Here is a 103175-nt window from a genome sequence, read left to right as displayed (position 1 = left end):
AAACAAGGTGATATCTAATTAGCACACAGGTAAGGAATTAAGAAAATCTTTATTTAAGGGTGAAGATGTTTCTCACAAAATCGTTGCCCCAATGCATCATTGAAATTCAAGCTGGAAAGATGATTTTAATATATCACTTGTACATTTTGTATTGCTCTTCTGGTGACAATGTAGTTTGTTTTTGTCAATTACCATTTTAATAATCGGGTAAAGAAAATTAAGTGGATTTTTGAAAGAAAACAATACTGTCAATATACTATTAAAACAAATTAAAATGGTAAAAGTTATTGTACTTTAAGTAAAAATAAAAGAGCAAAAATATCAATCCCAGTTTTGGATTACTTTAATTAACAAAAAAAAATGCATATAGCAGAGGATAGTTTCAATCTGCCTACCTCTGGGTTATGGACCCAGCATGCTTCCATTACAGTACTCTGCTGCACATGTAAGTGCAAAAGATCCTGAAGCACTCACTCATCATGGGAAAGTACCAATGTGTTTCTTCATTGGTTGATGGAAGAAACATCTTACAAAAACTCTCCACATTATTGACTTTTTAAAATGTTTCTAGGAATCGTTCTAGATGAATGCTTATTAGCCTTTGTCAGTATGTACTTTTGCAAAGTGTCGCTGTGGCGCAATCAGTTAGTGTGTAAGGCTATTAACCAAAAGGTTGGTGGTTCAATCCCACCCAGGGACTTAATTGACCTTGTTATCAGATTTTGGTGATCTTTAAGTAGACAAGTCAAAATTTCAAACCCCCTGTTATGGTGTAGGGTACCTGGCCTTCTCTGATGTAGTTAGATTTGATTCAGTGATTTTATAAAAACAGCTAGGAAGCACAATTTAGCAGTGGGTTGCAGAGAAAAAGAAATATGCTGGCAGAAAAATCCAATTGAGTGATTAAACAGCTCTTCATTTTCTGGCTTTATTTTTATGCTAACTAATTTGTTCTCTGAAAAGTGTCCACAAAGCCAAGTATCTGATTAACATATTTGTAGGGATGGTTTTTCATCTATTACTAAATTAAACTTGCTTCATTGGAAAGGCAGCAAGACGCATCCTCATTTCAATATCTACTGAAATAATACAGGTTGACACCAGGAAACATTAACGCCACTGCATCCTTGCTGCTTTCTCATGTGGAAGTCTGTTTAATGTAAAAACAAGGTGATATCTAATTAGCACACAGGTAAGGAATTAAGAAAATCTTTATTTAAGGGTGAAGATGTTTCTCACAAAATCGTTGCCCCAATGCATCATTGAAATTCAAGCTGGAAAGATGATTTTAATGTATCACTTGTACATTTTGTATTGCTCTTCTGGTGACAATGTAGTTTGTTTTTGTCAATTACCATTTTAATAATAGGGTAAAGAAAATTAAGTGGATTTTTGAAAGAAAACAATACTGTCAATATACTATTAAAACAAATTAAAATGGTAAAAGTTATTGTACTTTAAGTAAAAATAAAAGCTAAAATATCAATCCCAGTTTTGGATCATTTTAATGAACAAAAAAAAAATGCATATAGCAAAGGATAGTTTCAATCTGCTACCTCTGGGTTATGGGCCCAGCATGCTTCTATTGCAGTACTCTGCTGCACATTTAAGTGCAAGAGATCCTGAAGCACTCACTCATCATGCGAAAGTACCAATGTGTTTCTTCATTGGTTGCTGGAAGAAACATCTTACAAAAACTCTCCAGATTATTGACTTTTTAAAGTTTTTCTAGGAAACGTTCTAGATGAATGCTTATTAGTCTTTGTCAGTATGGACTTTTTGCAAAGTGTCTCTGTGGCGCAATCTGTTAGTGTGTTCAGCTATTAATCAAAAGGTTGGTGGTTCAATCCCACCCAGGGACGTAATTGACCTTGTTATCAAATTTTGGTGATATTTAAGTAGACAAGTCAAAATTGCAAACCTTCTCTTATGGTGTAGGGTACCTGGCCTTCTCTGATGTAATCAGAGTTAGATTTGATTAAGTGATTTTATAAAAAAAACAGCTAGGAAGCACAATTTAGCAGTGGGTTGCAGAGAAAAAGAAAAATGCTGGCAGAAAAATCCAATTGAGTGATTAAACAGCTCTTCATTTTCTGGCTTTATTTTTATGATAACAAATTTGTTCTCTGAAAAGTGTCCACAAAGCCAAGTATCTGATTAACATCTTTGTAGGGATGGTTTTTCACCTATTACTAAATTAAACTTGCTTCATTAAAAAGGCAGCAAGATGCATCCTCATTTCAATATCTACAGAAATAATACAGGTTGACACCAGGAAACATTAACACCACTGCATCTTTGCTGTTTTCTCATGTGGAAGTCTGTTTAATGTGAAAACAAGGTGATATCTAATTAGCACACAGGTAAGGAATTAAGAAAATCTTTATTTAAGGGTGAAGATGTTTCTCACAAAATCGTTGCCCCAATGCATCATTGAAATTCAAGCTGGAAAGATGATTTTAATATATCACTTGTACATTTTGTATTGCTCTTCTGGTGACAATGTAGTTTGTTTTTGTCAATTACCATTTTAATAATCGGGTAAAGAAAATTAAGTGGATTTTTGAAAGAAAACAATACTGTCAATATACTATTAAAACAAATTAAAATGGTAAAAGTTATTGTACTTTAAGTAAAAATAAAAGAGCAAAAATATCAATCCCAGTTTTGGATTACTTTAATGAACAAAAGAAAAAAATGCATATAGCAAAGGATAGTTTCAATCTGCCTACCTCTGGGTTATGGGCCCAGCATGCTTTCATTGCAGTACTCTGCTGCACATGTAAGTGCAAGAGATCCTGAAGCACTCACTCATCATGGGAAAGTACCAATGTGTTTCTTCATTGGTTGATGGAAGAAACATCTTACAAAAACTCTCCACATTATTGACTTTTTAAAATGTTTCTAGGAATCGTTCTAGATGAATGCTTATTAGCCTTTGTCAGTAAGTACTTTTGCAAAGTGTCACTGTGGCGCAATCAGTTAGTGTGTAAGGATATTAACCAAAAAGTTGGTGGTTCAATCCCACCCAGGGACTTAATTGACCTTGTTATAAGATTTTGGTGATCTTTAAGTAGACAAGTCAAAATTTCAAACCCCCTGTTATGGTGCAGGGTACCTGGCCTTCTCTGATGTAATCAGAGTTAGATTTGATTCAGTGATTTTATAAAAACAGCTAGGAAGCACAATTTAGCAGTGGGTTGCAGAGAAAAATAAATATGCTGGCAGAAAAATCCAATTGAGTGATTAAACAGCTCTTCATTTTCTGGCTTTATTTTTATGCTAACTAATTTGTTCTCTGAAAAGTGTCCACAAAGCCAAGTATCTGATTAACATATTTGTAGGGATGGTTTTTCACCTATTACTAAATTAAACTTGCTTCATTGGAAAGGCAGCAAGATGCATCCTCATTTCAATATCTACTGAAATAATACAGGTTGACACCAGGAAACATTAACGCCACTGCATCCTTGCTGCTTTCTCATGTGGAAGTCTGTTTAATGTGAAAACAAGGTGATATCTAATTAGCACACAGGTAAGGAATTAAGAAAATCTTTATTTAAGGGTGAAGATGTTTCTCACAAAATCGTTGCCCCAATGCATCATTGAAATTCAAGCTGGAAAGATGATTTTAATATATCACTTGTACATTTTGTATTGCTCTTCTGGTGACAATGTAGTTTGCTTTTGTCAATTACCATTTTAATAATCGGGTAAAGAAAATTAATTGGATTTTTGAAAGAAAACAATACTGTCAATATACTATTAAAACAAATTAAAATGGTAAAAGTTATTGTACTTTAAGTAAAAATAAAAGCTAAAATATCAATCCCAGTTTTGGATTACTTTAATGAACAAAAAAAAAAATGCATATAGCAAAGGATAGTTTCAATCTGCCTACCTCTGGGTTATGGGCCCAGCATGCTTTCATTGCAGTACTCTGCTGCACATGTAAGTGCAAGAGATCCTGAAGCACTCACTCATCATGCGAAAGTACCAATGTGTTTCTTCATTGGTTGCTGGAAGAAACATCTTACAAAAACTCTCCAGATTATTGATTTTTTAAAGTTTTTCTAGGAAACGTTCTAGATGAATGCTTATTAGTCTTTGTCAGTATGTACTTTTTGCAAAGTGTCTCTGTGGTGCAATCGGTTAGTGTGTTCAGCTATTAATCAAAAGGTTGGTGGTTCAATCCCACCCAGGGACATAATTGATCTTGTGATCAGATTTTGGTGATATTTAAGTAGACAAGTCAAAATTGCAAACCCCCTCTTATGGTGTAGGGTACCTGGCCTTCTCTGATGTAATCAGAGTTAGATTTGATTAAGTGATTTTATAAAAAAACAGCTAGGAAGCACAATTTAGCAGTGGGTTGCAGAGAAAAAGAAATATGCTGGCAGAAAAATCCAATTGAGTGATTAAACAGCTCTTCATTTTCTGGCTTTATTTTTATGCTAACTAATTTGTTCTCTGAAAAGTGTCCACAAAGCCAAGTGTCTGATTAACATCTTTGTAGGGATGGTTTTTCACCTATTACTAAATTAAACTTGCTTCATTGGAAAGGCAGCAAGATGCATCCTCATTTCAATATCTACGGAAATAATACAGATTGACACCAGGAAACATTAACGCCACTGCATCTTTGCTGTTTTCTCATGTGGAAGTCTGTTTAATGTGAAAACAAGGTGATATCTAATTAGCACACAGGTAAGGAATTAAGAAAATCTTTATTTAAGGGTGAAGATGTTTCTCACAAAATCGTTGCCCCAATGCATCATTGAAATTCAAGCTGGAAAGATGATTTTAATATATCACTTGTACATTTTGTATTGCTCTTCTGGTGACAATGTAGTTTGTTTTTGTCAATTACCATTTTAATAATCGGGTAAAGAAAATTAATTGGATTTTTGAAAGAAAACAATACTGTCAATATACTATTAAAACAAATTAAAATGGTAAAAGTTATTGTACTTTAAGTAAAAATAAAAGAGCACAAATATCAATCCCAGTTTTGGATTACTTTAATTAACAAAAAAAATGCATATAGCAGAGGATAGTTTCAATCTGCCTACCTCTGGGTTATGGACCCAGCATGCTTCCATTACAGTACTCTGCTGCACATGTAAGTGCAAGAGATCCTGAAGCACTCACTCATCATGGGAAAGTACCAATGTGTTTCTTCATTGGTTGATGGAAGAAACATCTTACAAAAACTCTCCAGATTATTGACTATTTAAAGTTTTTATAGGAAACGTTCTAGATGAATGCTTATTAGCCTTTGTCAGTAAGTACTTTTGCAAAGTGTCGCTGTGGCGCAATCAGTTAGTGTGTACGGCTATTAACCAAAATGTTGGTGGTTCAATCCCACCCAGGGACGTAATTGACCTTGTTATCAGATTTTGTTGATCTTTAAGTAGACAAGTCAAAATTTCGAAAACCCCTGTTATGGTGTAGGGTACCTGGCCTTCTCTGATGTAATCAGAGTTAGATTTGATTCAGTGATTTTATAAAAACAGCTAGGAAGCACAATTTAGCAGTGGGTTGCAGAGAAAAAGAAATATGCTGGCAAAAAAATCCAATTGAGTGATTAAACAGCTCTTCATTTTCTGGCTTTATTTTTATGCTAACAAATTTGTTCTCTGAAAAGTGTCCACAAAGCCAAGTATCTGATTAACATCTTTGTAGGGATGGTTTTTCACCTATTACTAAATTAAACTTGCTTCATTGGAAAGGCAGCAAGATGCATCCTCATTTCAATATCTACTGAAATAATACAGGTTGACACCAGGAAACATTAACGCCACGGCATCCTTGCTGCTTTCTCATGTGGAAGTCTGTTTAATGTGAAAACAAGGTGATATCTAATTAGCACACAGGTAAGGAATTAAGAAAATCTTTATTTAAGGGTGAAGATGTTTCTCACAAAATCGTTGCCCCAATGCATCATTGAAATTCAAGCTGGAAAGATGATTTTAATATATCACTTGTACATTTTGTATTGCTCTTCTGGTGACAATGTAGTTTGCTTTTGTCAATTACCATTTTAATAATCGGGTAAAGAAAATTAATTGGATTTTTGAAAGAAAACAATACTGTCAATATACTATTAAAACAAATTAAAATGTTAAAGTTAATGTACTTTAAGTAAAAATAAAAGAGCAAAAATATCAATCCCAGTTTTGGATTACTTTAATTAACAAAAAAAAATGCATATAGCAGAGGATAGTTTCAATCTGCCTACCTCTGGGTTATGGACCCAGCATGCTTCCATTACAGTACTCTGCTGCACATGTAAGTGCAAGAGATCCTGAAGCACTCACTCATCATGGGAAAGTACCAATGTGTTTCTTCATTGGTTGATGGAAGAAACATCTTACAAAAACTCTCCACATTATTGACTTTTTAAAATGTTTCTAGGAATCGTTCTAGATGAATGCTTATTAGCCTTTGTCAGTAAGTACTTTTGCAAAGTGTCACTGTGGCGCAATCAGTTAGTGTGTAAGGCTATTAACCAAAAAGTTGGTGGTTCAATCCCACCCAGAAACTTAATTGACCTTGTTATCAGATTTTGGTGATCTTTAAGTAGACAAGTCAAAATTTCAAACCCCCTGTTATGGTGTAGGGTACCTGGCCTTCTCTGATGTAATCAGAGTTAGATTTGATTCAGTGATTTTATAAAAACAGCTAGGAAGCACAATTTAGCAGTGGGTTGCAGAGAAAAAGAAATATGCTGGCAGAAAAATCCAATTGAGTGATTAAACAGCTCTTCATTTTCTGGCTTTATTTTTATGCTAACTAATTTGTTCTCTGAAAAGTGTCCACAAAGCCAAGTATCTGATTAACATATTTGTAGGGATGGTTTTTCACCTATTACTAAATTAAACTTGCTTCATTGGAAAGGCAGCAAGATGCATCCTCATTTCAATATCTACTGAAATAATACAGGTTGACACCAGGAAACATTAACGCCACTGCATCCTTGCTGCTTTCTCATGTGGAAGTCTGTTTAATGTGAAAACAAGGTGATATCTAATTAGCACACAGGTAAGGAATTAAGAAAATCTTTATTTAAGGGTGAAGATGTTTCTCACAAAATCGTTGCCCCAATGCATCATTGAAATTCAAGCTGGAAAGATGATTTTAATATATCACTTGTACATTTTGTATTGCTCTTCTGGTGACAATGTAGTTTGTTTTTGTCAATTACCATTTGAATAATAGGGTAAAGAAAATTAAGTGGATTTTTGAAAGAAAACAATACTGTCAATATACTATTAAAACAAATTAAAATGGTAAAAGTTATTGTACTTTAAGTAAAAATAAAAGCTAAAATATCAATCCCAGTTTTGGATTACTTTAATGAACAAAAGAAAAAAATGCATATAGCAAAGGATAGTTTCAATCTGCCTACCTCTGGGTTATGGGCCCAGCATGCTTTCATTGCAGTACTCAGCTGCACATGTAAGTGCAAGAGATCCTGAAGCACTCACTCATCATGCGAAAGTACCAATGTGTTTCTTCATTGGTTGCTGGAAGAAACATCTTACAAAAACTCTCCAGATTATTGATTTTTTAAAGTTTTTCTAGGAAACGTTCTAGATGAATGCTTATTAGTCTTTGTCAGTATGTACTTTTTGCAAAGTGTCTCTGTGGCGCAATCGGTTAGTGTGTTCAGCTATTAATCAAAAGGTTGGTGGTTCAATCCCACCCAGGGACATAATTGATCTTGTGATCAGATTTTGGTGATATTTAAGTAGACAAGTCAAAATTGCAAACCCCCTCTTATGGTGTAGGGTACCTGGCCTTCTCTGATGTAATCAGAGTTAGATTTGATTAAGTGATTTTATAAAAAAACAGCTAGGAAGCACAATTTAGCAGTGGGTTGCAGAGAAAAAGAAAAATGCTGGCAGAAAAATCCAATTGAGTGATTAAACAGCTCTTCATTTTCTGGCTTTATTTTTTATGATAACAAATTTGTTCTCTGAAAAGTGTCCACAAAGCCAAGTATCTGATTCACATCTTTGTAGGGATGTTTTTTCACCTATTACTAAATTAAACTTGCTTCATTGGAAAGGCAGCAAGATGCATCCTCATTTCAATATCTACGGAAATAATACAGGTTGACACCAGGAAACATTAACGCCACTGCATCTTTGCTGTTTTCTCATGTGGAAGTCTGTTTAATGTGAAAACAAGGTGATATCTAATTAGCACACAGGTAAGGAATTAAGAAAATCTTTATTTAAGGGTGAAGATGTTTCTCACAAAATCGTTGCCCCAATGCATCATTGAAATTCAAGCTGGAAAGATGATTTTAATATATCACTTGTACATTTTGTATTGCTCTTCTGGTGACAATGTAGTTTGTTTTTGTCAATTACCATTTTAATAATCGGGTAAAGAAAATTAATTGGATTTTTGAAAGAAAACAATACTGTCAATATACTATTAAAACAAATTAAAATGGTAAAAGTTATTGTACTTTAAGTAAAAATAAAAGAGCAAAAATATCAATCCCAGTTTTGGATTACTTTAATTAACAAAAAAAAATGCATATAGCAGAGGATAGTTTCAATCTGCCTACCTCTGGGTTATGGACCCAGCATGCTTCCATTAGAGTACTCTGCTGCACATGTAAGTGCAAGAGATCCTGAAGCACTCACTCATCATGGGAAAGTACCAATGTGTTTCTTCATTGGTTGATGGAAGAAACATCTTACAAAAACTCTCCACATTATTGACTTTTTAAAATGTTTCTAGGAATCGTTCTAGATGAATGCTTATTAGCCTTTGTCAGTATGTACTTTCACAAAGTGTCGCTGTGGCGCAATCAGTTAGTGTGTAAGGCTATTAGCCAAAAGGTTGGTGGTTCAATCCCACCCAGGGACTTAATGGACCTTGTTATCAGATTTTGGTGATCTTTAAGTATACAAGTCAAAATTTCAAACCCCCTGTTATGGTGTAGGGTACCTGGCCTTCTCTGATGTAATCAGAGTTAGATTTGATTAAGTGATTTTATAAAAAAACAGCTAGGAAGCACAATTTAGCAGTGGGTTGCAGAGAAAAAGAAAAATGCTGGCAGAAAAATCCAATTGCGTGATTAAACAGCTCTTCATTTTCTGGCTTTATTTTTATGATAACAAATTTGTTCTCTGAAAAGTGTCCACAAAGCCAAGTATCTGATTAACATCTTTGTAGGGATGGTTTTTCACCTATTACTAAATTAAACTTGCTTCATTGGAAAGGCAGCAAGATGCATCCTCATTTCAATATCTACGGAAATAATACAGGTTGACACCAGGAAACATTAACGCCACTGCATCTTTGCTGTTTTCTCATGTGGAAGTCTGTTTAATGTGAAAACAAGGTGATATCTAATTAGCACACAGGTAAGGAATTAAGAAAATCTTTATTTAAGGGTGAAGATGTTTCTCACAAAATCGTTGCCCCAATGCATCATTGAAATTCAAGCTGGAAAGATGATTTTAATATATCACTTGTACATTTTGTATTGCTCTTCTGGTGACAATGTAGTTTGTTTTTGTCAATTACCATTTTAATAATCGGGTAAAGAAAATTAAGTGGATTTTTGAAAGAAAACAATACTGTCAATATACTATTAAAACAAATTAAAATGGTAAAAGTTATTGTACTTTAAGTAAAAATAAAAGAGCAAAAATATCAATCCCAGTTTTGGATTACTTTAATTAACAAAAAAAAATGCATATAGCAGAGGATAGTTTCAATCTGCCTACCTCTGGGTTATGGACCCAGCATGCTTCCATTACAGTACTCTGCTGCACATGTAAGTGCAAAAGATCCTGAAGCACTCACTCATCATGGGAAAGTACCAATGTGTTTCTTCATTGGTTGATGGAAGAAACATCTTACAAAAACTCTCCACATTATTGACTTTTTAAAATGTTTCTAGGAATCGTTCTAGATGAATGCTTATTAGCCTTTGTCAGTATGTTCTTTTGCAAAGTGTCGCTGTGGCGCAATCAGTTAGTGTGTAAGGCTATTAACCAAAAGGTTGGTGGTTCAATCCCACCCAGGGACTTAATTGACCTTGTTATCAGATTTTGGTGATCTTTAAGTAGACAAGTCAAAATTTCAAACCCCCTGTTATGGTGTAGGGTACCTGGCCTTCTCTGATGTAGTTAGATTTGATTCAGTGATTTTATAAAAACAGCTAGGAAGCACAATTTAGCAGTGGGTTGCAGAGAAAAAGAAAAATGCTGGCAGAAAAATCCAATTGAGTGATTAAACAGCTCTTCATTTTCTGGCTTTATTTTTATGATAACAAATTTGTTCTCTGAAAAGTGTCCACAAAGCCAAGTATCTGATTAACATCTTTGTAGGGATGGTTTTTCACCTATTACTAAATTAAACTTGCTTCATTGGAAAGGCAGCAAGATGCATCCTCATTTCAATATCTACGGAAATAATACAGGTTGACACCAGGAAACATTAACGCCACTGCATCTTTGCTGTTTTCTCATGTGGAAGTCTGTTTAATGTGAAAACAAAGTGATATCTAATTAGCACACAGGTAAGGAATTAAGAAAATCTTTATTTAAGGGTGAAGATGTTTCTCACAAAATCGTTGCCCCAATGCATCATTGAAATTCAAGCTGGAAAGATGATTTTAATATATCACTTGTACATTTTGTATTGCTCTTCTGGTGACAATGTAGTTTGTTTTTGTCAATTACCATTTTAATAATCGGGTAAAGAAAATTAATTGGATTTTTGAAAGAAAACAATACTGTCAATATACTATTAAAACAAATTAAAATGGTAAAAGTTATTGTACTTTAAGTAAAAATAAAAGAGCAAAAATATCAATCCCAGTTTTGGATTACTTTAATTAACAAAAAAAAATGCATATAGCAGAGGATAGTTTCAATCTGCCTACCTCTGGGTTATGGACCCAGCATGCTTTCATAACAGTACTCTGCTGCACATGTAAGTGCAAGAGATCCTGAAGCACTCACTCATCATGGGAAAGTACCAATGTGTTTCTTCATTGGTTGATGGAAGAAACATCTTACAAAAACTCTCCAGATTATTGACTATTTAAAGTTTTTATAGGAAACGTTCTAGATGAATGCTTATTAGCCTTTGTCAGTATGTACTTTTGCAAAGTGTCGCTGTGGCGCAATCAGTTAGTGTGTACAGCTATTAACCAAAAGGTTGGTGGTTCAATCCCACCCAGGGACGTAATTGACCTTGTTATCAGATTTTGTTGATCTTTAAGTAGACAAGTCAAAATTTCGAAAACCCCTGTTATGGTGTAGGGTACCTGGCCTTCTCTGATGTAATCAGAGTTAGATTTGATTCAGTGATTTTATAAAAACAGCTAGGAAGCACAATTTAGCAGTGGGTTGCAGAGAAAAAGAAATATGCTGGCAAAAAAATCCAATTGAGTGATTAAACAGCTCTTCATTTTCTGGCTTTATTTTTATGCTAACAAATTTGTTCTCTGAAAAGTGTCCACAAAGCCAAGTCTCTGATTAACACCTTTGTAGGGATGGTTTTTCACCTATTACTAAATTAAACTTGCTTCATTGGAAAGGCAGCAAGATGCATCCTCATTTCAATATCTACTGAAATAATACAGGTTGACACCAGGAAACATTAACGCCACTGCATCCTTGCTGCTTTCTCATGTGGAAGTCTGTTTAATGTGAAAACAAGGTGATATCTAATTAGCACACAGGTAAGGAATTAAGAAAATCTTTATTTAAGGGTGAAGATGTTTCTCACAAAATCGTTGCCCCAATGCATCATTGAAATTCAAGCTGGAAAGATGATTTTAATATATCACTTGTACATTTTGTATTGCTCTTCTGGTGACAATGTAGTTTGTTTTTGTCAGTTACCATTTTAATAATCGGGTAAAGAAAATTAATTGGATTTTTGAAAGAAAACAATACTGTCAATATACTATTAAAACAAATTAAAATGGTAAAAGTTATTGTACTTTAAGTAAAAATAAAAGCTAAAATATCAATCCCAGTTTTGGATTACTTTAATGAACAAAAAAAAATGCATATAGCAGAGGATAGTTTCAATCTGCCTACCTCTGGGTTATGGACCCAGCATGCTTCCATTACAGTACTCTGCTGCACATGTAAGTGCAAAAGATCCTGAAGCACTCACTCGTCATGGGAAAGTACCAATGTGTTTCTTCATTGGTTGATGGAAGTAACATCTTACAAAAACTCTCCACATTATTGACTTTTTAAAATGTTTCTAGGAATCGTTCTAGATGAATGCTTATTAGCCTTTGTCAGTATGTACTTTTGCAAAGTGTCGCTGTGGCGCAATCAGTTAGTGTGTAAGGCTATTAACCAAAAGGTTGGTGGTTCAATCCCACCCAGGGACTTAATTGACCTTGTTATCAGATTTTGGTGATCTTTAAGTAGACAAGTCAAAATTTCAAACCCCCTGTTATGGTGTAGGGTACCTGGCCTTCTCTGATGTAGTTAGATTTGATTCAGTGATTTTATAAAAACAGCTAGGAAGCACAATTTAGCAGTGGGTTGCAGAGAAAAAGAAATATGCTGGCAGAAAAATCCAATTGAGTGATTAAACAGCTCTTCATTTTCTGGCTTTATTTTTATGCTAACTAATTTGTTCTCTGAAAAGTGTCCACAAAGCCAAGTATCTGATTAACATATTTGTAGGGATGGTTTTTCATCTATTACTAAATTAAACTTGCTTCATTGGAAAGGCAGCAAGATGCATCCTCATTTCAATATCTACTGAAATAATACAGGTTGACACCAGGAAACATTAACGCCACTGCATCCTTGCTGCTTTCTCATGTGGAAGTCTGTTTAATGTGAAAACAAGGTGATATCTAATTAGCACACAGGTAAGGAATAAAGAAAATCTTTATTTAAGGGTGAAGATGTTTCTCACAAAATCGTTGCCCCAATGCATCATTGAAATTCAAGCTGGAAAGATGATTTTAATATATCACTTGTACATTTTGTATTGCTCTTCTGGTGACAATGTAGTTTGTTTTTGTCAATTACCATTTTAATAATCGGGTAAAGAAAATTAATTGGATTTTTGAAAGAAAACAATACTGTCAATATACTATTAAAACAAATTAAAATGGTAAAAGTTATTGTACTTTAAGTAAAAATAAAAGCTAAAATATCAATCCCAGTTTTGGATTACTTTAATGAACAAAAAAAAATGCATATAGCAAAGGATAGTTTCAATCTGCCTACCTCTGGGTTATGGGCCCAGCATGCTTCCAGTGCAGTACTCTGCTGCACATGTAAGTGCAAGAGATCCTGAAGCACTCACTCATCATGCGAAAGTACCAATGTGTTTCTTCATTGGTTGCTGGAAGAAACATCTTACAAAAACTCTCCAGATTATTGACTTTTTAAAGTTTTTCTAGGAAACGTTCTAGATGAATGCTTATTAGTCTTTGTCAGTATGTACTTTTTGCAAAGTGTCTCTGTGGCGCAATCGGTTAGTGTGTTCAGCTATTAATCAAAAGGTTGGTGGTTCAATCCCACCCAGGGACGTAATTGACCTTGTGATCAGATTTTGGTAATATTTAAGTAGACAAGTCAAAATTGCAAAACCCCTCTTATGGTGTAGGGTACCTGGCCTTATCTGATGTAATCAGAGTTAGATTTGATTAAGTGATTTTATAAAAAAAACAGCTAGGAAGCACAATTTAGCAGTGGGTTGCAGAGAAAAAGAAAAATGCTGGCAGAAAAATCCAATTGAGTGATTAAACAGCTCTTCATTTTCTGGCTTTATTTTTATGATAACAAATTTGTTCTCTGAAAAGTGTCCACAAAGCCAAGTATCTGATTAACATCTTTGTAGGGATGGTTTTTCACCTATTACTAAATTAAACTTGCTTCATTGGAAAGGCAGCAAGATGCATCCTCATTTCAATATCTACGGAAATAATACAGGTTGACACCAGGAAACATTAACGCCACTGCATCCTTGCTGCTTTCTCATGTGGAAGTCTGTTTAATGTGAAAACAAGGTGATATCTAATTAGCACACAGGTAAGGAATAAAGAAAATCTTTATTTAAGGGTGAAGATGTTTCTCACAAAATCGTTGCCCCAATGCATCATTGAAATTCAAGCTGGAAAGATGATTTTAATATATCACTTGTACATTTTGTATTGCTCTTCTGGTGACAATGTAGTTTGTTTTTGTCAATTACCATTTTAATAATCGGGTAAAGAAAATTAATTGGATTTTTGAAAGAAAACAATACTGTCAATATACTATTAAAACAAATTAAAATGGTAAAAGTTATTGTACTTTAAGTAAAAATAAAAGCTAAAATATCAATCCCAGTTTTGGATTACTTTAATGAACAAAAAAAAATGCATATAGCAAAGGATAGTTTCAATCTGCCTACCTCTGGGTTATGGGCCCAGCATGCTTCCAGTGCAGTACTCTGCTGCACATGTAAGTGCAAGAGATCCTGAAGCACTCACTCATCATGCGAAAGTACCAATGTGTTTCTTCATTGGTTGCTGGAAGAAACATCTTACAAAAACTCTCCAGATTATTGACTTTTTAAAGTTTTTCTAGGAAACGTTCTAGATGAATGCTTATTAGTCTTTGTCAGTATATACTTTTTGCAAAGTGTCTCTGTGGCGCAATCGGTTAGTGTGTTCAGCTATTAATCAAAAGGTTGGTGGTTCAATCCCACCCAGGGACGTAATTGACCTTGTGATCAGATTTTGGTAATATTTAAGTAGACAAGTCAAAATTGCAAAACCCCTCTTATGGTGTAGGGTACCTGGCCTTATCTGATGTAATCAGAGTTAGATTTGATTAAGTGATTTTATAAAAAAAACAGCTAGGAAGCACAATTTAGCAGTGGGTTGCAGAGAAAAAGAAAAATGCTGGCAGAAAAATCCAATTGAGTGATTAAACAGCTCTTCATTTTCTGGCTTTATTTTTATGATAACAAATTTGTTCTCTGAAAAGTGTCCACAAAGCCAAGTATCTGATTAACATCTTTGTAGGGATGGTTTTTCACCTATTACTAAATTAAACTTGCTTCATTGGAAAGGCAGCAAGATGCATCCTCATTTCAATATCTACGGAAATAATACAGGTTGACACCAGGAAACATTAACGCCACTGCATCTTTGCTGTTTTCTCATGTGGAAGTCTGTTTAATGTGAAAACAAAGTGATATCTAATTAGCACACAGGTAAGGAATTAAGAAAATCTTTATTTAAGGGTGAAGATGTTTCTCACAAAATCGTTGCCCCAATGCATCATTGAAATTCAAGCTGGAAAGATGATTTTAATATATCACTTGTACATTTTGTATTGCTCTTCTGGTGACAATGTAGTTTGTTTTTGTCAATTACCATTTTAATAATCGGGTAAAGAAAATTAATTGGATTTTTGAAAGAAAACAATACTGTCAATATACTATTAAAACAAATTAAAATGGTAAAAGTTATTGTACTTTAAGTAAAAATAAAAGAGCAAAAATATCAATCCCAGTTTTGGATTACTTTAATTAACAAAAAAAAATGCATATAGCAGAGGATAGTTTCAATCTGCCTACCTCTGGGTTATGGACCCAGCATGCTTTCATAACAGTACTCTGCTGCACATGTAAGTGCAAGAGATCCTGAAGCACTCACTCATCATGGGAAAGTACCAATGTGTTTCTTCATTGGTTGATGGAAGAAACATCTTACAAAAACTCTCCAGATTATTGACTATTTAAAGTTTTTATAGGAAACGTTCTAGATGAATGCTTATTATCCTTTGTCAGTATATACTTTTGCAAAGTGTCGCTGTGGCGCAATCAGTTAGTGTGTACAGCTATTAACCAAAAGGTTGGTGGTTCAATCCCACCCAGGGACATAATTGACCTTGTTATCAGATTTTGTTGATCTTTAAGTAGACAAGTCAAAATTTCGAAAACCCCTGTTATGGTGTAGGGTACCTGGCCTTCTCTGATGTAATCAGAGTTAGATTTGATTCAGTGATTTTATAAAAACAGCTAGGAAGCACAATTTAGCAGTGGGTTGCAGAGAAAAAGAAATATGCTGGCAAAAAAATCCAATTGAGTGATTTAACAGCTCTTCATTTTCTGGCTTTATTTTTATGCTAACAAATTTGTTCTCTGAAAAGTGTCCACAAAGCCAAGTCTCTGATTAACACCTTTGTAGGGATGGTTTTTCACCTATTACTAAATTAAACTTGCTTCATTGGAAAGGCAGCAAGATGCATCCTCATTTCAAATTCTACTGAAATAATACAGGTTGACACCAGGAAACATTAACGCCACTGCATCCTTGCTGCTTTCTCACGTGGAAGTCTGTTTAATGTGAAAACAAGGTGATATCTAATTAGCACACAGGTAAGGAATTAAGAAAATCTTTATTTAAGGGTGAAGATGTTTCTCACAAAATCGTTGCCCCAATGCATCATTGAAATTCAAGCTGGAAAGATGATTTTAATATATCACTTGTACATTTTGTATTGCTCTTCTGGTGACAATGCAGTTTGTTTTTGTCAGTTACCATTTTAATAATCGGGTAAAGAAAATTAATTGGATTTTTGAAAGAAAACAATACTGTCAATATACTATTAAAACAAATTAAAATGGTAAAAGTTATTGTACTTTAAGTAAAAATAAAAGCTAAAATATCAATCCCAGTTTTGGATTACTTTAATGAACAAAAAAAATGCATATAGCAGAGGATAGTTTCAATCTACCTACCTCTGGGTTATGGACCCAGCATGCTTCCATTACAGTACTCTGCTGCACATGTAAGTGCAAAAGATCCTGAAGCACTCACTCGTCATGGGAAAGTACCAATATGTTTCTTAATTTGTTGATGGAAGTAACATCTTACAAAAACTCTCCACATTATTGACTTTTTAAAATGTTTCTAGGAATCGTTCTAGATGAATGCTTATTAGCCTTTGTCAGTATGTACTTTTGCAAAGTGTCGCTGTGGCGCAATCAGTTAGTGTGTAAGGCTATTAACCAAATGGTTGGTGGTTCAATCCCACCCAGGGACTTAATTGACCTTGTTATCAGATTTTGTTGATCTTTAAGTAGACAAGTCAAAATTTCAAACCCCCTGTTATGGTGTAGGGTACCTGGCCTTCTCTGATGTAGTTAGATTTGATAGCCCTGAATTTTCCAATGCGTAGCTCTTTGCAAAAGAGAGATATTGGCAAGGAAAAGCTGTCTTGTACCTTTGCATTTTTCTCCCAAACGAAGGACACTAGAAAGAAAATTTTAAAGCCTCCTGTTAGGCCATCATCTACACGACATAGCCCTGAATTTTCCAATCCGTAGCTCTTTGCAAAAGAGAGATATTGGCAAGGAAAAGCTGTCTTGTACCTTTGCATTTTTCTCCCAAACGAAGGACACTAGAAAGAAAATTTTAAAGCCTCCTGTTAGGCCATCATCTACACGACATAGCCCTGAATTTTCCAATGCGCAGCTCTTTGCAAAAGAGATATATTGGCATTGAAAAGCTGTCTTGTACCATTGCATTTTTCTCCCAAACGAAGGACACTAGAAAGAAAATTTTAAAGCCTCCTGTTAGGCCATCATCTACACGACATAGCCCTGAATTTTCCAATGCGTAGCTCTTTGCAAAAGAGAGATATCGGCAAGGAAAAGCTGTATTGTACCTTTGCATTTTTCTCCCAAACGAAAGACACTAGAATGAAAATGTTAAAGCCTCCTGTTAGTGCTTCATCTACACGTTATAGCCCTGCATTTTCCAATGCCTATCTCTTTGCAAAAGAGAGTTATCGGCAAGGAAAAGCAGCATTGTACCTTTGCATTTTTCTCCCAAACGAAAGACACTAGAAAGAAAATTTTAAAGCCTCCTGTTAGTGCTTCATCTACACGTTATAGCCCTGCATTTTCCAATGCCTAGCTCTTTGCAAAAGAGAGATATTGGCAAGGAAAAGCTGTATTGTACCTTTGCATTTTTCTCCCAAACGAAAGACACTAGAATGAAAATTTTAAAGCCTCCTGTTAGTGCTTCATCTACACGTTATAGCCCTGAATTTTCCAATGCTTATCTCTTTGCAAAGGAGAGATATCGGCAAGGAAAAGCAGCATTGTACTTTTGCATTTTTCTCCCAAACGAAGGACACTAGAAAGAAAATTTTAAAGCCTCCTGTTAGGCCATCATCTACACGACATAGCCCTGAATTTTCCAATGCGCAGCTCTTTGCAAAAGAGAGATATTAGCAAGGAAAAGCTGTCTTGTACCTTTGCATTTTTCTCCCAAACGAAGGTCACTAGAAAGAAAATTTTAAAGCCTCCTGTTAGGCCATCATCTACACGACATAGCCCTGAATTTTCCAATGCGTAGCTCTTTGCAAAAGAGAGATATTGGCAAGGAAAAGCTGTCTTGTACCTTTGCATTTTTCACCCAAACGAAGGACACTAGAAAGAAAATTTTAAAGCCTCCTGTTAGGCCATCATCTACACGACATAGCCCTGAATTTTCCAATGCGTAGCTCTTTGCAAAAGAGAGATATTGGCAAGGAAAAGCTGTCTTGTACCTTTGCATTTTTCTCCCAAACGAAGGACACTAGAAAGAAAATTTTAAAGCCTCCTGTTAGGCCATCATCTACACGACATAGCCCTGAATTTTCCAATCCGTAGCTCTTTGCAAAAGAGAGATATTGGCAAGGAAAAGCTGTCTTGTACCTTTGCATTTTTCTCCCAAACGAAGGACACTAGAAAGAAAATTTTAAAGCCTCCTGTTAGGCCATCATCTACACGACATAGCCCTGAATTTTCCAATGCGCAGCTCTTTGCAAAAGAGAGATATTGGCAAGGAAAAGCTGTCTTGTACCTTTGCATTTTTCTCCCAAACGAAGGTCACTAGAAAGAAAATTTTAAAGCCTCCTGTTAGGCCATCATCTACACGACATAGCCCTGAATTTTCCAATGCGTAGCTCTTTGCAAAAGAGAGATATTGGCAAGGAAAAGCTGTCTTGTACCTTTGCATTTTTCTCCCAAACGAAGGACACTAGAAAGAAAATTTTAAAGCCTCCTGTTAGGCCATCATCTACACGACATAGCCCTGAATTTTCCAATGCGCAGCTCTTTGCAAAAGAGAGATATTGGCAAGGAAAAGCTGTCTTGTACCATTGCATTTTTCTCCCAAACGAAGGACACTAGAAAGAAAATTTTAAAGCCTCCTGTTAGGCCATCATCTACACGACATAGCCCTGAATTTTCCAATGCGCAGCTCTTTGCAAAAGAGAGATATTGGCAAGGAAAAGCTGTCTTGTACCTTTGCATTTTTCTCCCAAACGAAGGTCACTAGAAAGAAAATTTTAAAGCCTCCTGTTAGGCCAGGGGTGGCCAACCAGTCAGAGTCAAAGAGCCAAAAAATCTTGTTAGGCACGTCAAAGAGCCGACACTGAGCCGAAAGCGCACATGCAAAAATGGGGTGCGCCCCTGTGCCTGCTAGGTCATGCCCCTGGTAAAAAAAAACATTTAAAAACCCAGATCCACGTAAAAGACATTTTTAAAGCCAGATCTAACATAAAATACAATTAAAAAGCCACTTCCACGTAAAATAATTGAGAAAGAAAGATCCACATAAAATATATTGAAAAAGCCAGATTCACATAATACACTTCAGCTCCCTCATGGGTCACTCCAGCCAGTACCCTGCTGTGTCATTCCAGCCAGCGCCCTCATGTGTCACTACAGCCCCCCCCCCACACACACACACACACACCTTGCGCCATTGCAACAGCCCCTTATGTGTCCTCTGTTTGCCAGTGGTTATCTCACCTCTACTATCTGGCTCTCTCAGTTCTCAGTCTCCGTAGTGCTGCTGCTGCTGCCTGTCTGACTGGAGTGCAGCAGTTTACGAATCTGTTGTGGTCACGTGACTTTGAGTGTCGGGAGCCACATTTGAATAAAGAAAGAGCCGCATGAGGCTCAAGAGCCACAGGTTGGCCACCGCTGTGTTAGGCCATCATCTACACGACATAGCCCTGAATTTTCCAATGAGTAGCTCTTTGCAAAAGAGAGATATTGGCAAGGAAAAGCTGTCTTGTACCTTTGCATTTTTCTCCCAAACGAAGGACACTAGAAAGAAAATTTTAAAGCCTCCTGTTAGGCCATCATCTACACGACATAGCCCTGAATTTTCCAATGCGCAGCTCTTTGCAAAAGAGAGATATTAGCAAGGAAAAGCTGTCTTGTACCTTTGCATTTTTCTCCCAAACGAAGGTCACTAGAAAGAAAATTTTAAAGCCTCCTGTTAGGCCATCATCTACACGACATAGCCCTGAATTTTCCAATGCGTAGCTCTTTGCAAAAGAGAGATATTGGCAAGGAAAAGCTGTCTTGTACCTTTGCATTTTTCTCCCAAACGAAGGTCACTAGAAAGAAAATTTTAAAGCCTCCTGTTAGGCCATCATCTACACGACATAGCCCTGAATTTTCCAATGCGCAGCTCTTTGCAAAAGAGAGATATTGGCAAGGAAAAGCTGTCTTGTACCTTTGCATTTTTCTCCCAAACGAAGGTCACTAGAAAGAAAATTTTAAAGCCTCCTGTTAGGCCATCATCTACACGACATAGCCCTGAATTTTCCAATGCGTAGCTCTTTGCAAAAGAGAGATATTGGCAAGGAAAAGCTGTCTTGTACCTTTGCATTTTTCTCCCAAACGAAGGACACTAGAAAGAAAATTTTAAAGCCTCCTGTTAGGCCATCATCTACACGACATAGCCCTGAATTTTCCAATGCGCAGCTCTTTGCAAAAGAGAGATATTGGCAAGGAAAAGCTGTCTTGTACCATTGCATTTTTCTCCCAAACGAAGGACACTAGAAAGAAAATTTTAAAGCCTCCTGTTAGGCCATCATCTACACGACATAGCCCTGAATTTTCCAATGCGCAGCTCTTTGCAAAAGAGAGATATTGGCAAGGAAAAGCTGTCTTGTACCTTTGCATTTTTCTCCCAAACGAAGGTCACTAGAAAGAAAATTTTAAAGCCTCCTGTTAGGCCAGGGGTGGCCAACCAGTCAGAGTCAAAGAGCCAAAAAATCTTGTTAGGCACGTCAAAGAGCCGACACTGAGCCGAAAGCGCACATGCAAAAATGGGGTGCGCCCCTGTGCCTGCTAGGTCATGCCCCTGGTAAAAAAAAACATTTAAAAACCCAGATCCACGTAAAAGACATTTTTAAAGCCAGATCTAACATAAAATACAATTAAAAAGCCACTTCCACGTAAAATAATTGAGAAAGAAAGATCCACATAAAATATATTGAAAAAGCCAGATTCACATAATACACTTCAGCTCCCTCATGGGTCACTCCAGCCAGTACCCTGCTGTGTCATTCCAGCCAGCGCCCTCATGTGTCACTACAGCCCCCCCCCCACACACACACACACACACCTTGCGCCATTGCAACAGCCCCTTATGTGTCCTCTGTTTGCCAGTGGTTATCTCACCTCTACTATCTGGCTCTCTCAGTTCTCAGTCTCCGTAGTGCTGCTGCTGCTGCCTGTCTGACTGGAGTGCAGCAGTTTACGAATCTGTTGTGGTCACGTGACTTTGAGTGTCGGGAGCCACATTTGAATAAAGAAAGAGCCGCATGAGGCTCAAGAGCCACAGGTTGGCCACCGCTGTGTTAGGCCATCATCTACACGACATAGCCCTGAATTTTCCAATGAGTAGCTCTTTGCAAAAGAGAGATATTGGCAAGGAAAAGCTGTCTTGTACCTTTGCATTTTTCTCCCAAACGAAGGACACTAGAAAGAAAATTTTAAAGCCTCCTGTTAGGCCATCATCTACACGACATAGCCCTGAATTTTCCAATGCGCAGCTCTTTGCAAAAGAGAGATATTAGCAAGGAAAAGCTGTCTTGTACCTTTGCATTTTTCTCCCAAACGAAGGTCACTAGAAAGAAAATTTTAAAGCCTCCTGTTAGGCCATCATCTACACGACATAGCCCTGAATTTTCCAATGCGTAGCTCTTTGCAAAAGAGAGATATTGGCAAGGAAAAGCTGTCTTGTACCTTTGCATTTTTCTCCCAAACGAAGGACACTAGAAAGAAAATTTTAAAGCCTCCTGTTAGGCCATCATCTACACGACATAGCCCTGAATTTTCCAATGCGTAGCTCTTTGCAAAAGAGAGATATTGGCAAGGAAAAGCTGTCTTGTACCTTTGCATTTTTCTCCCAAACGAAGGACACTAGAAAGAAAATCTTAAAGCCTCCTGTTAGGCCATCATCTACACGACATAGCCCTGAATTTTCCAATGCGCAGCTCTTTGCAAAAGAGAGATATTGGCAAGGAAAAGCTGTCTTGTACCATTGCATTTTTCTCCCAAACGAAGGACACTAGAAAGAAAATTTTAAAGCCTCCTGTTAGGCCATCATCTACACGACATAGCCCTGAATTTTCCAATGCGCAGCTCTTTGCAAAAGAGAGATATTAGCAAGGAAAAGCTGTCTTGTACCTTTGCATTTTTCTCCCAAACGAAGGTCACTAGAAAGAAAATTTTAAAGCCTCCTGTTAGGCCATCATCTACACGACATAGCCCTGAATTTTCCAATGCGTAGCTCTTTGCAAAAGAGAGATATTGGCAAGGAAAAGCTGTCTTGTACCTTTGCATTTTTCTCCCAAACGAAGGACACTAGAAAGAAAATTGTAAAGCCTCCTGTTAGGCCATCATCTACACGACATAGCCCTGAATTTTCCAATGCGTAGCTCTTTGCAAAAGAGAGATATTGGCAAGGAAAAGCTGTCTTGTACCTTTGCATTTTTCTCCCAAACGAAGGACACTAGAAAGAAAATTTTAAAGCCTCCTGTTAGGCCATCATCTACACGACATAGCACTGCATTTTCCAATGCGCAGCTCTTTGCAAAAGAGAGATATTGGCAAGGAAAAGCTGTCTTGTACCATTGCATTTTTCTCCCAAACGAAGGACACTAGAAAGAAAATTTTAAAGCCTCCTGTTAGGCCATCATCTACACGACATAGCCCTGAATTTTCCAATGCGTAGCTCTTTGCAAAAGAGAGATATTGGCAAGGAAAAGCTGTCTTGTACCTTTGCATTTTTCTCCCAAACGAAGGACACTAGAAAGAAAATTTTAAAGCCTCCTGTTAGGCCATCATCTACACGACATAGCCCTGAATTTTCCAATCCGTAGCTCTTTGCAAAAGAGAGATATTGGCAAGGAAAAGCTGTCTTGTACCTTTGCATTTTTCTCCCAAACGAAGGACACTAGAAAGAAAATTTTAAAGCCTCCTGTTAGGCCATCATCTACACGACATAGCCCTGAATTTTCCAATGCGCAGCTCTTTGCAAAAGAGAGATATTGGCAAGGAAAAGCTGTCTTGTACCTTTGCATTTTTCTCCCAAACGAAGGTCACTAGAAAGAAAATTTTAAAGCCTCCTGTTAGGCCATCATCTACACGACATAGCCCTGAATTTTCCAATGCGTAGCTCTTTGCAAAAGAGAGATATTGGCAAGGAAAAGCTGTCTTGTACCTTTGCATTTTTCTCCCAAACGAAGGACACTAGAAAGAAAATTTTAAAGCCTCCTGTTAGGCCATCATCTACACGACATAGCCCTGAATTTTCCAATGCGCAGCTCTTTGCAAAAGAGAGATATTGGCAAGGAAAAGCTGTCTTGTACCATTGCATTTTTCTCCCAAACGAAGGACACTAGAAAGAAAATTTTAAAGCCTCCTGTTAGGCCATCATCTACACGACATAGCCCTGAATTTTCCAATGCGCAGCTCTTTGCAAAAGAGAGATATTGGCAAGGAAAAGCTGTCTTGTACCTTTGCATTTTTCTCCCAAACGAAGGTCACTAGAAAGAAAATTTTAAAGCCTCCTGTTAGGCCATCATCTACACGACATAGCCCTGAATTTTCCAATGAGTAGCTCTTTGCAAAAGAGAGATATTGGCAAGGAAAAGCTGTCTTGTACCTTTGCATTTTTCTCCCAAACGAACGACACTAGAAAGAAAATTTTAAAGCCTCCTGTTAGGCAATCATCTACACGACATAGCCCTGAATTTTCCAATGCGCAGCTCTTTGCAAAAGAGAGATATTAGCAAGGAAAAGCTGTCTTGTACCTTTGCATTTTTCTCCCAAACGAAGGTCACTAGAAAGAAAATTTTAAAGCCTCCTGTTAGGCCATCATCTACACGACATAGCCCTGAATTTTCCAATGCGTAGCTCTTTGCAAAAGAGAGATATTGGCAAGGAAAAGCTGTCTTGTACCTTTGCATTTTTCTCCCAAACGAAGGACACTAGAAAGAAAATTTTAAAGCCTCCTGTTAGGCCATCATCTACACGACATAGCCCTGAATTTTCCAATGCGCAGCTCTTTGCAAAAGAGAGATATTGGCAAGGAAAAGCTGTCTTGTACCATTGCATTTTTCTCCCAAACGAAGGACACTAGAAAGAAAATTTTAAAGCCTCCTGTTAGGCCATCATCTACACGACATAGCCCTGAATTTTCCAATGCGTAGCTCTTTGCAAAAGAGAGATATTGGCAAGGAAAAGCTGTCTTGTACCTTTGCATTTTTCTCCCAAACGAAGGACACTAGAAAGAAAATTTTAAAGCCTCCTGTTAGGCCATCATCTACACGACATAGCCCTGAATTTTCCAATCCGTAGCTCTTTGCAAAAGAGAGATATTGGCAAGGAAAAGCTGTCTTGTACCTTTGCATTTTTCTCCCAAACGAAGGACACTAGAAAGAAAATTTTAAAGCCTCCTGTTAGGCCATCATCTACACGACATAGCCCTGAATTTTCCAATGCGCAGCTCTTTGCAAAAGAGAGATATTGGCAAGGAAAAGCTGTCTTGTACCTTTGCATTTTTCTCCCAAACGAAGGTCACTAGAAAGAAAATTTTAAAGCCTCCTGTTAGGCCATCATCTACACGACATAGCCCTGAATTTTCCAATGCGTAGCTCTTTGCAAAAGAGAGATATTGGCAAGGAAAAGCTGTCTTGTACCTTTGCATTTTTCTCCCAAACGAAGGACACTAGAAAGAAAATTTTAAAGCCTCCTGTTAGGCCATCATCTACACGACATAGCCCTGAATTTTCCAATGCGCAGCTCTTTGCAAAAGAGAGATATTGGCAAGGAAAAGCTGTCTTGTACCATTGCATTTTTCTCCCAAACGAAGGACACTAGAAAGAAAATTTTAAAGCCTCCTGTTAGGCCATCATCTACACGACATAGCCCTGAATTTTCCAATGCGCAGCTCTTTGCAAAAGAGAGATATTGGCAAGGAAAAGCTGTCTTGTACCTTTGCATTTTTCTCCCAAACGAAGGTCACTAGAAAGAAAATTTTAAAGCCTCCTGTTAGGCCATCATCTACACGACATAGCCCTGAATTTTCCAATGAGTAGCTCTTTGCAAAAGAGAGATATTGGCAAGGAAAAGCTGTCTTGTACCTTTGCATTTTTCTCCCAAACGAACGACACTAGAAAGAAAATTTTAAAGCCTCCTGTTAGGCAATCATCTACACGACATAGCCCTGAATTTTCCAATGCGCAGCTCTTTGCAAAAGAGAGATATTAGCAAGGAAAAGCTGTCTTGTACCTTTGCATTTTTCTCCCAAACGAAGGTCACTAGAAAGAAAATTTTAAAGCCTCCTGTTAGGCCATCATCTACACGACATAGCCCTGAATTTTCCAATGCGTAGCTCTTTGCAAAAGAGAGATATTGGCAAGGAAAAGCTGTCTTGTACCTTTGCATTTTTCTCCCAAACGAAGGACACTAGAAAGAAAATTTTAAAGCCTCCTGTTAAGCCATCATCTACACGACATAGCCCTGAATTTTCCAATGCGTAGCTCTTTGCAAAAGAGAGATATTGGCAAGGAAAAGCTGTCTTGTACCTTTGCATTTTTCTCCCAAACGAAGGACACTAGAAAGAAAATTTTAAAGCCTCCTGTTAGGCCATCATCTACACGACATAGCCCTGAATTTTCCAATGCGCAGCTCTTTGCAAAAGAGAGATATTGGCAAGGAAAAGCTGTCTTGTACCATTGCATTTTTCTCCCAAACGAAGGACACTAGAAAGAAAATTTTAAAGCCTCCTGTTAGGCCATCATCTACACGACATAGCCCTGAATTTTCCAATGCGCAGCTCTTTGCAAAAGAGATATATTGGCAAGGAAAAGCTGTCTTGTACCTTTGCATTTTTCTCCCAAACGAAGGACACTAGAAAGAAAATTTTAAAGCCTCCTGTTAGGCCATCATCTACACGACATAGCCCTGAATTTTCCAATGCGTAGCTCTTTGCAAAAGAGAGATATTGGCAAGGAAAAGCTGTCTTGTACCTTTGCATTTTTCTCCCAAACGAAGGACACTAGAAAGAAAATTTTAAAGCCTCCTGTTAGGCCATCATCTACACGACATAGCCCTGAATTTTCCAATGCGCAGCTCTTTGCACAAGAGAGATATTGGCAAGGAAAAGCTGTCTTGTACCATTGCATTTTTCTCCCAAACGAAGGACACAAAAAAGAACATTTTAAAGCCTCCTGTTAGGCCATCATCTACACGACATAGCCCTGAATTTTCCAATGCGCAGCTCTTTGCAAAAGAGAGATATTGGCAAAGAAAAGCTGTCTTGTACCTTTGCATTTTTCTCCCAAACGAAGGTCACTAGAAAGAAAATTTTAAAGCCTCCTGTTAGGCCATCATCTACACGACATAGCCCTGAATTTTCCAATGCGTAGCTCTTTGCAAAAGAGAGATATTGGCAAGGAAAAGCTGTCTTGTACCTTTGCATTTTTCTCCCAAACGAAGGACACTAGAAAGAAAATTTTAAAGCCTCCTGTTAGGCCATCATCTACACGACATAGCCCTGAATTTCCAATGCGCAGCTCTTTGCAAAAGAGAGATATTGGCAAGGAAAAGCTGTCTTGTACCATTGCATTTTTCTCCCAAACGAAGGACACTAGAAAGAACATTTTAAAGCCTCCTGTTAGGCCATCATCTACACGACATAGCCCTGAATTTTCCAATGCGCAGCTCTTTGCAAAAGAGAGATATTGGCAAGGAAAAGCTGTCTTGTACCTTTGCATTTTTCTCCCAAACGAAGGTCACTAGAAAGAAAATTTTAAAGCCTCCTGTTAGGCCATCATCTACACGACATAGCCCTGAATTTTCCAATGAGTAGCTCTTTGCAAAAGAGAGATATTGGCAAGGAAAAGCTGTCTTGTACCTTTGCATTTTTCTCCCAAACGAAGGACACTAGAAAGAAAATTTTAAAGCCTCCTGTTAGGCCATCATCTACACGACATAGCCCTGAATTTTCCAATGCGCAGCTCTTTGCAAAAGAGAGATATTAGCAAGGAAAAGCTGTCTTGTACCTTTGCATTTTTCTCCCAAACGAAGGTCACTAGAAAGAAAATTTTAAAGCCTCCTGTTAGGCCATCATCTACACGACATAGCCCTGAATTTTCCAATGCGTAGCTCTTTGCAAAAGAGAGATATTGGCAAGGAAAAGCTGTCTTGTACCTTTGCATTTTTCTCCCAAACGAAGGACACTAGAAAGAAAATTTTAAAGCCTCCTGTTAGGCCATCATCTACACGACATAGCCCTGAATTTTCCAATGCGTAGCTCTTTGCAAAAGAGAGATATTGGCAAGGAAAAGCTGTCTTGTACCTTTGCATTTTTCTCCCAAACGAAGGACACTAGAAAGAAAATTTTAAAGCCTCCTGTTAGGCCATCATCTACACGACATAGCCCTGAATTTTCCAATGCGCAGCTCTTTGCAAAAGAGAGATATTGGCAAGGAAAAGCTGTCTTGTACCATTGCATTTTTCTCCCAAACGAAGGACACTAGAAAGAAAATTTTAAAGCCTCCTGTTAGGCCATCATCTACACGACATAGCCCTGAATTTTCCAATGCGCAGCTCTTTGCAAAAGAGAGATATTAGCAAGGAAAAGCTGTCTTGTACCTTTGCATTTTTCTCCCAAACGAAGGTCACTAGAAAGAAAATTTTAAAGCCTCCTGTTAGGCCATCATCTACACGACATAGCCCTGAATTTTCCAATGCGTAGCTCTTTGCAAAAGAGAGATATTGGCAAGGAAAAGCTGTCTTGTACCTTTGCATTTTTCTCCCAAACGAAGGACACTAGAAAGAAAATTTTAAAGCCTCCTGTTAGGCCATCATCTACACGACATAGCCCTGAATTTTCCAATGCGTAGCTCTTTGCAAAAGAGAGATATTGGCAAGGAAAAGCTGTCTTGTACCTTTGCATTTTTCTCCCAAACGAAGGACACTAGAAAGAAAATTTTAAAGCCTCCTGTTAGGCCATCATCTACACGACATAGCCCTGAATTTTCCAATGCGCAGCTCTTTGCAAAAGAGAGATATTGGCAAGGAAAAGCTGTCTTGTACCATTGCATTTTTCTCCCAAACGAAGGTCACTAGAAAGAAAATTTTAAAGCCTCCTGTTATGCCATCATCTACACGACATAGCCCTGAATTTTCCAATGCGTAGCTCTTTGCAAAAGAGAGATATTGGCAAGGAAAAGCTGTCTTGTACCTTTGCATTTTTCTCCCAAACGAAGGACACTAGAAAGAAAATTTTAAAGCCTCCTGTTAGGCCATCATCTACACGACATAGCCCTGAATTTTCCAATGCGCAGCTCTTTGCAAAAGAGAGATATTGGCAAGGAAAAGCTGTCTTGTACCATTGCATTTTTCTCCCAAACGAAGGACACTAGAAAGAACATTTTAAAGCCTCCTGTTAGGCCATCATCTACACGACATAGCCCTGAATTTTCCAATGCGCAGCTCTTTGCAAAAGAGAGATATTGGCAAGGAAAAGCTGTCTTGTACCTTTGCATTTTTCTCCCAAACGAAGGTCACTAGAAAGAAAATTTTAAAGCCTCCTGTTAGGCCATCATCTACACGACATAGCCCTGAATTTTCCAATGAGTAGCTCTTTGCAAAAGAGAGATATTGGCAAGGAAAAGCTGTCTTGTACCTTTGCATTTTTCTCCCAAACGAAGGTCACTAGAAAGAAAATTTTAAAGCCTCCTGTTAGGCCATCATCTACACGACATAGCCCTGAATTTTCCAATGCGTAGCTCTTTGCAAAAGAGAGATATTGGCAAGGAAAAGCTGTCTTGTACCTTTGCATTTTTCTCCCAAACGAAGGACACTAGAAAGAAAATTTTAAAGCCTCCTGTTAGGCCATCATCTACACGACATAGCCCTGAATTTTCCAATGCGTAGCTCTTTGCAAAAGAGAGATATTGGCAAGGAAAAGCTGTCTTGTACCTTTGCATTTTTCTCCCAAACGAAGGACACTAGAAAGAAAATTTTAAAGCCTCCTGTTAGGCCATCATCTACACGACATAGCCCTGAATTTTCCAATGCGTAGCTCTTTGCAAAAGAGAGATATTGGCAAGGAAAAGCTGTCTTGTACCTTTGCATTTTTCTCCCAAACGAAGGACACTAGAAAGAAAATTTTAAAGCCTCCTGTTAGGCCATCATCTACACGACATAGCCCTGAATTTTCCAATCCGTAGCTCTTTGCAAAAGAGAGATATTGGCAAGGAAAAGCTGTCTTGTACCTTTGCATTTTTCTCCCAAACGAAGGACACTAGAAAGAAAATTTTAAAGCCTCCTGTTAGGCCATCATCTACACGACATAGCCCTGAATTTTCCAATGCGCAGCTCTTTGCAAAAGAGATATATTGGCAAGGAAAAGCTGTCTTGTACCATTGCATTTTTCTCCCAAACGAAGGACACTAGAAAGAAAATTTTAAAGCCTCCTGTTAGGCCATCATCTACACTACATAGCCCTGAATTTTCCAATGCGTAGCTCTTTGCAAAAGAGAGATATTGGCAAGGAAAAGCTGTCTTGTACCTTTGCATTTTTCTCCCAAACGAAGGACACTAGAAAGACAATTTTAAAGCCTCCTGTTAGGCCATCATCTACACGACATAGCCCTGAATTTTCCAATGCGCAGCTCTTTGCAAAAGAGAGATATTGGCAAGGAAAAGCTGTCTTGTACCATTGCATTTTTCTCCCAAACGAAGGACACTAGAAAGAACATTTTAAAGCCTCCTGTTAGGCCATCATCTACACGACATAGCCCTGAATTTTCCAATGCGCAGCTCTTTGCAAAAGAGAGATATTGGCAAGGAAAAGCTGTCTTGTACCTTTGCATTTTTCTCCCAAACGAAGGTCACTAGAAAGAAAATTTTAAAGCCTCCTGTTAGGCCATCATCTACACGACATAGCCCTGAATTTTCCAATGCGTAGCTCTTTGCAAAAGAGAGATATTGGCAAGGAAAAGCTGTCTTGTACCTTTGCATTTTTCTCCCAAACGAAGGACACTAGAAAGAAAATTTTAAAGCCTCCTGTTAGGCCATCATCTACACGACATAGCCCTGAATTTTCCAATGCGCAGCTCTTTGCAAAAGAGAGATATTGGCAAGGAAAAGCTGTCTTGTACCATTGCATTTTTCTCCCAAACGAAGGACACTAGAAAGAAAATTTTAAAGCCTCCAGTTAGGCCATCATCTACACGACATAGCCCTGAATTTTCCAATGCGCAGCTCTTTGCAAAAGAGAGATATTGGCAAGGAAAAGCTGTCTTGTACCTTTGCATTTTTCTCCCAAACGAAGGTCACTAGAAAGAAAATTTTAAAGCCTCCTGTTAGGCCATCATCTACACGACATAGCCCTGAATTTTCCAATGAGTAGCTCTTTGCAAAAGAGAGATATTGGCAAGGAAAAGCTGTCTTGTACCTTTGCATTTTTCTCCCAAACGAAGGACACTAGAAAGAAAATTTTAAAGCCTCCTGTTAGGCCATCATCTACACGACATAGCCCTGAATTTTCCAATGCGCAGCTCTTTGCAAAAGAGAGATATTAGCAAGGAAAAGCTGTCTTGTACCTTTGCATTTTTCTCCCAAACGAAGGTCACTAGAAAGAAAATTTTAAAGCCTCCTGTTAGGCCATCATCTACACGACATAGCCCTGAATTTTCCAATGCGTAGCTCTTTGCAAAAAAGAGATATTGGCAAGGAAAAGCTGTCTTGTACCTTTGCATTTTTCTCCCAAACGAAGGACACTAGAAAGAAAATTTTAAAGCCTCCTGTTAGGCCATCATCTACACGACATAGCCCTGAATATTCCAATGCGTAGCTCTTTGCAAAAGAGAGATATTGGCAAGGAAAAGCTGTCTTGTACCTTTGCATTTTTCTCCCAAACGAAGGACACTAGAAAGAAAATTTTAAAGCCTCCTGTTAGGCCATCATCTACACGACATAGCCCTGAATTTTCCAATGCGCAGCTCTTTGCAAAAGAGAGATATTGGCAAGGAAAAGCTGTCTTGTACCATTGCATTTTTCTCCCAAACGAAGGACACTAGAAAGAAAATTTTAAAGCCTCCTGTTAGGCCATCATCTACACGACATAGCCCTGAATTTTCCAATGCGCAGCTCTTTGCAAAAGAGAGATATTAGCAAGGAAAAGCTTTCTTGTACCTTTGCATTTTTCTCCCAAACGAAGGTCACTAGAAAGAAAATTTTAAAGCCTCCTGTTAGGCCATCATCTACACGACATAGCCCTGAATTTTCCAATGCGCAGCTCTTTGCAAAAGAGAGATATTGGCAAGGAAAAGCTGTTTTGTACCTTTGCATTTTTCTCCCAAACGAAGGTCACTAGAAAGAAAATTTTAAAGCCTCCTGTTAGGCCATCATCTACACGACATAGCCCTGAATTTTCCAATGAGTAGCTCTTTGCAAAAGAGAGATATTGGCAAGGAAAAGCTGTCTTGTACCTTTGCATTTTTCTCCCAAACGAAGGACACTAGAAAGAACATTTTAAAGCCTCCTGTTAGGCCATCATCTACACGACATAGCCCTGAATTTTCCAATGCGCAGCTCTTTGCAAAAGAGAGATATTAGCAAGGAAAAGCTGTCTTGTACCTTTGCATTTTTCTCCCAAACGAAGGTCACTAGAAAGAAAATTTTAAAGCCTCCTGTTAGGCCATCATCTACACGACATAGCCCTGAATTTTCCAATGCGTAGCTCTTTGCAAAAGAGAGATATTGGCAAGGAAAAGCTGTCTTGTACCTTTGCATTTTTCTCCCAAACGAAGGACACTAGAAAGAAAATTTTAAAGCCTCCTGTTAGGCCATCATCTACACGACATAGCCCTGAATTTTCCAATGCGCAGCTCTTTGCAAAAGAGAGATATTAGCAAGGAAAAGCTTTCTTGTACCTTTGCATTTTTCTCCCAAACGAAGGTCACTAGAAAGAAAATTTTAAAGCCTCCTGTTAGGCCATCATCTACACGACATAGCCCTGAATTTTCCAATGCGCAGCTCTTTGCAAAAGAGAGATTTTGGCAAGGAAAAGCTGTCTTGTACCATTGCATTTTTCTCCCAAACGAAGGACACTAGAAAGAAAATTTTAAAGCCTCCTGTTAGGCCATCATCTACACGACATAGCCCTGAATTTTCCAATGCGCAGCTCTTTGCAAAAGAGAGATATTAGCAAGGAAAAGCTTTCTTGTACCTTTGCATTTTTCTCCCAAACGAAGGTCACTAGAAAGAAAATTTTAAAGCCTCCTGTTAGGCCATCATCTACACGACATAGCCCTGAATTTTCCAATGCGTAGCTCTTTGCAAAAGAGAGATATTGGCAAGGAAAAGCTGTCTTGTACCTTTGCATTTTTCTCCCAAACGAAGGACACTAGAAAGAAAATTTTAAAGCCTCCTGTTAGGCCATCATCTACACGACATAGCCCTGAATTTTCCAATGCGCAGCTCTTTGCAAAAGAGAGATATTGGCAAGGAAAAGCTGTCTTGTACCATTGCATTTTTCTCCCAAACGAAGGACACTAGAAAGAAAATTTTAAAGCCTCCTGTTAGGCCATCATCTATACGACATAGCCCTGAATTTTCCAATGCGTAGCTCTTTGCAAAAGAGAGATATTGGCAAGGAAAAGCTGTCTTGTACCTTTGCATTTTTCTCCCAAACGAAGGACACTAGAAAGAAAAATTTAAAGCCTCCTGTTAGGCCATCATCTACACGACATAGCCCTGAATTTTCCAATCCGTAGCTCTTTGCAAAAGAGAGATATTGGCAAGGAAAAGCTGTCTTGTACCTTTGCATTTTTCTCCCAAACGAAGGACACTAGAAAGAAAATTTTAAAGCCTCCTGTTAGGCCATCATCTACACGACATAGCCCTGAATTTTCCAATGCGCAGCTCTTTGCAAAAGAGAGATATTGGCAAGGAAAAGCTGTCTTGTACCATTGCATTTTTCTCCCAAACGAAGGACACTAGAAAGAACATTTTAAAGCCTCCTGTTAGGCCATCATCTACACGACATAGCCCTGAATTTTCCAATGCGCAGCTCTTTGCAAAAGAGAGATATTGGCAAGGAAAAGCTGTCTTGTACCTTTGCATTTTTCTCCCAAACGAAGGTCACTAGAAAGATAATTTTAAAGCCTCCTGTTAGGCCATCATCTACACGACATAGCCCTGAATTTTCCAATGCGTAGCTCTTTGCAAAAGAGAGATATTGGCAAGGAAAAGCTGTCTTGTACCTTTGCATTTTTCTCCCAAACGAAGGACACTAGAAATAAAATTTTAAAGCCTCCTGTTAGGCCATCATCTACACGACATAGCCCTGAATTTTCCAATGCGCAGCTCTTTGCAAAAGAGAGATATTGGCAAGGAAAAGCTGTCTTGTACCATTGCATTTTTCTCCCAAACGAAGGACACTAGAAAGAACATTTTAAAGCCTCCTGTTAGGCCATCATCTACACGACATAGCCCTGAATTTTCCAATGCGCAGCTCTTTGCAAAAGAGAGATATTGGCAAGGAAAAGCTGTCTTGTACCTTTGCATTTTTCTCCCAAACGAAGGTCACTAGAAAGATAATTTTAAAGCCTCCTGTTAGGCCATCATCTACACGACATAGCCCTGAATTTTCCAATGCGTAGCTCTTTGCAAAAGAGAGATATTGGCAAGGAAAAGCTGTCTTGTACCTTTGCATTTTTCTCCCAAACGAAGGACACTAGAAAGAAAATTTTAAAGCCTCCTGTTAGGCCATCATCTACACGACATAGCCCTGAATTTTCCAATGCGTAGCTCTTTGCAAAAGAGAGATATTGGCAAGGAAAAGCTGTCTTGTACCTTTGCATTTTTCTCCCAAACGAAGGACACTAGAAATAAAATTTTAAAGCCTCCTGTTAGGCCATCATCTACACGACATAGCCCTGAATTTTCCAATGCGCAGCTCTTTGCAAAAGAGAGATATTGGCAAGGAAAAGCTGTCTTGTACCATTGCATTTTTCTCCTAAACGAAGGACACTAGAAAGAAAAATTTAAAGCCTCCTGTTAGGCCATCATCTACACGACATAGCCCTGAATTTTCCAATGCGCAGCTCTTTGCAAAAGAGAGATATTGGCAAGGAAAAGCTGTCTTGTACCATTGCATTTTTCTCCCAAACGAAGGACACTAGAAAGAAAATTTTAAAGCCTCCTGTTAGGCCATCATCTACACGACATAGCCCTGAATTTTCCAATGCGTAGCTCTTTGCAAAAGAGAGATATTGGCAAGGAAAAGCTGTCTTGTACCTTTGCATTTTTCTCCCAAACGAAGGACACTAGAAAGAAAATTTTAAAGCCTCCTGTTAGGCCATCATCTACACGACATAGCCCTGAATTTTCCAATGCGCAGCTCTTTGCAAAAGAGAGATATTGGCAAGGAAAAGCTGTCTTGTACCATTGCATTTTTCTCCTAAACGAAGGACACTAGAAAGAAAAATTTAAAGCCTCCTGTTAGGCCATCATCTACACGACATAGCCCTGAATTTTCCAATCCGTAGCTCTTTGCAAAAGAGAGATATTGGCAAGGAAAAGCTGTCTTGTACCTTTGCATTTTTCTTCCAAACGAAGGACACTAGAAAGAAAATTTTAAAGCCTCCTGTTAGGCCATCATCTACACGACATAGCCCTGAATTTTCCAATGCGCAGCTCTTTGCAAAAGAGAGATATTGGCAAGGAAAAGCTGTCTTGTACCATTGCATTTTTCTCCTAAACGAAGGACACTAGAAAGAAAAATTTAAAGCCTCCTGTTAGGCCATCATCTACACGACATAGCCCTGAATTTTCCAATGCGCAGCTCTTTGCAAAAGAGAGATATTGGCAAGGAAAAGCTGTCTTGTACCATTGCATTTTTCTCCCAAACGAAGGACACTAGAAAGAAAATTTTAAAGCCTCCTGTTAGGCCATCATCTACACGACATAGCCCTGAATTTTCCAATGCGTAGCTCTTTGCAAAAGAGAGATATTGGCAAGGAAAAGCTGTCTTGTACCTTTGCATTTTTCTCCCAAACGAAGGACACTAGAAAGAAAATTTTAAAGCCTCCTGTTAGGCCATCATCTACACGACATAGCCCTGAATTTTCCAATGCGCAGCTCTTTGCAAAAGAGAGATATTGGCAAGGAAAAGCTGTCTTGTACCATTGCATTTTTCTCCTAAACGAAGGACACTAGAAAGAAAAATTTAAAGCCTCCTGTTAGGCCATCATCTACACGACATAGCCCTGAATTTTCCAATCCGTAGCTCTTTGCAAAAGAGAGATATTGGCAAGGAAAAGCTGTCTTGTACCTTTGCATTTTTCTTCCAAACGAAGGACACTAGAAAGAAAATTTTAAAGCCTCCTGTTAGGCCATCATCTACACGACATAGCCCTGAATTTTCCAATGCGCAGCTCTTTGCAAAAGAGAGATATTGGCAAGGAAAAGCTGTCTTGTACCATTGCATTTTTCTCTCAAACGAAGGACACTAGAAAGAAAATTTTAAAGCCTCCTGTTAGGCCATCATCTACACGACATAGCCCTGAATTTTCCAATGCGTAGCTCTTTGCAAAAGAGAGATATTGGCAAGGAAAAGCTGTCTTGTACCTTTGCATTTTTCTCCCAAACGAAGGACACTAGAAATAAAATTTTAAAGCCTCCTGTTAGGCCATCATCTACACGACATAGCCCTGAATTTTCCAATGCGCAGCTCTTTGCAAAAGAGAGATATTGGCAAGGAAAAGCTGTCTTGTACCATTGCATTTTTCTCCCAAACGAAGGACACTAGAAAGAACATTTTAAAGCCTCCTGTTAGGCCATCATCTACACGACATAGCCCTGAATTTTCCAATGCGCAGCTCTTTGCAAAAGAGAGATATTGGCAAGGAAAAGCTGTCTTGTACCTTTGCATTTTTCTCCCAAACGAAGGTCACTAGAAAGATAATTTTAAAGCCTCCTGTTAGGCCATCATCTACACGACATAGCCCTGAATTTTCCAATGCGTAGCTCTTTGCAAAAGAGAGATATTGGCAAGGAAAAGCTGTCTTGTACCTTTGCATTTTTCTCCCAAACGAAGGACACTAGAAAGAAAATTTTAAAGCCTCCTGTTAGGCCATCATCTACACGACATAGCCCTGAATTTTCCAATGCGTAGCTCTTTGCAAAAGAGAGATATTGGCAAGGAAAAGCTGTCTTGTACCTTTGCATTTTTCTCCCAAACGAAGGACACTAGAAAGAAAATTTTAAAGCCTCCTGTTAGGCCATCATCTACACGACATAGCCCTGAATTTTCCAATGCGCAGCTCTTTGCAAAAGAGAGATATTGGCAAGGAAAAGCTGTCTTGTACCATTGCATTTTTCTCCTAAACGAAGGACACTAGAAAGAAAAATTTAAAGCCTCCTGTTAGGCCATCATCTACACGACATAGCCCTGAATTTTCCAATGCGCAGCTCTTTGCAAAAGAGAGATATTGGCAAGGAAAAGCTGTCTTGTACCATTGCATTTTTCTCCCAAACGAAGGACACTAGAAAGAAAATTTTAAAGCCTCCTGTTAGGCCATCATCTACACGACATAGCCCTGAATTTTCCAATGCGTAGCTCTTTGCAAAAGAGAGATATTGGCAAGGAAAAGCTGTCTTGTACCTTTGCATTTTTCTCCCAAACGAAGGACACTAGAAAGAAAATTTTAAAGCCTCCTGTTAGGCCATCATCTACACGACATAGCCCTGAATTTTCCAATGCGCAGCTCTTTGCAAAAGAGAGATATTGGCAAGGAAAAGCTGTCTTGTACCATTGCATTTTTCTCCTAAACGAAGGACACTAGAAAGAAAAATTTAAAGCCTCCTGTTAGGCCATCATCTACACGACATAGCCCTGAATTTTCCAATGCGCAGCTCTTTGCAAAAGAGAGATATTGGCAAGGAAAAGCTGTCTTGTACCATTGCATTTTTCTCCCAAACGAAGGACACTAGAAAGAAAATTTTAAAGCCTCCTGTTAGGCCATCATCTACACGACATAGCCCTGAATTTTCCAATGCGTAGCTCTTTGCAAAAGAGAGATATTGGCAAGGAAAAGCTGTCTTGTACCTTTGCATTTTTCTCCCAAACGAAGGACACTAGAAAGAAAATTTTAAAGCCTCCTGTTAGGCCATCATCTACACGACATAGCCCTGAATTTTCCAATGCGCAGCTCTTTGCAAAAGAGAGATATTGGCAAGGAAAAGCTGTCTTGTACCATTGCATTTTTCTCCTAAACGAAGGACACTAGAAAGAAAAATTTAAAGCCTCCTGTTAGGCCATCATCTACACGACATAGCCCTGAATTTTCCAATCCGTAGCTCTTTGCAAAAGAGAGATATTGGCAAGGAAAAGCTGTCTTGTACCTTTGCATTTTTCTTCCAAACGAAGGACACTAGAAAGAAAATTTTAAAGCCTCCTGTTAGGCCATCATCTACACGACATAGCCCTGAATTTTCCAATGCGCAGCTCTTTGCAAAAGAGAGATATTGGCAAGGAAAAGCTGTCTTGTACCATTGCATTTTTCTCCTAAACGAAGGACACTAGAAAGAAAAATTTAAAGCCTCCTGTTAGGCCATCATCTACACGACATAGCCCTGAATTTTCCAATGCGTAGCTCTTTGCAAAAGAGAGATATTGGCAAGGAAAAGCTGTCTTGTACCTTTGCATTTTTCTCCCAAACGAAGGACACTAGAAAGAAAATTTTAAAGCCTCCTGTTAGGCCATCATCTACACGACATAGCCCTGAATTTTCCAATGCGCAGCTCTTTGCAAAAGAGAGATATTGGCAAGGAAAAGCTGTCTTGTACCATTGCATTTTTCTCCCAAACGAAGGACACTAGAAAGAACATTTTAAAGCCTCCTGTTAGGCCATCATCTACACGACATAGCCCTGAATTTTCCAATGCGCAGCTCTTTGCAAAAGAGAGATATTGGCAAGGAAAAGCTGTCTTGTACCTTTGCATTTTTCTCCCAAACGAAGGTCACTAGAAAGATAATTTTAAAGCCTCCTGTTAGGCCATCATCTACACGACATAGCCCTGAATTTTCCAATGCGTAGCTCTTTGCAAAAGAGAGATATTGGCAAGGAAAAGCTGTCTTGTACCTTTGCATTTTTCTCCCAAACGAAGGACACTAGAAAGAAAATTTTAAAGCCTCCTGTTAGGCCATCATCTACACGACATAGCCCTGAATTTTCCAATGCGCAGCTCTTTGCAAAAGAGAGATATTGGCAAGGAAAAGCTGTCTTGTACCATTGCATTTTTCTCCCAAACGAAGGACACTAGAAAGAACATTTTAAAGCCTCCTGTTAGGCCATCATCTACACGACATAGCCCTGAATTTTCCAATGCGCAGCTCTTTGCAAAAGAGAGATATTGGCAAGGAAAAGCTGTCTTGTACCTTTGCATTTTTCTCCCAAACGAAGGTCACTAGAAAGATAATTTTAAAGCCTCCTGTTAGGCCATCATCTACACGACATAGCCCTGAATTTTCCAATGCGTAGCTCTTTGCAAAAGAGAGTTATTGGCAAGGAAAAGCTGTCTTGTACCTTTGCATTTTTCTCCCAAACGAAGGACACTAGAAAGAAAATTTTAAAGCCTCCTGTTAGGCCATCATCTACACGACATAGCCCTGAATTTTCCAATGCGCAGCTCTTTGCAAAAGAGAGATATTGGCAAGGAAAAGCTGTCTTGTACCATTGCATTTTTCTCCCAAACGAAGGACACTAGAAAGAAAATTTTAAAGCCTCCTGTTAGGCCATCATCTACACGACATAGCCCTGAATTTTCCAATGCGTAGCTCTTTGCAAAAGAGAGATATTGGCAAGGAAAAGCTGTCTTGTACCTTTGCATTTTTCTCCCAAACGAAGGACACTAGAAAGAAAATTTTAAAGCCTCCTGTTAGGCCATCATCTACACGACATAGCCCTGAATTTTCCAATGCGCAGCTCTTTGCAAAAGAGAGATATTGGCAAGGAAAAGCTGTCTTGTACCATTGCATTTTTCTCCTAAACGAAGGACACTAGAAAGAAAAATTTAAAGCCTCCTGTTAGGCCATCATCTACACGACATAGCCCTGAATTTTCCAATGCGCAGCTCTTTGCAAAAGAGAGATATTGGCAAGGAAAAGCTGTCTTGTACCATTGCATTTTTCTCCCAAACGAAGGACACTAGAAAGAAAATTTTAAAGCCTCCTGTTAGGCCATCATCTACACGACATAGCCCTGAATTTTCCAATGCGTAGCTCTTTGCAAAAGAGAGATATTGGCAAGGAAAAGCTGTCTTGTACCTTTGCATTTTTCTCCCAAACGAAGGACACTAGAAAGAAAATTTTAAAGCCTCCTGTTAGGCCATCATCTACACGACATAGCCCTGAATTTTCCAATGCGCAGCTCTTTGCAAAAGAGAGATATTGGCAAGGAAAAGCTGTCTTGTACCATTGCATTTTTCTCCTAAACGAAGGACACTAGAAAGAAAAATTTAAAGCCTCCTGTTAGGCCATCATCTACACGACATAGCCCTGAATTTTCCAATGCGCAGCTCTTTGCAAAAGAGAGATATTGGCAAGGAAAAGCTGTCTTGTACCATTGCATTTTTCTCCCAAACGAAGGACACTAGAAAGAAAATTTTAAAGCCTCCTGTTAGGCCATCATCTACACGACATAGCCCTGAATTTTCCAATGCGTAGCTCTTTGCAAAAGAGAGATATTGGCAAGGAAAAGCTGTCTTGTACCTTTGCATTTTTCTCCCAAACGAAGGACACTAGAAAGAAAATTTTAAAGCCTCCTGTTAAGCCATCATCTACACGACATAGCCCTGAATTTTCCAATGCGCAGCTCTTTGCAAAAGAGAGATATTGGCAAGGAAAAGCTGTCTTGTACCATTGCATTTTTCTCCCAAACGAAGGACACTAGAAAGAACATTTTAAAGCCTCCTGTTAGGCCATCATCTACACGACATAGCCCTGAATTTTTCAATGCGCAGCTCTTTGCAAAAGAGAGATATTGGCAAGGAAAAGCTGTCTTGTACCTTTGCATTTTTCTCCCAAACGAAGGTCACTAGAAAGAAAATTTTAAAGCCTCCTGTTAGGCCATCATCTACACGACATAGCCCTGAATTTTCCAATGCGTAGCTCTTTGCAAAAGAGAGATATTGGCAAGGAAAAGCTGTCTTGTACCTTTGCATTTTTCTCCCAAACGAAGGACACTAGAAAGAAAATTTTAAAGCCTCCTGTTAGGCCATCATCTACACGACATAGCCCTGAATTTTCCAATGCGCAGCTCTTTGCAAAAGAGAGATATTGGCAAGGAAAAGCTGTCTTGTACCATTGCATTTTTCTCCCAAACGAAGGACACTAGAAAGAAAATTTTAAAGCCTCCTTTTAGGCCATCATCTACACGACATAGCCCTTAATTTTCCAATGCGCAGCTCTTTGCAAAAGAGAGATATTGGCAAGGAAAAGCTGTCTTGTACCATTGCATTTTTCTCCCAAACGAAGGACACTAGAAAGAACATTTTAAAGCACATTTTACCGCTTGGATATAGACGCCTAAAAAAACATTAGCATGGGGATTCCAACCACATCACCACTGGAGCAAATGGTGAGATGATGGCCTAACAGGAGGCTTTATAATTTTCTTTCTAGTGTCCTTCGTTTGGGAGAAAAATGCAAAGGTACAAGACAGCTTTTCCTTGCCAATATCTCTCTTTTGCAAAGAGCTAGGCATTGGAAAATTCAGGGCTATGTCGTGTAGATGATGGCCTAACAGGAGGCTTTTAAATTTTCATTCTAGTGTCTTTCGTTTGGTAGAAAAATGCAAAGGTACAATACAGCTTTTCCTTGCCGATATCTCTCTTTTGCAAAGAGATAGGCATTGGAAAATTCAGGGCTATAACGTGTAGATGAAGCACTAACAGGAGGCTTTAAAATTTTCATTCTAGTGTCTTTCGTTTGGGAGAAAAATGCAAAGGTACAATACAGCTTTTCCTTGCCGATATCTCTCTTTTGCAAAGAGATAATCATTGGAAAATTCAGGGCTATAACGTGTAGATGAAGCACTAATAGGAGGCTTTAAAATTTTCATTCTAGTGTCTTTCGTTTGGGAGAAAAATGCAAAGGTACAATACAGCTTTTCCTTGCCGATATCTCTCTTTTGCAAAGAGATAGGCATTGGAAAATTCAGGGCTATAACGTGTAGATGAAGCACTAACAGGAGGCTTTAAAATTTTCATTCTAGTGTCCTTCGTTTGGGAGAAAACTGCAAAGGTACAATACAGCTTTTCCTTGCCGATATCTCTCTTTTGCAAAGAGATAGGCATTGGTAAATTCAGGGCTATAACGTGTAGATGAAGCACTAATAGGAGGCTTTAAAATTTTCATTCTAGTGTCCTTCGTTTGGGAGAAAAATGCAAAGGTACAATACAGCTTTTCCTTGCCGATATCTCTCTTTTGCAAAGAGATAGGCATTGGAAAATTCAGGGCTATAACGTGTAGATGAAGCACTAACAGGAGGCTTTAAAATTTTCATTCTAGTGTATTTCGTTTGGGAGAAAAATGCAAAGGTACAATACCGCTTTTCCTTGCCGATATCTCTCTTTTGCAAAGAGCTAGGCATTGGAAAATTCAGGTCTATAACGTGTAGATGAAGCACTAATAGGAGGCTTTAAAATGTTCAATCTAGTGTCCTTCGTTTGGGAGAAAAATGCAAAGGTACAATACAGCTTTTCCTTGCCAATATCTCTCTTTTGCTAAGAGCTAGGCATTGGAAAATTCAGGGCTATAACGTGTAGATGAAGCACTAACAGGAGGCTTTAAAATTTTCATTCTAGTGTCTTTCGTTTGGGAGAAAAATGCAAAAGTACAATGCTGCTTTTCCTTGCCAATATCTCTCTTTTGCAAAGAGATAAGCATTGGAAAATTCAGGGCTATAACGTGTAGATGAAGCACTAACAGGAGGCTTTAAAATTTTCATTCTAGTGTCTTTCGTTTGGGAGAAAAATGCAAAGGTACAATACAGCATTTCCTTGCCGATATCTCTCTTTTGCAAAGAGATAGGCATTGGAAAATTCAGGGCTATAACGTGTAGATGAAGCACTAACAGGAGGCTTTAAAATTTTCATTCTAGTGTCTTTCGTTTGGGAGAAAAATGCAAAGGTACAATACAGCTTTTCCTTGCCGATATCTCTCTTTTGCAAAGAGATAGGCATTGGTAAATTCAGGGCTATAACGTGTAGATGAAGCACTAATAGGAGGCTTTAAAATTTTCATTCTAGTGTCTTTCGTTTGGGAGAAAAATGCAAAGGTACAATACAGCTTTTCCTTGCCGATATCTCTCTTTTGCAAAGAGATAGGCATTGGAAAATTCAGGGCTATAACGTGTAGATGAAGCACTAACAGGAGGCTTTAAAATTTTCATTCTAGTGTCCTTCGTTTGGGAGAAAACTGCAAAGGTACAATACAGCTTTTCCTTGCCGATATCTCTCTTTTGCAAAGAGATAGGCATTGGTAAATTCAGGGCTATAACGTGTAGATGAAGCACTAATAGGAGGCTTTAAAATTTTCATTCTAGTGTCCTTCGTTTGGGAGAAAAATGCAAAGGTACAATACAGCTTTTCCTTGCCGATATCTCTCTTTTGCAAAGAGATAGGCATTGGAAAATTCAGGGCTATAACGTGTAGATGAAGCACTAACAGGAGGCTTTAAAATTTTCATTCTAGTGTATTTCGTTTGGGAGAAAAATGCAAAGGTACAATACCGCTTTTCCTTGCCGATATCTCTCTTTTGCAAAGAGCTAGGCATTGGAAAATTCAGGGCTATAACGTGTAGATGGAGCACTAATAGGAGGCTTTAAAATGTTCAATCTAGTGTCCTTCGTTTGGGAGAAAAATGCAAAGGTACAATACAGCTTTTCCTTGCCAATATCTCTCTTTTGCAAAGAGCTAGGCATTGGAAAATTCAGGGCTATAACGTGTAGATGAAGCACTAACAGGAGGCTTTAAAATTTTCATTCTAGTGTCTTTCGTTTGGGAGAAAAATGCAAAAGTACAATGCTGCTTTTCCTTGCCAATATCTCTCTTTTGCAAAGAGATAAGCATTGGAAAATTCAGGGCTATAACGTGTAGATGAAGCACTAACAGGAGGCTTTAAAATTTTCATTCTAGTGTCTTTCGTTTGGGAGAAAAATGCAAAGGTACAATACAGCTTTTCCTTGCCAATATCTCTCTTTTGCAAAGAGCTAGGCATTGGAAAATGCAGGGCTATAACGTGTAGATGAAGCACTAACAGGAGGCTTTACAATTTTCATTCTAGTGTCTTTCGTTTGGGAGAAAAATGCAAAGGTACAATGCTGCTTTTCCTTGCCGATATCTCTCTTTTGCAAAGAGATAGGCATTGGAAAATGCAGGGCTATAACGTGTAGATGAAGCACTAACAGGAGGCTTTAAAATTTTCATTCTAGTGTCTTTCGTTTGGGAGAAAAATGCAAAGGTACAATACAGCTTTTCCTTGCCGATATCTCTCTTTTGCAAAGAGATAGGCATTGGAAAATTCAGGGCTATAACGTGTAGATGAAGCACTAACAGGAGGCTTTAAAATTTTCATTCTAGTGTCTTTCGTTTGGGAGAAAAATGCAAAGGTACAATACAGCATTTCCTTGCCGATATCTCTCTTTTGCAAAGAGATAGGCATTGGAAAATTCAGGGCTATAACGTGTAGATGAAGCACTAACAGGAGGCTTTAAAATTTTCATTCTAGTGTCTTTCGTTTGGGAGAAAAATGCAAAGGTACAATACAGCTTTTCCTTGCCGATATCTCTCTTTTGCAAAGAGATAGGCATTGGTAAATTCAGGGCTATAACGTGTAGATGAAGCACTAATAGGAGGCTTTAAAATTTTCATTCTAGTGTCTTTCGTTTGGGAGAAAAATGCAAAGGTACAATACAGCTTTTCCTTGCCGATATCTCTCTTTTGCAAAGAGATAGGCATTGGAAAATTCAGGGCTATAACGTGTAGATGAAGCACTAACAGGAGGCTTTAAAATTTTCATTCTAGTGTCCTTCGTTTGGGAGAAAACTGCAAAGGTACAATACAGCTTTTCCTTGCCGATATCTCTCTTTTGCAAAGAGATAGGCATTGGTAAATTCAGGGCTATAACGTGTAGATGAAGCACTAATAGGAGGCTTTAAAATTTTCATTCTAGTGTCCTTCGTTTGGGAGAAAAATGCAAAGGTACAATACAGCTTTTCCTTGCCGATATCTCTCTTTTGCAAAGAGATAGGCATTGGAAAATTCAGGGCTATAACGTGTAGATGAAGCACTAACAGGAGGCTTTAAAATTTTCATTCTAGTGTATTTCGTTTGGGAGAAAAATGCAAAGGTACAATACCGCTTTTCCTTGCCGATATCTCTCTTTTGCAAAGAGCTAGGCATTGGAAAATTCAGGGCTATAACGTGTAGATGAAGCACTAATAGGAGGCTTTAAAATGTTCAATCTAGTGTCCTTCGTTTGGGAGAAAAATGCAAAGGTACAATACAGCTTTTCCTTGCCAATATCTCTCTTTTGCAAAGAGCTAGGCATTGGAAAATTCAGGGCTATAACGTGTAGATGAAGCACTAACAGGAGGCTTTAAAATTTTCATTCTAGTGTCTTTCGTTTGGGAGAAAAATGCAAAAGTACAATGCTGCTTTTCCTTGCCAATATCTCTCTTTTGCAAAGAGATAAGCATTGGAAAATTCAGGGCTATAACGTGTAGATGAAGCACTAACAGGAGGCTTTAAAATTTTCATTCTAGTGTCTTTCGTTTGGGAGAAAAATGCAAAGGTACAATACAGCTTTTCCTTGCCAATATCTCTCTTTTGCAAAGAGCTAGGCATTGGAAAATGCAGGGCTATAACGTGTAGATGAAGCACTAACAGGAGGCTTTACAATTTTCATTCTAGTGTCTTTCGTTTGGGAGAAAAATGCAAAGGTACAATGCTGCTTTTCCTTGCCGATATCTCTCTTTTGCAAAGAGATAGGCATTGGAAAATGCAGGGCTATAACGTGTAGATGAAGCACTAACAGGAGGCTTTAAAATTTTCATTCTAGTGTCTTTCGTTTGGGAGAAAAATGCAAAGGTACAATACAGCTTTTCCTTGCCGATATCTCTCTTTTGCAAAGAGATAGGCATTGGAAAATTCAGGGCTATAACGTGTAGATGAAGCACTAACAGGAGGCTTTAAAATTTTCATTCTAGTGTCTTTCGTTTGGGAGAAAAATGCAAAGGTACAATACAGCTTTTCCTTGCCGATATCTCTCTTTTGCAAAGAGATAGGCATTGGAAAATTCAGGGCTATAACGTGTAGATGAAGCACTAACAGGGGGCTTTAAAATTTTCATTCTAGTGTCCTTCGTTTGGGAGAAAACTGCAAAGGTACAATACAGCTTTTCCTTGCCGATAGCTCTCTTTTGCAAAGAGATAGGCATTGAAAAATTCAGGGCTATAACGTGTAGATGAAGCACTAATAGGAGGCTTTAAAATTTTCATTCTAGTGTCCTTCGTTTGGGAGAAAAATGCAAAGGTACAATACAGCTTTTCCTTGCCGATATCTCTCTTTTGCAAAGAGATAGGCATTGGAAAATTCAGGGCTATAACGTGTAGATGAAGCACTAACAGGAGGCTTTAAAATTTTCATTCTAGTGTATTTCGTTTGGGAGAAAAATGCAAAGGTACAATACCGCTTTTCCTTGCCGATATCTCTCTTTTGCAAAGAGCTAGGCATTGGAAAATTCAGGGCTAGAACGTGTAGATGAAGCACTAATAGGAGGCTTAAAAATTTTCAATCTAGTGTCCTTCGTTTGGGAGAAAAATGCAAAGGTACAATACAGCTTTTCCTTGCCAATATCTCTCTTTTGCAAAGAGCTAGGCATTGGAAAATTCAGGGCTATAACGTGTAGATGAAGCACTAACAGGAGGCTTTAAAATTTTCATTCTAGTGTCTTTCGTTTGGGAGAAAAATGCAAAAGTACAATGCTGCTTTTCCTTGCCGATATCTCTCTTTTGCAAAGAGATAAGCATTGGAAAATTCAGGGCTATAACGTGTAGATGAAGCACTAACAGGAGGCTTTAAAATTTTCATTCTAGTGTCTTTCGTTTGGGAGAAAAATGCAAAGGTACAATACAGCTTTTCCTTGCCAATATCTCTCTTTTGCAAAGAGCTAGGCATTGGAAAATGCAGGGCTATAACGTGTAGATGAAGCACTAACAGGAGGCTTTACAATTTTCATTCTAGTGTCTTTCGTTTGGGAGAAAAATGCAAAGGTACAATGCTGCTTTTCCTTGCCGATATCTCTCTTTTGCAAAGAGATAGGCATTGGAAAATGCAGGGCTATAACGTGTAGATGAAGCACTAACAGGAGGCTTTAAAATTTTCATTCTAGTGTCCTTCGTTTGGGAGAAAAATGCAAAAGTACAATACAGCTTTTCCTTGCCAATATCTCTCTTTTGCAAAGAGCTAGGCATTGGAAAATTCAGGGCTATACCGTGTAGATGAAGCACTAACAGGAGGCTTTTAAATTTTCATTCTAGTGTCCTTCGTTTGGTAGAAAAATGCAAAGGTACAATACAGCTTTTCCTTGCCGATATCTCTCTTTTGCAAAGAGATAGGCATTGGAAAATTCAGGGCTATAACGTGTAGATGAAGCACTAACAGGAGGCTTTAAAATTTTCATTCTAGTGTCTTTCGTTTGGGAGAAAAATGCAAAGGTACAATACAGCTTTTCCTTGCCGATATCTCTCTTTTGCAAAGAGATAGGCATTGGAAAATTCTGGGCTATAACGTGTAGATGAAGCACTAACAGGAGGCTTTAAAATTTTCATTCTAGTGTCCTTCGTTTGGGAGAAAAATGCAAAGGTACAATACAGCTTTTCCTTGCCGATATCTCTCTTTTGCAAAGAAATAGGCATTGGAAAATTCAGGGCTATAACGTGTAGATGAAGCACTAATAGGAGGCTTTAAAATTTTCATTCTAGTGTCCTTCGTTTGGGAGAAAAATGCAAAGGTACAATAAAGCTTTTCCTTGCCGATATCTCTCTTTTGCAAAGAAATAGGCATTGGAAAATTCAGGGCTATAACGTGTAGATGAAGCACTAACAGGAGGCTTTAAAATTTTCATTCTAGTGTCTTTCGTTTGGGAGAAAAATGCAAAGGTACAATACAGCTTTTCCTTGCCGATATCTCTCTTTTGCAAAGAGCTAGGCATTGGAAAATTCAGGGCTATAACGTGTAGGTGAAGCACTAACAGTAGGCTTTAACATTTTCATTCCCAATGGGGATGGCTTCCCGGGAGGTAACCCCTATTGAGTGAAGGGAGTATATAGGATACGACCCAGTGGTACCTGACGACATAGATACTAACAGCTATTTAATAACATTACGCTAGAAAGTGATTATTAGCAACATATATATCTATATAAACAACCCCGCCAGGGTTGTGCCTTCAAAAATAATCACACACGGACACGCTTTTTAAACCTTTTTTTCACATCTCTTTATTTTTCTTATGCACATGTATGTTAGTTCTGTGATTTTAACCTTTATGTTTCACTGCAGTTTGGGATAATAATATTAATATTTATCCAATTTTAATACATACTTAATAAAGGTTATATTTTATGATTCATTCATTCTGTCCAGTGCGTCAACAGTGCAGATTTCTTCTTGTTTTTTCTCCCAAATTCTATAACAATGACAGTAAATGTTGTTTCTTTTCAAACAGAACTTTCTTGACCATGCTACTTGCTTGAAAGATCTGGGAGCACATGGAAAACAGTACAAACCATGCAGTATCACAAGAGCCTTTATTTGATCTTTCATGAAGATAGAGCAGAATTGAGGACACGTCAACAATTTCTGCCGAAGGTGGTTCATCTTTCCACATGGTGCCTTTGGCCACTGACACCTTCGTTGAGTCAAAGTCTCTGGCTGTGGTCAGAACTTTGAAAATTTATGTCACCAGAACGGTTCAGATTAGGAAAACAGAGGCTCTGTTTGTCCTGTATGCTCCCAACAGGATTGGGTGTCCTGCTTCCATGTAGACCATTATGCGCTGGATCTGTGGTAAGATTCAGCATGCTCATTCCATGGCAGGATTGCCGTTACTGTATTAGGTGAAGACCCATTCTACTAGAAAGGTGGGTTCATCCTGGGCAGCTGGTCGGGGAGTCTCGGCATTGCAACTTTGCCGAGCAGCTATTTAGTAAACACTTTTGCTAAGTTTTACAAGTTTGATACCTTGGCTGATGATAACCTCAAGTTGGGTCATTCGGTGCTGCAGAGTCGTACGCACTCTCCCACCCGTTCAAGAGCTTTGGTATAACCCCATGGTTCTTAATGTGACCCCAGCATCCTCTAGGTCGTATGAGAAAATAGGATTTTAATACCTACCGGTAAATCCTTTTCTCTTAGTCCGTAGAGGATGCTGGGCACCCGTCCCAGTCCATACTGTGTCTGCAGTTATTACTTGTGGTTATACACATGTTATGTTATGGTTCTGGTCAGCTTTTTGCTGCAATTGTTCATGCCGATGGCTTGTGTTCTGTTGAATGCCACGTTCTGCGGCATGCTTAAGGTGTGAGCTGGTAAGATGCTCACCTTAGTTTAACAATAAATCCTTTCCTCGAAATGTCCGTCTCCCTGGGCACAGTTCCTATAACTGGAGTCTGGAGGAGGGGCATAGAGGGAGGAGCCAGTTCACACCCTTTGAAAGTCTTAAAGTGCCCATGTCTCTTGCGGATCCCGTCTATACCCCATGGTTCTTAATGTGACCCCAGCATCCTCTACGGACTAAGAGAAAAGGATGCCCTTGCGCACTATCCTGACTTCTCCTCCCGTCTGCTTACTTTGTGCCTTCCAACGCACAATGCGAACTACAGGTGGTGCTGCAGGGCCCACACCCTTTTACTTGCCTTACAGAACAGCTCTGGAGCTGTTACAGTGCCCAGCTGCTGCAAGAAATCAGCTTGAATGCTTCAGGGGATGGGGCATGGCCAACATGAGCCCCACACCAAAGGAGGGTGGGGGTGTTTAATGCGAACTAGGGGTCATCCAAGCACCGCAAAAGGCCGCCATGCCCTGCATGCCCCTTTTCTCTTTTCATATGCAGATGAGGGTTCCAGCCAACTTTGGCCCACATCTTGGATGACATCACCGTATGCAAATTCGTCTTCTGCAGACCTTCCCCCAGGAATGCTTGTACTAGTTATTGCATATGGTTTGATATTTGATGGTGCTTCAATATTAGGCAGCCTTCCACCCTCCCATGTTCATCTGAAAAAATGTGGTCTCCCTGCAGTTGTTGTCCCCAGACGAGAGTTCCCTTGTGCTTCCTCAGTTGAATCTCCTTAACTTGACGGGGGAGGGGCTTGCCCGAGCAGCCACCCTCCCCAGCCCTATCCCAACTCATACTTATTTTGCATATGAGATCTCTATATCATGAAGATTGTTATCACAGGGTGAAGTTCATCCATTATATTTTAAAATAGGAAGGTTCAAATTACATATTTGAATTGCATCTATGTGCTGGATTCAAATGTCCCCCCCCCTTCCTTTCTCAATTGTGCCCGTCAACAGCTATTCTAAGGTTGCTGCCAATGGGTGTGACACATTAATTTCTTCTGTGGGGTACACTGGACTCCACAAGGATTCACATTGGGGTGTAGAGTAGGATCTTGATCTGAGGCACCAACCGGCTCAAAGCTTTTGACTGTTCCCAAGATGCTCAGCGCATTCTCCTCTATAACCCCGCTTCCATGAACAGGGAGCTCAGTTTGTAGTTGGTGCCTTCAGTAGCAGGCCACTTAACAGGGGCCTGCCTCAGGCAGCCTATTCTTAGCTATTAATTTTGACAAGAAAATAAGAACTTTTTTTATGAGAATCTACAAGGGCTGCAGCAGGCTAGGTCTAATAGACATCTTTACTGCAGCTTCATCACTCCCAGCGGCGCTGTATACTCCCGTGCCCTGGTTGCTGGGTCACTGCAGCGGAGGCTCCGGTTTCTTCCTAAGGTCAGTCACACACGCACCGCCCTTCCGGATCACGAGGCCGCTGATGAAGGGGAGCGTGGCCGTAGGGGGTGGACCGTGTGCGCACTGGCGTGGACACTGATTACTGGGCAGCCGCTCCACGAGCCACCAGGTACAGTTAAGGAGCACAGGTCTGGGGTTTTTTCTCCCATATTAAACCAATTTTGTACTGCCCGCAGCGCATTGTGATAGGTAATAGGGCCTGATTCAGGTTGGATTGCAATCACAGTAAGCGATCCAACTGCAAAAATTGCTAAGAGCATACGCATGTGCCTGCATTTTCTGCGGCACCCCGCAGAGAATGCGATCGCCTCTGCCTGTCAATCGGGGCAGGGGGGGAGAGGGGGGTCAGCAACACTCCATTTCCAAGTCAGGGATGGAGCGGTGCGGGGGCAAGGCTTCAAAATGGGGTCTGCAACGGAGGAGACACAGGGGGCGTGGTCACAGCGGCTGTATGACATCACATTCAGCCGCTGTGATCACAAAAATGGTGGCGGCTTCCTGCGCGCACATACAGTCTGCACCAGCAGGAGGCTACACCATTTTTTATGATCACGCTGAACTGCAGTGCGACTGCAATTACAGATTGGTCAAGAAGGGAGGCGTCATGCTGGGTGGCCATGTCCTGTCACTGTGCAGGAGCCAGTACCGCTCACACACTAGTCCCCGGGTGCAGCCCCCAACCCCCGGGACACCCGGAGCAACAAAATGTAAATTCAGGCCACCAGGCCACGCCCCTACCTATGAAACCATGCCTCCTTTTTACCATTGCGCTGCTTATCTGCGCGCACTGCATTACAATCTCCTTCGCCACCTCTCTGGGTGTCACCAGTGATAGTGACACCTCTGCCATGCTTGTAGCAGCTGGTCCTAAGATCTACGCCTCAAGCCCTGAGTGTTTGCCCTTGTGACTTGTTGATCATCATAGCGAAGCAGATGCTTACAGAAAACTGCAGGGGCTTAGATTGAAAATAAAAAAATATATGGGTATAAGGTAGAGAGGAGCGGGTTCGGTTCTCCGAGAACCAAATTCCCCACGAACTCCACGTGGTTTACACTGGTCCGAGGCAGGCTCGGTTGTTCCCGCCTGACTCGGAAAACCTGAACAAGGGAAAATGTCATCATCCCGCTGTCGGATTCTCGCGAGATTCGGATTTCATATAAAGAGCTGCGCGTTGCCGCCATTTTTACTCGTGCATTGAAGAGGGAGCGGAGAGGACGTGGCTATGTTCTCTCAGTGGAAATCTCAATATCAGTGCTCAGTATCAGTGGTTACTTATTGCTGCTCAGTAATACTAGTAGTGTGTCTCTCCTGCTCAGTGTCAGTTCTCAGTAGTATCCTCATCAGTGCTCAGTATCACTGCTCATTGTCTTGTGCTGCATTGTGGTGCTCAGCATACTACAGTACATTACTAATAGTCCAGTGCTGCATCTTGCTGCTCAGTGTCAGTTCTAGTATCCTCATCAGTGCTCACTATCACTGCTCATTACATTGTGGTGTTCTGTATACTACAGTAACATAGTAATATAGTAACATATAGTAATATAGTTTTTGAGGTTGAAAAGAGGCAAATTGCCCATCGTGTTCAACCTGTTTTAAGTTGTGATGATTCTACATACTTGCTGAATAATGTTTTATGACTAGTTAACTACTACAACTCATGTTACCCCCGGATTAACCATGTTGATATTTTAAGTATTATAACCTTGGATAGCTTTTTCATTCAGAAATGTATCCATTCCTTTTTTAAATCCAATTACAGAGTCCGCCATTACCACCTTCCCTGGCAGGGAATTCCACATCCTGATTGCCCTAACAGTGAAGATCATAGTATCTCACCTGGCAGGTAAGTAGGAGTTGGGCTAGAGCTGTGGAGGATTGCTGCTTGGGCACCCCCTGTCAAGTGAAGGAGATCCAACTGAGGCAGCACAAGGGAACTCTCGAAAGAAGAACAAGGCTAGAGGAAGATCTGAGACAAAGAAATCTGACTTTTACCAGAGCTGACCAGAGGAAAGCACAAACACAGTCCCCCACTACCACAAATAATGCAGTCGAGTTTCCCACATTTGGGGAAATCACAGGGGTCAGCATACCCAGAATGCAATGAATGAACCTCACCCTGGGAGAACAATTTTCATGACCAAGGTATCTCCTATGCAAAATAAGTATGATTTGGGATAGGGCTGGGGAGGGCCGCTGGGAGGGCACATCTCTGTCAAGTAAAGGAGATTCAACTGAGGCAGCACAAGGGAACTCTCATCTGGGGACAACAACTGCAGGGAGAACACATATTTTCAGATGAACATGGGAGGGCAGAAGGCTGCCTAAAACTGAAGCACCCCCAAACAACGAACCAAATGCAACTACTAGTGCAAGCATTCTTGGGGGAAGGCCTGCAGCAGATGGATTTGCATATGGTGATGTCATCCAAGCAGTGGGTCAAAGTTGGCTTCAACCCTCGTCTGCATATGAAAAGAAAAAAGGGGTGTGCAGGGCATGGCGGCCTTTTGCGGCGCTTGGATGACCCCTAGTTCGCATTAAACACCTCTACCCTCCTTCGGTGTGGGGCTCATGTTGGCTATGCCCCAGCCCCTGAAGCATTCAAGCTGATTTCTTGCAGCAGCTGGGCACTGTAACAGCTCCAGAGCTGCTCTGTAAAGCAAGTAAAAGGGTGTGGGCCCTGCAGCACTACCTGTAGTTTGCATTGTGCGTTGGAAGGCACAAAGTAAGCAGACGGGAGAAGTCAGGATAGTGCGCAAGGGCATAGAAGGGAGCGGCTCAAGAAAAAAGAAGTGGAAACAGACAGCAAACTAGGCTGGAGAGAGACCTGAGACAAAGAGATCTGAATTATATGAGAGCCGACCAGGGGAAACACAAATTATGCAGTCAAGTTTCCCACATTTGGGGAAATCGCAGGGGCAGCACAGCCAGAGTGCAATGGGTGAGCCTTGCCGTGGGAGAAGCATCTTCATGATCATAGTATCTCACCTGGCAGGTAAGTAGGAGTTGGGCTAGAGCTGGGGAGGGTCGCTGCTCGGGCACCCCCCTGTCAAGTGAAGGAGATCCAACTGAGGCAGCACAAGGGAACTCTCGAAAGAAGAACAAGGCTAGAGGAAGATCTGAGACAAAGAAATCTGACTTTTACCAGAGCTGACCAGAGGAAAGCACAAACACAGTCCCACACTACCACAAATAATGCAGTTGAGTTTCCCACATTTGGGGAAATCACAGGGGTCAGCATACCCAGAATGCAATGAATTAACCTAACCCTGGGAGAACAATCTTCATGACCATGGTATCTCCTATGCAAAATAAGTATGATTTGGGATAGGGCTGGGGAGGGCCGCTGCTCAGGCACATCTCTGTCAAGTAAAGGAGATTCAACTGAGGCAGCACAAGGGAACTCTCATCTGGGGACAACAACTGCAGGGAGAACACATATTTTCAGATGAACATGGGAGGGCAGAAGGCTGCCTAATACTGAAGCACCCCCAAACAACAAACCAAATGCAACAACTAGTGCAAGCATTCCTGGGGGAAGGCCTGCAGCAGATGGATTTGAATATGGTGATGTCATCCAAGCAGTGGGTCAAAGTTGGCTTCAACCCTCGTCTGCATATGAAAAGAATAAAGGGGTGTGCAGGGCATGGCGGCCTTTTGCGGCGCTTGGATGACCCCTAGTTCGCATTAAACACCTCCACCCTCCTTCGGTGTGGGGCTCATGTTGGCTATGCCCCAGCCCCTGAAGCATTCAAGCTGATTTCTTGCAGCAGCTGGGCACTGTAACAGCTCCAGAGCTGCTCTGTAAAGCAAGTAAAAGGGTGTGGGCCCTGCAGCACTACCTGTAGTTTGTATTGTGCGTTGGAAGGCACAAAGTAAGCAGACGGGAGAAGTCAGGATAGTGCACAAGGGTATAGAAGGGAGGGGCTCAAGAAAAGAGAAGTGGAAACAGACAGCAAACTAGGCTGGAGAGAGACCTGAGACAAAGAGATCTGAATTATATGAGAGCCGACCAGGGGAAACACAAATTATGCAGTCAAGTTTCCCACATTTGGGGAAATCGCAGGGGCAGCACACCCAGAGTGCAATGGGTGAGCCTTGCCCTGGGAGAAGCATCTTCATGATCATAGTATCTCACCTGGCAGGTAAGTAGGAGTTGGGCTAGAGCTGGGGAGGGTCGCTGCTCGGGCACCCCCCTGTCAAGTGAAGGAGATCCAACTGAGGCAGCACAAGGGAACTCTCGAAAGAAGAACAAGGCTAGAGGAAGATCTGAGACAAAGAAATCTGACTTTTACCAGAGCTGACCAGAGGAAAGCACAAACACAGTCCCCCACTACCACAAATAATGCAGTTGAGTTTCCCACATTTGGGGAAATCACAGGGGTCAGCATACCCAGAATGCAATGAATTAACCTAACCCTGGGAGAACAATCTTCATGACCATGGTATCTCCTATGCAAAATAAGTATGATTTGGGATAGGGCTGGGGAGGGCCGCTGCTCAGGCACATCTCTGTCAAGTAAAGGAGATTCAACTGAGGCAGCACAAGGGAACTCTCATCTGGGGACAACAACTGCAGGGAGAACACATATTTTCAGATGAACATGGGAGGGCAGAAGGCTGCCTAATACTGAAGCACCCCCAAACAACAAACCAAATGCAACAACTAGTGCAAGCATTCCTGGGGGAAGGCCTGCCGCAGATGGATTTGCATATGGTGATGTCATCCAAGCAGTGGGTCAAAGTTGGTTCAAACACCTTTGCAAAGTTCTATAAGTTTGATACCCTGGCTGAGGAGGACCTCCTGTTTGCTCAATCGGTGCTGCAAAGTCATCCGCACTCTCCTGCCCGTTTGGGAGCTTTGGTATAATCCCCATGGTCCTTACGGAGTCCCCAGCATCCTCTAGGACGTAAGAGAAAATAAGATTTTAAACCTACCGGTAAATCTTTTTCTCGTAGTCCGTAGAGGATGCTGGGTGCCCGTCCCAAGTGCGGTCTACTTCTGCAAGACTTGTATATAGTTATTGCTTACATAAGGGTTATATGTTAGTTTTCATCGGTCTTGGACTGATGCTATGTTGTTTTCATACTGTTAACTGGGTAGTATATCACAAGTTATACGGTGTGATTGGTGTGGCTGGTATGAATCTTGACCTTGGATTAACAAAAATCCTTTCCTCGTACTGTCCGTCTCCTCTGGGCACAGTTTCTCTAACTGAGGTATGGAGGAGGGGCATAGAGGGAGGAGCCAGTGCACACCCAGATCTAAAGTCTTTCTTAAAGTGCCCATGTCTGCTGCGGAGCCCGTCTATCCCCCATGGTCCTTACGGAGTCCCCATCATCCTCTACGGACTACGAGAAAAAAAAATTACCGGTAGGTTTAAAATGTTATTTTTTTCTCTGCAACCCACTGCTAAATTGTGCTTCCTAGCTGTTTTTTATAAAATCACTTAATTAAATCTAACTCTGATTACGTCAGAGAAGGCCAGGTACCCTACACCATAAGAGGGGGTTTGAAATTTTGACTTGTCTACTTAAAGATCACCAAAATCTGATGACAAGGTCAATTACATCCCTGGGTGGGATTGAACCACCAACCTTTTGGTTAATAGCCCATGTAAGTGCAAGAAATCCTGAAGCACTCACTCATCATGGGAAAGTACCAATGTGTTTCTTACAAAAATTCTCCAGATTATTGACTTTTTAAAGTTTTTCTAGGAAACGTTCTAGATGAATGCTTATTAGCCTTTGTCAGTATTGACTTTCGCAAGGTGTCTCTGTGGCGCAATCGGTTAGCATGTTTGGCTATTAACCAAAAGGTTGGTGGTTCAATCCCACCCAGGGATGTAATTGACCTTGTAATCAGATTTTGGTGATCTTTAAGTAGACAAGTCAAAATTTCAAAAACCCCCCTTATGGTGTAGGGTACCTGGCCTTCTCTGATGTAATCAGAGTTAGATTTGATTAAGTGATTTTATAAAAAAACAGCTAGGAAGCACAATTTAGCAGTGAGTTGCAGAGAAAAAAAATTATGCTGGCAGAAAAGTCCAATTGAGTGATTAAACAGCTCTTAATTTTCTGATTTTATGTTTATGCTAACAAATTTGCTCTCTGAAAAGTGTCCACAAAGCCAAGTCTCTGATTAACACCTTTGTAGGAATGGTTTTTCACCTATTACTGAATTAAACTTGCTTCATTGGAAAGGCATCAAAGATGCATCCTCATTTCAATGTCTACTGAAATAATACAGGTTGACACCAGGAAACGTCACTGCATCCTTGCTGCTTCCTCATGGGGAAGTCTGTTTAATGTGAAAACAAGGTGATATCTAACCAGCACACAGGTAAGGAATTAAGAAAATCTTTCTTTATGGGTGAAGATGTTTCTCACAAATTGTTGTCCCAATGCATCATTGAAATTCAAGATGGAAGATGATTTTCATATATCACTTGTACATTTTGCATTGCTCTTCTGGTGACAATGTAGTTTGTTTTTGTCAATTACCATTTCAGTAATAGGGTAAAGAAAATTAAGTGGATTTTTTAAAGAAAACAATGCTGTCAATATACTATTAAAACAAATTAAAATGATAAAAGTTATTGTACTTTAAGTAAAAATAAAAGTGCCAAAATATCAATCCCAGTTTTTGATTACTTTAATTATAAAAAAAAAAATGCACATAGCAGAGGATAGTTTCGATCAATCGACCTCTGGGTTATGGGCCCAGCATGCTTCCATTGCACTACTCTGCTGCTCATGGAAGTGTCAGAGATCCTGAAGACTAAATTGATTAAAGGCCTTAAAGTACTGGACTATAAGGAAAGACTTACTAGGCTGAATATTTATACACTAGAAAAGAGGTGCCTAAGAGGAGATATTATTAATATCTTCAAATATGTAAAGATACATAACAAAGAGTTATCAGAGGAATTATTTATTAAAAGAACACGTGGTCACTCGCTGCGACTGGAGGAAAGTTCAGAACGCAATGGAGGAAAGGTTTCTTCACTGTTAGGGCAATCAGGATGTGGAATTCCCTGCCAGGGAAGGTGGTAATGGCGGACTCTGTAATTGGATTTAAAAAAGGAATGGATACATTTCTGAATGAAAAAGCTATCCAAGGTTATAATACTTAAAATATCAACATGGTTAATCCGGGGGTAACATGAGTTATAGTAGCTAACTAGTCATAAAACATTATTCAGCAAGTATGTAGAATCATCACAACTTAAAACAGGTTGAACACGATGGGCAATTTGCCTCTATTCAACCTCAAAAACTATGTTACTATATTACTATGTTATTGTAGTATACAGAACACCACAATGCAATGAGCAGTGATAGTGAGCACTGATGAGGATACTAGAACTGACACTGAGCAGCAAGATGCAGCACTGGACTATTAGTAATGTACTGTATTATGCTGAGCAACACAATGCAGCACAAGACAATGAACAGTGATACTGAGCACTGATGAGGATACTACTGAGAACTGACACTGAGCAGGAGAGACACACTACTAGTATTACTGAGCAGCAATAAGTAACCACTGATACTGAGCACTGATATTGAGATTTCCACTGAGAGAACATAGCCACGTCCTCTCCGCTCTCTCTTCAATGCACGAGTAAAAATGGCAGCAACGCGCAGCTCTTTATATGGAATCCGAATCTCGCGAGAATCCGACAGCGGGATGATGACATTTTCCCTTGTTCAGGTTTTCCGAGTCAGGCGGGAACAACCGAGCCTGCCTCGGACCAGTGTAAACCACGTGGAGTTCGTGGGGAATTCGGTTCTCGGAGAACCGAACCCGCTCCTCTCTACCTTATACCCTATCAATTTTTTTATTTTCAATCTAAGCCCCTGCAGTTTTCTGTAAGCATCTGCTTCGCTATGATGATCAACAAGTCACAAGGGCAAACACTCAGGGTTTGAGGCGTAGATCTTAGGACCAGCTGCTACAAGCATGGCAGAGGTGTCACTATCACTGGTGACACCCAGAGAGGTGGCGAGGGAGATTGTAATGCAGTGCGCGCAGATAAGCAGTGCAATGGTAAAAAGGAGGCATGGTTTCATAGGTAGGGGCGTGGCCTGGTGGCCTGAATCTACATTTTGTTGCTCCGGGTGTCCCGGGGGTTGGGGGCTGCACCCGGGGACTAGTGTGTGAGCGGTGCTGGCTCCTGCAAAGTGACAGGGCATGGCCACCCAGCATGACGCCTCCCTTCTTGACCATGCTGTAATTGCAGTCGCACTGCAGTTCAGCGTGATCATAAAAAATGGTGTAGGCTCCTGCTGGTGCAGACTGTATGTGCGCGCAGGAAGCCGCCACCATTTTTGTGATCACAGCGGCTGAATGTGATGTCATACAGTCGCTGTGACCACGCCCCCTGTGTCTCCTCCGTTGCAGACCCCATTTTGAAGCCTTGCCCCCGCACCGCTCCATCCCTGACTTGGAAATGGAGTGTTGCTGACCCACCTCTCCCCCCCTTCCCCGCCCCGATTGACAGGCAGAGGCGATCACATTCTCTGCGGGGTGCCGCAGAAAATGCAGGCACATGCGTATGCTCTTAGCAATTTTTGCAGTTGGATCGCTTATTGTGATTGCAATCCAACCTGAATCAGGCCCTATTACCTATCACAATGCGCTGCGGGCAGTACAAAATTGGGTTAATATAGGAGAAAACCCCCCAGACCTGTGCTCCTTAACTGTACCTGGTGGCTAGTGGAGCGGCTGCCCAGTAATCAGTGTCCACCGCAGTGCGCACACGGCCCACCCCCTACGGCCTCGCTCCCCTTCAGCAGCGGCCTCGTGATCCGGAAGGGTGGTGTGTGTGTGACTGACCTTAGGATGAAACCGGAGCCTCCGCTGCAGTGACCCAGCAACCAGGGCACGGGAGTATACAGCGCCGCTGGGAGTGATGAAGCTGCAGTAAAGATGTCTATTAGACCTAGCCTGCTGCAGCCCTTGTAGATTCTCATAAAACAAGTTCTTCTTTTCTTGTCAAAATTAATAGCTAAGAATAGGCTGCCTGAGGCAGGCCCCTGTTAATTGGCCTGCTACTGAAGGCACCAACTACAAACTGAGCTCCCTGTTCATGGAAGCGGGGTTATAGAGGAGAATGCACTGAGTTTCTTGGGAACAGTCAAAAGCTTTGAGCCGGTTGGTGCCTCAGATCAAGATCCTACTCTACACCCCAATGTGAATCCTTGTGGAGTCCAGTGTACCCCACAGAAGAAATTAATGCGTCACACCCATTGGCAGCAACCTTAGAATAGCTGCTGACGGGCACAATTGAGAAAGGAAGGGGGGGGGGACATTTGAATCCAGCACATAGATGCAATTCAAATATGTAATTCGTACCTTCCTATTTTAAAATATAATGGATGAACCTCACCCTGTGAGAACAATCTTCATGATCAAGAGATCTCATATGCAAAATAAATATGAGTTGGGATAGGGCTGGGGAGGGCTGCTCGGGCAGCACCTCCCCCGTCAAGTTAAGGAGATTCAACTGAGGAAGCACAAGGGAACTCTCGTCTGGGGACAACAACTGCAGGGAGACCACATCTTTTCAGATGAACATGGGAGGGCGGAAGGCTGCCTAATACTGAAGCGCCATATGCAACAACTAGTACAAGCATTCCTGGGGGAAGGTCTGCAGCAGACGGATTTGCATACGGTGATGTTATCCAAGCAGTGGGCCAAAGTTGACTGGAACCCTCATCTGCATATGAAAAGAGAAAAGGGGCATGCAGGGCATGGCGGCCTTTTGCAGTGCTTGGATGACCCCTAGTTCACATTAAACACCCCCACCCTCCTTTGGTGTGGGGCTCATGTTGGCCATGCCCCATCCCCTGAAGCATTCAAGCTGATTTCTTGCAGCAGCTGGGCACTGTAACAGCTCCAGAGCTGTTCTGTAAGGCAAGTAAAAGGGTGTGGGCCCTGCAGCACCACCTGTAGTTCGCATTGTGCGTTGGAAGGCACAAAGTAAGCAGACGGGAGGAGAAGTCAGGATAGTGCGCAAGGGCATTCTTTTCTCTTAGTCCGTAGAGGATGCTGGGGTCACATTAAGAACCATGGGGTATAGACGGGATCCGCAAGAGACATGGGCACTTTAAGACTTTCAAAGGGTGTGAACTGGCTCCTCCCTCTATGCACCTCCTCCAGACTCCAGTTATAGGAACTGTGCCCAGGGAGACGGACATTTCGAGGAAAGGATTTATTGTTAAACTAAGGTGAGCATCTTACCAGCTCACACCTTAAACATGCCGCAGAACGTGGCATTCAACAGAACACAAGCCAACGGCATGAACAATTGCAGCAAAAAGCTGACCAGAACCATAACACAACATGTGTATAACCACAAGTAATAACTGCAGACACAGTATGGACTGGGACGGGTGCCCAGCATCCTCTACAGACTAAGAGAAAAGGATTTACCGGTAGGTATTAAAATCCTATTTTCTCATACGACCTAGAGGATGCTGGGGTCACATTAAGAACCATGGGGTTATACCAAAGCTCTTGAACGGGTGGGAGAGTGCGTACGACTCTGCAGCACCGAATGACCCAACTTAAGGTTATCATCAGCCAAGGTATCAAACTTGTAAAACTTAGCAAAAGTGTTTACTAAATAGCTGCTCGGCAAAGTTGCAATGCCGAGACTCCCCGACCAGCTGCCAAGGATGAACCCACCTTTCTAGTAGAATGGGTCTTCACCTACTTCAGTAACGGCAATCCTGCCGTGGAACGAGCATGCTGAATCTTACCACAGATCCAGCGCATAATGGTCTGCATGGAAGCAGGACACCAAATCCTGTTGGGAGCATACAGGACAAACAGAGCCTCTGTTTTCCTAATCTGAACCGTTCTGGTGACATACATTTTCAAAGTTCTGACCACAGCCAGAGACTTTGACTCAACGAAGGTGTCAGTGGCCAAAGGCACCATGTGGAAAGATGAACCACCTTCGGCAGAAATTGTTGACGTGTCCTCAATTCTGCTCTATCTTCATGAAAGATCAAATAAAGGCTCTTGTGATACTGCATGGTTTGTACTGTTTTCCATGTGCTCCCAGACCTTTAAGCAAGTAGCATGGTCAAGAAAGTTCTGTTTGAAAAGAAACAACATTTACTGTCATTGTTATGCAAATAAACTTACATTAAAGCTAACAAGAAAGCACACTCGTTCTGTCTTTAAACTGATAAAAGAAACCCCAATAATATGGGGCATGCAAAAATTGAGATAAAACTCAGTTTTGCTCCTCTCCACGGAAATCTTTAATAAAAGGCGAAATATTTGTTAGTTCTGAAGAGAAACCAGAGCATGACCAAGATTCCACCTGTCGCCTGAGTGCCATGCCAGCAGTTCTCATTCAGCTGAAAGTGAGCACCCAATTTGAATGAAAGAAAGCAGATTTCTCACCAGGCTTCCCCTTGCTATAAACATGGTTTGTACTCTTTTCCATGTGCTCCCAGATCTTTCAAGCAATTAGTGTGGTCAAGAAAGTTCTGTTTGAAAAGAAACAAACATTTACTGTCATTTCTATGCAAATGAGCTTACATTAAAGCACACTCGTTCTATCTTTAAACCGATAAAATAAAACCCCAATAAGATGGGGCATGCAAAAATTGAGATAAAACTCAGTTTTGCTCCTCTCCACGGAAATCTTTAGTAAAAGGCGAAAGATTTGTTCGTTCTGAAGAGAAACCAGAACATGACCAAGATTCCACCTGTCGCCTGAGTGCCATGCCAGCAGTCCTCATTCAGCTCAAAGTGAGCACCCAATTTGAAAGAAAGAAAGCAGATTTCTCACCAGGCTTCCCCTTGCTATAAACATGGTTTGTACTCTTTTCCATGTGCTCCCAGATCTTTCAAGCAATTAGTATAGTCAAGAAAGTTCTGTTTGAAAAGAAACAAACATTTACTGTCATTTCTATGCAAATGAGCTTACATTAAAGCACACTCGTTCTATCTTTAAACCGATAAAAGAAACCCCAATAAGACGGAGCATGCAAAAATTGAGATAAAACTCAGTTTTGCTCCTCTCCACGGAAATCTTTAGTAAAAGGTGAAAGATCTGTTCGTTTTGAAGAGAAACCAGAGCATGACCAAGATTCCACCTGTCGCCTGAGTGCCATGCCAGCAATCCTCATTCAGCTCAAAGTGAGCACCCAATTTGAAAGAAAGAAAGCAGATTTCTCACCAGGCTTCCCCTTGCTATAAACATGGTTTGTACTCTTTTCCATGTGCTCCCAGATCTTTCAAGCAATTAGTGTGGTCAAGAAAGTTCTGTTTGAAAAGAAACAAACATTTACTGTCATTTCTATGCAAATGAGCTTACATTAAAGCACACTCGTTCTATCTTTAAACCGATAAAATAAAATCCCAATAAGATGGGGCATGCAAAAATTGAGATAAAACTCAGTTTTGCTCCTCTCCACGGAAATCTTTAGTAAAAGGCGAAAGATTTGTTCGTTCTGAAAAGAAACCAGAACATGACCAAGATTCCACCTGTCGCCTGAGTGCCATGCCAGCAGTCCTCATTCAGCTCAAAGTGAGCACCCAATTTGAAAGAAAGAAAGCAGATTTCTCACCAGGCTTCCCCTTGCTATAAGCATGGTTTGTACTCTTTTCCATGTGCTCCCAGATCTTTCAAGCATTTAGTATAGTCAAGAAAGTTCTGTTTGAAAAGAAACAAACATTTACTGTCATTTCTATGCAAATGAGCTTACATTAAAGCACACTCGTTCTATCTTTAAACCGATAAAAGAAACCCCAATAAGACGGAGCATGCAAAAATTGAGATAAAACTCAGTTTTGCTCCTCTCCACGGAAATCTTTAGTAAAAGGCGAAAGATCTGTTCGTTTTGAAGAGAAACCAGAGTATGACTAAGATTCCACCTGTCGCCTGAGTGCCATGCCAGCAGTCCTCATTCAGCGCAAAGTGAGCACCCAATTTGAAAGAAAGAAAGCAGATTTCTCACCAGGCTTCCCCTTGCTATAAGCATGGTTTGTACTCTTTTCCATGTGCTCCCAGATCTTTCAAGCAATTAGAATGGTCAAGAAAGTTCTGCTTGAAAAGAAACAGACATTTATAGTCATTGTTATGCAAATAAACTTACATTAAAGCTAACAAGAAACTGATAAAAGAAACCCCAATAATATGGGGCATGCAAAAATTGAGATAAAACTCAGTTTTGCTCCTCTCCACAGAAATCTTTAATAAAAGGCGAAAGATTTGTTCGTTCTGAAGAGAAACCAGAGCATGACCAAGATTCCACCTGTCGCCTAAATGCTGTGCCAGCAGTCCTCATTCAGATCAAAGTGAGCGCCCAACTTGAAAGTAAGCAGATTTCTCACCTGGCTTCTCCTTGCTATAAGCATGGTTTGTACTGTATTCCATGTGCTCCCAGATCTTTCAAGCAAGTAGCATGGTCAAGAAAGTTCTGTTTGAAAAGAAACAAACATTTACTGTCATTTCTATGCAAATGAGCTTACATTAAAGCACACTCATTATATCTTTAAACCGATAAAAGAAACCCCAAAAAGATGGGGCATGCAAAAATTGAGATAAAACTCGGTTTTGCTCCTCTCCACGGAAATCTTTAATAAAAGGCGAAAGATTTGTTCGTTCTGAAGAGAAACCAGAGCATGACCAAGATTTTTATCTGAAAATATGTGTTCTCCCTGCAGTTGTTGTCCCCAGATGAGAGTTCCCTTGTGCTGCCTCAGTTGAATCTCCTTTACTTGACAGAGATGTGCCTGAGCAGCGGCCCTCCCCAGCCCTATCCCAAATCATACTTATTTTGCATAGGAGATACCATGGTCATGAAGATTGTTCTCCCAGGGTGAGGTTCATTCATTGCATTCTGGGTATGCTGACCCCTGTGATTTTCCCAAATGTGGGAAACTCGCTTTTATACCCTTGTGCACTATCCTGACTTCTCCTCCTGTCTGCTTACTTTGTGCCTTCCAATGCACAATGCAAACTACAGGTAGTGCTGCAGGGCCCACACCCTTTTACTTGCCTTACAGAGCAGCTCTGGAGCTGATACAGTGCCAAGCTGCTGCAAGAAATCAGCTTGAATGCTTCAGGGGATGGGGCATGGCCAACATGAGCCCCACACCGAAGGAGGGTGGGGGTGTTTAATGCGAACTAAGGGTCATCCAAGCGCCGCAAAAGGCCGCCATGCCCTGCATACCCCTTTTCTCTTTTCATATGCAGATGAGGGTTCCAGCCAACTTTGGCCCACTGCTTGGATGACATCACCGTATGCAAATCCGTCTTCTGCAGAACTTCCCCCAGGAATGCTTGCACTAGTTGTTGCATTTGGTTTGTTGTTTGGGGGTGCTTCAGTATTAGGCAGCCTTCTGCCCTCCCATGTTCATCTGAAAATATGTGTTCTCCCTGCAGTTGTTGTCCCCAGATGAGAGTTCCCTTGTGCTGCCTCAGTTGAATCTCCTTTACTTGACAGAGATGTGCATGAGCTGCGGCCCTCCCCAGCCCTATCCCAAATCATACTTATTTTGCATAGGAGATACCATGGTCATGAAGATTGTTCTCCCAGGGTGAGGTTCATTCATTGCATTTTGGGTATGCTGACCCCTGTGATTTACCCAAATGTGGGAAGCTCGACTGCATTATTTGTGGTAGTGGGGGACTGTGTTTGTGCTTTCCTCTGGTCAGCTCTGTTAAAACTCAGATTTCTTTGTCTCAGATTTTCCTCTAGCCTTGTTCTTCTTTCGAGAGTTCCCTTGTGCTGCCTCAGGTGGATCTCCTTCACTTGACAGGGGGGTGCCCGAGCAGCGACCCTCCCCAGCTCTAGCCCAACTCCTACTTACCTGCCAGGTGAGATACTATGATCAGGAAGGTGCTTCTCCCAGGGCAAGGCTCACCCATTGCACTCTGGGTGTGCTGCTCCTACGATTTCCCCAAATGTGGGACACTTGACTGCATAATTTGTGTTTCCTCTGGTCGGCTCTCGTATAATTCAGATCTCTTTGTCTCAGGTCTTTCTCCAGCCTAGTTTGCTGTCTGTTTCCACTTCTTTTATCTTGAGCCCCTCCCTTCTATACCCTTGTGCACTATCCTGACTTCTCCTCCCGTCTGCTTACTTTGTGCCTTCCAATGCACAATGCAAACTACAGGTAGTGCTGCAGGGCCCACACAATCTTTTACTTGCCTTAAAGAGCAGCTCTGGAGCTGTTACAGTGCCCAGCTGCTGCAAGAAATCAGCTTGAATGCTTCAGGGGATGGGGCATGGCCAACATGAGCCCCACACCAAAGGTGGGTGGGGGTGTTTAATGCGAACTAGGGGTAATCCAAGCACCGCAAAAGGCCGCCATGCCCTGCACGCCCCTTTTCTCTTTTCATATGCAGATGAGGGTTGAAGCCAACTTTGACCCACTGCTTGGATGACATCACCATATGCAAATCCATCTGCTGCAGGCCTTGCCCCAGGAATGCTTGCACTAGTTGTTGCATTTGGTTTGTTGTTTGGGGGTGCTTCAGTATTAGGCAGCCTTCTGCCCTCCCATGTTCATCTGAAAATATGTGTTCTCCCTGCAGTTGTTGTCCCCAGATGAGAGTTCCCTTGTGCTGCCTCAGTTGAATCTCCTTTACTTGACAGAGATGTGCCTGAGCAGCGGCCCTCCCAGCCCTATCCCAAATCATACTTATTTTGCATAGGAGACACCATGGTCATGAAGATTGTTCACCCAGGGTGAGGTTCATTCATTGCATTCTGGGTATGCTGACCCCTGTGATTTCCCCAAATGTGGGAAACTCGCCTGCATTTTTTGTGGTAGTGGGGGACTGTGTTTGTGTTTTCCTCTGGTCAGCTCTGGTAAAAGTCAGATTTCTTTGTCTCATATATTCCTCTAGCCTTGTTCTTCTTTCGAGAGTTCCCTTGTGCTGCCTCAGTTGGATCTCCTTCACTTGACAGGGGGGTGCCCGAGCAGTGACCCTCCCCAGCTCTAGCCCAACTCCTACTTACCTGCCAGGTGAGATACTATGATCATGAAGGTGCTTCTCCCAGGGCAAGGCTCACCCATTGCACTCTGGGTGTGCTGCTCCTGTGATTTCCCCAAATGTGGGAAACTTGATTGCATAATTTGTGTTTCCCCTGGTCGGCTCTCGTATAATTCAGATCTCTTTGTCTCAGGTCTCTCTCCAGCCTAGTTTGCTGTCTGTTTCCACTTCTCTTTTCTGGAGCCACTCCCTTCTATGCCCTTGCGCACTATCCTGACTTCTCCCGTCTGCTTACTTTGTGCCTTCCAACGCACAATGCGAACTACAGGTAGTGCTGCAGGGCCCACACCCTTTTAGTTGCCTTACAGAGCAGCTCTGGAGCTGTTACAGTGCCCAGCTGCTGCAAGAAATCAGCTTGAATGCTTCAGGGGCTGGGGCATAGCCAACATGAGCCCCACACCAAAGGAGGGTGGGGGTGTTTAATGCGAACTAGGGGTCATCCAAGCACCGCAAAAGGCCGCCATGCCCTGCATGCCCCTTTTCTCTTTTCATATGCAGATGAGGGTTCCAGCCAACTTTGGCCCACTGCTTGGATGACATCACCGTATGCAAATCCGTCTGCTGCAGACCTTCCCCCAGGAATGCTTGTACTAGTTGTTGCATATGGTTTGATATTTGATGGTGCTTCAGTATTAGGCAGCCTTCCGCCCTCCCATGTTCATCTGAAAAGATGTGGTCTCCCTGCAGTTGTTGTCCCCAGACGAGAGTTCCCTTGTGCTTCCTCAGTTGAATCTCCTTAACTTGATGGGGGAGGGGCTGCCCGAGCAGCCACCCTCCCCAGCCCTATCCCAACTCATACTTATTTTGCATATGAGATCTCTTGATCATGAAGATTGTTCTCACAGGGTGAAGTTCATCCATTATATTTTAAAATAGGAAGGTACAAATTACATATTTGAATTGCATCTATGTGCTGGATTCAAATGTCCCCCCCCCTTCCTTTCTCAATTGTGCCCATCAGCAGCTATTCTAAGGTTGCTGCCAATGGGTGTGACACATTAATTTCTTCTGTGGGGTACACAGGACTCCACAAGGATTCACATTGGGGTGTAGAGTAGGATCTTGATCTGAGGCACCAACCGACTCAAAGCTTTTGACTGTTCCCAAGATGCTCAGCGCATCCTCCTCTATAACCCCGCTTCCATGAACAGGGAGCTCAGTTTGTAGTTGGTGCCTTCAGTAGCAGGCCACTTAACAGGGGCCTGCCTCAGGAAGCCAATTCTTAGCTATTCATTTTGACAAGAAAAGAAGAACTTGTTTTATGAGAATCTACAAGGGCTGCAGCAGGCTAGGTCTAATAGACATCTTTACTGCAGCTTCATCACTCCCAGCGGCGCTGTATACTCCCGTGCCCTGGTTGCTGGGTCACTGCAGCGGAGGCTCCGGTTTCTTCCTAAGGTCAGTCACACACACACCGCCCTTCCGGATCACGAGGCCGCTGATGAAGGGGAGCGTGGCCGTAGGGGGTGGACCGTGTGCGCACTGGCGTGGACACTGATTACTGGGCAGCCGCTCCACTAGCCACCAGGTACAGTTAAGGAGCACAGGTCTGGGGGTTTTTCTCCTATATTAAACCAATTTTGTACTGCCCGCAGCGCATTGTGATAGGTAATAGGGCCTGATTCAGGTTGGATTGCAATCACAATAAGTGATCCAACCGCAAAAATTGCTAAGAGCATACGCATGTGCCTGCATTTTCTGCGGCACCCCGCAGAGAATGCGATCGCCTCTGCCTGTCAATCGGGGCAGGGGGGGAGAGGGGGGTCAGCAACACTCCATTTCCAAGTCAGGGATGGAGCGGTGCGGGGGCAAGGCTTCAAAATGGGGTCTGCAATGGAGGAGACACAGGGGGCGTGGTCACAGCAGCTGTATGACATCACATTCAGCCGCTGTGATCACAAAAATGGTGGCGGCTTCCTGCGCGCACATACAGTCTGCACCAGCAGGAGGCTACACCATTTTTTATGATCACGCTGAACTGCAGTGCGACTGCAATTACAGCATGGTCAAGAAGGGAGGCGTCATGCTGGGTGGCCATAAGAGATGAGCGGGTTCGGTTCCTCGGAATCCGAACCCGCCCGAACTTCACCCTTTTTTGCTCGGGTCCGAGCAGACTCGGATCCTCTCGCCTTGCTCGGTTAACCCGAGCGCGCCCGAACGTCATCATCCCGCTGTCGGATTCTCACGAGACTTGGATTCTATATAAGGAGCCGCGCGTCGCCGCCATTTTCACACGTGCATTGAGATTGATAGGGAGAGGACGTGGCTGGCGTCCTCTCCGTTTAGATTAGAAGATAGAGACGAGTGACATTTGATTTACTACTAATTTGGGGAGCAGTTGAACTTGTCAGGAGTACTCAGTAGTGCAGAGTTTTGCTGATAGTGACCACCAGTTTTATTATTTATAATCCGTTCTCTGCCTGAAAAAAAACGATACACATACCATATCTGTGCTCAGCCTCAGTGTGCTGCATGATATATCATCTATGTATATCTGACTGTGCTGAGTGCTCACTGCTCACACAGCTTAATTGTGGGGGAGACTGGGGAGCAGTTATAGCAGGAGTACAGTGCACACTTTTGCTGCCAGTGTGACCACCAGTATATTGTCTGCCTGAAAAAGTTAAACACTCCTGTGGTGTTTTTTTTTTATTCTATAAATGCATTCTGCTGACAGTGTCCAGCAGGTCCGTCATACATATATTATATAAATATTTACCTGCAGTAGTGTTATATTTTTTTTTTCATCTTTATCATCTCTATATTAGCAGACGCAGTACGGTAGTCCACGGCTGTGGCTATCTCTGTGTCGTCAGTGCTCGTCCATAATTGTATACCTACCTACCTGTGGTGGTTTTTTTTTTTCTATCTTCTTCATACTAGTAGTTTAGGAGTCTACTGACAGTGTCCACCAGGTCCATCATTATATTATATACCTACAGTAGTAATATATTTATTATATTATCTATACTAGCAGACGCAGTACGGTAGTCCACGGCTGTGGCTATCTCTGTGTCGTCAGTGCTCGTCCATAATTGTATACCTACCTACCTGTGGTGGGGTTTTTTTTTTATCTTCTTCATACTAGTAGTTTAGCAGTCTGCTGACAGTGTCCACCAGGTCCGTCATTATATTATATACCTACAGTAGTAATATATTTATTATATTATCTATACTAGCAGATGCAGTACGGTAGTCCACGGCTGTACCTACCTCTGTGTCGTCAGTGCTCGTCCATAATTGTATACCTACCTGTGGTGGGGTTTTTTTTTCTATCTTCTTCATACTAGTAGTTTAGGAGTCTGCTGACAGTGTCCACCAGGTCCGTCATTATATTATATACCTACAGTAGTAATATATTTAGTATATTATCTATACTAGCAGACGCAGTACGGTAGTCCACGGCTGTACCTACCTCTGTGTCGTCACTCGTCCATAATTGTATACCTAACTGTGGTGGTTTTTTTTTTCTATCTTCTTCATACTAGTAGTTTAGCAGTCTGCTGACAGTGTCCACCAGGTCCGTCATTATATTATATATACCTACAGTAGTTATATATATATTTTTTTATATCATTAATTATCATCTCTATACTAGCAGACGCAGTACGGTAGGCCACGGCTGTGGCTATCTCTGTGTCGTCAGTGCTCGTCCATAATTGTATACCTACCTACCTGTGGTGGAAGTTTTTTTCTATCTTCTTCATACTAGTAGTTTAGCAGTCTGCTGACAGTGTCCACCAGGTCCGTCATTATATTATATATACCTACAGTAGTTATATATATATATTTTTTTATATCATTAATTATCATCTCTATACTAGCAGACGCAGTACGGTAGTCCACGGCTGTAGCTACCTCTGTGTCGTCAGTCACTCGTCATCCATAAGTATACTAGTATCCATCCATCTCCATTGTTTACCTGAGGTGCCTTTTAGTTGTGCCTATTAAAATATGGAGAACAAAAATGTTGAGGTTCCAAAAATAGGGAAAGATCAAGATCCACTTCCACCTCGTGCTGAAGCTGCTGCCACTAGTCATGGCCGAGACGATGAAATTCCATCAACGTCGTCTGCCAAGGCCGATGCCCAATGTCATAGTACAGAGCATGTAAAATCCAAAACACAAAAGATCAGTAAAAAATGACTCAAAAATCTAAATAAAAATCGTCGGAGGAGAAGCGTAAACTTGCCAATATGCCATTTACCACACGGAGTGGCAAGGAACGGCTGAGGCCCTGGCCTATCTTCATGGCTAGTGGTTCAGCTTCACATGAGGATGGAAGCACTCAGCCTCTCGCTAGAAAAATGAAAAGACTTAAGCTGGCAAAAGCACAGCAAAGAACTGTGCGTTCTTCAAAATCACAAATCCACAAGGAGAGTCCAATTGTGTCGGTTGCGATGCCTGACCTTCCCAACACTGGACGTGAAGAGCATGCACCTTCCACCATTTGCACGCCCCCTGCAAGTGCTGGAAGGAGCACCCGCAGTCCAGTTCCTGATAGTCAGATTGAAGATGTCAGTGTTGAAGTACACCAGGATGAGGAGAATATGGGTGTTGCTGGCGCTGGGGAGGAAATTGACAAGGAGGATTCTGATGGTGAGGTGGTTTGTTTAAGTCAGGCACCCGGCGAGACACCTGTTGTCCGTGGGAGGAATATGGCCATTGACATGCCTGGTGAAAATACCAAAAAAATCAGCTCTTCGGTGTGGAAGTATTTCAACAGAAATGCGGACAACAGGTGTCAAGCCGTGTGTTGCCTTTGTCAAGCTGTAATAAGTAGGGGTAAGGACGTTAACCACCTCGGAACATCCTCCCTTATACGTCACCTGCAGCGCATTCATCATAAGTCAGTGACAAGTTCAAAAACTTTGGGCGACAGCGGAAGCAGTCCACTGACCAGTAAATCCCTTCCTCTTGTAACCAAGCTCACGCAAACCACCCCACCAACTCCCTCAGTGTCAATTTCCTCCTTCCCCAGGAATGCCAATAGTCCTGCAGGCCATGTCACTGGCAATTCTGACGAGTTCTCTCCTGCCTGGGATTCCTCCGATGCATCCTTGAGTGTAACGCCTACTGCTGCTGGCGCTGCTGTTGTTGCTGCTGGGAGTCGATGGTCATCCCAGAGGGGAAGTCGTAAGACCACTTTTACTACTTCCACCAAGCAATTGACTGTCCAACAGTCCTTTGCGAGGAAGATGAAATATCACAGCAGTCATCCTGCTGCAAAGCGGATAACTGAGGCCTTGGCATCCTGGGCAGTGAGAAACGTGGTTCCGGTATCCATCATTACTTCAGAGCCAACTATAGACTTGATTGAGGTACTGTGTCCCCGGTACCAAATACTATCTAGGTTCCATTTCTCTAGGCAGGCGATACCGAAAATGTACACAGACCTCAGAAAAAGACTCACCAGTGTCCTAAAAAATGCAGTTGTACCCAATGTCCACTTAACCACGGACATGTGGACAAGTGGAGCAGGGCAGACTCAGGACTATATGACTGTGACAGCCCACTGGGTAGATGTATTGACTCCCGCCGCAAGAACAGCAGCGGCGGCACCAGTAGCAGCATCTCGCAAACGCCAACTCTTTCCTAGGCAGGCTACGCTTTGTATCACCGCTTTCCAGAATACGCACACAGATGAAAACCTCTTACGGCAACTGAGGAAGATCATCACAGAATGGCTTACCCCAATTGGACTCTCCTGTGGATTTGTGGCATCGGACAACGCCAGCAATATTGTGCGTGCATTATATCTGGGCAAATTCCAGCACGTCCCATGTTTTGCACATACCTTGAATTTGGTGGTGCAGAATTATTTAAAAAACGACAGGGGCGTGCAAGAGATGCTGTCGGTGGCCACAAGAATTGCGGGACACTTTCGGCGTACAGGCACCACGTACAGAAGACTGGAGCAACACCAAAAACGCCTGAACCTGCCCTGCCATCATCTGAAGCAAGAAGTGGAAACGAGGTGGAATTCAACCCTCTATATGCTTCAGAGGATGGAGGAGCAGCAAAAGGCCATTCAAGCCTATACATCTGACCACGATATAGGAGGTGGAATGCACCTGTCTCAAGCGCAGTGGAGAATGATTTCAACGTTGTGCAAGGTTCTGCAACCTTTTGAACTTGCCACACGTGAAGTCAGTTCAGACACTGCCAGCCTGAGTCAGGTCATTCCCGTCATCAGGCTTTTGCAGAAGAAGCTGGAGACATTGAAGGAGGAGCTAAGACAGAGCGATTCCGCTAGGCATGTGGGACTTGTGGATGGAGCCCTTCATTCGCTTAACCAGGATTCACGGGTGGTCAATCTGTTGAAATCAGAGCACTACATTTTGGCCACCGTGCTCGATCCTAGATTTAAAACCTACGTTGTATCTCTCTTTCCGGCAGACACAAGTCTGCAGGGGTTCAAAGACCTGCTGGTGAGAAAATTATCAAGTCAAGCGGAACTTGATCGGTCAACAGCTCCTCCTTCACAGTCTCCCGCAATTGGGGGTGCGAGGAAAAGGCTCAGAATTCCGAGCCCACCCGCTGGCGGTGATGCAGGGCAGTCTGGAGCGACTGCTGATGCTGACATCTGGTCCGGACTGAAGGACCTGCCAACGATTACGGACATGTCGTCTACTGTCACTGCATATGATTCTCTCACCATTGAAAGAATGGTGGAGGATTATATGAGTGACCGCATCCAAGTAGGCACGTCAGACAGTCCGTACGTATACTGGCAGGAAAAAGAGGCAATTTGGAGGCCCTTGCACAAACTGGCTTTATTCTACCTAAGTTGCCCTCCCACAAGTGTGTACTCCGAAAGAGTGTTTAGTGCCGCCGCTCACCTTGTCAGCAATCGGCGTACGAGGTTACTTCCAGAAAATGTGGAGAAGATGATGTTCATTAAAATGAATTATAATCAATTGCTCCGTGGAGACATTGACCAGCAGCAATTGCCTCCACAAAGTATACAGGGAGCTGAGATGGTGGATTCCAGTGGGGACGAATTGATAATCTGTGAGGAGGGGGATGTACACGGTGATGAATCGGAGGATGATGATGAGGTGGACATCTTGCCTCTATAGAGCCAGTTTGTGCAAGGAGAGATTTATTGCTTCTTTTTTGGTGGGGGTCCAAACCAACCCGTCATTTCAGTCACAGTCGTGTGGCAGACCCTGTCACTGAAATGATGGGTTGGTTAAAGTGTGCATGTCCTGTTTATACAACATAAGGGTGGGTGGGAGGGCCCAAGGCAATTCCACCTTGCACCTCTTTTTTCTTTTATTTTTCTTTGCGTCATGTGCTGTTTGGGGAGTGTTTTTTGGAAGGGCCATCCTGCGTGACACTGCAGTGCCACTCCTAGATGGGCCAGGTGTTTGTGTCGGCCACTTGGGTCGCTGAGCTTAGTCACACAGCTACCTCATTGCGCCTCTTTTTTTCTTTGCGTCATGTGCTGTTTGGGGAGTGTTTTTTGGAAGGGCCATCCTGCGTGACACTGCAGTGACACTCCTAGATGGGCCAGGTGTTTGTGTCGTCCACTTGGGTCGCTGAGCTTAGTCACACAGCTACCTCATTGCGCCACTTTTTTTCTTTGCGTCATGTGCTGTTTGGGGAGTGTTTTTTGGAAGGGCCATCCTGCGTGACACTGCAGTGCCACTCCTAGATGGGCCAGGTGTTTGTGTCGGCCACTTGGGTCGCTGAGCTTAGTCACACAGCTACCTCATTGCGCCTCTTTTTTTCTTTGCGTCATGTGCTGTTTGGGGAGTGTTTTTGGAAGGGCCATCCTGCGTGACACTGCAGTGCCACTCCTAGATGGGCCAGGTGTTTGTGTCGGCCACTTGGGTCGCTGAGCTTAGTCACACAGCTACCTCATTGCGCCTCTTTTTTTCTTTGCGTCATGTGCTGTTTGGGGAGTGTTTTTTGGAAGGGCCATCCTGCGTGACACTGCAGTGCCACTCCTAGATGGGCCAGGTGTTTGTGTCGGCCACTTGGGTCGCTGAGCTTAGTCACACAGCTACCTCATTGCGCCTCTTTTTTTCTTTGCGTCATGTGCTGTTTGGGGAGTGTTTTTTGGAAGGGCCATCATGCGTGACACTGCAGTGCCACTCCTAGATGGGCCAGGTGTTTGTGTCGGCCACTTGGGTCACTGAGCTTAGTCATCCAGCGACCTCGGTGCAAATTTTAGGACTAAAAATAATATTGTGAGGTGTGAGGTGTTAAGAATAGACTGAAAATTAGTGGAAATTATGGTTATTGAGGTTAATAATACTTTGGGATCAAAATGACTCCCAAATTCTATGATTTAAGCTGTTTTTTAGGGTTTTTTGAAAAAAACACCCGAATCCAAAACACACCCGAATCCGACAAAAAAAATTCGGTGAGGTTTAGCCAAAACGCGTTCGAACCCAAAACACGGCCGCGGAACCGAACCCAAAACCAAAACACAAAACCCGAAAAATTTCCGGTGCACATCTCTAGTGGCCATGCCATGTCACTGTGCAGGAGCCAGCACCGCTCACACACTAGTCCCCGGTGCAGCCCCCAACCCCCGGGACACCCGGAGCAACAAAATGTAGATTCAGGCCACCAGGCCACGCCCCTACCTATGAAACCATGCCTCCTTTTTACCATTGCGCTGCTTATCTGCGCGCACTGCATTACAATCTCCCTCGCCACCTCTCTGGGTGTCACCAGTGATAGTGACACCTCTGCCATGCTTGTAGCAGCTGGTCCTAAGATCTACACCTCAAGCCCTGAGTGTTTGCCCTTGTGACTTGTTGATCATCATAGCAAAGCAGATGCTTACAGAAAACTGCAGGGGCTTAGATTGAAAATAAAAAAAATTGATGGGTATAAGGTAGAGAGGAGCGGGTTCGGTTCTCCGAGAACCGAATTCCCCACGAACCCCACGAACTCCTCCTCCGAGGCAGGCTCGGTTGTTCCCGCCTGACTCGGAAAACCTGAACAAGGGAAAATGTCATCATCCCGCTGTCGGATTCTCGCGAGATTCGGATTTCATATAAAGAGTGCAAGCATTCCTGGGGGAAGGCCTGCAGCAGATGGATTTGCATATGGTGATGTCATCCAAGCAGTGGGTCAAAGTTGGCTTCAGAAACAAACAGGAATGCTTGCACTAGTTGTTGCATTTGGTTTGTTGTTTGGGGGTGCTTCAGTATTAGGCAGCCTTCTGCCCTCCCATGTTCATCTGAAAATATGTGTTCTCCCTGCAGTTGTTGTCCCCAGATGAGAGTTCCCTTGTGCTGCCTCAGTTGAATCTCCTTTACTTGACAGAGATGTGCCTGAGCAGCGGCCCTCCCCAGCCCTATCCCAAATCATACTTATTTTGCATATGAGATACCATGGTCATGAAGATTATTCTCCCAGGGTGAGGTTCATTCATTGCATTCTGGGTATGCTGACCCCTGTGATTTCCCCAAATGTGGGTAACTCGACTGCATTATTTGTGGTAGTGGGGGACTGTGTTTGTGTTTTCCTCTGGTCAGCTCTGGTAAAAGTCAGATTTCTTTGTTTCAGATCTTCCTCTAGCCTTGTTCTTCTTTCGAGAGTTCCCTTGTGCTGCCTCAGTTGGATCTCCTTCACTTGACAGGGGGGTGCCCGAGCAGCGACCCTCCCCAGCTCAAGCCCAACTCCTACTTACCTGCCAGGTGAGATACTATGATCATGAAGGTGCTTCTTCCAGGGCAAGGCTCACCCATTGCACTCTGGGTGTGCTGCCCCTGCGATTTCCCCAAATGTGGGAAACTTGACTGCATAATTTGTGTTTCCCCTGGTCGGCTCTCGTATAATTCAGATCTCTTTGTCTCAGGTCTCTCTCCAGCCTAGTTTGCTGTCTGTTTCCACTTCTTTTTTCTTGAGCCCCTCCCTTTTATACCCTTGTGCACTATCCTGACTTCTCCTCCTGTCTGCTTACTTTGTGCCTTCCAATGCACAATGCAAACTACACACCCTTTTACTTGCCTTACAGAGCAGCTCTGGAGCTGTTACAGTGCCAAGCTGCTGTAAGAAATCAGCTTGAATGCTTCAGGGGCTGGGGCATTGTCAACATGAGCCCCACACCGAAGGAGGGTGGGGGTGTTTAATGCGAACTAAGGGTCATCCAAGCGCCGCAAAAGGCCGCCATGCCCTGCATACCCCTTTTCTCTTTTCATATGCAGATGAGGGATCCAGCCAACTTTGGCCCACTGCTTGGATGACATCACCGTATGCAAATCCGTCTTCTGCAGAACTTCCCCCAGGAATGCTTGTACTAGTTGTTGCATTTGGTTTGTTGTTTGGGGGTGCTTCAGTATTAGGCAGCCTTCTGCCCTCCCATGTTCATCTGAAAATATGTGTTCTCCCTGCAGTTGTTGTCCCCAGATGAGAGTTCCCTTGTGCTGCCTCAGTTGAATCTCCTTTACTTGACAGAGATGTGCCTGAGCAGCGGCCCTCCCCAGCCCTATCCCAAATCATACTTATTTTGCATAGGCGATACCATGGTCATGAAGATTGTTCTCCCAGGGTGAGGTTCATTCATTGCATTCTGGGTATGCTGACCCCTGTGATTTCCCCAAATGTGGGAAACTCGACTGCATTATTTGTGGTAGTGGGGGACTGTGTTTGTGCTTTCCTCTGGTCAGCTCTGGTAAAAGTCAGATTTCTTTGTCTCAGATCTTCCTCTAGCCTTGTTCTTCTTTCGAGAGTTCCCTTGTGCTGCCTCAGTTGGATCTCCTTCATTTGACAGGGGGTGCCCGAGCAGCAATCCTCCACAGCTCTGGCCCAACTCCTACTTACCTGCCAGGTGAGATACTATGATCTTCACTGTTAGGGCAATCAGGATGTGGAATTCCCTGCCAGGGAAGGTGGTAATGGCGGACTCTGTAATTGGATTTAAAAAAGGAATGGATACATTTCTGAATGAAAAAGCTATCCAAGGTTATAATACTTAAAATATCAACATGGTTAATCCGGGGGTAACATGAGTTGTAGTAGCTAACTAGTCATAAAACATTATTCAGCTAGTATGTAGAATCATCACAACTTAAAACAGGTTGAACACGATGGGCAATTTGCCTCTATTCAACCTCAAAAACTATGTTACTATATGTTACTATATTACTATGTTACTGTAGTATACAGAACACCACAATGCAATGAGCAGTGATAGTGAGCACTGATGAGGATACTAGAACTGACACTGAGCAGCAAGATGCAGCACTGGACTATTAGTAATGTACTGTAGTATGCTGAGCACAACAATGCAGCACAAGACAATGAGCAGTGATACTGAGCACTGATGAGGATACTACTGAGAACTGACACTGAGCAGGAGAGACACACTACTAGTATTACTGAGCAGCAATAAGTATCCACTGATACTGAGCACTGATATTGAGATTTCCACTGAGAGAACATAGCCACGTCCTCTCCGCTCTCTCTTCAATGCACGAGTAAAAATGGCGGCAACGCGCAGCTCTTTATATGGAATCCGAATCTCGCGAGAATCCGACAGCGGGATGATGACATTTTCCCTTGTTCAGGTTTTCCGAGTCAGGCGGGAACAACCGAGCCTGCCTCGGAGGAGGAGTTCGTGGGGTTCGTGGGGAATTCGGTTCTCGGAGAACCGAACCCGCTCCTCTCTACCTTATACCCATCAATTTTTTTTATTTTCAATCTAAGCCCCTGCAGTTTTCTGTAAGCATCTGCTTTGCTATGATGATCAACAAGTCACAAGGGCAAACACTCAGGGCTTGAGGTGTAGATCTTAGGACCAGCTGCTACAAGCATGGCAGAGGTGTCACTATCACTGGTGACACCCAGAGAGGTGGCGAGGGAGATTGTAATGCAGTACGCGCAGATAAGCAGCGCAATGGTAAAAAGGAGGCATGGTTTCATAGGTAGGGGCGTGGCCTGGTGGCCTGAATCTACATTTTGTTGCTCCGGGTGTCCCGGGGGTTGGGGGCTGCACCGGGGACTAGTGTGTGAGCGGTGCTGGCTCCTGCACAGTGACATGGCATGGCCACTAGAGATGTGCACCGGAAATTTTTCGGGTTTTGTGTTTTGGTTTTGGGTTCGGTTCCGCGGCCGTGTTTTGGGTTCGAACGCGTTTTGGCTAAACCTCACCGAATTTTTTTTGTCGGATTCGGGTGTGTTTTGGATTCGGGTGTTTTTTTCAAAAAACCCTAAAAAACAGCTTAAATCATAGAATTTGGGAGTCATTTTGATCCCAAAGTATTATTAACCTCAATAACCATAATTTCCACTAATTTTCAGTCTATTCTTAACACCTCACACCTCACAATATTATTTTTAGTCCTAAAATTTGCACCGAGGTCGCTGGATGACTAAGCTAAGTGACCCAAGTGGCCGACACAAACACCTGGCCCATCTAGGAGTGGCACTGCAGTGTCACGCATGATGGCCCTTCCAAAAAACACTCCCCAAACAGCACATGACGCAAAGAAAAAAAGAGGCGCAATGAGGTAGCTGTGTGACTAAGCTCAGCGACCCAAGTGGCCGACACAAACACCTGGCCCATCTAGGAGTGGCACTGCAGTGTCACGCAGGATGGCCCTTCCAAAAAACACTCCCCAAACAGCACATGACGCAAAGAAAAAAAGAGGCGCAATGAGGTAGCTGTGTGACTAAGCTCAGCGACCCAAGTGGCCGACACAAACACCTGGCCCATCTAGGAGTGGCACTGCAGTGTCACGCAGGATGGCCCTTCCAGAAACACTCCCCAAACAGCACATGACGCAAAGAAAAAAAGAGGCGCAATGAGGTAGCTGTGTGACTAAGCTCAGCGACCCAAGTGGCCGACACAAACACCTGGCCCATCTAGGAGTGGCACTGCAGTGTCACGCAGGATGGCCCTTCCAAAAAACACTCCCCAAACAGCACATGACGCAAAGAAAAAAAGTGGCGCAATGAGGTAGCTGTGTGACTAAGCTCAGCGACCCAAGTGGACGACACAAACACCTGGCCCATCTAGGAGTGTCACTGCAGTGTCACGCAGGATGGCCCTTCCAAAAAACACTCCCCAAACAGCACATGACGCAAAGAAAAAAAGAGGCGCAATGAGGTAGCTGTGTGACTAAGCTCAGCGACCCAAGTGGCCGACACAAACACCTGGCCCATCTAGGAGTGGCACTGCAGTGTCACGCAGGATGGCCCTTCCAAAAAACACTCCCCAAACAGCACATGACGCAAAGAAAAATAAAAGAAAAAAGAGGTGCAAGGTGGAATTGCCTTGGGCCCTCCCACCCACCCTTATGTTGTATAAACAGGACATGCACACTTTAACCAACCCATCATTTCAGTGACAGGGTCTGCCACACGACTGTGACTGAAATGACGGGTTGGTTTGGACCCCCACCAAAAAAGAAGCAATAAATCTCTCCTTGCACAAACTGGCTCTATAGAGGCAAGATGTCCACCTCATCATCATCCTCCGATTCATCACCGTGTACATCCCCCTCCTCACAGATTATCAATTCGTCCCCACTGGAATCCACCATCTCAGCTCCCTGTATACTTTGTGGAGGCAATTGCTGCTGGTCAATGTCTCCACGGAGCAATTGATTATAATTCATTTTAATGAACATCATCTTCTCCACATTTTCTGGAAGTAACCTCGTACGCCGATTGCTGACAAGGTGAGCGGCGGCACTAAACACTCTTTCGGAGTACACACTTGTGGGAGGGCAACTTAGGTAGAATAAAGCCAGTTTGTGCAAGGGCCTCCAAATTGCCTCTTTTTCCTGCCAGTATACGTACGGACTGTCTGACGTGCCTACTTGGATGCGGTCACTCATATAATCCTCCACCATTCTTTCAATGGTGAGAGAATCATATGCAGTGACAGTAGACGACATGTCCGTAATCGTTGGCAGGTCCTTCAGTCCGGACCAGATGTCAGCATCAGCAGTCGCTCCAGACTGCCCTGCATCACCGCCAGCGGTTGGGCTCGGAATTCTGAGCCTTTTCCTCGCACCCCCAATTGCGGGAGACTGTGAAGGAGGAGCTGTTGACCGATCAAGTTCCGCTTGACTTGATAATTTTCTCACCAGCAGGTCTTTGAACCCCTGCAGACTTGTGTCTGCCGGAAAGAGAGACACAACGTAGGTTTTAAATCTAGGATCGAGCACGGTGGCCAAAATGTAGTGCTCTGATTTCAACAGATTGACCACCCGTGAATCCTGGTTAAGCGAATGAAGGGCTCCATCCACAAGTCCCACATGCCTAGCGGAATCGCTCTGTCTTAGCTCCTCCTTCAATGTCTCCAGCTTCTTCTGCAAAAGCCTGATGACGGGAATGACCTGACTCAGGCTGGCAGTGTCTGAACTGACTTCACGTGTGGCAAGTTCAAAAGGTTGCAGAACCTTGCACAACGTTGAAATCATTCTCCACTGCGCTTGAGACAGGTGCATTCCACCTCCTATATCGTGGTCAGATGTATAGGCTTGAATGGCCTTTTGCTGCTCCTCCATCCTCTGAAGCATATAGAGGGTTGAATTCCACCTCGTTTCCACTTCTTGCTTCAGATGATGGCAGGGCAGGTTCAGGCGTTTTTGGTGTTGCTCCAGTCTTCTGTACGTGGTGCCTGTACGCCGAAAGTGTCCCGCAATTCTTGTGGCCACCGACAGCATCTCTTGCACGCCCCTGTCGTTTTTTAAATAATTCTGCACCACCAAATTCAAGGTATGTGCAAAACATGGGACGTGCTGGAATTTGCCCAGATATAATGCACGCACAATATTGCTGGCGTTGTCCGATGCCACAAATCCACAGGAGAGTCCAATTGGGGTAAGCCATTCTGTGATGATCTTCCTCAGTTGCCGTAAGAGGTTTTCATCTGTGTGCGTATTCTGGAAAGCGGTGATACAAAGCGTAGCCTGCCTAGGAAAGAGTTGGCGTTTGCGAGATGCTGCTACTGGTGCCGCCGCTGCTGTTCTTGCGGCGGGAGTCAATGCATCTACCCAGTGGGCTGTCACAGTCATATAGTCCTGAGTCTGCCCTGCTCCACTTGTCCACATGTCCGTGGTTAAGTGGACATTGGGTACAACTGCATTTTTTAGGACACTGGTGAGTCTTTCTCTGAGGTCTGTGTACATTTTTGGTATCGCCTGCCTAGAGAAATGGAACCTAGATAGTATTTGGTACCGGGGACACAGTACCTCAATCAAGTCTATAGTTGGCTCTGAAGTAATGATGGATACCGGAACCACGTTTCTCACTGCCCAGGATGCCAAGGCCTCAGTTATCCGCTTTGCAGCAGGATGACTGCTGTGATATTTCATCTTCCTCGCAAAGGACTGTTGGACAGTCAATTGCTTGGTGGAAGTAGTAAAAGTGGTCTTACGACTTCCCCTCTGGGATGACCATCGACTCCCAGCAGCAACAACAGCAGCGCCAGCAGCAGTAGGCGTTACACTCAAGGATGCATCGGAGGAATCCCAGGCAGGAGAGAACTCGTCAGAATTGCCAGTGACATGGCCTGCAGGACTATTGGCATTCCTGGGGAAGGAGGAAATTGACACTGAGGGAGTTGGTGGGGTGGTTTGCGTGAGCTTGGTTACAAGAGGAAGGGATTTACTGGTCAGTGGACTGCTTCCGCTGTCGCCCAAAGTTTTTGAACTTGTCACTGACTTATGATGAATGCGCTGCAGGTGACGTATAAGGGAGGATGTTCCGAGGTGGTTAACGTCCTTACCCCTACTTATTACAGCTTGACAAAGGCAACACACGGCTTGACACCTGTTGTCCGCATTTCTGTTGAAATACTTCCACACCGAAGAGCTGATTTTTTTGGTATTTTCACCAGGCATGTCAATGGCCATATTCCTCCCACGGACAACAGGTGTCTCGCCGGGTGCCTGACTTAAACAAACCACCTCACCATCAGAATCCTCCTTGTCAATTTCCTCCCCAGCGCCAGCAACACCCATATTCTCCTCATCCTGGTGTACTTCAACACTGACATCTTCAATCTGACTATCAGGAACTGGACTGCGGGTGCTCCTTCCAGCACTTGCAGGGGGCGTGCAAATGGTGGAAGGTGCATGCTCTTCACGTCCAGTGTTGGGAAGGTCAGGCATCGCAACCGACACAATTGGACTCTCCTTGTGGATTTGTGATTTTGAAGAACGCACAGTTCTTTGCTGTGCTTTTGCCAGCTTAAGTCTTTTCATTTTTCTAGCGAGAGGCTGAGTGCTTCCATCCTCATGTGAAGCTGAACCACTAGCCATGAAGATAGGCCAGGGCCTCAGCCGTTCCTTGCCACTCCGTGTGGTAAATGGCATATTGGCAAGTTTACGCTTCTCCTCCGACGATTTTTATTTAGATTTTTGAGTCATTTTTTACTGATCTTTTGTGTTTTGGATTTTACATGCTCTGTACTATGACATTGGGCATCGGCCTTGGCAGACGACGTTGATGGAATTTCATCGTCTCGGCCATGACTAGTGGCAGCAGCTTCAGCACGAGGTGGAAGTGGATCTTGATCTTTCCCTATTTTTGGAACCTCAACATTTTTGTTCTCCATATTTTAATAGGCACAACTAAAAGGCACCTCAGGTAAACAATGGAGATGGATGGATACTAGTATACTTATGGATGACGAGTGACTGACGACACAGAGGTAGCTACAGCCGTGGACTACCGTACTGCGTCTGCTAGTATAGAGATGATAATTAATGATATAAAAAAAATATATATATAACTACTGTAGGTATATATAATATAATGACGGACCTGGTGGACACTGTCAGCAGACTGCTAAACTACTAGTATGAAGAAGATAGAAAAAAACTTCCACCACAGGTAGGTAGGTATACAATTATGGACGAGCACTGACGACACAGAGATAGCCACAGCCGTGGCCTACCGTACTGCGTCTGCTAGTATAGAGATGATAATTAATGATATAAAAAAAAATATATATAACTACTGTAGGTATATATAATATAATGACGGACCTGGTGGACACTGTCAGCAGACTGCTAAACTACTAGTATGAAGAAGATAGAAAAAAAAAACCACCACAGTTAGGTATACAATTATGGACGAGTGACGACACAGAGGTAGGTACAGCCGTGGACTACCGTACTGCGTCTGCTAGTATAGATAATATACTAAATATATTACTACTGTAGGTATATAATATAATGACGGACCTGGTGGACACTGTCAGCAGACTCCTAAACTACTAGTATGAAGAAGATAGAAAAAAAAACCCCACCACAGGTAGGTATACAATTATGGACGAGCACTGACGACACAGAGGTAGGTACAGCCGTGGACTACCGTACTGCATCTGCTAGTATAGATAATATAATAAATATATTACTACTGTAGGTATATAATATAATGACGGACCTGGTGGACACTGTCAGCAGACTGCTAAACTACTAGTATGAAGAAGATAAAAAAAAAAACCCACCACAGGTAGGTAGGTATACAATTATGGACGAGCACTGACGACACAGAGATAGCCACAGCCGTGGACTACCGTACTGCGTCTGCTAGTATAGATAATATAATAAATATATTACTACTGTAGGTATATAATATAATGATGGACCTGGTGGACACTGTCAGTAGACTCCTAAACTACTAGTATGAAGAAGATAGAAAAAAAAAACCCACCACAGGTAGGTAGGTATACAATTATGGACGAGCACTGACGACACAGAGATAGCCACAGCCGTGGACTACCGTACTGCGTCTGCTAATATAGAGATGATAAAGATGAAAAAAAAAATATAACACTACTGCAGGTAAATATTTATATAATATATGTATGACGGACCTGCTGGACACTGTCAGCAGAATGCATTTATAGAATAAAAAAAAAACACCACAGGAGTGTTTAACTTTTTCAGGCAGACAATATACTGGTGGTCACACTGGCAGCAAAAGTGTGCACTGTACTCCTGCTATAACTGCTCCCCAGTCTCCCCCACAATTAAGCTGTGTGAGCAGTGAGCACTCAGCACAGTCAGATATACATAGATGATATATCATGCAGCACACTGAGGCTGAGCACAGATATGGTATGTGTATCGTTTTTTTTCAGGCAGAGAACGGATTATAAATAATAAAACTGGTGGTCACTATCAGCAAAACTCTGCACTACTGAGTACTCCTGACAAGTTCAACTGCTCCCCAAATTAGTAGTAAATCAAATGTCACTCGTCTCTATCTTCTAATCTAAACGGAGAGGACGCCAGCCACGTCCTCTCCCTATCAATCTCAATGCACGTGTGAAAATGGCGGCGACGCGCGGCTCCTTATATAGAATCCAAGTCTCGTGAGAATCCGACAGCGGGATGATGACGTTCGGGCGCGCTCGGGTTAACCGAGCAAGGCGAGAGGATCCGAGTCTGCTCGGACCCGAGCAAAAAAGGGTGAAGTTCGGGCGGGTTCGGATTCCGAGGAACCGAACCCGCTCATCTCTTATGGCCACCCAGCATGACGCCTCCCTTCTTGACCATGCTGTAATTGCAGTCGCACTGCAGTTCAGCGTGATCATAAAAAATGGTGTAGCCTCCTGCTGGTGCAGACTGTATGTGCGCGCAGGAAGCCGCCACCATTTTTGTGATCACAGCGGCTGAATGTGATGTCATACAGCTGCTGTGACCACGCCCCCTGTGTCTCCTCCATTGCAGACCCCATTTTGAAGCCTTGCCCCCGCACCGCTCCATCCCTGACTTGGAAATGGAGTGTTGCTGACCCCCCTCTCCCCCTCTGCCCCGATTGACAGGCAGAGGCGATCGCATTCTCTGCGGGGTGCCGCAGAAAATGCAGGCACATGCGTATGCTCTTAGCAATTTTTGCAGTTGGATCACTTATTGTGATTGCAATCCAACCTGAATCAGGCCCTATTACCTATCACAATGCGCTGCGGGCAGTACAAAATTGGTTTAATATAGGAGAAAAACCCCCAGACCTGTGCTCCTTAACTGTACCTGGTGGCTAGTGGAGCGGCTGCCCAGTAATCAGTGTCCACGCCAGTGCGCACACGGTCCACCCCCTACGGCCACGCTCCCCTTCATCAGCGGCCTCGTGATCCGGAAGGGCGGTGTGTGTGTGACTGACCTTAGGAAGAAACCGGAGCCTCCGCTGCAGTGACCCAGCAACCAGGGCACGGGAGTATACAGTGCCGCTGGGAGTGATGAAGCTGCAGTAAAGATGTCTATTAGACCTAGCCTGCTGCAGCCCTTGTAGATTCTCATAAAACAAGTTCTTCTTTTCTTGTCAAAATGAATAGCTAAGAATTGGCTTCCTGAGGCAGGCCCCTGTTAAGTGGCCTGCTACTGAAGGCACCAACTACAAACTGAGCTCCCTGTTCATGGAAGCGGGGTTATAGAGGAGGATGCGCTGAGCATCTTGGGAACAGTCAAAAGCTTTGAGTCGGTTGGTGCCTCAGATCAAGATCCTACTCTACACCCCAATGTGAATCCTTGTGGAGTCCTGTGTACCCCACAGAAGAAATTAATGTGTCACACCCATTGGCAGCAACCTTAGAATAGCTGCTGATGGGCACAATTGAGAAAGGAAGGGGGGGGGGGACATTTGAATCCAGCACATAGATGCAATTCAAATATGTAATTTGTACCTTCCTATTTTAAAATATAATGGATGAACTTCACCCTGTGAGAACAATCTTCATGATCAAGAGATCTCATATGCAAAATAAGTATGAGTTGGGATAGGGCTGGGGAGGGTGGCTGCTCGGGCAGCCCCTCCCCCATCAAGTTAAGGAGATTCAACTGAGGAAGCACAAGGGAACTCTCGTCTGGGGACAACAACTGCAGGGAGACCACATCTTTTCAGATGAACATGGGAGGGCGGAAGGCTGCCTAATACTGAAGCACCATCAAATATCAAACCATATGCAACAACTAGTACAAGCATTCCTGGGGGAAGGTCTGCAGCAGACGGATTTGCATACGGTGATGTCATCCAAGCAGTGGGCCAAAGTTGGCTGGAACCCTCATCTGCATATGAAAAGAGAAAAGGGGCATGCAGGGCATGGCGGCCTTTTGCGGTGCTTGGATGACCCCTAGTTCGCATTAAACACCCCCACCCTCCTTTGGTGTGGGGCTCATGTTGGCTATGCCCCAGCCCCTGAAGCATTCAAGCTGATTTCTTGCAGCAGCTGGGCACTGTAACAGCTCCAGAGCTGCTCTGTAAGGCAACTAAAAGGGTGTGGGCCCTGCAGCACTACCTGTAGTTCGCATTGTGCGTTGGAAGGCACAAAGTAAGCAGACGGGAGAAGTCAGGATAGTGCGCAAGGGCATAGAAGGGAGTGGCTCCAGAAAAGAGAAGTGGAAACAGACAGCAAACTAGGCTGGAGAGAGACCTGAGACAAAGAGATCTGAATTATACGAGAGCCGACCAGGGGAAACACAAATTATGCAATCAAGTTTCCCACATTTGGGGAAATCACAGGAGCAGCACACCCAGAGTGCAATGGGTGAGCCTTGCCCTGGGAGAAGCACCTTCATGATCATAGTATCTCACCTGGCAGGTAAGTAGGAGTTGGGCTAGAGCTGGGGAGGGTCACTGCTCGGGCACCCCCCTGTCAAGTGAAGGAGATCCAACTGAGGCAGCACAAGGGAACTCTCGAAAGAAGAACAAGGCTAGAGGAATATATGAGACAAAGAAATCTGACTTTTACCAGAGCTGACCAGAGGAAAACACAAACACAGTCCCCCACTACCACAAAAAATGCAGGCGAGTTTCCCACATTTGGGGAAATCACAGGGGTCAGCATACCCAGAATGCAATGAATGAACCTCACCCTGGGTGAACAATCTTCATGACCATGGTGTCTCCTATGCAAAATAAGTATGATTTGGGATAGGGCTGGGAGGGCCGCTGGGAGGGCACATCTCTGTCAAGTAAAGGAGATTCAACTGAGGCAGCACAAGGGAACTCTCATCTGGGGACAACAACTGCAGGGAGAACACATATTTTCAGATGAACATGGGAGGGCAGAAGGCTGCCTAATACTGAAGCACCCCCAAACAACAAACCAAATGCAACAACTAGTGCAAGCATTCCTGGGGCAAGGCCTGCAGCAGATGGATTTGCATATGGTGATGTCATCCAAGCAGTGGGTCAAAGTTGGCTTCAACCCTCATCTGCATATGAAAAGAGAAAAGGGGCGTGCAGGGCATGGCGGCCTTTTGCGGTGCTTGGATTACCCCTAGTTCGCATTAAACACCCCCACCCACCTTTGGTGTGGGGCTCATGTTGGCCATGCCCCATCCCCTGAAGCATTCAAGCTGATTTCTTGCAGCAGCTGGGCACTGTAACAGCACCAGAGCTGCTCTTTAAGGCAAGTAAAAGATTGTGTGGGCCCTGCAGCACTACCTGTAGTTTGCATTGTGCATTGGAAGGCACAAAGTAAGCAGACGGGAGGAGAAGTCAGGATAGTGCACAAGGGTATAGAAGGGAGGGGCTCAAGATAAAAGAAGTGGAAACAGACAGCAAACTAGGCTGGAGAAAGACCTGAGACAAAGAGATCTGAATTATACGAGAGCCGACCAGAGGAAACACAAATTATGCAGTCAAGTGTCCCACATTTGGGGAAATCGTAGGAGCAGCACACCCAGAGTGCAATGGGTGAGCCTTGCCCTGGGAGAAGCACCTTCCTGATCATAGTATCTCACCTGGCAGGTAAGTAGGAGTTGGGCTAGAGCTGGGGAGGGTCGCTGCTCGGGCACCCCCCTGTCAAGTGAAGGAGATCCACCTGAGGCAGCACAAGGGAACTCTCGAAAGAAGAACAAGGCTAGAGGAAAATCTGAGACAAAGAAATCTGAGTTTTAACAGAGCTGACCAGAGGAAAGCACAAACACAGTCCCCCACTACCACAAATAATGCAGTCGAGTTTCCCACATTTGGGTAAATCACAGGGGTCAGCATACCCAAAATGCAATGAATGAACCTCACCCTGGGAGAACAATCTTCATGACCATGGTATCTCCTATGCAAAATAAGTATGATTTGGGATAGGGCTGGGGAGGGCCGCTGCTCATGCACATCTCTGTCAAGTAAAGGAGATTCAACTGAGGCAGCACAAGGGAACTCTCATCTGGGGACAACAACTGCAGGGAGAACACATATTTTCAGATGAACATGGGAGGGCAGAAGGCTGCCTAATACTGAAGCACCCCCAAACAACAAACCAAATGCAACAACTAGTGCAAGCATTCCTGGGGGAAGTTCTGCAGAAGACGGATTTGCATACGGTGATGTCATCCAAGCAGTGGGCCAAAGTTGGCTGGAACCCTCATCTGCATATGAAAAGAGAAAAGGGGTATGCAGGGCATGGCGGCCTTTTGCGGCGCTTGGATGACCCTTAGTTCGCATTAAACACCCCCACCCTCCTTCGGTGTGGGGCTCATGTTGGCCATGCCCCATCCCCTGAAGCATTCAAGCTGATTTCTTGCAGCAGCTTGGCACTGTATCAGCTCCAGAGCTGCTCTGTAAGGCAAGTAAAAGGGTGTGGGCCCTGCAGCACTACCTGTAGTTTGCATTGTGCATTGGAAGGCACAAAGTAAGCAGACAGGAGGAGAAGTCAGGATAGTGCACAAGGGTATAAAAGCGAGTTTCCCACATTTGGGAAAATCACAGGGGTCAGCATACCCAGAATGCAATGAATGAACCTCACCCTGGGAGAACAATCTTCATGACCATGGTATCTCCTATGCAAAATAAGTATGATTTGGGATAGGGCTGGGGAGGGCCGCTGCTCAGGCACATCTCTGTCAAGTAAAGGAGATTCAACTGAGGCAGCACAAGGGAACTCTCATCTGGGGACAACAACTGCAGGGAGAACACATATTTTCAGATAAAAATCTTGGTCATGCTCTGGTTTCTCTTCAGAACGAACAAATCTTTCACCTTTTATTAAAGATTTCCGTGGAGAGGAGCAAAACCGAGTTTTATCTCAATTTTTGCATGCCCCATCTTTTTGGGGTTTCTTTTATCGGTTTAAAGATAGAATGAGTGTGCTTTAATGTAAGCTCATTTGCATAGAAATGACAGTAAATGTTTGTTTCTTTTCAAACAGAACTTTCTTGACCATGCTACTTGCTTGAAAGATCTGGGAGCACATGGAATACAGTACAAACCATGCTTATAGCAAGGAGAAGCCAGGTGAGAAATCTGCTTACTTTCAAGTTGGGCGCTCACTTTGATCTGAATGAGGACTGCTGGCACAGCATTTAGGCGACAGGTGGAATCTTGGTCATGCTCTGGTTTCTCTTCAGAACGAACAAATCTTTCGCCATTTATTAAAGATTTCTGTGGAGAGGAGCAAAACTGAGTTTTATCTCAATTTTTGCATGCCCCATATTATTGGGGTTTCTTTTATCAGTTTCTTGTTAGCTTTAATGTAAGTTTATTTGCATAACAATGACTATAAATGTCTGTTTCTTTTCAAGCAGAACTTTCTTGACCATTCTAATTGCTTGAAAGATCTGGGAGCACATGGAAAAGAGTACAAACCATGCTTATAGCAAGGGGAAGCCTGGTGAGAAATCTGCTTTCTTTCTTTCAAATTGGGTGCTCACTTTGCGCTGAATGAGGACTGCTGGCATGGCACTCAGGCGACAGGTGGAATCTTAGTCATACTCTGGTTTCTCTTCAAAACGAACAGATCTTTCGCCTTTTACTAAAGATTTCCGTGGAGAGGAGCAAAACTGAGTTTTATCTCAATTTTTGCATGCTCCGTCTTATTGGGGTTTCTTTTATCGGTTTAAAGATAGAACGAGTGTGCTTTAATGTAAGCTCATTTGCATAGAAATGACAGTAAATGTTTGTTTCTTTTCAAACAGAACTTTCTTGACTATACTAAATGCTTGAAAGATCTGGGAGCACATGGAAAAGAGTACAAACCATGTTTATAGCAAGGGGAAGCCTGGTGAGAAATCTGCTTTCTTTCTTTCAAATTGGGTGCTCACTTTGAGCTGAATGAGGACTGCTGGCATGGCACTCAGGCGACAGGTGGAATCTTGGTCATGTTCTGGTTTCTCTTCAGAACGAACAAATCTTTCGCCTTTTACTAAAGATTTCCGTGGAGAGGAGCAAAACTGAGTTTTATCTCAATTTTTGCATGCCCCATCTTATTGGGATTTTATTTTATCGGTTTAAAGATAGAACGAGTGTGCTTTAATGTAAGCTCATTTGCATAGAAATGACAGTAAATGTTTGTTTCTTTTCAAACAGAACTTTCTTGACCACACTAATTGCTTGAAAGATCTGGGAGCACATGGAAAAGAGTACAAACCATGTTTATAGCAAGGGGAAGCCTGGTGAGAAATCTGCTTTCTTTCTTTCAAATTGGGTGCTCACTTTGAGCTGAATGAGGATTGCTGGCATGGCACTCAGGCGACAGGTGGAATCTTGGTCATGCTCTGGTTTCTCTTCAAAACGAACAGATCTTTCGCCTTTTACTAAAGATTTCCGTGGAGAGGAGCAAAACTGAGTTTTATCTCAATTTTTGCATGCTCCGTCTTATTGGGGTTTCTTTTATCGGTTTAAAGATAGAACGAGTGTGCTTTAATGTAAGCTCATTTGCATAGAAATGACAGTAAATGTTTGTTTCTTTTCAAACAGAACTTTCTTGACTATACTAATTGCTTGAAAGATCTGGGAGCACATGGAAAAGAGTACAAACCATGTTTATAGCAAGGGGAAGCCTGGTGAGAAATCTGCTTTCTTTCTTTCAAATTGGGTGCTCACTTTGAGCTGAATGAGGACTGCTGGCATGGCACTCAGGCGACAGGTGGAATCTTGGTCATGTTCTGGTTTCTCTTCAGAACGAACAAATCTTTCGCCTTTTACTAAAGATTTCCGTGGAGAGGAGCAAAACTGAGTTTTATCTCAATTTTTGCATGCCCCATCTTATTGGGGTTTTATTTTATCGGTTTAAAGATAGAACGAGTGTGCTTTAATGTAAGCTCATTTGCATAGAAATGACAGTAAATGTTTGTTTCTTTTCAAACAGAACTTTCTTGACCACACTAATTGCTTGAAAGATCTGGGAGCACATGGAAAAGAGTACAAACCATGTTTATAGCAAGGGGAAGCCTGGTGAGAAATCTGCTTTCTTTCATTCAAATTGGGTGCTCACTTTCAGCTGAATGAGAACTGCTGGCATGGCACTCAGGCGACAGGTGGAATCTTGGTCATGCTCTGGTTTCTCTTCAGAACTAACAAATATTTCGCCTTTTATTAAAGATTTCCGTGGAGAGGAGCAAAACTGAGTTTTATCTCAATTTTTGCATGCCCCATATTATTGGGGTTTCTTTTATCAGTTTAAAGACAGAACGAGTGTGCTTTCTTGTTAGCTTTAATGTAAGTTTATTTGCATAACAATGACAGTAAATGTTGTTTCTTTTCAAACAGAACTTTCTTGACCATGCTACTTGCTTAAAGGTCTGGGAGCACATGGAAAACAGTACAAACCATGCAGTATCACAAGAGCCTTTATTTGATCTTTCATGAAGATAGAGCAGAATTGAGGACACGTCAACAATTTCTGCCGAAGGTGGTTCATCTTTCCACATGGTGCCTTTGGCCACTGACACCTTCGTTGAGTCAAAGTCTCTGGCTGTGGTCAGAACTTTGAAAATGTATGTCACCAGAACGGTTCAGATTAGGAAAACAGAGGCTCTGTTTGTCCTGTATGCTCCCAACAGGATTTGGTGTCCTGCTTCCATGCAGACCATTATGCGCTGGATCTGTGGTAAGATTCAGCATGCTCGTTCCATGGCAGGATTGCCGTTACTGAAGTAGGTGAAGACCCATTCTACTAGAAAGGTGGGTTCATCCTTGGCAGCTGGTCGGGGAGTCTCGGCATTGCAACTTTGCCGAGCAGCTATTTAGTAAACACTTTTGCTAAGTTTTACAAGTTTGATACCTTGGCTGATGATAACCTTAAGTTGGGTCATTCGGTGCTGCAGAGTCGTACGCACTCTCCCACCCGTTCAAGAGCTTTGGTATAACCCCATGGTTCTTAATGTGACCCCAGCATCCTCTAGGTCGTATGAGAAAATAGGATTTTAATACCTACCGGTAAATCCTTTTCTCTTAGTCTGTAGAGGATGCTGGGCACCCGTCCCAGTCCATACTGTGTCTGCAGTTATTACTTGTGGTTATACACATGTTGTGTTATGGTTCTGGTCAGCTTTTTGCTGCAATTGTTCATGCCGTTGGCTTGTGTTCTGTTGAATGCCACGTTCTGCGGCATGTTTAAGGTGTGAGCTGGTAAGATGCTCACCTTAGTTTAACAATAAATCCTTTCCTCGAAATGTCCGTCTCCCTGGGCACAGTTCCTATAACTGGAGTCTGGAGGAGGGGCATAGAGGGAGGAGCCAGTTCACACCCTTTGAAAGTCTTAAAGTGCCCATGTCTCTTGCGGATCCCGTCTATACCCCATGGTTCTTAATGTGACCCCAGCATCCTCTACGGATTAAGAGAAAAGAATGCCCTTGCGCACTATCCTGACTTCTCCTCCCGTCTGCTTACTTTGTGCCTTCCAACGCACAATGCGAACTACAGGTGGTGCTGCAGGGCCCACACCCTTTTACTTGCCTTACAGAACAGCTCTGGAGCTGTTACAGTGCCCAGCTGCTGCAAGAAATCAGCTTGAATGCTCTAGGGGATGGGGCATGGCCAACATGAGCCCCACACCAAAGGAGGGTGGGGGTGTTTAATGTGAACTAGGGGTCATCCAAGCACTGCAAAAGGCCGCCATGCCCTGCATGCCCCTTTTCTCTTTTCATATGCAGATGAGGGTTCCAGTCAACTTTGGCCCACTGCTTGGATAACATCACCGTATGCAAATCCGTCTGCTGCAGACCTTCCCCCAGGAATGCTTGTACTAGTTGTTGCATATGGTGCTTCAGTATTAGGCAGCCTTCCACCCTCCCATGTTCATCTGAAAAGATGTGGTCTCCCTGCAGTTGTTGTCCCCAGACGAGAGTTCCCTTGTGCTTCCTCAGTTGAATCTCCTTAACTTGACGGGGGAGGTGCTGCCCGAGCAGCCCTCCCCAGCCCTATCCCAACTCATATTTATTTTGCATATGAGATCTCTTGATCATGAAGATTGTTCTCACAGGGTGAGGTTCATCCATTATATTTTAAAATAGGAAGGTACGAATTACATATTTGAATTGCATCTATGTGCTGGATTCAAATGTCCCCCCCCCCCTTCCTTTCTCAATTGTGCCCGTCAGCAGCTATTCTAAGGTTGCTGCCAATGGGTGTGACACATTAATTTCTTCTGTGGGGTACACTGGACTCCACAAGGATTCACATTGGGGTGTAGAGTAGGATCTTGATCTGAGGCACCAACCGGCTCAAAGCTTTTGACTGTTCCCAAGAAGCTCAGTGCATTCTCCTCTATAACCCCGCTTCCATGAACAGGGAGCTCAGTTTGTAGTTGGTGCCTTCAGTAGCAGGCCAATTAACAGGGGCCTGCCTCAGGCAGCCTATTCTTAGCTATTAATTTTGACAAGAAAAGAAGAACTTGTTTTATGAGAATCTACAAGGGCTGCAGCAGGCTAGGTCTAATAGACATCTTTACTGCAGCTTCATCACTCCCAGCGGCGCTGTATACTCCCGTGCCCTGGTTGCTGGGTCACTGCAGCGGAGGCTCCGGTTTCATCCTAAGGTCAGTCACACACACACCACCCTTCCGGATCACGAGGCCGCTGCTGAAGGGGAGCGAGGCCGTAGGGGGTGGGCCGTGTGCGCACTGCGGTGGACACTGATTACTGGGCAGCCGCTCCACTAGCCACCAGGTACAGTTAAGGAGCACAGGTCTGGGGGTTTTTCTCCTATATTAACCCAATTTTGTACTGCCCGCAGCGCATTGTGATAGGTAATAGGGCCTGATTCAGGTTGGATTGCAATCACAATAAGCGATCCAACTGCAAAAATTGCTAAGAGCATACGCATGTGCCTGCATTTTCTGCGGCACCCCGCAGAGAATGTGATCGCCTCTGCCTGTCAATCGGGGCGGGGAAGGGGGGGAGAGGTGGGTCAGCAACACTCCATTTCCAAGTCAGGGATGGAGCGGTGCGGGGGCAAGGCTTCAAAATGGGGTCTGCAACGGAGGAGACACAGGGGGCGTGGTCACAGCGACTGTATGACATCACATTCAGCCGCTGTGATCACAAAAATGGTGGCGGCTTCCTGCGCGCACATACAGTCTGCACCAGCAGGAGCCTACACCATTTTTTATGATCACGCTGAACTGCAGTGCGACTGCAATTACAGCATGGTCAAGAAGGGAGGCGTCATGCTGGGTGGCCATGCCCTGTCACTTTGCAGGAGCCAGCACCGCTCACACACTAGTCCCCGGGTGCAGCCCCCAACCCCCGGGACACCCGGAGCAACAAAATGTAGATTCAGGCCACCAGGCCACGCCCCTACCTATGAAACCATGCCTCCTTTTTACCATTGCACTGCTTATCTGCGCGCACTGCATTACAATCTCCCTCGCCACCTCTCTGGGTGTCACCAGTGATAGTGACACCTCTGCCATGCTTGTAGCAGCTGGTCCTAAGATCTACGCCTCAAACCCTGAGTGTTTGCCCTTGTGACTTGTTGATCATCATAGCGAAGCAGATGCTTACAGAAAACTGCAGGGGCTTAGATTGAAAATAAAAAAATTGATAGGGTATAAGGTAGAGAGGAGCGGGTTCGGTTCTCTGAGAACCGAATTCCCCACGAACTCCACGTGGTTTACACTGGTCCGAGGCAGGCTCGGTTGTTCCCGCCTGACTCGGAAAACCTGAACAAGGGAAAATGTCATCATCCCGCTGTCGGATTCTCGCGAGATTCGGATTCCATATAAAGAGCTGCGCGTTGCTGCCATTTTTACTCGTGCATTGAAGAGAGAGCGGAGAGGACGTGGCTATGTTCTCTCAGTGGAAATCTCAATATCAGTGCTCAGTATCAGTGGTTACTTATTGCTGCTCAGTAATACTAGTAGTGTGTCTCTCCTGCTCAGTGTCAGTTCTCAGTAGTATCCTCATCAGTGCTCAGTATCACTGTTCATTGTCTTGTGCTGCATTGTGTTGCTCAGCATAATACAGTACATTACTAATAGTCCAGTGCTGCATCTTGCTGCTCAGTGTCAGTTCTAGTATCCTCATCAGTGCTCACTATCACTGCTCATTGCATTGTGGTGTTCTGTATACTACAATAACATAGTAATATAGTAACATAGTTTTTGAGGTTGAATAGAGGCAAATTGCCCATCGTGTTCAACCTGTTTTAAGTTGTGATGATTCTACATACTTGCTGAATAATGTTTTATGACTAGTTAGCTACTATAACTCATGTTACCCCCGGATTAACCATGTTGATATTTTAAGTATTATAACCTTGGATAGCTTTTTCATTCAGAAATGTATCCATTCCTTTTTTAAATCCAATTACAGAGTCCGCCATTACCACCTTCCCTGGCAGGGAATTCCACATCCTGATTGCCCTAACAGTGAAGAAACCTTTCCTCCATTGCGTTCTGAACTTTCCTCCAGTCGCAGCGAGTGACCACGTGTTCTTTTAATAAATAATTCCTCTGATAACTCTTTGTTATGTATCTTTACATATTTGAAGATATTAATAATATCTCCTCTTAGGCACCTCTTTTCTAGTGTATAAATATTCAGCCTAGTAAGTCTTTCCTTATAGTCCAGTACTTTAAGGCCTTTAATCAATTTAGTCTTCAGGATCTCTGACACTTCCATGAGCAGCAGAGTAGTGCAATGGAAGCATGCTGGGCCCATAACCCAGAGGTCGATTGATCGAAACTATCCTCTGCTATGTGCATTTTTTTTTTTATAATTAAAGTAATCAAAAACTGGGATTGATATTTTGGCACTTTTATTTTTACTTAAAGTACAATAACTTTTATCATTTTAATTTGTTTTAATAGTATATTGACAGCATTGTTTTCTTTAAAAAATCCACTTAATTTTCTTTACCCTATTACTGAAATGGTAATTGACAAAAACAAACTACATTGTCACCAGAAGAGCAATGCAAAATGTACAAGTGATATATGAAAATCATCTTCCATCTTGAATTTCAATGATGCATTGGGACAACAATTTGTGAGAAACATCTTCACCCATAAAGAAAGATTTTCTTAATTCCTTACCTGTGTGCTGATTAGATATCACCTTGTTTTCACATTAAACAGACTTCCCCATGAGGAAGCAGCAAGGAAGCAGTGACGTTTCCTGGTGTCAACCTGTATTATTTCAGTAGACATTGAAATGAGGATGCATCTTTGATGCCTTTCCAATGAAGCAAGTTTAATTCAGTAATAGGTGAAAAACCATTCCTACAAAGGTGTTAATCAGAGACTTGGCTTTGTGGACACTTTTCAGAGAGCAAATTTGTTAGCATAAACATAAAATCAGAAAATGAAGAGCTGTTTAATCACTCAATTGGACTTTTCTGCCAGCATAATTTTTTTTCTCTGCAACTCACTGCTAAATTGTGCTTCCTAGCTGTTTTTTTATAAAATCACTTAATCAAATCTAACTCTGATTACATCAGAGAAGGCCAGGTACCCTACACCATAAGGGGGGTTTTTGAAATTTTGACTTGTCTACTTAAAGATCACCAAAATCTGATTACAAGGTCAATTACATCCCTGAGTGGGATTGAACCACCAACCTTTTGGTTAATAGCCAAACATGCTAACCGATTGCGCCACAGAGACACCTTGCGAAAGTCAATACTGACAAAGGCTAATAAGCATTCATCTAGAACGTTTCCTAGAAAAACTTTAAAAAGTCAATAATCTGGAGAATTTTTGTAAGAAACACATTGGTACTTTCCCATGATGAGTGAGTGCTTCAGGATTTCTTGCACTTACATGGGCTATTAACCAAAAGGTTGGTGGTTCAATCCCACCCAGGGATGTAATTGACCTTGTCATCAGATTTTGGTGATCTTTAAGTAGACAAGTCAAAATTTCAAACCCCCTCTTATGGTGTAGGGTACCTGGCCTTCTCTGACGTAATCAGAGTTAGATTTAATTAAGTGATTTTATAAAAAACAGCTAGGAAGCACAATTTAGCAGTGGGTTGCAGAGAAAAAAATAACATTTTAAACCTACCGGTAATTTTTTTTTCTCGTAGTCCGTAGAGGATGATGGGGACTCCGTAAGGACCATGGGGGATAGACGGGCTCCGCAGCAGACATGGGCACTTTAAGAAAGACTTTAGATCTGGGTGTGCACTGGCTCCTCCCTCTATGCCCCTCCTCCATACCTCAGTTAGAGAAACTGTGCCCAGAGGAGACGGACAGTACGAGGAAAGGATTTTTGTTAATCCAAGGTCAAGATTCATACCAGCCACACCAATCACACCGTATAACTTGTGATATACTACCCAGTTAACAGTATGAAAACAACATAGCATCAGTCCAAGACCGATGAAAACTAACATATAACCCTTATGTAAGCAATAACTATATACAAGTCTTGCAGAAGTAGACCGCACTTGGGACGGGCACCCAGCATCCTCTACGGACTACGAGAAAAAGATTTACCGGTAGGTTTAAAATCTTATTTTCTCTTACGTCCTAGAGGATGCTGGGGACTCCGTAAGGACCATGGGGATTATACCAAAGCTCCCAAACGGGCAGGAGAGTGCGGATGACTTTGCAGCACCGATTGAGCAAACAGGAGGTCCTCCTCAGCCAGGGTATCAAACTTATAGAACTTTGCAAAGGTGTTTGAACCAACTTTGACCCACTGCTTGGATGACATCACCATATGCAAATCCATCTGCGGCAGGCCTTCCCCCAGGAATGCTTGCACTAGTTGTTGCATTTGGTTTGTTGTTTGGGGGTGCTTCAGTATTAGGCAGCCTTCTGCCCTCCCATGTTCATCTGAAAATATGTGTTCTCCCTGCAGTTGTTGTCCCCAGATGAGAGTTCCCTTGTGCTGCCTCAGTTGAATCTCCTTTACTTGACAGAGATGTGCCTGAGCAGCGGCCCTCCCCAGCCCTATCCCAAATCATACTTATTTTGCATAGGAGATACCATGGTCATGAAGATTGTTCTCCCAGGGTTAGGTTAATTCATTGCATTCTGGGTATGCTGACCCCTGTGATTTCCCCAAATGTGGGAAACTCAACTGCATTATTTGTGGTAGTGGGGGACTGTGTTTGTGCTTTCCTCTGGTCAGCTCTGGTAAAAGTCAGATTTCTTTGTCTCAGATCTTCCTCTAGCCTTGTTCTTCTTTCGAGAGTTCCCTTGTGCTGCCTCAGTTGGATCTCCTTCACTTGACAGGGGGGTGCCCGAGCAGCGACCCTCCCCAGCTCTAGCCCAACTCCTACTTACCTGCCAGGTGAGATACTATGATCATGAAGATGCTTCTCCCAGGGCAAGGCTCACCCATTGCACTCTGGGTGTGCTGCCCCTGCGATTTCCCCAAATGTGGGAAACTTGACTGCATAATTTGTGTTTCCCCTGGTCGGCTCTCATATAATTCAGATCTCTTTGTCTCAGGTCTCTCTCCAGCCTAGTTTGCTGTCTGTTTCCACTTCTTTTTTCTTGAGCCCCTCCCTTCTATACCCTTGTGCACTATCCTGACTTCTCCCGTCTGCTTACTTTGTGCCTTCCAACGCACAATACAAACTACAGGTAGTGCTGCAGGGCCCACACCCTTTTACTTGCTTTACAGAGCAGCTCTGGAGCTGTTACAGTGCCCAGCTGCTGCAAGAAATCAGCTTGAATGCTTCAGGGGCTGGGGCATAGCCAACATGAGCCCCACACCGAAGGAGGGTGGAGGTGTTTAATGCGAACTAGGGGTCATCCAAGCGCCGCAAAAGGCCGCCATGCCCTGCACACCCCTTTATTCTTTTCATATGCAGACGAGGGTTGAAGCCAACTTTGACCCACTGCTTGGATGACATCACCATATTCAAATCCATCTGCTGCAGGCCTTCCCCCAGGAATGCTTGCACTAGTTGTTGCATTTGGTTTGTTGTTTGGGGGTGCTTCAGTATTAGGCAGCCTTCTGCCCTCCCATGTTCATCTGAAAATATGTGTTCTCCCTGCAGTTGTTGTCCCCAGATGAGAGTTCCCTTGTGCTGCCTCAGTTGAATCTCCTTTACTTGACAGAGATGTGCCTGAGCAGCGGCCCTCCCCAGCCCTATCCCAAATCATACTTATTTTGCATAGGAGATACCATGGTCATGAAGATTGTTCTCCCAGGGTTAGGTTCATTCATTGCATTCTGGGTATGCTGACCCCTGTGATTTCCCCAAATGTGGGAAACTCAACTGCATTATTTGTGGTAGTGGGGGACTGTGTTTGTGCTTTCCTCTGGTCAGCTCTGGTAAAAGTCAGATTTCTTTGTCTCAGATCTTCCTCTAGCCTTGTTCTTCTTTCGAGAGTTCCCTTGTGCTGCCTCAGTTGGATCTCCTTCACTTGACAGGGGGGTGCCCGAGCAGCGACCCTCCCCAGCTCTAGCCCAACTCCTACTTACCTGCCAGGTGAGATACTATGATCATGAAGATGCTTCTCCCAGGGCAAGGCTCACCCATTGCACTCTGGGTGTGCTGCCCCTGCGATTTCCCCAAATGTGGGAAACTTGACTGCATAATTTGTGTTTCCCCTGGTCGGCTCTCATATAATTCAGATCTCTTTGTCTCAGGTCTCTCTCCAGCCTAGTTTGCTGTCTGTTTCCACTTCTTTTTTCTTGAGCCCCTCCCTTCTATACCCTTGTGCACTATCCTGACTTCTCCCATCTGCTTACTTTGTGCCTTCCAACGCACAATGCAAACTACAGGTAGTGCTGCAGGGCCCACACCCTTTTACTTGCTTTACAGAGCAGCTCTGGAGCTGTTACAGTGCCCAGCTGCTGCAAGAAATCAGCTTGAATGCTTCAGGGGCTGGGGCATAGCCAACATGAGCCCCACACCGAAGGAGGGTGGAGGTGTTTAATGCGAACTAGGGGTCATCCAAGCGCCGCAAAAGGCCGCCATGCCCTGCACACCCCTTTTTTCTTTTCATATGCAGACGAGGGTTGAAGCCAACTTTGGCCCACTGCTTGGATGACATCACTATATGCATATCCGTCTTCTGCAGACCTTCCCCCAGGAATGCTTGTACTAGTTGTTGCATTTGGTTTGTTGTTTGGGGGTGCTTCAGTATTAGGCAGCCTTCTGCCCTCCCATGTTCATCTGAAAATATGTGTTCTCACTGCAGTTGTTGTCCCCAGATGAGAGTTCCCTTGTGCTGCCTCAGTTGAATCTCCTTTACTCTAAAACTTGTAAAACTTAGCAAAAGTGTTTACTAAATAGCTGCTCGGCAAAGTTGCAATGCCGAGACTCCCCGACCAGCTGCCCAGGATGAACCCACCTTTCTAGTAGAATGGGTCTTCACCTAATTCAGTAACGGCAATCCTGCCGTGGAATGAGCATGCTGAATCTTACCACAGATCCAGCGCATAATTGTCTACATGGAAGCAGGACACCCAATCCTGTTGGGAGCATACAGGACAAACAGAGCCTCTGTTTTCCTAATCTGAACCGTTCTGGTGACATAAATTTTCAAAGTTCTGACCACAGCCAGAGACTTTGACTCAACGAAGGTGTCAGTGGCCAAAGGCACCATGTGGAAAGATGAACCACCTTCGGCAGAAATAGTTGACGTGTCCTCAATTCTGCTCTATCTTCATGAAATATCAAATAAAGGCTCTTGTGATACTGCATGGTTTGTACTGTTTTCCATGTGCTCCCAGATCTTTCAAGCAAGAAGCATGGTCAAGAAAGTTCTGTTTGAAAAGAAACAACATTTACTGTCATTGTTATAGAATTTGGGAGAAAAAACAAGAAGAAATCTGCACTGTTGACGCACTGGACAGAATGAATGAATCATAAAATATAACCTTTATTAAGTATGTATTAAAATTGGATAAATATTAATATTATTATCCCAAACTGCAGTGAAACATAAAGGTTAAAATCACAGAACTAACATACATGTGCATAAGAAGAATAAAGAGATGTGAAAAAAAGGTTTAAAAAGCGTGTCCGTGTGTGATTATTTTTGAAGGCACAACCCTGGCGGGGTTGTTTATATAGATATATATGTTGCTAATAATCACTTTCTAGCGTAATGTTATTAAATAGCTGTTAGTATCTATGTCGTCAGGTACCACTGGGTCGTATCCTATATACTCCTGTGGGAAACTTGACTGCATAATTTGTGTTTCCCCTGGTCGGCTCTCGTATAATTCAGATCTCTTTGTCTCAGGTCTCTCTCCAGCCTAGTTTGCTGTCTGTTTCCACTTCTCTTTTCTTGAGCCGCTGCCTTCTATGCCCTTGTGCACTCTCCAGACTTCTCCTGTCTGCTTACTTTGTGCCTTCCAACGCACAATGCAAACTACAGGTAGTGCTGCAGGGCCCACACCCTTTTACTTGCCTTACAGAGCAGCTCTGGAGCTGTTACAGTGCCCAGCTGCAGCAAGAAATCAGCTTGAATGCTTCAGGGGCTGGGGCATAGCCAACATGAGCCCCACACCGACGGAGGGTGGAGGTGTTTAATGCAAACTAGGGGTCAGCCAAGCGCCGCAAAAGGCCGCCATGCCCTGCATGCCCCTTTTCTCTTTTCATATGCAGACGAGGGTTGAAGCCAACTTTGACCCACTGCTTGGATGACATCACCATATGCAAATCCATCTGCGGCAGGCCTTCCCCCAGGAATGCTTGCACTAGTTGTTGCATTTGGTTTGTTGTTTGGGGGTGCTTCAGTATTAGGCAGCCTTCTGCCCTCCCATGTTCATCTGAAAATATGTGTTCTCCCTGCAGTTGTTGTCCCCAGATGAGAGTTCCCTTGTGCTGCCTCAGTTGAATCTCCTTTACTTGACAGAGATGTGCCTGAGCAGCGGCCCTCCCCAGCCCTATCCCAAATCATACTTATTTTGCATAGGAGATACCATGGTCATGAAGATTGTTCTCCCAGGGTTAGGTTCATTTATTGCGTTCTGGGTATGCTGACCTCTGTGATTTCCCCAAATGTGGGAAACTCAACTGCATTATTTGTGGTAGTGGGGGACTGTGTTTGTGCTTTCCTCTGGTCAGCTCTGGTAAAAGTCAGATTTCTTTGTCTCAGATCTTCCTCTAGCCTTGTTCTTCTTTCAAGAGTTCCCTTGTGCTGCCTCAGTTGGATCTCCTTCACTTGACAGGGGGGTGCCCGAGCAGCGACCCTCCCCAGCTCTAGCCCAACTCCTACTTACCTGCCAGGTGAGATACTATGATCATGAAGTTGCTTCTCCCAGGGCAAGGCTCACCCATTGCACTCTGGGTGTGCTGCCCCTGCGATTTCCCCAAATATGGGAAACTTGATTGCATAATTTGTGTTTCCCCTAGTCGGCTCTCATATAATTCAGATCTCTTTGTCTCAGGTCTCTCTCCAGCCTAGTTTGCTGTCTGTTTCCACTTCTTTTTTCTTGAGCCCCTCCCTTCTATACCCTTGTGCACTATCCTGACTTCTCCTCCTGTCTGCTTACTTTGTGCCTTCCGATGCACAATGCAAACTACAGGTAGTGCTGCAGGGCCCACACCCTTTTACTTGCCTTACAGAGCAGCTCTGGAGCTGTTACAGTGCCAAGCTGCTGCAAGAAATCAGCTTGAATGCTTCAGGGGCTTG

General features: G+C 42.8%; 32 non-coding genes and 7 pseudogenes across 32 annotated transcripts; 22 read left to right on the top strand and 17 right to left on the bottom strand.

Annotated features, from left to right (window-relative positions):
- Nucleotides 1-52447: 52447 nt before the first annotated feature.
- Nucleotides 52448-52611, bottom strand: LOC135001977 (U1 spliceosomal RNA). Its single transcript, XR_010203280.1, has one exon. It is a non-coding gene; the product is annotated as a U1 spliceosomal RNA (small nuclear RNA).
- A 692-nt stretch (nucleotides 52612-53303) lies between these two features.
- LOC135001992 (U1 spliceosomal RNA) lies at nucleotides 53304-53445 on the bottom strand (annotated as a pseudogene).
- Nucleotides 53446-53597: 152 nt separating this feature from the next.
- Nucleotides 53598-53761, bottom strand: LOC135001976 (U1 spliceosomal RNA). The gene has a single exon (XR_010203279.1). It is a non-coding gene; the product is annotated as a U1 spliceosomal RNA (small nuclear RNA).
- A 692-nt stretch (nucleotides 53762-54453) lies between these two features.
- LOC135001987 (U1 spliceosomal RNA) lies at nucleotides 54454-54595 on the bottom strand (annotated as a pseudogene).
- A 152-nt stretch (nucleotides 54596-54747) lies between these two features.
- On the bottom strand, nucleotides 54748-54911 carry LOC135002009 (U1 spliceosomal RNA). The gene has a single exon (XR_010203304.1). It is a non-coding gene; the product is annotated as a U1 spliceosomal RNA (small nuclear RNA).
- Nucleotides 54912-56215: 1304 nt separating this feature from the next.
- TRNAN-AUU (transfer RNA asparagine (anticodon AUU)) lies at nucleotides 56216-56289 on the top strand. Its single transcript has one exon. It is a non-coding gene; the product is annotated as a tRNA-Asn (tRNA).
- Nucleotides 56290-61654: 5365 nt separating this feature from the next.
- On the bottom strand, nucleotides 61655-61770 carry LOC135002011 (U5 spliceosomal RNA). The gene has a single exon (XR_010203306.1). It is a non-coding gene; the product is annotated as a U5 spliceosomal RNA (small nuclear RNA).
- A 275-nt stretch (nucleotides 61771-62045) lies between these two features.
- On the bottom strand, nucleotides 62046-62161 carry LOC135001998 (U5 spliceosomal RNA). Its single transcript, XR_010203293.1, has one exon. It is a non-coding gene; the product is annotated as a U5 spliceosomal RNA (small nuclear RNA).
- A 274-nt stretch (nucleotides 62162-62435) lies between these two features.
- Nucleotides 62436-62551, bottom strand: LOC135002008 (U5 spliceosomal RNA). Its single transcript, XR_010203303.1, has one exon. It is a non-coding gene; the product is annotated as a U5 spliceosomal RNA (small nuclear RNA).
- Nucleotides 62552-62826: 275 nt separating this feature from the next.
- LOC135002004 (U5 spliceosomal RNA) lies at nucleotides 62827-62942 on the bottom strand. Its single transcript, XR_010203300.1, has one exon. It is a non-coding gene; the product is annotated as a U5 spliceosomal RNA (small nuclear RNA).
- A 274-nt stretch (nucleotides 62943-63216) lies between these two features.
- On the bottom strand, nucleotides 63217-63332 carry LOC135002000 (U5 spliceosomal RNA). Its single transcript, XR_010203296.1, has one exon. It is a non-coding gene; the product is annotated as a U5 spliceosomal RNA (small nuclear RNA).
- A 264-nt stretch (nucleotides 63333-63596) lies between these two features.
- Nucleotides 63597-63712, bottom strand: LOC135002006 (U5 spliceosomal RNA). Its single transcript, XR_010203301.1, has one exon. It is a non-coding gene; the product is annotated as a U5 spliceosomal RNA (small nuclear RNA).
- A 270-nt stretch (nucleotides 63713-63982) lies between these two features.
- Nucleotides 63983-64098, bottom strand: LOC135002002 (U5 spliceosomal RNA). Its single transcript, XR_010203298.1, has one exon. It is a non-coding gene; the product is annotated as a U5 spliceosomal RNA (small nuclear RNA).
- A 144-nt stretch (nucleotides 64099-64242) lies between these two features.
- Nucleotides 64243-64370, top strand: LOC135001995 (U1 spliceosomal RNA; annotated as a pseudogene).
- Nucleotides 64371-64963: 593 nt separating this feature from the next.
- Nucleotides 64964-65127, top strand: LOC135002013 (U1 spliceosomal RNA). Its single transcript, XR_010203308.1, has one exon. It is a non-coding gene; the product is annotated as a U1 spliceosomal RNA (small nuclear RNA).
- Nucleotides 65128-65279: 152 nt separating this feature from the next.
- LOC135001983 (U1 spliceosomal RNA) lies at nucleotides 65280-65442 on the top strand. Its single transcript, XR_010203286.1, has one exon. It is a non-coding gene; the product is annotated as a U1 spliceosomal RNA (small nuclear RNA).
- A 675-nt stretch (nucleotides 65443-66117) lies between these two features.
- LOC135001980 (U1 spliceosomal RNA) lies at nucleotides 66118-66281 on the top strand. The gene has a single exon (XR_010203283.1). It is a non-coding gene; the product is annotated as a U1 spliceosomal RNA (small nuclear RNA).
- A 152-nt stretch (nucleotides 66282-66433) lies between these two features.
- Nucleotides 66434-66596, top strand: LOC135001990 (U1 spliceosomal RNA). Its single transcript, XR_010203290.1, has one exon. It is a non-coding gene; the product is annotated as a U1 spliceosomal RNA (small nuclear RNA).
- Nucleotides 66597-75807: 9211 nt separating this feature from the next.
- LOC135001981 (U1 spliceosomal RNA) lies at nucleotides 75808-75971 on the top strand. Its single transcript, XR_010203284.1, has one exon. It is a non-coding gene; the product is annotated as a U1 spliceosomal RNA (small nuclear RNA).
- Nucleotides 75972-76123: 152 nt separating this feature from the next.
- On the top strand, nucleotides 76124-76286 carry LOC135001988 (U1 spliceosomal RNA). Its single transcript, XR_010203288.1, has one exon. It is a non-coding gene; the product is annotated as a U1 spliceosomal RNA (small nuclear RNA).
- Nucleotides 76287-76941: 655 nt separating this feature from the next.
- Nucleotides 76942-77105, top strand: LOC135001975 (U1 spliceosomal RNA). The gene has a single exon (XR_010203278.1). It is a non-coding gene; the product is annotated as a U1 spliceosomal RNA (small nuclear RNA).
- Nucleotides 77106-86848: 9743 nt separating this feature from the next.
- LOC135001989 (U1 spliceosomal RNA) lies at nucleotides 86849-87011 on the bottom strand. Its single transcript, XR_010203289.1, has one exon. It is a non-coding gene; the product is annotated as a U1 spliceosomal RNA (small nuclear RNA).
- Nucleotides 87012-87163: 152 nt separating this feature from the next.
- Nucleotides 87164-87327, bottom strand: LOC135001979 (U1 spliceosomal RNA). The gene has a single exon (XR_010203282.1). It is a non-coding gene; the product is annotated as a U1 spliceosomal RNA (small nuclear RNA).
- Nucleotides 87328-88002: 675 nt separating this feature from the next.
- LOC135001982 (U1 spliceosomal RNA) lies at nucleotides 88003-88165 on the bottom strand. Its single transcript, XR_010203285.1, has one exon. It is a non-coding gene; the product is annotated as a U1 spliceosomal RNA (small nuclear RNA).
- A 152-nt stretch (nucleotides 88166-88317) lies between these two features.
- On the bottom strand, nucleotides 88318-88481 carry LOC135001974 (U1 spliceosomal RNA). Its single transcript, XR_010203277.1, has one exon. It is a non-coding gene; the product is annotated as a U1 spliceosomal RNA (small nuclear RNA).
- Nucleotides 88482-89074: 593 nt separating this feature from the next.
- Nucleotides 89075-89202, bottom strand: LOC135001993 (U1 spliceosomal RNA; annotated as a pseudogene).
- A 144-nt stretch (nucleotides 89203-89346) lies between these two features.
- LOC135002007 (U5 spliceosomal RNA) lies at nucleotides 89347-89462 on the top strand. The gene has a single exon (XR_010203302.1). It is a non-coding gene; the product is annotated as a U5 spliceosomal RNA (small nuclear RNA).
- Nucleotides 89463-89732: 270 nt separating this feature from the next.
- Nucleotides 89733-89848, top strand: LOC135002012 (U5 spliceosomal RNA). The gene has a single exon (XR_010203307.1). It is a non-coding gene; the product is annotated as a U5 spliceosomal RNA (small nuclear RNA).
- A 264-nt stretch (nucleotides 89849-90112) lies between these two features.
- LOC135001999 (U5 spliceosomal RNA) lies at nucleotides 90113-90228 on the top strand. The gene has a single exon (XR_010203295.1). It is a non-coding gene; the product is annotated as a U5 spliceosomal RNA (small nuclear RNA).
- Nucleotides 90229-90502: 274 nt separating this feature from the next.
- Nucleotides 90503-90618, top strand: LOC135002001 (U5 spliceosomal RNA). Its single transcript, XR_010203297.1, has one exon. It is a non-coding gene; the product is annotated as a U5 spliceosomal RNA (small nuclear RNA).
- A 275-nt stretch (nucleotides 90619-90893) lies between these two features.
- LOC135002003 (U5 spliceosomal RNA) lies at nucleotides 90894-91009 on the top strand. The gene has a single exon (XR_010203299.1). It is a non-coding gene; the product is annotated as a U5 spliceosomal RNA (small nuclear RNA).
- Nucleotides 91010-91283: 274 nt separating this feature from the next.
- Nucleotides 91284-91399, top strand: LOC135001996 (U5 spliceosomal RNA). Its single transcript, XR_010203291.1, has one exon. It is a non-coding gene; the product is annotated as a U5 spliceosomal RNA (small nuclear RNA).
- Nucleotides 91400-91674: 275 nt separating this feature from the next.
- Nucleotides 91675-91790, top strand: LOC135002010 (U5 spliceosomal RNA). The gene has a single exon (XR_010203305.1). It is a non-coding gene; the product is annotated as a U5 spliceosomal RNA (small nuclear RNA).
- A 6744-nt stretch (nucleotides 91791-98534) lies between these two features.
- LOC135001997 (U1 spliceosomal RNA) lies at nucleotides 98535-98698 on the top strand. The gene has a single exon (XR_010203292.1). It is a non-coding gene; the product is annotated as a U1 spliceosomal RNA (small nuclear RNA).
- A 152-nt stretch (nucleotides 98699-98850) lies between these two features.
- On the top strand, nucleotides 98851-98992 carry LOC135001986 (U1 spliceosomal RNA; annotated as a pseudogene).
- Nucleotides 98993-99684: 692 nt separating this feature from the next.
- Nucleotides 99685-99848, top strand: LOC135001985 (U1 spliceosomal RNA). Its single transcript, XR_010203287.1, has one exon. It is a non-coding gene; the product is annotated as a U1 spliceosomal RNA (small nuclear RNA).
- A 152-nt stretch (nucleotides 99849-100000) lies between these two features.
- Nucleotides 100001-100142, top strand: LOC135001984 (U1 spliceosomal RNA; annotated as a pseudogene).
- Nucleotides 100143-102438: 2296 nt separating this feature from the next.
- On the top strand, nucleotides 102439-102602 carry LOC135001978 (U1 spliceosomal RNA). The gene has a single exon (XR_010203281.1). It is a non-coding gene; the product is annotated as a U1 spliceosomal RNA (small nuclear RNA).
- Nucleotides 102603-102754: 152 nt separating this feature from the next.
- On the top strand, nucleotides 102755-102889 carry LOC135001991 (U1 spliceosomal RNA; annotated as a pseudogene).
- Nucleotides 102890-103175: the final 286 nt, after the last annotated feature.

This window comes from Pseudophryne corroboree, unplaced genomic scaffold (assembly GCF_028390025.1).
Source record: "Pseudophryne corroboree isolate aPseCor3 unplaced genomic scaffold, aPseCor3.hap2 scaffold_1696, whole genome shotgun sequence".
In the NCBI taxonomy this organism is placed as follows: domain Eukaryota; kingdom Metazoa; phylum Chordata; class Amphibia; order Anura; family Myobatrachidae; genus Pseudophryne; species Pseudophryne corroboree.
The sequence above is the reverse complement of the archived record's forward strand: the minus strand, read 5'-3'. Positions and strand labels throughout refer to the sequence as shown.